The sequence below is a fragment of the Apodemus sylvaticus genome, chromosome 2 (genome assembly GCF_947179515.1).
Source record: "Apodemus sylvaticus chromosome 2, mApoSyl1.1, whole genome shotgun sequence".
NCBI lineage: Eukaryota > Metazoa > Chordata > Mammalia > Rodentia > Muridae > Apodemus > Apodemus sylvaticus.
The window spans coordinates 172,400,413-172,543,577 of NC_067473.1; the positions used below are offsets into that span (position 1 = coordinate 172,400,413).

General features: G+C 45.3%; 4 protein-coding genes and 1 pseudogene across 28 annotated transcripts in view; 4 read left to right on the forward strand and 1 right to left on the reverse strand.

Moving 5' to 3' along the window:
* Positions 1–14,622: 14,622 nt before the first annotated feature.
* Positions 14,623–42,027, forward strand: Crebl2 (cAMP responsive element binding protein like 2). Of its 4 annotated transcripts, XM_052175111.1 has the most exons (7): positions 14,623–14,908; positions 18,303–18,480; positions 27,308–27,379; positions 31,974–32,171; positions 34,092–34,264; positions 35,290–35,326; positions 39,094–42,027. In XM_052175111.1, exons 3-7 carry the CDS (start codon positions 27,332–27,334, stop codon positions 39,121–39,123), a joined length of 486 nt encoding a protein of 161 aa, XP_052031071.1. In that variant the 5' UTR covers positions 14,623–14,908; positions 18,303–18,480; positions 27,308–27,331; the 3' UTR covers positions 39,124–42,027. The 4 variants fall into 4 exon arrangements, with proteins under 4 accessions (XP_052031071.1, XP_052031070.1, XP_052031073.1 ...); XM_052175110.1 differs by lacking the exon at positions 18,303–18,480; XM_052175113.1 differs by lacking the exon at positions 18,303–18,480 and having other exon boundaries at positions 34,092–34,236.
* Positions 42,028–52,021: 9,994 nt separating this feature from the next.
* Gpr19 (G protein-coupled receptor 19) lies at positions 52,022–80,318 on the reverse strand. 9 transcript variants are annotated; one of them, XM_052175115.1, is made up of 6 exons: positions 79,552–80,318; positions 78,954–79,006; positions 78,650–78,701; positions 70,229–70,363; positions 68,855–69,013; positions 52,022–53,356 (listed from the first exon to the last, which is right to left on the reverse strand). In XM_052175115.1, exon 6 carries the CDS (start codon positions 53,332–53,334, stop codon positions 52,087–52,089), a length of 1,248 nt encoding a protein of 415 aa, XP_052031075.1. In that variant the 5' UTR covers positions 53,335–53,356; positions 68,855–69,013; positions 70,229–70,363; positions 78,650–78,701; positions 78,954–79,006; positions 79,552–80,318; the 3' UTR covers positions 52,022–52,086. The 9 variants fall into 9 exon arrangements, with proteins under 9 accessions (XP_052031075.1, XP_052031082.1, XP_052031074.1 ...); XM_052175122.1 differs by having other exon boundaries at positions 52,022–53,317; positions 79,406–80,318; XM_052175114.1 differs by having other exon boundaries at positions 79,406–80,318.
* Positions 80,319–101,544: 21,226 nt separating this feature from the next.
* Cdkn1b (cyclin dependent kinase inhibitor 1B) lies at positions 101,545–106,677 on the forward strand. 2 transcript variants are annotated; one of them, XM_052175125.1, is made up of 4 exons: positions 101,545–101,707; positions 102,044–102,557; positions 103,102–103,229; positions 105,381–106,677. In XM_052175125.1, exons 2-3 carry the CDS (start codon positions 102,083–102,085, stop codon positions 103,218–103,220), a joined length of 594 nt encoding a protein of 197 aa, XP_052031085.1. In that variant the 5' UTR covers positions 101,545–101,707; positions 102,044–102,082; the 3' UTR covers positions 103,221–103,229; positions 105,381–106,677. The 2 variants fall into 2 exon arrangements, with proteins under 2 accessions (XP_052031085.1, XP_052031084.1); XM_052175124.1 differs by having other exon boundaries at positions 101,546–102,557.
* Positions 106,678–110,189: 3,512 nt separating this feature from the next.
* Positions 110,190–143,165, forward strand: part of Apold1 (apolipoprotein L domain containing 1) — a 53,020-nt gene continuing 20,044 nt past the window's right edge. Inside the window, exons 1-4 of one of the 13 annotated variants that reach the window (XR_007976740.1) lie at positions 110,242–110,475; positions 117,305–117,359; positions 136,085–136,242; positions 142,975–143,165. The exon at positions 142,975–143,165 is cut by the window's right edge and continues 44 nt beyond it. The gene's annotated coding sequence lies outside the window, so the exon portion shown is untranslated. Of the gene's footprint in view, positions 110,476–117,304; positions 117,360–123,344; positions 123,450–132,027; positions 132,298–136,084; positions 136,243–142,974 lie in introns of those variants that run through there. The other 12 variants (XR_007976738.1, XR_007976737.1, XR_007976741.1 and 9 more) reach the window with 12 other exon arrangements.
* LOC127679336 (proteasome maturation protein-like) lies at positions 129,631–131,324 on the forward strand (annotated as a pseudogene).

Here is a 143,165-nt window from a genome sequence, read left to right on the forward strand (position 1 = left end):
AAACAAGCTTGGATGACAACTTGTTTTCTTTGGCAAAATGATTAATGGGGGAAATTACTCATATGCCTGGTTACAATGACATTTCTAATAACAGTGTCTTTTGTTTATGGAGTCCTGGGTAAAAATACCCAGGAATTTACTACCAGTGGAAGGACCACCTGTCTGCTAGAGGCACTGAAAAGGAGAAGCTGGGGAGGGGGGAGGGCGGGCAACTCCCTGGAAGGGTAGCCAAGAGGGTCTAAGTCTGTTACCAGCCTCCCCCAACTCCCCACAAATGACCCCTGAGCTTAGCAATAGCACCTGTGGAAACAAAGACAACTGCCTAGGGCTGGCTGGGGACCCGGATGCCCTGCAGGCAGCTAGTGAAACTTCCAAAAGCTTGTCTCGTACCTGGGCGTGGCAGAGCAGAGGAGTTGGGCAATGAGAGAGCCAAACTGCCAAACTGAGGAGTAGAAACAAGGGAAGATGGTGGAGCAGAAACACACGCTATGAGTGGAAAAGCCAAGCAAGGGTAGCCAGCCCACACTCCCACTGTGCTTAGGACCCTACAGTGTGGGGTGGGCACGGGCAGGAGGGATGAGTACTGATGAAGAGGAGGTGCCATCCGTCCTCTGGAAGCCATATCCGGGCAGGCAGGGAAGAAGCAGGTATCTGGTCTTCATCTGCGCGAGCGAGAGCAAAGGTCAGCAATCCCATGCTGGGTGAGAAGGGTGCCAATCAAGGAGGCGTGCCCGTGCCTGGAGCTCAAATCAATGCTGAGCAAGATAGGGACAGCCCTTAAGGATTATGGGAAGAATCATCCCGCACAACCTAGTCCCTTAAAAATCAGTAAGGAGCTGCGCATGTCCTGCATGCCTCTACTCCCAGAACTCAGGGGGCAGAGAAGTCTGAGTTCAAGGGCCTCCCGGTCTTTACAAAGTGAGTTCCCGGCCGACCAGGGCCACACAGAGAAACCCTGTCTAGAAAAAACAAACAGCAACAACAACAGAGACTAAGCAAGCACAGTACCAGGGCTATCACGCCTGCCGCGGTAGAGTGTCAGGTAGACACACAGGCCTGGGCTCCTTCCCAGCTCCCAGACAGAGTCTGTAAAGGAGCTGGGCGGCTGGGGGATGGGAAAGTTCTTAAGCATATTTACGTTTTCTTCAGCTTGACACAGCTTGACAGCTAGGGTCATCCCAGAGCTCCTAGAGGGAGCAGGGAAGAAGCAACAGCGGGGGTCCTGGTAAGCCTGTGGGGCAGCTGGCCAGCATCCAAAACAGCAAACAGGAGGCCCTGGCTCAAGCCAGCTGAAATCAAGCACTTACACCAGAGGGTGTCCTCTGAAGTCCACATAAATGCCCTGACATATGAGTGCACATGTGTGTACACACACACACACACACACACACACACATACACACAAACTTTAAAATTCCTGTTAAGATAGGTGCTGTGTCAGCATACTTGTAATCCTGGGATTTAGGAGGCAGACACAAAATAACCAGGAGCCCAACATCATCCTCAGATACACAGCAGGTTCAAGGTCAGCCAGGACTACATGAAATCCTCTTATAAATAAATAAATAAATAAATAAATAAATAAATAGATAGATAGATAAAACCCCATGCTGCATTAGTTCTGATCATACTCTCTTATTAGGGAAACATGGTGAGTATTTGAACAACTAAAGAACAAAAAGAAACAAGGCTTACTGGCTATAGAAAGAATGTGCTTTGATGCACACCTGTAATCCCAGCACTTGGGAGGCAGAGGCAGGCAGGTCTCTGTGAGATCAAAGCCAGCCTGGCACATAAAGTGAGTTCCACAACAGCCAGGGCTATTACAAAGAGAAGCCCTGTCTCAAAAACCAAAACTAGAAAAGAAGGAAGGGAAGGAGGGAGGGAGGGAGGCAGGGAAGGAGGAAGGAAGGACGGACAGACGGACGAACTTGACTGCAAAGCCCCTGAAGAGCTCTATATTCGCTTGTCCAAAAAGTTCTAGCAGAAAACTCTAGAAAAATACCAGATTGGGCCCAGAAAGGTGGCTCAGACAGCAAAGCACTTGTCATGGAAGCCGTACAGCCTGGGTGGGACTCTCAAACCCACAGAAAGGTAGAGAGACTCAGCTTCACAAAGTTGTCCTCTGAGCACCATATACACACTGTGGTGGCTTGGTTGCACACACACGCAGGTACACACACACACACACACACCCCAAAACGATGATGATGATGATGTCAGGTCAAACCAAGTCTGGAAACAGGTATAAAAAGAGACTATTTGCCTGGCAGTGGTGGAGCATACCTTTAATCCTAGGATCTCTGTGAGTTCAAGGCTACTGGTCTACAGAATGAGAGAGCAAAAGAGAGAAAGCCAGAGACACAGAGAGAGAGAGAGAGACAGAGAGACAGAGACAGAGAGACAGAGAGACAGAGAGAGACAGAGAACAAGAAAGAGCAAAAGAGCAAGATTATTCATTCTACTTAGATTCAGAACAAACAAAAAGGCTGAGGATGCCACTCAGTTGGAACAGCTTGCCTAGCGTACACAAAGCTCTTGTTCAACCGTCAGCACTATAAAAACAAACAGGACGGCCAGCAAAGCCGGGACTCATCATCACATGAAGAGGAGGAGCGGTTCAGGTGCTCACCTTGGGAAGAACAGTGAGGAAAACTCCGCTGTGTGGCAGGACCTGGTGATTTCACTACAGTGGTCTAAGACAGGGTCTCATGTGGTCAAGGCTGCTCTTGAACTTTCTGTCTCCACCTTCTGAACTCTGAGATCACAGGCTTTATATCATTATATTGCACTAAGACCTTTTTCCCTATTGTGTGCATTTGTTGTGAATGTGTGTGTGTGTTAAGTATGTTTTGAATGTTTTAAATTTATTCTTTGACAAGATGACAATTTCAAACATGTATACAATGTATCTTGATCATATCCAACAGAAACCCCCCTGGCTACTCACCTGGGTTTCCCTAACATTTTCTCTTCCTACCTTCCTGTCGTTTCTTTTTAGAGCCCATTGAATCTGGTTGGCACTGCCTGCATGCACATGATTGTGGAGCCATCCACTGGAGCCTGGGTAACGTAACAACAGACACGCTCCTAAAGAAAAATGACTCTCCCTCTCATCAACTGCACTGGATTGCCAACAGTTCCCCAGCTATGGGAAAGCCTGGTGAACTCCTCTCCCCTCCGCCTGGAATGTTGACTGACTCGCTCTCCTGCAAGTCCTGTGCTGGTAAGCACAGCTGTTGTGAGCTCCTGAGTGCTACATCCATGCCACGCCCACAAAGTCATTTCATAACACTCCTGCCCGGCCTTTGACTCTGCCCCATCTTCTCTGATGGTCCTTGAGTTGTCGGGGGAGGGGTGGTAGGATTGATACAAATGTCCCATTTAGGGGAGTGAGCACTCAACGGTCCCTTATCCTCAGCGCTCTGACCCAGGTTGAGAGCAGCACTAATGTATGGTGATAAGTGTAGATATTTTAGAAGGCAGTTTGATAGCATGTCTGTTTATCCAACAGTAAAGGTTCCTCTACATCCATGTGCTTTAGACCATACTCCGAGGCATGGATTCGCTCCTGTAGAGAGGATTCCCTCTGCAAATCCAAGCAGGAAACAGTTGGTTATCCCCGTGATTGCTGTGCCACTATTGCACAGGCAGGCACTCCTTGCCTGGCAGGTTGGCATTGTAATATGCAGGGTCCGCTGCTGGGTAAACCCACTGATGACTTTTCTTCGGTAGTGGGGCTGCATTGATTTCTTCACGTCCGGCCACCCGAGTGTGTTCTATCTTCAGCAATAAGGTTTAGTCATTAGAAAGACCTTCGCAGGGGCTGGAAAGATGGCTCAGTGATTAAGAACACTGACTGCTTCCAGAGGTCCCGAGTTCAATTCTTAGCAACCACAGAAAGACCTTGGCAAAGCAGTGCCATTAACCTTGGACAGGTGTGACTGCATATAAAAACCATCCACAATGAAGAAAGAGTTACTATGGATTGGATTACAGAATAAGCAGGAACAGGGACCACGTGAAGCCTGTGGGAAATAATCTTGGAATGCAAACTTTCCAAGGTGATTTCACCTAGCAAGAAAATGCAATCTTTAGTGATCTGGATGACTTTTTTTTTTTCCAGAGCTGAGGTCCAAACCCAGGGCCTTGCCTTACTAGGCAAGAATTCTACCACTGAACTAAATCCCAAGTTCTTGGATGACTTTCTTAGTGACAGAAGCGAACCTGGCAGCTGAACAGACTTACACTGTCGTTTAGTGATGGTGTTAGCTAAACGGCTATGCCCTTTAACAAACAGCCGCTCATGGTGACAGGAATTACGTTAGGCGTGAGGTGATAGCTCACACTTGTCATCCTCCCGTCAGATGGCTGAGACAGAAGTGTTGTGAGTTTAAGGTCAGTCTAGACTACACAGTGAGGACTTGCTCAAACAAACAAATACAGGTCATACCTTAGGGGAGGCACCAGGTAGCAATACCTCCATTCTAAGCAGACAGTTCTAACACAAGGATTTTAGAAAACACTTGGGTTCTATACTCTTTGGGTATCACTGAATTAAAGCAGAGAAGACAGAAAGTAAATACCTTCAAATTTACAAAGATATTTTGGGAATAATTCTACGAATCAGTAGAATTTTATATATATATAAAATAGAATTATATATATAAAATAGAATTATATATATGAATATTTGAAGATATATACCAGAGCAGAAATATTTTAATAGGGTCTCATGAAGTCCAGGCTGGACTATAATGTTATGTAGCCCAGGCTGGCCTTAAACTCGACCTTCTGCTTTTTCCTCCCACTAATGTGTTAATGTGCCTGGCGTTCTGTGTTGTTACTATAGCTCTGGCTGCTCTTGACAAGGTAGCAGTCTTCTTTCTTGGGCTCCTGAGTGCTAGGCTTACAGGCCTGTGGCACCGTACCCAGGCCTAGCACGGAAATCTTATATAAACCAGAGAAGCCTTTTCAAGTTGAAGAAACTAAAAATATGCTTAAAAAAAAACTTGTGGCTGCAAAGACACACCAGCAGCAAACCACATGCTTGACAAGTCTAATCCCACAAGAGGAAACAAAACATCGAGGCACAGGTATGTGATTAACGTGTCACCTCAAACAGAAAAACCTAAATATTTGAAATGCTATAAAATAATGTTAGAACCAGAGTCTGGATATATTGCTGAAACTCAAATTCTTCTAAACACCACTCGTGGTTCTGTTAATGTGTATTAATGGTCATAACTGTAGCTATAGGATCCCAGAGGTAAAGTTTTAAAGATTTTTTTTTTTTTTTTTTTACTTTAAGTTCAGGTGTGTGTTTTTAGGAATGTGTGCCATGTATGTAAGTGCCTTCAGAGACCAGCAGAGGGCGTCAGGTTCCCCCGGATGGAGCGCAGCAGTTCTCAACCTGTGGGCTGAAAACACTTTTGGGGGGGGGGGGGTCACATGTCAAATATCCTGCATATCAGATGTTTTTATTACAATTCATAGCTGTAGAAAATTACAGTGGTGAAGTAGCAACGAAATGATTTCATGGTTGTGGGTCACCACAACATGAAGATCTGTATTAAAGGGTCTCAGCATCAGGAAGGTTGAAAACCACTGAACTAGAGTCACAGGTGACTGTGAACCCCTTGATCTGGGTGTCGGGATCTGACCTCCAGTCATCTGGAATAGTAGGAAGTGTTCTTAATCACAGCTCTCCCTCCAGCCATAAACATTTATTTGCTTTTGTTTATTGGTTCTGTTTATGAAGCAGTCACCCTGTTAATCTCCAGCCTCACTGTGACCTCTGGCTAGCCTTACAATGCACTATTTGACCCAAGCTGGGCTTGAACACACAGAGATCTGACTCCCCGTCTCTCCAGTGTTAGGATTAAGGGTGTGTCACACTACACCCAGCTTCTATTGTTTTGGTTGGTCTGTTTTTGAGACAGCATCTCATACCATAGTACCAACTGACTTCAAACTCTTGGTGAAGATCACGCCTCAGACTCCCAAGTGCAGGGGTGCAGGTGTGAGCTACCACACCTGACTCCCACAGTAACTTTAGGCTGAGCAGGGGTGCATTCCGCTTGGTAGAGTGCTTGCTTAGCACTCATGAAGGTCCGGTTAGATTCCACAGTACAACACCTACCAGGCATGATGGCATGCACCTGCTATCACATCACACAGGATGCAGAGGCAGGAGGAGCTGGGCTGCAGGTTCATCCTCAGCTACAGAGTGAATCCAGGATAGCCTGTGGCAATGTGAAACCCTGTCTCAGAAAGGAGAGAGAGAGAGAGAGAGAGAGAGAGAGAGAGAGAGAGAGAAAGGAGGGAGAGAGGAGAGGCGGGAGGGAGAGAGGAAGGGAGGGGGAGGGGAGAGGGAAGGAAAGAAGGAAGGAAGAGAAAGGAAGGAAGGAAGAGAGAGAAAGAGAAAGAGAGAAAAGAAAGGGAAGACTAAAGTTTGAAGAGTTGAGGCTACTTTTTTTTTTTTACATCCCAAATGCTGCCCCGCCCCCTCCCGGAACCCCCACGGCTACCTACCTATCCTCTCCTTCTCCCTCCAGCTCCCTTCCTCTCCACCGCCCACACTTCTGCTTCCTACCACACACATCTGTTGCCCTCTCATTCCCCCTCCCTAAAGATCTCTTCCTCACCGTTCATGACCATCTTTCTAGTTTTGTCTTAATAAATCTTTTTAAATATTTTATTTTTGATTATCATGTGTATGGGTGTTTGCCTGCAATTATGTCTGTCCACCACATCTGCACAGTGCCTGCAGAAGCAAGAAGAAGGTGTAGGATCTCCTGGGACTGGAGTTCTCCTGAGCAGTGGATTGGACAGATGGAAGCCACATCCTAAAACAGAGCTGTGAACTCAGGCTGCACTAACTTTAGACAGTTTCAGGTCTGAGTCAACGAAACAGAACATGCACCTACCCCACCCCACCCCCACACGCTGTCAGAGAAGGCTGTTTGCACCAGCTTCTATTACAGAGTAATACAGTTCTGAGCAGTTGCTTATTACCTAAATGAGTGTCCTACTTTCTCTTCAAATAAGGGCCACCTGTATCTTTTTCAATTGCTCTCTACCTTATTTCTAATACAGGGTCTCTCACTGGACCAGGAATATGCCAATTTGCTTAGGTTAGTGGCCCCGTGAGCCTCCGGGTTCTGCCATTGCCTGCCTGCACAGCTATATTGGCTAGTTTTATGTCAGCTTGACACAAGCTAGGGTCAGCAAAGAGGAGGGAGTTTCAATTGAGAAAAATGCCTCTGTAAGATCTAACTAATGCATTTTCTTAATTAGTGATCAATGGGTGGGGCCATCCCTGTGCTGGTGCTCCTGGGCTCTGTAAGAAAGCAGGCTGAGCAAGCCATGGAGGGCAAGCCAGGAAGCAGCCCATGGCTTCCGCCTCACCTCCTCCTCCAGGTTCCTGCCCTGCCTGAGTGTCTGCCCTCACTGGTTTTGAAGATGAACTCTTACATGGAACTGTGAGCACAAGAAGCCCTTCCCTCCCTGAGTAGCTTTGGTCATGGTGTTTCATCACAGCAATGGAGATCCTAAGACACCAGCACTGGGGTTGCAGACCCACCCGTCTGTAGCCGGCTTTATAAAGGTGCTGGGATCCGAGCTCAGGTCCTCATCTTGTTCAGTGAGCTACTTATTCACTGGGCTGGCTCTCCAGTTCCTATTTGGTGTTTTGTTTTTTGTTTTGTTTTTTGAGTGGGTCCCTTGATTATAGCCTTGGCTAGCTTGGAACTAGCTATCTAGAAATACTAGCCTGATCCTTGTGGCAATCCTCCTGCCTCCCAAGTACACACTACTATACCCAGCTTTTGACACAGGATTTTGGTCTTATTAAATCTTGAATGGGCCTTAAATTCACTATGTACCCCAGGCTGATCTCAAATCTGTGGCAAGCCTTCTACCTTGGCCTCCTGAGTGTCGGGATTACTGCATGGGGGGGAGGGGGATACCATTCCAGGTTTATACCAGGATACCATACCATACCAGGCAGGTGTCAGCCTGCCTCCCTTGCTCCCTCCCTCCTTCCCTTCCTCCCCTCCTTTCTTTCTTCTGTCTTTCCTCTTTCTTTTGCTCCTTCTGAAAACTAGAGGCTGCATTAGTTGCTCACTCTGAGCATAGCCCTTCAGACTCTTGTCTCAGACCTTCTGACTAATGCAGGGCTTCGTTGCCTCTTGCTATGGACGCACAGGCATATTTTCTTGAGTAGGCCCAACGGGGGAGAGGCATGCTGCCAAACGCCGTTACAACGCCAGCGGGGCTTTTGAGATGGAATATTTTAAAGCATCGTTGGGGGGAAAAAAAGCTAAACATTTAGGAAATAACAAGTGAGAGGCATATTTCTCAGTCAAATAACTTGGGGGGAGGGGAACCACACACAAAACATGACTAATACTTGAGCAGTGAGTTCACCTCAAGCATTTCACGAATGTCACACGACCCGCCCACTTTTCCTCCCGCACCTCTAAAGATCAGCGCCTGAGAGGCAATAGTGCCCTGTTGTTCCTGTGCCAGATTTGTATCTCAGTAGGCACGGCATTCCTGAAAGCAGAGTACCCACTGTTCCCCAGCGCGGGGCCTCTCAGATAAGGTTAACTTTCGTTCGGCCTCCTCTCCTAATCTCATTCCACCCACTTCCTCTCTTCAATCAGTAATTTTTTTAATTGTTTAATAGTGTTGTTTCCCCTTCCTTTCTCCTCTTGGTCATGGTTTGAACAATGTACAAATTCACTGTGTAAACCATGCTACATTTTAACATCTTAACACTCAGAAACACTATCCAGTCTCTAAATATTCAGTAACACTGTTCAGAATGTAGAACAGTGAAGCGCTCCCTGTAGAGCACTTGTCTTGCTCCCTAGGCTGTGGGTTGGATGACCAGCAATACAAAACAAAACACAAGAAAAACCACACTGTAGAACCAGGTATGGTGGCGTATGCCTGGAATACCACCGCTCAGGAGACTGAAGAAACAAATTCAGCTCTAGCTTGGGCTATGTAGTGAGGCATCCTGTCTCAATAAACAAATAGAAACAAATAGAAACGATGAGTTTCGTGGCCCGCTTTCTCCCTTTTGTTTGTTTGTTTGTTTGTTTGTTTGTTTGTTTTCTTTGAGACAGGGTTTGTGTGGCCCTTAATAGCCACAGGATGGCCTCAGATTCAATAGGTAGCTAAAGCTGGCTTGAATTCTTGACCTGCTGTGTCTGCCTCCTGAATACTGGGATTACAGGCCTACCCTACTACAGTTCCTGCAGTGCTGGAGCTGTGAGGACTGAACTCAAGGTTTTACATACATAAAGCAAACACCATCAACACACACACACACACACACACACACACACACACACCTCTTTGGTAGGCCTTTAAAAAAGATTTTTTTTCTAGATTATATTGTTTCACACCAAATTTGCATTAAAAATTCACCTTTAATGGGAGTTTAGGAAAAGGCAGATCAATTTTTCCATCATTTTCCATCACATACTTAATGGGAGCGCTCTTCTGAGTGTTATCATCGCAGCCCTATGGTTTAGACACCTATGTTCTTTCAGCCCAGCTGTACCATGAAAGGCAAGAGATGAGCAGAAGGAAAGGGAGAGATAGGGCGTGGACCTCGGGCAGACTGGAGAGGGGTGAGCACCCTCCGTGCATGCGCATGCGTGGCCTCACCACTAGAGGCTCTGGAACTGCGCCCAGCCCTAAGCACCGCACGCCAACACTCTCTCGGAGAGAGAGTACCCAGGAGTAGATGAGGTGAATTTGTGTGCAAGAAAAGGAGCGAAGGAAGGAAGGAGACACTACAGAAACAGATTAACCTGGAGGTGTCAGTGTTTGCTTGTAATCCCAGAGTCGGGGAACTGAAAACAGGAGGACCTGGTGCGAGCAATTGCTCAGCCGAGGTTCCCCCACTTGATGCAAACTGCCCTTCACACGATTTAATTTCAGAATGCTTCTTCCTAAGACTTCCTTCCTTTTGCTCTTGTTTCTCTCTCCGGCGCTGCTGAAGGTAGCAGGCCTCCCACATGCTGAACAGGCCTCCTGCCACTGAGCTACATGCACAACCCCAGATTTATTTTATACATTTAATTTTTTTATATGCTTAAGTATTTTCACACTATTTTTTCCTTTTGATGCTGAGGATTGAACCCAGGACATGCTCAGACTAAGCACAGAGCTCTGTCTCCAGCTCTACACCTTTAAAAAGTGAGCATGTTTGGACTGAGGCAAGATTATTGCCACAAGCTTCAGGCCAGCCGAAACTACACAGTACCAACCCTGTCTAAACAAGAGAAGAGTTTAAGAGTTTACAGTTTCAAAAAGAAATATTGCCTTTAATTCTAGTGCTCGGGAAGCAGAGGAGGTGGATCTCTGTGAGTTCAAGGCCAGCCTGGCGTGTGTGTGTGTGTGTGTGTGTGTGTGTGTGTGTGTGTGTGTGTGTGTGTATGTATGTATGTACATATATATATACACACGAGACAGACAGGCAGACAGACAGAGGGGGGGGTGTTCCAGGATAGCCAAGCTATGTAGAGAGAGACCCTGTCTCAAAACAAAATGAATATGAAATTCCTACTCTGTACAAAATTTCAAATATGAATACATCATGTACTTCATACCTACCAGATTTAGAGCATTTTGCTTTATTCCTTTAAAATATACATAATCTCAGCACTCGGCAGAAGGTCCCAGGGTTCTCAGCCAGCTTAGGTGATAAAATAGTGTGACCGAGTCTAAAAGTGGTGGGAGTGGGGGAATAAAGGAAGAAATACGAATGGAAAAGAGCTAGAAATGTGGCTTAGTATGCTTTCCTGGAACACAGACCCTGGCTTTGATCCCCAGCACTACGTAAGCTAGGCCTGTAATCCCAGCAAACAGAGATAGGAGGATCAGAAATTCAAGTGATCCTCAACTACAAAGTGAAATCAAGGAGAGACAGGCTACATGAGACCATCTCAGAAGAAAGAACTAGGGAGAGAAGAGGAGAGGGAGAGGAAAAGGAAGAGGAGGGGGAGGAGAGAGAAATATATAGCTAACTATAGAAGGCCTTTTGCATCCTGTTTATATCCCTGCATTCCCAGAGACTACCACTCTCCTAAGCTGGGGTACACAGGTCCTTGTATGTTTTGAGAATCCATCTTGTGGTTCAAAGGGGTGCATTGGCCTGAGTACCAGTCACGCACAGCCACGCTTGGCCAGCCCTGTGTCATTTGAAGGTAGGGCGGGATGGATAAGGGATGGGAACAGAGGACTCAGAAAGTCCCACTCTGAAAAAGAGGGTTCAGCAGTGAAAAGGGTGTAGCTGAGAATTGGGGATCAAAGCCCTACTGGACCTGTCAGAGCAACCAGAGTTTGCATAGGCCCTGGCAGCCCCCACTGGCTAGGCTCAGAGGCTCGGTGGCCATTCTACAAGCCAATTAAAGAGATTGGTATTGGTGAAAAGCTGAGGGGATTTTTATCAATGTACATTGTGGCATGATGAACAGATAAAAGGATCCAGTGACCCCAAGTTCACTGTACTGCTAAGCCATCCTGGCAGCTAATGTAATGGTCTTAGTTCTGGTTCTTTAAGCTGCACTAAGAAGTCTAGATTGCTTGATAGAGCACACAGGTTCCCATAAGATGATTACCCCTCCTTTAGGGCACAGCCATAATAGCCTGCAATTAGGTTTATTGTCCTTCAAGGCTTTGCTGTTCCTGTAATCTAAAATGACTGCAAGTTAAGGAGAAGTGAAGGTGCCTTTTGGGGTCTGCAGCAGCCATTACAAAGGCTAAGTTAAGGTGCCTCAGTTATTCTTATAAGGTGCCTTCAGCCTTAGAGGGGATAAGCTGGGTCCCTTACCACCAGCTTTAATACAAATGCTCCTTAAGTGATGAACATCTGTACCCACACAGAGGTAAGCAGGTGACCCCAATAAAGGGGGCACACGCACCACAAGAAGGCAGCTACTGGCTCAGGTCATCCTATGTTTATCTTCCTTCTTCCTCTGTGTTGTTGTTGTTCCTCCTTCTCCAGGGTGGCCTCTAACTCAGTGCCACAACACTTGGTTTTTACATGGTCTTGGGCGCAAACTCAGTGCTTCACACGTTAGAAAAGCAGCTCTCTACCAACTGAGCTATACCACAGATGTTGAGCTACTGTGAAAGCCCACACAGAGACTCCGTGTTTTAGTTTTAGTTTTAGTTTTAGTTTGTTTGTTTTTTTTTTTTGCATGGGGGAGGGGTTTCAAAATCAGTTTCTGTAACAGAAGGATATGCTCTGAGATGGAAAGCCACCTTACACAGGGGTGTGTGTGTATGTGTGTGTGTGTGTGAGACAGACAGACAGACAGACAGAGACAAAGACAGGACAGTTTTGCAGAAGTCAGTTCTGTCCTTCCATTTTGCAGGTCCTAGGGATCAAGGTCAGAGCAGCAGATTTGGCAACAAGTGAGTTAACCCAGGGAGCCATTTCTCTGGTCCCTACTCAGGCTTCTGCTTCTATAACCATTAGAAAGGACAACACTAGGTGTCCCTTTCATCACTGGGAATGCCAGCTGGGATGACCCAGCTGGGCCTGACCACAGTAGGACTAGCCTGCCAGACCTGTTTCTAATCTTAGGATCTGAGAATGAGGCACCATGGGGGAAAGTTCTAGTTCTCCTACATCTTCAGACAGTGCCAACACAGACCATTCAATCTTTCTGTTTTAACCTTAGAGTTGCCAGGTGAGAAACTGCCCACTTATCACTGAAAAAACCAAAGAATCTTTACAAAAGTAATAAAAGTACATCTTATGAGGGACTGGAGAGATATCACACTGAAGAGCACTGGCTGCTCTTTCAGAAGATCCTGGGTTCAATTCCTCAGCCCCACATAGTGGATCACAACCATCAATAACTCCTGTTCCAAGAAATCTGGCACCCTCTTCTGACCTTCATGGGAACTGCAGGCACTTGGTGAACAGACAGAAGTGCATACAACACACCCATACATATGACATTTTTAAATCTGAGAGAGAGAGAGAGAGAGAGAGAGAGAGAGAGAGAGAGAGAGAGAGAGAGAGAGAGAGAGAGAATAAGAATGTCTTATTATGCCAGACATGGTGGCATATTACACCAGCATTTGGGAGGCAGAGACAGGGGAATGGCAGACAGGGGAATGGCACAAGCGTGAGGCCAGCCTGGTCTACATATTAATTCTAATCTCAAAAAAGGGAGTGCTGCAGAGATGGCTGCACAAACGTGAGCACCAGCGTTCAGATCCCCAGCATCCGTGGAGACAGCTGTGCCTGCCCTGCCCCATCTGTAATCCTTAGAGCCAAGGAAGTCGCGGGATAGGTGGGTAGCTTCAGCGAGCTCACTTAGCTAGCCCTGTGACCAAGATGGAAAAGGACACACCTACACACGACTAAAATACAAATGTAGCTATAGATTCTGGATATTTACTACTAATTCCTGGAACGCCACCTCAGTTGAACATCGGAAAGGGTCTTTCAATGTGTTTGTAAAGTATACACTCAAGGCTTTTCAGAAGAAACAGATAAAAATCACCATCTTTGGCCAGATTTCATAGCCAAAGAGTGCCTGACAATAGCAGTTAACAAACTGGCTTATTGAATCAAGAGACACCTTAGAGATCTCTTCATAACTTGACCCAAGTGTTCAGTAGTATTTAAGGGATGTTGGTGCAGCCGTCACCAAAATCAACTCAGAACATTTCCATGCAAAAAAAGAAACCAGAATTCCTCTCCTTCCCTGGCATTCCTCAGTCCCAGCATTTGGCAAGAACTAACGGACTGGCCTTTTTAGTTGTGCCAGTTCTGGGCATTTGCTTATAAACTGGATCGTACAACATGTGGCCTTTGGTGTCTGGCGCCTAACATTTTATTCATATGATAGAGTGTACCCGCTTCTCTGTCCTGTGTTGTTTGTTCTGTATAACCACGCTGACTGTCCTGGGATGCGCTCTGTAGACCAGGCTGCCCCTGACTCCTGAGTATTGGGATGAAAAGACGTGTGCCACCGCTGTCTCAGGGTTTGAGCATTGAATCTCGCAGATACGAGATGACATTTGTGTACACGATTTTGGGTGGTTGTGTGACTTCGTTTCTTTTGACTGTATAACTAGAAGTGGTTATATGGTAACTAATTCTTGTGTTTAATGGTCTGAAGAACTGCCCAATTGTTTCCCAAACCGTCTGCCCCACTTTACCGTCGGGGAGCGGGGCGGGGGGGGGGGGAGGGCGGGGAGAAAGCAAAGTATTTGTCCTAGCTTTCCAGAAGAGGGCTTTCCAGTTCTCCACCTCCAGCTCGGCCTCCGCAGAGCCTCGAAAAGTCTCCCTTCTCTGCAAGGTCCCGGCCTTCTGCAACCAAACCGTAATTAAAACTAAATGTTGTAGGAAATAGTTCCGTCTTGATTCAGACCCGCCTCCTGGGCGGGGCTAGGCCACAGGAAAACAGCCCAGGCAGCGGAGGCTACCTGGACGTTGTAGTTCCTTTTCCAGTCGGTCGCGCAGAGACTACGCAAGAGAAAACTACAATTCCCAAAATGCCAATATGCTATGGCGGCCGAGGGGGCCAATCGGCCCGCAGGGCCCCGCCCCCCTCGGGTCGGGCCGCTTGCCAGTGAGTCTGTAAACACGCCCGGAGCCTGTCATGGGGCGGGAGGAGGAGGCGGTGGCCGAGCGGGGAGGTGCCAGGGGCAGCCTCCAGGGTCCGCTCTGCCATTCCTGAACTGGTCCGGGTCCCCGTGACCGGGGCTTCAGGGAAGCGAACTGTTAGGCGAAGGAGGAGGCAGTCAGAGCCATATCCCCTTCTTCCCCGGGGCGGGGGCCGGGCCTGGCCCGCTGAGGAGGGGGAGGGCCGGGAGGGTGTCGGGCCCGGCCGGCCTGTCTGCTGAGATGGATGACAGCAAGGTAAGTCCTGGGCTGGCCACCGCCGCCGCCTGCTTGTCGCCGCACTAGTCTCGCCGCCCAGTCTCAGTTCAGAAGTCCACGCGAGCACTCACGAAACACCTGCCATAGATACCAGTGTGCCTCATGTCCCCTGGCACCCCGCCAGGACATTGGGGAGCATCGGGCTGCAGTTTTCTAGCAAGGGCCCTCACCCATGCAAAATTTTCACACCCGGGTAACCGTGTTTGCTAGGGATTCCAAGGAGTGCAAGCCCTCCTCTCTGACCCGCCGGTCGAAATAAGTGAAGAAACTACAGTGCTTTTTTTTTGCTTTTTTTTGCCCTGCCTTGCCCCCTCCCGGCGTTTTCCATTTAGAAGAGGTTAATTCGTGCGTCCTGAACTAGGCATAATCACCCATGATGGTTTTCCCTCCCTCTTTCCCTCAGCCTTGGTCGCTCAATGCCCCATTCATCTCATAAGGTCACTCCCCCAATCCTGAGCTATTTTCCTGGGGTTGGTTGGAATAGCTCCTGTTGCTATCAGGCCTGAGCCTGTCATCTAGAAAAACAGTTTTCTCCGTTTTTAATCCTACTTAGTGTCCCATATTTAGCCTTTTCCCCACCGCTAGCACACTTACTTTTATGACTATAAAATAGCGCTCCATCTATAAAATAGTGGTTCCATCGTCTCACCTTACTCTTGTTTCACATTTCATGAAGATAGGAGTGGTCAGAGAGTTTATTAATGTCTTTCGATGTCTGGTATTTGGTCCTTTCATGTCAAGGAATCAAACATTTAAATTTGTCTTTATTTGTGGAATCAGGTCTTGTGTAGCCCAGGCTAGTCTCAAACGCACTCAGTAACAGAGGATAATCTTCAACTGTCCTCCTGCCTCTTCCACCTGCCAAGGGCTGGGATGTCCCATGGGAGCCTCATGTTTAGCATACATTTTGCCAATATTTAAATTAAGCCATTCCTTCCCTATGCTTTTCATAGTCTAACATTTCATAATCTGCTATATTCTTTGGAAGAGCTTTTTCCTTGAGGTACCCTCCCCCTTTTTCTCCATCTAACAAAATTTTGTTGCTCTTAATTTTTTTGTTTGTTTGTTTCAATATCCTCAGACAGGTGGGGGGAATCCAGATTATCTTAACTGGTCCTTTTATTCTTTATCAGTGCTTCCCATATATGCAGCAGGCTCTCAGAAGTGATGGAAAGGAGGGCCTAGCCCTGTAATCTGCCTCCTGGACTCACCCAGGAGAACCAACTGCTTATGAAATAGCAAACTCCACCTGACAGGAAGTGGTGTTTTCAAAATAGAAAGGGAGAGTTCTGAAAGTTTTCCAGGAGATATTTTTCCAGTGTTTACTACCTTGCTCTTTCACTGTTGATTCTGAAGTCTGCAAACTGCATCCATTATCTTTGCAGCACCTCAAGGATAATGGAAGAATGTAGCAGTCTTCTTTCTCACCTGGAGACTTTCACATACTTTTTCAGTTGTATAATTTTCAGTTTTATTCTTTTCTAGACCTTTGGTGTATTTAACAGCTTTCTTAAGGTCTCTAGTAGTTCCAAACAAGGATTTTGAAATACTTTACTTAGGAAAAGATCATATACAGCTTTTAGTTTGTTTGCTTTTGAGGGGTGTTTGTTTTCAGAGAGTCTCTTGTAGCTTAGGTAGGCTTCCCAATTTTCAGAGAGGCTAAGAATGACCTTGAATTTCTGACCCTCCTCCCTCCGCTTCTCCAGGGCTAGAATTGCAGGCTTGCGGTACAATACTTGGCTATATGTAGGCATTGGGATTAAACCTAGCTAGGGCTTTGTGCGTGCCAGACAAACACTCTACCAACTAGTAATATCTCCAACTCCATAGAAGTTATTTCTGAAACTAGCAGGTGATAGTGGGGTTAGGGGCAATATGCAATTGTATTTAGTAGTTGTCTTAGTTAAGGTTTTACTGCTGTGAACAGACACCATGACCAAGGCAAGTCTTATAAAGGACAATATTTAATTGGGGCTGGCTTACAGGTTCAGAGGTTCAGTTCAGTATCATCAAGGCAGGAACATGGCAGTGTCCAGGCAGGCATGGTGCAGAAGGAACTGAGAGTTCTACATCATCTGAAGGCTGCTAGCAGAATACTAGCTCCTAGGCAGCTAGGACTAGGCCCCTTATCCACAAAGCCACACCTACTCCAACAAGGCCACACCTCCCAACAGTGCCACTGGGCCAAGCATATACAAACTATCACAGTAGTGTACCTTAAAATGCTAGGTAATAGTGATTGTTTGAAACAATGACATTGAGATTGCCGAGAGGTAGCCAGGCTTTGTTAGTATGTTCCAGGTGTGCTCACCAGCCAGTCCAGACATGCTATTCCAGCTGGGGAAAGATAGAACATACGATAGAACTTGGGTGCCAGATTGAACACCTAGGAAAGAGGGCTTAGGAAGTGCCTAAGCAGCAAGACCTCCTAGGTTTTCCCTAGATCTTGATTACATTAGTAAAGAAGGAAAACCTCCCAAGTCGCTGGAGCTCTCTGAACTTGTACCTAGTCTTTTAAATAAGGTCAGGCCCTTCCCTGAAGGCTTGCTCAAGCAGATTTTGAGATGATCCACCCAAGAGCGTCTAGTACTGAGTCTCACACACAGTCAGTACCCAGCAAGCACGACCTACCGAGCAAAGATGTCTGTGGGTTCTGATATCCTTGTTTTAGTCATTGCTAAGTGATATTTGTAGCCATGGTTACACTTACACTAGATAGTGCACCAACTGTAGCCCAGATGGAACAAGAGGGGCATAATTGGATATAAAATGAACTTCTGCTTTGTCCTTACCTGTTGCATTAACAAAGGCCACTTTCCAAGGCTGCCTTCGAATCTTCCATTAGGAAGAAGTATGGTTTGAAAGCTTGTTTTTCTTTCTTTCTTTCTTTCTTTCTTTCTTTCTTTCTTTCTTTCTTTCTTTCTTTCTTTCTTTCACTTACAGCCTTGAAATAGAGAGATATTATTTTCAATCACAAAAGGCTTTTTGACTTTTGTTTTTATTTTTGACTTTTATGTTTGTTGAGTGAATAAATTGAAATGTTCTAATCAGATGAGTTCTTGCCAGTCTGAAAGCTGGTTAAAGACCTCTACAGAGTATCGCCCAGCCTGTCAGCATAGGAAACTTTCGTTGAAGGAGTTGGTCAGCTATTGACCACAATGCTAATATGGGTCTGTTTCATTCTTTCTGACCATTCTGTGGTATACACTGTCATGTAGACATGAGGTTTCTCACTCTTGGCTCACTTCTTTTGTACCCATCAAGGCTCTCTATCCTTATAGTAGTTCAAACAGGTTCTGATAAAGAGATTTAACTTCAAAACAAAACCCTGACATTCAGACCCTGACAATGAATCCTCTCCATTGCCTCTTAGCCATCCTCTGCCACCTTGGAGCCACCCTCCTAGGAGTCTCAATAAGCCAGTAATCTGCTCCTGTTCCTAGCCGCCGCTCCTCCACCACGTTCCACAACACCAAGATGGAAGAGCCAGCACACCTTGACAAGTGTCTGACAGTAGATGTTAATGTGCCTGCTTTCCTGTCCACAAACTGGTACAGGAAATGTGTCCATGAACTTGGGTACTCCCCAGTTGATTTGGAAACCAGAGACAGGCATGGTAGCACATGCCTGAAACCCCAGCACTTGAGGTATAGGCAAGCATATCAGGAGATCAGGGCCATCCTCAGCTATACCTGAAGTCAAGGCTAGCCACATAAGGTCCCGATTCACTCTTCCTCTCCCCTCCCCTGCCCCACAAAAGAAACCTAGGTGAAATCTTATTTAAGATGTTTTGCTTTTTAAGGGTTTCGGAAACATTTCCTTGTTTGTTCATTAATTTATCAAGTGTGTGTTACGTAGTGTGTGCCTGTGGTAATCGGTAGAGATGGAAATGAGTAAGAACCTGTAGCTATTTTAAAGGAACTTTGATTGCTGTGGGTGAGGCACACAACAAGAAAAGTACCTAGAACTGAGATGAGAAATAGGGTGATGGTCAGGCGAGATGACGCACACCTGTGATCTCACGGCCCAGGAAGTCCATGCATGGTGGCACCAGCCTTCAGTCTCAGGCAGAGGCAGGTGGATCTAGGTAGCAAGCTCCAGGCCAGTCATGGCTATGTACTGAGACCCTCTGTCAAATAAAATAAAGAAGTTCAAGGTTATTGTCTTTTTGAGGCTAGTCTGGGAACACATGAAACCTTCCTCAAATAGAAAAAACAAAACAAAAAAGACTAAAACCCACACCCAGGCCTACCAGGAGCAGTTTCAGAAGAGTGATAGGGAAGAAGCCAAACTATGTCCAACTGTGGAAGAAATAGATGGCAGAGAAGCTCACGTAGTGTGTATAGACCATGGAACGAGTCAGGCATTGCTAAGGTCCACACAGTGCTCTCTGTACAGGACTACTTAGCTCCAGGGTCAACAGAACGACTGCGTGTGGCCCCAGGGTAGACCTCGGTGGAGGGGAATGTGGGCATCATCCCTGGGTTTTAGAGACGCCTGCCTGCGTTTTCTTCTTTATCCTGACGGGACAGACTCACAGAAAGGTTAGCAGCAGGAAGACTTGGTTACACTCTCTTGCTTTCTGAAACTCGGGTTACAAAAAAAAAAAAAAAGTCCTGAGCCACACAATAGGGAAGTCCCTCAGAGCCCCAGAGAGACACTCTGCTGCCATTTCTTTTCTTTAAGGCAGGGAAGGGCAGTGGCTGGGACACACTGTGCTTTAACCAGGAGGCAGCGTGCCACTTTGTTTCTTGCTTGGCTTGGCTTTGTGACACCACTTCATAAAAGTGGTATGTAACAACTGGTTCTTTAAGGAGTTGTCTTTAAACAGAGCATTATAAGCCAGAGATCTAACTCTAGCATTTGAGAAGCTGGGGCACAGGAACATTGTGAGTTCAAGGCCATTCTAGGCTACACAGTGAATTTAGGTCAGCTTGGGCAATCTCAAACAAAACCCAAGACTCCCAGATCATTTAAATGTAAATAAATGTATAAAAGATGCCAAAATAGTGTTTTAAAATATTTGGTCAAAGTAAATATTGAGTATAGCAATGTATTTCTGCCTCTTCCTGCATGCTGCCTGAGTGACCTGTGAAAATGGTTCACTGTTCTCTTGACCCAGAAACCTTACAAAATCATGGAAACCAAGAGGCTCAAATCTAGGTGCTGGAGAGATGGCTCAACTTGTTAAGAGCACCTGAGTTCAATTTCCAACACCTACAGGGTGACTTATAACCATCTGTAACTCTAGTTCCAGGGAATTCAATGCCTCTCTGGTTTCCAAAGATATCATCCACTTGTGTGGTACACAGACTTAGATGCAGGCAAAACAGCTATAAGAATAAAAAAGTAAAGAAAACAATTTTTTTAAATTGAGGAGCATTTTAATTTTTTTTAAAGTTTTAAGTCTTCATGTTCACTTCAAGATCACCCAGGCCATCAGAGATTTGCATATCTGAAAAGCTACCAAGTATCTGAAAGATAGCACTTTAAAGAAACAGTGTGTACCATTTTTGTGTATAATAGTACAGCTAGTAGTTGTGCCCAGGCCAAACACAGGACTGGACACAGGGTCAGTGGCCCAAGAAGAGTGCTGATTTCTTACTGCACATGGTTGAAAGTGCAGAGAGCAGTGCTGAACCTGAGGGCTTAGGCGTAGATCCTCACATCACTGAACACTTGCAACTGAACGCAGAAAGCATCTGGGGTGCATCTTTAAACCCGTCCTGCCACACGGAGATGACCCTCACTGAAAAGGAACAAGTTGTTCCAAAGCCAGAAGGAGGTTAAGCAGAAGAAAAGATACTCCAGAAGCAACCAAAGCAACAAAAACATCCAGCATGGAAACATATCCAACTAAAAGTATGGAAATACAAGTTGTTTTTGTTTTTTAAGGAATGGATTTTCCTCTTACTTGAAAAAGATGAGGTGTCCATGAGAAGGAATGTGGCGTCATGAGACAGCACAGAGGGCTCCTCACTCAAGGCTCAGTTTACAAACAGTGTTTTCTCCTATACATCCCGCTTTAACCAAGAAAAAAAAGTTTATTCTCTTTCCCAAAAGACTGAAGATAAATACTCTAAGTCTTTGGAAGAGGATAGGGGTCTCTGATTTTGAGAAAGCTAAAGAACACACAGCTACAGTCATGTGGGTACTTGCTGCAGAAGTTACAGCTGTTCGCTGACGCCTGAGCTATCTAAGCTATCATCATCATCATCAGGTCTTGAAGCCTGCTTTCTTTCTGTCTTTCTTGGATGAATCTTAATTCTGGGCTTTTTAACTCTACTAGTTAACACTTGGATTCTCCTGGCCATAACACTCTCTGTGTTTCTGTCTCTGTGGCACATCCTGTATTAGGGATGAGGGCTTTGTGCCTGCCAACCAGTGCTCTGCTGAGTGGTGTCCTCAGCCTGAGTTTTTCTCCCTGCTGTAGAGCTAAGGATGACCTTGAACTCCTGAGACCTGTATACCACATCAGCTTCCATGTGCCATATTGATTCTTCCCTTTCTACCGTTCCTCTTACTTTCAAAAGGCATTACATTTGTGTAGAAGGGGGTGCACACATGCCACTTCACACTTGTAGAGAAAAGGCCAAACGGCATATTGTGGGAAGTTCTCTCCTCCTTTTATATGGGTTCCAAGGGTTGAACTCAGGCCCTCTGATTTGCTTTTTAATTTGTTCATAGGGTTATGTGACAATCACCACTAATTTCATTTATTTCTGTCTTATGAGCAAGCTAAAGCATACATACAATGCAGTGTTATATAGTATAAAGAAAAGCATGGGGCCTTTTTTATTTAAAGTGATTAAACTTTTTTTATTCGATATATTTTTATTTACATTTCAAATGATTTCCCCTTTTCTGGCTCCCCACTCCCCGAAAGTCCCATAAGCCCCCTTCCCTTAGTCCCATAAGCCCCCTTCCCTTCCCCTGTTCTCCCACCCACCCCTTCCCACTTCCCTGTTCTGGTTTTGCCCTATACTGCTACACTGAGTCTTTCCAGAACCAGGGGTCACTCCTCCGTTCTTCTTGTACCTCATTTGATGTGTGGATTATGTTTTGGGTATTCCAGTTTTCTAGGTTACTATCCACTTATTAGTGAATGCGTACCATGATTGATCTTTTAAGACTGGGTTACCTCATTAGTATGTTCTCCAGCTCCAGGCATGGAGCCTTAAATGTGAATTGCTGAGCAAAAGAAGTCAGTTTGAAAAGGATGCATATATATATACTACTAACTATATGACAATCTGGAAAAAAGAAAAAGTTGGAAACAGAGAAGCCGTCAGTAGTACCAGGACTTCAGAGGAGAAGAGAGTAAGTGGAGCACAGAGGATCTTGAGGGAGGAAGCTGCTCTGTGTGACACTGCATTACCAGGCAGTGGTGGTGTGCTTTTGTCTAAATAGACGTGGACACTAGTGTGAACTCCGTTCAGCATTAGCTCACCAGTGTTAACCAGAGCCCCATCCCATTGCATGATGCTGTGAATGCCTTTGCCACTCATGTGATTGGGTTGTCTTTTCATTATTGACTTTGGAGAGTTCTTCAGTGTACTGGGTACAAGTCCTTTACCTTAAATGTGACTTGAACATTTTCAACTCTAATGTGCATTGTTTTCTTACCTTGATGTCTTTAAAGCACATAGTTCAGTGAGTAATCTTTTGGGGTGCTTGTGAGACCAGAAAAGGATATTGGATTCCCTGGAATTAGAGTAACTCATCTGTTCTGAGCCACCATGTGGCTTATAGGAATCAAACCTGGGTCCTCTGGAAGAGCCACAGTGCTCACAGCCACTGTGCTTGCTCTATTTTCAATGCTAGAATTGCTTTCTTGTTTTCATTTCTGATTTTCCTCGATAGTGAACAGAATAGAAACACAGTGGCTCTTTGTATATAGATCTTGTGTTCTACAACCTTGCTGTACTTACTCATTTGCTCCAATAGTTTTTGTGTGGATTGTTTTGGATTTTCAGCATACAAGATCATATTATCTACAAACAGACAATTCAGCGTTTTCATTCTCTATCTGAACTGTCTTCGGTTTCTTTTCCTTCCTGTTGACTAAGAATGGTAAGAGAAGACACAATCCTTGTCTTGCTTCTAATCTTTGGCAGAAAGCATTCAGTCTTTCTTCACCAACTATGATGTTAGTTGTGGGTGTTTCATAGATGAGCTTTATCAGATTGAGAAAGTTCCCCCTGTAGTTTTTGCTGTATAGTTTTATCATGTAAAGGCCTTAGAATTAAAAAAAAAAAAAAAAGAGTTGTGCACCTGCATCTAAGAGGAGCACGAGGAGGTGGCGGCTGCGGGATGATGCTTCTCTGGCCTAATTGTAATCGATTGGGGATCTCTTCTGAAACTTGAGTTAGAAGTAGTTCAGATAGGTGAGGCCACCATGGCTGCGCTGAACACTGTAGGAGAGAATGAATTTATCAAGATAAAAAAATAAGAGCTTTTGAGGAGTCAAAGGAAATGAAAGACCCAGCACTAGGGCTCCTACCAAACACAAGAACTGCTCCAGTGATGGTGCTAAAGCTGGAGGGACGTCAGTCATAAAGCAAATAGGACTGGCAGGGATAAGATTAAAGACGCAGTGCTTCAGGTACAAGCAGGTATCCATCCAGTTCAGCATCAGCTGCAACTCAGGCCTGAGTTTGGGCTCAGGAAGCTCCAGTATGACCCACAGCTACTCTGGCTCCTGAGACCTCTTTAGTGCCTGCACATGCCAGGCACTCCTGCTCTGAATCCAAGCCACCCGAAAGAGGACAAGCCTAAACCCACAAAATGCACACTGAGAGACTCAACATGAATGTGACCAAGGCTCACACCAAGGAGAGAGATTTCGCCTCTGGGAAAATCAAATGATTGGCATGCCTATAGAAAGAATGCATCCCCATCTTTCCAAAGGCTACACATGTAGAATTTGAGGATCCAGGTGAAGCTGAGAAGATGCTGAAACACAGATGGAGGCCAGACTGACAGCCAGGGGATCACTGCTACTGCTCTTTGTCCCCTTGGTCTTGACCACTCCCTTGGCAATTCAGCCCTAGAGAAGGCTACCACTGCCTCCCATGTAGTACAGATCACCCCCATGGATGAAGAGGCACAGATGCCCTGTGTTCTTGGCACCAGCATAACAGGAGCCCTGCCTCCCATCTGTCCATCAGTGATTAGGTTCTGCTCAGCTTCGTTCCAACCTCTCTAACCACACTCTTGGTCGGGAAGGGTCCCTCCTCTGAGCAGGCTTCTAAGGCAGCAGTTGAGACATCTCTCTGCAGAGATACTGTATGTGCTTTTATTGTATAGTCTATACCATACAAAAAATTATAACTTTTCAGCATTTTGGATAAGGCTGTCTTTGAAACTTATGTAAAGGAAGTAGATAAGCCTATAATTAAAATGAAAGCTGAATCGTGAAAAATCTTTTGAGTATATGGATGTAGGATTGGGGTGGAGGAACTGTTTATTTGACATTGTATCTCATGTAGCCCAGGATATCCCTGAACACTTCTGTATCTCTCTCTCCCCTGCTCTCTCTCCCTCTCTCCCTCTCACCCCTGTTGATATGATGTTTTATAAAAGATCTCTAGATATTAAAGTGGTCTTTATTTCAAGGATAAATCCCTGTTGGTCATGAGGGTAGAGTCTTTTTTTTTTTTTTTTTTTTTTTTTTTTTTTTTTTTTTTGAGACAGGGTTTCTCTGTATAGCCCTGGCTGTCCTGGAACTCACTCTGTAGACCAGGCTAGCCTCGAACTCAGAAATCCGCCTGCCTCTGCCTCCCAGAGTGCTGGGATCACAGGCGTGCACCACCACCACTCAGCCGTAGACTCCTTTTTATATGTTCCTGACTCCGTCTTATGGATTTTATCCATTCATTTTTGTGTTGTTACTGTTTGTTTGGGGGACTTGTATCCTGTGTACATGTACGCATGTGCAGCTGCACATGTGACCATCGTCTTCTGTCACTCTCCATCTAGTTCTCTGAGGCAGGTTCACGCTCTGATTTAGCAGATTTCTCTCCAACCTGGAGCTTGGGTTTTCTCAGACAAAAAAGCTGACCTCATACTCAACATGTAGAGAGCGATGACTTTGAACTTCTAAGTCAACGAACTTCCTTCTCCCTATACTTCCCGAATGTTGGGATTGCGGACGTGTGCCAGCATGGCCAGTTCACGTTACGCTGGGAGTTGAACCTGGGCTTCAGCGAAGTAAGCATTCTACCAGCCGAGATACATTCTCAACCCATTTTTCTTTTTTTTGAGACGGAGACTATGAAACCCAGCCTGGCCTTGAACATGTGATCCTCCTGCTTCTGCTTCCTGTATTCTAGAATTACATCCCTGGCTCCTTTAATGTTGGCCTCATTGGAGTTGTTCTCATCCTCATTGTTCTTTCTTCTTAGGTTTCTTGAGAGAGTTTGGTAGTGTTAATTATTTCATTTTAGTGTTTGAGGCAGGGTCTCATGTAACCTGAACTGGCCTTAACTCTGACCTTGAATGATACCTCCTAAGTGCTTGGGTTATACACATGGGCCACTATGCTCTGCCTAAATGTTGATTCTTTAAATGTTGGTGTGATTTACTGGTGGAGTTGCCTGAAGCTGTGTGTGTGTGTGTGTGTGTGTGTGTGTGTGTATAAAACTAATTTAGACTACGTGTTACAGGTCTATGAGATACATTCTGTTCTTGAGCCTGCTTTGCTAAGAGCCCCTGCTCATGTTCACTGCAGCCTCATTTTTTGCTTTGGCTCCTCTTGTCTGCTCTTTTTCTAGCTTCTGAAGATGAAAAGTTAGGTTACTGAATTTTTTTTTTTTTTTTTTTTTGGTTTTTGGTTTTTTTGGTTTTTTGGATTTGGTTTTTTCAAGACAGGGTTTCTCTGTGTAGCCCTGGCTGTCCTGGAACTCACTCTGTAGACCAGGCTGGTCTTGAACTCAGAAATCCACCTGCCTCTGCCCCCCAGAGTGCTGGGATTACAGGTGTACAGGCGTAGGTTACTGATTTTAAAGCCTGGCTTTAGGTTACTGATTTTAAAGCTTTCTTTTTAATGTTTATGTGTGGAAAGTCCTCTGAACAGCAGTCAATTATATAAGATTTGGTATTCTGTTTTTTTATTTTTATTCATCTTAAAGATTTTTCTTTTAATTTTTATAATCACAATATAATCTGTTTCTCAGAAAAGTTTTCTAATTTCCTAGTCTTCTCTGGTTATTAAGAAATATTTTGCCAGGTTATGGTGACACAATCCTTTAATCCCAGCACTTGGGAGGTAGAACCAGGTGAATTTCTATGAGTTAAAGGTCAGCCTGCTCTATAGAGCAGGTTTCCAGACAGGATTATACAGAGAAACCCTCTCTCAAAAACAAAAACAAAAACAAAAAACAAACAAAAAAACCAAAAATGTTTTTCTTTTAAATCAAGCTAAAATTAACTTTCATGATGTTTAGAAAGTAAGTAACCTGGGACAATATCATAATTCTGAGTATACAGTAATAAATATTTAGCACTATTGGGAGGGTTGGTTTTTTGAGACAGGGTTTCTCTGTGTAGTCCTGTCTTGGAACTTACTCCATAGACCAGATTGGCCTTGAACTCAGAGATCCACCTGCCTCTGCCTCCCTGGTGCTGGGGTTAAAGACATATGCCACCACCACCCAGCTAAAGGAAAAGATGATATAACCATAGTTAACAGACATGAGTCTGTAAATTCCAGCAGGACGGTCACTTCAAATTTGGGTCTGATCTATATAGATGTCCTGACTAGCCAGAAATCAAAAGAAACTTAGTCATAATACTTGTTTTTAAAGATTATTTTTAAAATTATGTGTGGGGGGGCGGGGCACATATGTGGGGGTTATACATGTTGGAGGGTGGACTGGGGGGTGTGCACGTGTGTGTGGGGGAATACACATGTGTGCACGTTTCCACAGAAGCAGTAACTCCCTAGATCTGGGGTTACTAGTGCTTGTGAGCTGCCTGAAGTGGGTGCTATAAACCAAACTCAGGTCCTGTGGAAGACCAATACATGTTTTTAACATCTCTCCTGCTCCTGCCCAAATATATGAATGGTTAATGAAATGCATAGAGTTCAGGTGTTAAAGCAACTGATATACTAACCTATATTTGTGTAATACTTTGGTTTTGTAAACTGCTATAATGTATTATAAAGCTTGAGGTCATGTACAATAATCCTCTGATACTAACAACTCCCTAGAACACTGATGTTACTTAGTTACATGCCTGTGCCTGTGTCTGCTTTGGCCCATTGCAGAAGTGGTTAAACTGGAGCAGTAGTGGCCATATATGGCATTAACCTGATTGTATTGATAACAAAGTGCAGAACCTCCTGATTAATTTACTATGTCTTTCAACTTTAAGAACGGAATCCCTGGAGTTGGAAAGATGACTCAGCAGTTAAGACCACTGGCTGCTCTCCCAGAGGACTCTCAGGTTTGATTCTCAGCACTCACAACTGCCTTTGACTTCAGTTCCAAAGGGAACCCACACCCTTTTCTAGTCTTCACAAGCATTGGGCACACAAATGCTGTGCAGACATACATGCAAGCAAAATAAATGAAATCCAATAATTCCACATTTTGCTATGGAAGCTAAAGAGATAGAGACTTGTGATTTTTGTTTGATTTTTGTAGTGGTTGTGCTGGATTTAACTCAGAATTTAAAGAAGACTGCTGTATACTCTGTTGTCTTGCTGGCTTCTCAAAGGCCATAGCCATCCCTGAATGAAGTAGAGCATCCGCATGTAAGGCAGTAGATATAGCACTGTGTGATCACTGACTCCCTGCCCTGTCACATGGATTGGTATTGTGGTGTGTGTGAGAAGAGAGAGATGAAGAGAGCGCACTGTGACAGGACCTGCACACGCAGGTCAGAATCAGCTTTTGAGGAGTTGATTTTCTCCTTCCAGCCCACCATACAATCCAGGAATTGAATTCAGGTCATCAAGTTAATGCAACAAGCACCTTTACTCTGTATCATCTCACCAGGCTTGCTCAGTCCTTCCTTCCTCCTTCCTTCCTTCTTTCCTTCCTTCCTTCCTTCCTTCCTTCCTCCCTTCCTCCTTCCTTCGACCTTCCTTTATAGATCAGGTCTCCATATGAAAAAAGCCCAGTCTGCCTTCAGACTCCAGAGCTTGCTTAGTTACCTGAGTGCTGAGATTACAGACACATGTCGTATACCTCTTTCCTCTCTTCCCTCTTTTCCCTCCCTCCCCATTCTCCCTGTGTCTCTCCGTGTGTGTGTGTGGGGGGGGGGTTCTTTTGAGACGGGGTCACATTTTGTGTAGCTGCAGTTGATCTTGAACTCAAAGCAGTCCTCTTGCCTCAGCCTCCTGAATCGACTACAGCATGTTCCACCATTCCGGGCAGTATATACTGCATGTGCATGTCAGGCAAGTGCTCTCCCTCTGTGCTTTGTCCCTGGCCCTGTATATTGATTGCTTCTAAAGACTGTAGCAATCAAAAACTTAATGCAGGATGGTTTCATACTATTGTTTTAAACTTGGGTAGTTTATTAAGCATCATCTAAAATTTCATAATGCTGAGGTCACCGAGGCCATTCTGCAATGTCTAACACATATTTGGCCCTGGAAAGCTTTCTGAGGAATGTGTAGTTATACTGGAATATAAACATGGTGGTACAGACCTAAAAGTTTTCACAGACCAGTTTTTCAAAAGTTGAAACTTACCAGGGAAAGTATTAAAATTAATGGCTTGTTAAATATTCATGTTTTATATACATGTATGTGCATCAAGTGCATGCAGTGCCTACAAGTGCAACCAGAAGAGGGCACTGGATTACAAGGGACTAGAGTTACAGATGGTTATAAGCCACCATGGATATGCTGGGAATCAAACTCTATCCTTTAGAGGAATAGCCAGTGCTCTTAACCACTGAGTCGCCATGCCAGTCCACAGCTAGCCCCTAAAATGGTGGAAATGGTACTGTTTTCCCCACAGCTATGAAGTAATCTGTCTCCTTTCTAAACTATCCTGTAAGATGCTAGAGTCATCTTGATAGAAGTGGAATTTGATACGGGTATAAAGTGGCCTAATTGTTTTTTAAAGTTTGGAGGGTGTTATGTTTTTGTTTGTGGTTTTGTTTTTTGTTTGTTTCTTTCTTAGGACTGAGGCACTGGATTGGAACTCCAGAACCAATAAGTAAATGATTGAATAGGGATTTCATTTGTTTGTTTTATTTTGTTGTCTGTTTGGTTTAGGTTTATTTTGAGTCAAGGTCTCACTCTGTAACCCTAGCTGGCCCAGAATTCACAGAGGTCCACCTACCTCTTCCTAGAGTATAATGGGATTAAAGACATGTACCACAACACTGTCCTTAGTTTTTAAAAAAAAAATCTAACCATTATACTTAGTAGTCTAATTTTTATAGTATAATTGTCATTGTTTATATGTGATACCAATAATGGTTATAGATAAACAAATGAGTATTGTCTTTTAGCTTTATTGCCTTGCAGGTTTACATTTATTGCAGTGACTGACTGCTGGTGTCTTATTTTACACTTTTTTTTTAGAATCACCTGAAAAGCATTCAGTACATTGAGGGTATAAATAAGCATTCTTGAGAGTGATTGTATGAGTGGAAATGAGCTTGAACTGGGGACTTCATATAAGGCAGGGCTCCACCACTGAGCCCCTATTCTGTCACTGAGCTACAGATACAGCCTTGCTCGGAGGGTGGCTTTCAGAAAAAATGGGCCATCATTCAGTTTTGATAAATAAAGAGATGGAGAGTCTAATTGTGGAAACATTTAAAGAGCTCTGAAGTAGTAAAGCAATCATAGGGTTTGTAAAAACTGGATCCAACAGGCCTTCCCCAAGAATGGTGTGAAGGCATTGCTGGAGTAAGTGTGCCCTCTAAGGCAACTTGGTTTCAGAACTAGCCCGTGAGGAAGCTCACATTTCTTTACCAGCCTCCTAATAAGTGTGCGTAAGCAGGAAGCGAATAGCAGATCTGGAGAGCCTGTCTGACACCAGTGGAAGCAGGTAGAGACCTGAGCTAGGCTGGGGCAGTAATTTCCTGCTTCTAGAGGCTGGACAGAATGACTGAACTTCAGGGACATCCTCTGTCTTCCTATGGGCTCAGTACATTTGTACAGAGACTAAGCAACTTAGAGCCAACTTGCTTAGAGACATAATAATATATCTACGTATGATTTAATGTAGGCATTATATATTTTGTCTAATTGTAAATTTTAAAATCTTGAAAATAAAAGGGGAGTAAGCGTGCGTGCACGAGGAGTAGCTTATCCCTGTAAGTGGGCTCCACAGCCTAGGGCCCCAGGACTTGTCACCCATGACCTTGTGCCTAGACCAACGAGGAAGGGCACTGCTCACTGTCAACAGCACAGCAGCCATCCCTTCCAGCAGCTGCTTCCTAGAACCCATGACCAGTACCTGCCTCCTGGGCTCCTCAATCAGCTACAACTCCTGGGGAAGTACCCAGGGAAAACCATGCCCTTGCACTGGGGTCTCCCTAAGGCTGACCCTGGCCACTAGTATGACAGCTTCTTTTTCAGGAAGTCCATCCTTTCATCCATGGCCACAGTGCTGGAGTTTCCTGAGTACTCAGCAGAATCCTCCTAGGCCTCCAGAGCCTGATCACTCATGGCCTTGCTCCTGACACTGTGAAGCAGCAGCCAGGCCTCCATTCTGGCCAGGCCAACACCAGGATGCCATCTTGAACTGGCAGCACCACCAGCTTGCGCTAGGCTTCAGTGATGCTAGGCTAGAGCTCCACCCACCCACCCCCCAGTAAACTAGGCAAGCTGCTGCAGCACTAGACACCAGCAGGAGCTGGGGAGAGCCCCCACTTCTCTCATACCACTGACCTTCCTGACCCCTTGCACCTGCCTTGCACCAAGCAATGAATAAACTACCAGTAGCCATCCTTAAAAAACAAAACAAAACAAAACAAAAAAACCTTAAAATATATATGAGATTAAACCTGTTCGTTGAAATTAAACAAGGAAGTCCTCATTTGTTAACTTCCTTACGTTGAAATCATGATGAAGTAGGACTGGAGAGACAGCTCAGTGGTTAGGAGTACTTGTTCTTAGAGATGACCCAGGTTTGATCCTAGTGCCCACGTGACAGCTCACAACCATCTGTAACTCCAGCCCAAGGGATCCAACACTCTCTTCTGATCTCAGCAGATAACACACACACACACACACACACACACACGTCCTACAAACTGTGTGGGCAAAATACCCATACACAGAAAATAAATTTTTTTTAAATCATGGTAAACTTTACATTTTTAATTAAATGTTTTGTTTTGTTATTTTCTGTGTGTAAGTGCATGTATGTATATGCACCGCATGCACACTCAGTGATGGACGAGGCCAGTGGAGGGCATCAGTCCCCTGGGATTGTCCTTACAGATATTTGTAAGCATCCACCTGGATACTGAGGGTCAAACCCAGATCCCCACAGGAGCAACACATGCCCTTAACCTCTGAACCGGCTCTCCAGCCAAGGATTTGGAATGATTTTACTTAATTTTAATATAGTTTTCTCAAGGTAATAAACATTATTTATAGGGGCTACCAAGATGGCTCGCTCAGTGGTTAAGAGCAGTTACCACACTTGTACAGGAAATGAGTTCAGATCCCTCAGGTCCCAGCATTTGCTTCAGAAAGTCCCCAGCAGCACATGACTCACTCTGTAGGGGACCCAGTGCCCTCCTCTGGTCTCCATCACACACACACAATTTAAAACATAATTTTAAAAAATATACATATGGGTTGTAGAATTTTCTGTTAAACTATTTAAATGTTATTATTATTGAAGAATTAATAAAAGCCTGTCTACCTAATCTCACATTCGTGATATTAAAATTATGAAAAACTGAGGACTCAGAAGGATGAGGAGACAGGGTTATGCTTCCTTGGCTGGGTAGACTTTGCTTCCTTGTTTATAAACATTCTCTTTGCCAATAGGCAACCATAGTTGCTTTTTCATAAAGAAAACTAAAAGAAAAACGTTGTCTCCTTTTCTTGCCAAAGGTGATTGGAGGCAAAGTGAAGAGGCCTGGTAAGCGAGGGCGGAAGCCAGCCAAAATTGACTTGAAAGCAAAACTTGAGCGAAGCCGGCAGAGCGCCAGAGAATGCCGTGCCAGGAAAAAGCTGCGGTACCAGTACTTGGAGGAGTTGGTATCCAGTCGGGAAAGAGCCATATGTGCACTCCGAGAGGAACTGGAAATGGTAAAGTCTTTGACCAACAGGAAAAGCATCCGTCCTGACTTAGCAGATGGTGAAGGGTCCAGCAAAACAGGGGCTATGCCAGTCCTTAGCCATCAGCCTGCTCACAGTGGAAAAGATGTGAATCTTTTTAACCACATTGTAGGCTTTTTGTTTGTTTTTGTTTTTTGAGTCAGGGCTTCTCTGTGTAGGCCTGGCTATCCTAGAATTCACTCTGTAGACCAGGTTGGCCTTGAACTCACAGAGGCCCTCCTGCCTATGCCTAGGATTAAAGGCATGCACCACCACCACCAGATGGGCCCAGATACACATTTTAATACAGCGCTGGTGGCAACATTACAGAATTTTTATGATAGAAAAAAAATAGTGACTATAGAGATGACTCGGTGATTAAGAGTGCTGGCTGCTCTTCCAGAGATTCTGAATACAATTCCCAGCACCCAGATGTCTCATGACATCTGCGATGGGAGCCCAGGCCTTTTCCTGGTGTACAGGTATACATGCAAACAAAGCACTTGTAAACAAAGCTTAAAAAAGCACTGTAGCTCTCCCCAGATTGAACAAATAAACAAAACAACCGCAAGGTTCCCATTTTTAAAAAGAAAGGAAAAAGAAAGATGTAGAGAGGGCCGACAAGATGACTCAGCAGATCACGGTGCTTGCCAGCAAGGCTGAGGACCTCCTTTCAGTCCCTAAACCCACCCTTGGCTGGGGAGAACCAGTGCCAGCAGGCTTTCCTCTGCCCCCCACATGCATACCCATGACACTGCAGTAAGTGCAATGAGAAGTTACAGAGGACAAGGGGATAGGTCGGTCGGTAGGTCGGTCGGGAGGAGTGCATTTCCACCATGCACGAGGTCCTGAGGTGGTGGCACATCCTGTGTGTGACCAGCACTCAGGAGATAGAGGCAGGAAGAGGAGAAGAAGTTCAGGGTCATTTCAGCTGCACAGTGAGTTGGAGGCCAACCTAGGATATATGAGACCCTGTCTTAACCCATCCCTGCCCCCCAAATAAATGAAAAGGTGCAATAGCAGATTTAGATATAAGTCATGCTATATTCATATATGAGACTATGGGTGACCAGGGTGGGGAATCACAGTGTAGCCGAGTTTGGGGAAGCACTTAGAAGGCTGAGCAAGGGCACTAGTACCTGGGCTACCTAGGGCCTGTCCCCCACCCCCAAATCACAATACACATCCATATTTACTGCTACGTGAGGATGCTCATGATGTATTGCTAAATGGAAAAGCTGCATAAAAGTCACAGTTGTGCATGGGAGGCTGCCTTTTGTGTTTCCATGAGTACTCTGCATGTTTCATTCATAAGGATTTAGAAAATGTGAGAGCAGATAAAACAATTAAACCTTTCACTGTGCACTCAGGGATGAGGTCACGGGGTGGGGGTGGAGGAGGTGGGACACCCGTGACTGCTGCAAGGCTAGCTCTTCAGGAAGCAACAGAGCTGGCCATGGTGGTGCTGGCCTGGAAGCCCTGCACTTGGGGGAGGGAGGGAGGAGGATCAGGAGTTCAAGGCCATCCTCTGGACTCTAAGACTATGTCTAAAAATAAAACAAAACCCTGCAGGGCTGAGGAGATGACTAAGTGAGCAGAGTGCCTTGAGATCAGGCCCCAGGACCCACGCAGCTGGATGTACAGCAGTGCACGTCTGAAATCCCAGTGCTCTTTGGCAAGAGAGAGGGCATAGCAGCAGTCTCCAGAAGCTCATGGCCGGCTAGCCTGGGATATGCAGCATCTAATGCTCATGACCTCCTTTCGATCCCCTAAACCCACCCTTGGCTTGGTTTAAGTGCTATAGCAGTGAGCTTCAGAGAAGCCTGCAGGAGAGCTCTTATGTCTAGGATTTCCACATGTGCTGCCTGAACTCTGACTTAGCATTTTACTTAAGTGTGTTAACTGTTTCAGTACAAGCAATGGTGCATGGCAATGGACCAAGGGAAAATCCCTTCTGAAATAAGGGCCCTACTCACTGGCGAGGAGCAGACCAAGTTTCAGCAGAACTCAAGCAGGCATCCCAAAGCTGGGAAGACAGACGCTAACAGCAGTTCGTGTGAGTACCGTCTACAGCAGCATTCCTGGTGAGCAAGTGTCCCAAGGAGAATGCTTGTTGTCCTCTAAGCAGTGTGGCTTGAAATAAAGTACTAATATCATTTGTAAAATGCTAACCGGCAAATGTTTTGTCAGAGGATCCTAAATCCTGAAATGAAAGCCAGCCGGTGGTGTGCACCTGCTTTGCCATCTCTAGGGAAACGCCAACTTGGAGACCATCCCGGGCTTCATAGAAAGACACTGTGTCAAAAGACAGAATAATCCAGGCAGCTGATGAATGGCATGGTAGTCAGTCCATGATCTGAAGTGTTCCCCGGGTGGTGTTAAAGTTATTCTCATTTATGTGTTTGTACTCATAGTTTACAGGGTAATTTACCATCCACCTTACACAGTTACTCCACTAGCAATGCTAAAGAGCCACATTCTTAGTGGCTGTAGCTTAGCAATAGGTAGGGTGTTAAAGGTTCATATACCTAACAGTGGTTCCCAAACCTTCCAATGCTGGGACCCTATAATACAGTTCCTCATGTCGTGGTGACCACCAGCCATAAAATTATTTTTGTTGCTACTTTATAACTGTAATTTTGCTACTGTTAAGAATCATAAACTGGGTGGTGGTGGCACACACCTTTAATCCCAGCATTTGGGAGGCAGGGGCAGGTGGATCTCTGAGTCTGATACAGGTAGATCTGAGTTCTAGGCCAGCCTGGTCTATGGAATGAGGCCAGGACAGCCAAGGCTACACAGAGAAACCCTATCTCCAAACAAAACAAAACAAAACACAAAAATAGAAAACAAGCCAAAACAAAAGATCAATCATAATGTAAATATTGAGGGCTGTCAAAGGGTTGAGACCCACATGTTGAGAACCACTGCCCTAGGCCTTGCAGTCAATCCCAAGATAAAGACCAAACCAGGAACTGAGAGGGCAGAGAGCACAACACTGCACTGGTGAGTTCCTAGTGCCTCAGAGGACAATTCCAGAGGCTAGGCTCTCAGATCTAGGCATTTACTTCAGCAAGCTGTAACTGAGGATGTCTTTCTTCTTTTGCAGTGGTGGGGAATTGAACCCGTGGCTTCAGATACAATGCGTAAGTTCTCTATACCCCAAGTCCAGGGTGGTTTTTATTTCTTTTCTTCTTTCTTTCTTTCTTTCTTTCTTTCTTTCTTTCTTTCTTTCTTTCTTTCTTTCTTTCTTTCTTTCTTTCTTTTTGAGGTAAAACTCATGTACCATGAAATGAAAAACTTCAAAAAAAATCAACCATTTTAAAATGATAATGCAGAGCCATTTTGTATATTGACAGTGTTACACAACTAGCATCTCTGACTGCAAATGTGTGATTGCCCTTGGAGACCCCTGGGCTATTACACATTCAGTCCTTGACCCTCCCCACCAACCCTTTGCAGCCACTGACCTGAGATCCCAATGGACTGATCCACTGTAGATACTTTGTAAAAATGGAATCATTTATTACCTTCTGCATCTGACTTCTTCAACCTAGCCTAACCTTTTCATATTCTTTTTTATAAAAGAATAATTTATTTAATTAATTTTATGAGTACACTGTAGCTATCTTCAGACACACCAGAAGAAAGCATCAGATCCCATTACAGATGGTTGTGAACCACCATGTGGTTGCTGGGAATTGAACTCAGGACTTCTGGAAGAGCAGTCAGTACCTTAACCTCTGAGCCATCTCTCCAGCCCAACTTTTCATATTCTACGTGTATCACAATGTCATTCCTTCTTGTGGTCCATTATTTTATAGATGCACATACCACAGTTGTTTATCTGCCCATCCATTGAGAGCCATCTGTTTCCACCTATTGGCATTTGGGCTATTGTCAACATTGTTACTGTGAAAATGTGCATAGGAGTGTTTGTGTGTGGGCTTGACATTTTGGGGGTCGGGTGTGTTTGAGTTCACTATGTAGCTGATGATAACCTGAATCCAGATCTTCCTGCCTCGGCTCCCAAGTGCTAGGACTACAGCTACAGGTGTGTGTCAGCACAGCTTGCCCTGATCTTTTAAGAATGTACCTGGGGACAAACTGTTGGCCATGTGGAATTCTGTTTAACATTTAAAGAACTGTTAACCGGTTTCTATGGTGGTCAAACTGTGTTACATTTTCACTAACAGTGGATTTATTTACAACTCATCAATACTCATTATTTTCTATTTTTTATTTTACTTCATGAGAGATGAGGTCTCACTCTGTTGCCTGGGACTGACTGACTTCCAGGGCTCAAGTGATACTCTGCCTAAGTCTCTGGTAGCAAGGGGTACAGGTGTACATCACTGTGGCAACCCTATTTTGGGTTTTGTTTTATTTTTTAAATTTTACTTATTTATTTGTTTTTGAAACAGGGTCCCTCTCTGTCGTCTTGGAACTTGCTCAGTAGACCAGGCTGGCCTTTAACGCGAATCCTCTTACCTCTGCTTCCCGAGTGCTGGAATTACTTTATTGTTTGTTTGTTTTAAAGACAAGAGTCTTGCTGTATGGCCCCATGGTCTAGAATTTAGGTTTCCCATGCTGACCTTGAACTTTCTGCAGTCCTTCTGCCTCTGCCTCCCCTCCCAAGTAACAAAGTTATAGATCTGTGCCACCATGCCCAGTATCCAGGCTGGTTTTTGAAAAACTATAGCCCTCCTAGTGAACATGAAGTAGTATTTCGTCCTGCTTTTATTGTTACTGTGTGTGTGTGTGTGTGTGTGACAGAGTGTGCATGTGCACAGACCATGTGTGGGGGTCAGAGGGCAACTCTGTGGAGTCTGTCCTCTCCTACGGTTGTGTACGTTCTGGGGGTGACCCTCTGGCCACCAGGACTGTATGGAAAGCACGTTAACCACTAAGCCATCTCACTCTCCGCATTGTGCATTTCCTTAATGACCATTGGTTCTGAATGGTGTTCCTCGTGCAGATTGGCCATTTGTATATATATTGTTTGAGACCTGTTTGAGTTTGCCAGTGTTTCTATTAGGGTTTTGTTCTGTTGCTGAGGCTCCTTTGTAATATCTTTTTTGCGTTTTGCGGCAGGGTCTTACTATCTAGCCCACGCTGGCTGGAACTCAGCCGTCTGCCCTCTCAGCTTCCTAGGAGCTAGCATATCTCTGTGTCCACACGCCCCCTTGCTCTGGCAGTGGGTGTTCTGGGCTCTGCTGCGCAGGCGTCTCTCCTTCTCTGTCAGGAATCTTCCAGCTTTGTTGATAGTATCCTTGGAGACACAAAGATTGAACTGTTTTTGAAATCTAGTTAGCTGCTTTTATCTTCTGTTGTTCATCTTTTGGCATCATATTAAAAGATGACGTCCTCCGCTCTAGGCTTGGGAAGGTTTACCCATTTCACTGACGAATTTCACTGACGAATACTATGGTGCCTTTGCTGGGGTGGCCAGAGTGAGCTCAGTTTCCTCTATGATACGATCCGGAAACTAATGCACATATTAGCCAATTGAAAATACTGAAGACTTTAGAGTCAGTTCAGGTGTGTAACTGTCACCCAGGAGGTTGGGGATGAAGTGTCAGAACTTTGTTCTTTGTTCTTCTCTCTGGAAAGGCTGGACATAGTTATAAGTAATGTGGCCACACTGGGTGCACACTGAGGTGGAGGCCAAAGGTTAGAAGTTCATGATCATACTTTACTAATTACTGAGTTTGAGGCCAGCCTGGGCTACATGAGACCCTTTCTCCAAAAAAGTTGTGAAATTAAGGGAACTGGGTTTTTCATAACTTTTAGTAGATAACATTGGACCTTAATCTTAGTTAAACTGGTGAAAATAACCAAATTAACTAATTTTTCTACATATTTATAGCTTTTAAAAGTCTCACTAGCTGAAAATGGTGACTCACACCTGCCATCTGAGTACTCAGGAGGCTGAAAAGTTTGCCAAGATTTCGAGGTCAGCCCGGGCTACCATATTAGTTTCTTTTCCTGTTGCTGTGATAAAATACCCGCTTGCAGTCTGAAGAACTCATGATGAGAAAGTCACAGGGTCAGGAGCCCGAGGCATCTGATCTCATCACATCCCCAGGAAGAGCAAGAGTAAGGGCTGGACGCAGTCGCTGCTCAGTTCCCTTTGTTCAGTCCCTTGCCTCAGAAATGGTGCCGCCCAGAGTGGGCCTCCACACTCAGTTAGTGGAGCAAAGTGTCCCCACAAGCCCCCCGCCCAGGTGCTTTTCAATTCTGTCAATAGAACCATTGCAGCTCCACAGCTCCAGGCCATCCTGTGATGGAGTAAGATCTTGGGTCATAACAAATCAAACAATCACAACACAAAGCCTTTCTGTGTATATAAATCTGAAGAAAAAATCATGAATTTTAGCTAGGTATGATGGTGCACACCTGTAATTACAGTACCTGACAAAAGTGGTTCAAGGAGTGTTTGATAAACACTACATCAACCCTGTCTCAAAAACTAGCAGCCATTTATGATGGGCTGATGAGATAGTTCTGTGACTGAGATGCTTTCTACAAAAGCACGAGGACCAGAATTATAAAGCCAGGCACAAGAGTGTGTTCTGTGATCCCAGCACATCTCTAGCCAGGTGGGAAGTGGAGACAGGAGACTCTCTGTAAGCTCATAGGTTGGTAGTTGTGGTGTACACAGTCGGAAATCAACACATGAGCCCTTATCTCAAACATGGTAGGAGGTAAAGACTGGATTTGGGTTGTCTTCTGACCTCCACATGTGTGCCATGACACACAAATGCCTGCACACATATGCACACACACATACACACACACACAGTAGATATGAATGAACAAACAAATACATAAATTCATGAATTTTAGAGTTGATTAAGCAAACTTCAATGACCGGAACCATTCTTAAGTTATTGATTTGCTCTCTGTCCAGGGTGAAGATCATATAAAATGCAGTCAGTGATCAAAGCCAATGGTCTAATGTCTGTGGAGGACGAATGGGCAGGACTTTGCTTCTTGGCTCCAGTTTCCGCTTACTGCTCCGTAAGCAGCTCTGTAAACCCAACGTTTCTACCAAAATGTGTGATGATCTGTCACGAAGGTCCCTGCACAGCACTTAAGATTTGACGACCTCGGACTCAGACCTGCTTGGGGTTGCTTGCCACGTCAGTTAACAAGTCGTGATGCCCGAGTCCGTGGGAGTGGAGGAGTGGATGGAAATGCACATTTGCACCTTAGCCCTGTGGCTTTCGTGGTTAATTTCTATTTGTCCTATGTAATTGATGGATTTGTGTGTATGTGTGTTTAGTTGTCACTTCTTTTCATGTTTTTAATCACCTTACAAAAAGACACCAAATAGGCTGTTTGTCTCCTGTGGTTCTCAGCCTTTATGGACCCAATATTACTCCTTTATATTTACTTGAGTAATGTTTGATTGTCGGTGAGCCATTCCAGCACAAGCTGTGAGTATGTATTAACAGATATGTGCACTTCTATTTTTATAGCCCATAGTGATATGCCTGTGTCAAAGAATGTACAAAACGAGACCCAACACAAAGCCCCGACAGCCTCTGTGTGCTGTTTCTTCTCACTGTATTTATGAAAGCTGGCTAGGGCCAAATCCATGCGTGGAGAATAATTAGCCACCGTTTATTTTTAAGTGAAAAGTAACCTTTAGGTAGCATCCATTACCTTAACTGCAGTATGTGTGTGAGGCGCCTCTGCTGCAGTCTCATGTGCACACACTGGCCTGTGCACTCAGCTGAGGTGTGGAGTTTTCTGAAGAGTACAGAATGAACGTAGCTGCTGGGACTGAGTATCTGCCTTCCTGTGTGGAGCACAGGCCACCCTGCTGGGGACCCAGTGGCTGTTGTTGTTGGCAGAATACTCAGTTCTCCCCTGACATGAGTGTCCTTATGAATGTGTTCTGAGCCAGAGAGAAGCCCCACTGTGTGCTTGTACCTGCGTTAGCCTGTGCCCCACTGTTTGGGGAGGGGGGCATCCTGAGCAGCGTCCTGCACTGCAGCCTGGGGCCTGGCGGGTATGTGGAATGGCCTGTGGCTCTGTGTGGCTCCCACCATAGCTGCATTTGCATGACATGGGTGTAGCTGAGGGGCAGAGCTCACTGTAGGAGAGGTTCAGAGATGAGAATTTCTACTTCACTCCTTCTCTCACTAGTTCAGTCAGATGAATTCTCTGTTGCTGCTAATTACAATTGTTCCTCCCTCTGATGAAGCAGGAATTTGACTTCCAGAAAAAGAAGTATTTGCTACAGACTGCAGTTGAGAAGGAGGTATCATAGTCGTCAGGCATGTCCAACCTTTTGATGTTGTGACTTGAAGCCTGAGAACTGAATGTTTTAAGTGAGTTTACAGTTTTGTGCTGGGCCACATTCCTAGCTATTCTGAGGCATGTGCAGCCAGCAGGCTGTGGTTCATACATGCCTGGAAGGTTGTCTGTGAGATAGAACATGAACACAGAACATGAGATGTACTGTGTAGCTTGTGATTTCTAGACAGGCATTTGAACAGATGCCTCCCATTAGCTGAAGATCCCTTGAGCGCAGGCTTCGAACCCAGGTCTCTGTGCTAGGTGTGTGTGGCAGCCAACAGAGCACTTGCCCCGCTTGCTGTGGTTCTCTGGGTTTTAGAAAAATGGGCATTAAGGGTGTTTAGTGTCTTCTTAGGACCATAAGTGGAGACAAGGGATTGTGACATTCAGGCCCTTCTGAATGTAAGTGTTTTAAATGTAGTGCCCTGACTGTAATAGTGTGTTTCTGCCCACTGGCCGGTCTGCTCAACCATAGACTTTGACTTAGCTGAACAGCCCATGGCTTTATGTTGCTTTGCTTGTTATCTTTTGAATTCTCCAAAAAAGAAAACTTGTTTTCAAAGCAAACATTCCAGGATGGCCGTGGCTGCCAGTGGAGTGGCTGCCGTGCTCCAGGGTCTACAGGTCTGCTTGTGCTGCAGGGCCAGTCCCACATAGAAGGGACGGACGCTGGCCTGATGCTGACTCTCAGCCTGATCTCTTTAGGGCTTTGGAGGTATCAAACCAAGATGATGGCCCTCGCACTGGAAGGGGTCATGCTGATTGCTCCGGGTCCTGTGCTGGCCCTGCTCCCCAATCTGTGATCTCATCCCTGTCCTCACTCCAACAGCTGCAGTGTCTCCTCTCCCATTCCATCCAGTGAGGCACTGCAGGTTACTACACTTCCTTCCCAGAGGAGGGCAAGCCGAGGGGACAGAGCCCATGGCCGTCATCTGGGGCAGAAGAAGCCCAGGGCCTCCGTCAACAGAACCAGGCTCCTTTTCTTTGTATTTCAGAGATTAAGGAGAAAGTATATTTGCACATTCACACCAGTCCAGCTCTGCGACTTTAGCATCCACGTCCCACGTAGCAGAGCAGCCGGGGCTGTGGTGTGGACCTGATCTGCTCAGGTACGCTTTTAGGCTAGGGGAGTTCTTAATTTGTTTTCTGTCCTTATCAGACAGTCCCGTGGTGCCCACCTCAGAGCTTTAGTGCCACCGTCCCTGCCTCTGCTGCCTGTGGTCAGCACTGAGCACCATCCTCTGTAGTTTGATCACCTTTGACCTGCAGTGGGTCTGCTTTGGCTGGTGATAGAAAACAAATTTAAGCTGGGCTTCACTTTCAGTTAAAGACAAGTAAAATCAGCAAAAATAAATACTATATTTCACAGAAATCAGCTGCATGTTGTTACAAATATTAAAATACATATTTTGTTTTTTAAAAGATGAGAGATGATTAAACCACATGGTATTTGGGGGCAAATGAAGGATTTTTTTTCCTCAGAAGAGCATTGTATGATTATATTTTTATGAAAAATAAAGTATCTTCACCAAAATCATGTCAAATTGCCTGTTTCACAATACTGAAATAACTCTGTCTACACTTATAGCCACTAATGCTAGACAGCCTGAGTCCAGTCCCTACACGGTACTAATGCTAGACAGCCTGAGTCCAGTCCCTACACGGTACTAATGCTAGACAGCCTGAATCCAGTCCCTGCATGGTAGAGGAGGAGAACTGGCTTTGGTGGGCTAGCCTCTGCCTCCACGTTCAAGGGTGCTAAAGACCGCTTACTGCTCTTGTAGAAGATCCAGCACCCAAGTAACTACAGCTCCAGGAGATCCCAGGAGCTCCTGCACATAGTGGTGCACAGGCATACGCATAATTCTTACTAGCATGTATGGGGCAGGTCCTTAGTCCACTTCTGAGTCACGGGGTATGAAAACCTGCTTGCTAACTAGCACCGGATTGGCCTGGCACGATGGCTCACAGGTCAAGGTGCTTGCCACCACTCTTGACAACCTGAGTTGATCCCCAGAACCCACACATACAGTGAAGGGAAAGCCCCTCCCCCAAGCTGTCATTTGACTACATGCCCATAGACAAATAAATCTGAAAATAAAAATAAAATATATTCACAGTATGTAATGATTTAAGTTATCAAAACCAGAAGTGTTTAATGAGCTCATATCAAAATGCAGTGTTAGGCTATTCCCAGGTCATTTTCTATATATTGCTATACTTACCCTTTGAATTGGTATCATTGGAGGCTCTTTGTGGCAATAATAACCTTCAATTAATTAGGTTCATTTTAAGAACCACTTATTTACCATCTATTTTACTTTATTACAAGTGGTCATTAATCTGTGTCTGGACTGTCATGTAAAGTTATGCTGATTGTGCATTGCACAAAGACACACAGTTAAAGTGAGTAGCTAATGGGTTGATCTCCACATCGTATTTCCTGGTAATAAGCCCTTATGGAAGAAAACCACCTGTCATCTGCTCTTTGAGAGTGTCCTTGAACTTCTGATCCTTTGGTTTCCACCTTGAAAGTGCTTGGATTAACGGTATGTACCACTATGCCACTATTCATCTGCTCTTTGAAACAGACCTGTTGCCTAGGTCTGCCTAGAATTTACTCAGTCTGAACACCTTTTTAAATTCCTCAACTCACTAGGGGTGCCCTTTTGAAAAGTATGCAAAATAATGGCATTTTGCAGCTGGCTTTAACTCAAGTGTGTCTCTTCTCCCTGTTCAGTGACATCGGTTTGGTGGTTATTCAGTGATGCTATAGGTGTGTGTACTCTGTGGATATCAGTGAATGCTACAGACCACGGACAGTCAGGCTCCACTGAAAATGGCCAAAATGGGGGTCGGCACAGCTCAGAACAGTATATCTGAGGCACAGAGGATATAGGGCAAAGAACTGCCTGGAGGAACTCAGAGACTGTAGACAGCATGGAGCTGCCCCGAAAGTCAGACTGTGTCAGGAGACAGACTGTAGCTCTGAGTCAGAGTCTGTTGCAGCCCCACCCCATTCTAGGAGCCGTGAGGCAGAAGATCAGCTGTGTTCCTTTGTCTTTTCTATCTTTGTTTAAACAGGGTCTCACTATGCAGCCCTGGCTGACCTGGAACTCGATATGTAAACCAGGCTGTCCTTGAATTTACTGAGTGTGTGTGTGTGTGGGGGGGGGGGGATTAAAGGATTATGCTACTACACCCAGCCTTCAATTGAATTCTTATCCTGGGGTCACCACAAACTCAACTAATCCACTCTGCTTGTTCCAGGGTCCCAAACACTGCAGGGCCAGGCTGGGGTGGGCGGGAGTTATGCAGTGAGCTGTGCCTGACAGACCATTCTGTTGGATAAAGATCTGAACAGGAAAAGCCTAGTCCAGTCTGGTGTCCCCCAGCAACCCCTTCCTGGCAAGAACTTTCAAGACCCTGGGACTGATGACTCTGAACTGAGTCTGAAGGGCAGGAGAGCTCAGAGTCAAAAAGAGCACTGACCACCCAAGTCCACACCCAGAGCAACCCTGCTGGCACTACACACGAGAATACAAGGTCTACAGCAACAAACCGGAAATGGTCCTCGTTAAACTTCTCTGCCCCCTTTTAGCTGAAGGTAGAAGGTTCATTCTCAGCATCAAACGTCACAATTTTGGGGCCAACAAGGCCTATATAAGATGCCAATTCAAAAAACAAAAATGATAAATACATAATGAGTTTGGGGGCAGACACGACTATAGAGAGAGAGACCGTGTCTTAAAATAACAAAACGAAACAAAAATACTGACGGAGAAGTGTTGCTCAACCTGGAGCAGCCAAACCCAACAGCCGCAGGAAGAGAAAAGACCATCAGGGAGACACACCAAGCACCCCTCACTCCTCCACGGGAAGGCAGGGCTCTTCTGTGAGGCCTGAGAGGAGACACAAGTTACGAATGCCTCAGACATGGTTAGAGTCACCTTCATTGTTTACTAGTCCAGGTCAAAGAGGAAAGAACATGTGCTTTTTCAGCCAGAGAGACCAGGAACTCTGTCTTGCTTGGGGAAAAAAAAAGTCTTTGAAAACTCTGAAGCCTCCTCCTGGAATCTCCTCCTGGATCCAGGATCAGGAAGGCAAGCGTCTTGAGAACGAATGGGAAACAGGCCAGGCATCGAACTCAAGGGTAGAGTGCTTGACTGGCAGCCACCAGCTCAAACATCCCCAACACCACCCCAACACCTGAAATCCCAGCACTCAGGAGGTGTGAGGGAGAGAGGGCGAACCCAACAGATGAGTCCTTAAACAGGAACTCGTTGAACAGTGACTTGGTAGCCAGGCGGACTTGAAGCATGGAGTAGGGACGGTTGTCATCAGGTCCTTGTCAATCCTCTGCACCTTCTTTTCTCAGTGAACCTGGAAATCCCTGGTTTCCGTCCATCAGGTTCCAGGGATCCTCCTGTGGCCACCTCCCAGAGCTGGGTTCAGAGATGGAAGCCATAGCCAGGTTGCCATGACTTCATCAAAGAACAATATCCACCTCACTGCAATGTCGCTGAAACTTTCCCCTACGGGAGCATTAGTCTTCTACATCTAAGCTTTGGTGCATAACAGCTGGAAGGCCCTGGTGACTGTCGCATGCTCCAAACCAGATGATGTCCTCAGAGCTCCAGACCTGCCTCCTCAGCCTGACACAAGACACGCATTTGGTCACCCTGCAGAACTAAAATCCCACATCCTTCAAGTCCGAAGTCAATCCAAACTCTGTCAATTCTGCTGTATAACTCAGAGCTGATGGAGAGTCTCGAATGCAATACCTTTGTTTTGAATTGGTTTGGTTTGTTTTTCATTTTCCCACACACATTCCTGTGCCCAATCCTGGCCTTGAATTCCTAACTCTCTTGCCTCTTCCTCCCCCGGGCTGGGGTTATGGGCATGGGACACAATGATGGTTGGCGTGGTCAATTTAACAGACTCTAAGATTGCCTGGGAGAGGGAACTCCAAGTGGATCCGTGTATGGGATTATCATTGATCTGGATTGCTTTAAAGTGGGAAAACATGGTGGGGCAATTCCTCCTATAGAGGATCCCGATGGATAAAAGGACAAAGTGATCTAAGCGAGGCTGTCCCTCCCTCTCTCCCTCTCTCCCTCCTCCTCACACTGGTTCTCTGCTGCCGAAATGATGTGACCAACAATTTCAAGTTCCTGCTGCCTTAAGTTAGCTTCCATGAAACGGGATCTTTCTCAAGCAGCCCTTGAACTCCAGACCCTCTTCCTCAGCCTCTCAAGAGCAGGAGTTATAAGTGTAGAGTATCCCTGCTTAAAGCAGTGTTTTATTTTCTGGTATTTATTTGGAGGTGTGTGTGTGTGTGTGTGTGTGTCCGGTCCCAGGCTTGGTGTCAAGCACCCTTAAACACTGAATCATCTCACTGGACTCCAAAACCCTTTTATTTTTTTTTAAGATGTATTTATTTATTATATCTAAGTACATTGTAGCTGTCTTCAGACACTCCAGAAGAGGGTATCATATCTCATTACCGGTGGTTGTGAGCCACCATGTGGTTGCTGGGATTTGAACTCAGGATCTTCTCCAGCCCCCAAAATCCCTTTTAAAAGAGGCTTCTGAGGAAGAATAGATAGGACTTCTTGATATGTCCACATTTGGAAAAATCCAGAACTGCCCAGATTGTAGCAGCTCGAAACAAGAGGGTCTGAGATGCCGGGGGTCAGTGAGACGGGCCTGAAGTGAATTCAGTCCACGCCAAGGTTAACTTTTTAGCCCTGCACATGTGCACCCACTCTGGGGACACTAGAGTGTATTGTCATGGAGACATCTGCACATTCTCTGAACCAAATTATGAAGACAGCAGAGTAGCAGGATGGAGCTCAGTCTGTATAGAGCTTACCGAGCATGCACAATGTCCTGGGTCTGCTGCCAGTAATGAAAAAGTCAGGTGTGGTGACGCGTGCCTGTAATCCCAGGCCTGGGGACATAGAGGCAGGAGGATCAGGGAGTTCAAAGCCAGCCCGGGATACATGAGACGCTGACTTAAAAAGGAAAAAAAAAAAGGAACAGAAACCAAACGGAGTGGCCATAGTAAATGCTGTGGGTTTGGTGGTCTGCTGGGGCTTTTGGGGCGTGATCACATTTGTAAAATAGTTTAAAACAATATTTTGAGTAGCGATTTGGCGCCTGTAACGGGTATTATTCGCTGGGGAATTTCCTCTGATGTTTAGAAGCTTTGCGTTTGAGCACTCTGATTGATTAAGTCACAGCTGAGTCTGGGTGCTCTGCAAACCTGGCCATGTGGGTTGCTAAGAGACCAAGATTTCTCTGAATTCGGATGAGCAGCTTGTTGAAGAGAGGGCGCTGTCCGCTGGCCACAGCGCCGCCAAGCGGCGTCCCGCAGAACTACGTCTGGGTTCTTCAGCCTTCCCTCCCTGATGAATTTGAATAAAGGTGGGCTGTGCATCCTTTCAAGGCCTGAGCACAGCAAGGACTTTTTTTTTCTCCAACACATGAATTGTGTCGCAGTAAGCAGGAGTGACACAGAACTGGTTACCAAATTAAAAATAAATATTAAACAAAATTTATTGGGGGTGGGGGTGGTACCATATAGCAGAAGAACTATATAGCAGGTGTATAGTAAGGACAACTTTTGGGAGCTGGCTGGCTCTTTCCGTTCAGGGACAGAACTCAGTCAAATTGGTGGCAAGCACCTTTACCTGATGAGTCATCCCACCCACCCAGTTAGCCAGGAATGGTAGATCACCCCTAACTTTACTTATTGGCTTGATTTCAGTCTTCTAAAAGATAAGAGGTTTCCTTCTGCTCTGGAAAAAAAAATGATGTAATTTAAATTAATATTTTTAAATGTTATTTTTATGTACATTGGTCTTCTGCCCATATGTATGTCTGTGTGAGGGTGTCAGATCCCCTGGAACTGGAATTAGGCAGTTGTGAGCTGCCACGTGGGTCCTGGGGATTGAACCCGGGTCTTTTGGAAGAACAGCCGGTGTTCTTAACCTCTAAATTAATATTTTATGTATTTAGTTTTTATGAGACATAGTCTCACTTTATAACCTAGGCTGGCCTGGAACTCAACTATTATAGTCCAGGCCAACCGCAAAATTAGGACAGTCTTCAACCTCCTAAGATCTAAACCATGGACCACCAAACCTGCCTAAATCTTTCTGATTTTTAAATCTTTGTGTGTGTGGCAGGGGGAATGATGTTGGTAGCTAACCCTAATCCTTACATGTTAGACCATCATTTTGCCATTGGGGTATAACTTTCCTCCTCCTCTTCCTCCTCCTCTTCTTCTTTTTAATTTTAAGATGCATGTTAGCATATGACTTTAGTCCCAGCACTCTGGAGGCAGAGGCAGGCAGATCTGTACGAGTCTAAGTCTTGCCTGGTCTACATAGTGATACATAACACCTCAAAAAAGATTAAAATTTTAAAAACATAAAATAAAACAAAGGTGGGTGTGGTGCTGCAAACTGGTGTAACCCCAGTATTTGGAAGGTACTGGTATTGGAGGGTATTGGAAGGTATAACCTTGTCGTGATATAAAGTTCTAAACCAGCCTTAGGCTACTTGAGACTGTGTCAAAAACAAAAATTCATAAACAAATAAATCCAGGCAACTGTGTTGGTTATTCTTGTACTTGACAAGAATACTGGGGTATTCTGGACTGGAAAGAGAAACCTGAATTGAGAATGTCTCCACCACACTGGCCTGAAATCAAGTCTGTTGGAGTATTTTCTTGACAGGGATTGGTATGGGAAAGCCTAGCCCAGCGGGCTGGCGGTCCTGGCTGTATAAACAAGCAGATTGAGCAAGCCGTGGGAGCAAGGCAGGACGCAGCATTATTCCCTGGTCTCTGCTTCAGTTTCTGACTCCAGGCTCCTGCCTCAACTTCCCCCTTGTGATAGACTATGATAGGGATGTGTAAGGCAAAATAAACCCTTGGTCATGGTGTCTATGACAAGAACAGAAGCAAGCTAAGATATCCACTGTGCTTGCTGAGTGAGCTTGGCATGAGTATGTGCACACACACATGCACACCACACACACACACACACACACACACACTAAACAGGCTGGTCTCCCAGAAGACCCAGGTTCAATTCCCAGCACCCACCTAGCTGCTCACAAGTAGCTGCAACTCCAGCTCCAGAAGATCCGATATCCTCTTCTGGCCTCCACAGGCAACTATACACATATACAATACACACACACACACACACACACACACACACAAAATAAACACACAAACCTTTAAAATATACAAACAAATAAACCTTTAAAATAAAGAAGTGCCTGGCAGTGGGCAGAGGCGGGAGTTTGAGGCCAGCCTAGTCCTGGAGGACAGCCAGGACTACAGAGAAACCTTGTCTTGAAAAGCAGAACAAAAACAAAACAAATCAAATCAATCACTCACTCAAAACGAGAAGGGTCTTTTCTACTTTAAAGTCTGAGCCATCAAATGGAAGGGCCAAGGCAGACAAGTATCTGACTCACTTCATTTGAGAAGCATTTGCCCAGCATGCAAACAGAAAGAAAAAGGGGAGACGGGAAAACATTAGTTTTTGTTTTCTTAGCCTCTTGTATTGGTCCTTTGAAGGAAGCATCTCAACCAAAGAGCATATCTGAAGGCATATTTTGTTATCCTCTGTGGTTGACTATGGTCTCACTATGCAACCCTGCTGGCCTGGAGTTTACTGGGTAGACCAGGCTAACCTTGAGATTCCAGATCCTCCTGCCTCTGCCTCTGATAATAAGGGTGTGCCAGCATATCAGCTTCTGTAGATGTTTGTAGATCAAAATCTTAATTGTTTTGTTTGGGGTTTTCCTTGGCCTTCAAGATCGGCTCTAACTAAGTAGCCTTGGTTGGCCTGAAACTTGCTATGTAGACCAGAATGGCTTAGACACAGGTCTGCCTGTCTCTGCCTCCTGAGTGCTGGGATTTGAAGTGTGTGCTCCCACACCTGGCCTGCACTGATATTCTTTGTCACCAATTTTGTATTATTTGCTGATGTTTGTGAGACAGGAGGGACAGACTACCTTCTGGATCTCAAACCATTCGGTACCAGAGGGCGCGAGGAGCCAATCTATGGCCAAGAGAAAGGTGTGAGCCGGCTCCTTAAACTCATCGAAACAGCAGATCAGGCCTATAGTCTGGGTGGGGCCGCCCATGCTCTCTAAGGAGACAGCTGAAATGGTGAGGAACAAGCCACGAGGTTGTAGGAGGGCCTGAGTCAGAATACCAGCTGTCACGCTGCAACCTGACAAGCAGCCTCGTGGGGGAAGTTCCAATCTCATCATCTGGTAAATAGAGATGATGATAAACGCATTGCAGGTGAAGCATGATCACCTTGAGTGTGGAGCCAGCCTGGGCTATAAACCCAATCCAAAACAGAAAAACAAAACCCATAACGACATCATGGGATTGTGGAGAGGACAAGCTAGCACAGGCAACTGCTGAACAGTGAGTTATTATATGCGGCTCATGTTAACTAGCCCATGAAGATGCAAACCAGGCTTACTCCATTAAAATAAATTCCTTTGTCTTGTGCTGGTTTGCTTTTGAAACAAAGTCTCAGCCCAAGCTGGTCTCCAACTTGTTGGGAATCCAACAATGACCTTAAACTCCTGATTCTTCTGCCTCCATCTCCAGAGGGCTGGGATTGGGCGTGTGTGTTACCATAGCCAGTAATGAAAGACATTCTCTAAATGTACTGGTTCATTTCTAAACTTACGAAAACACTTGGGAACCAACTCCTGAGTCACACAGACACTGGAGAGTTTGAGTTTGGAAGGCAAACTATACTTCAGTCTAGAGAGAGAAGGGATTGTCAGACAGAGATGAACTTCACGGGGCAGAAAGTACGGCTCACCAGTTGGGAACACATACAGCGATTACAGAGACCCACATTTGTTTCCCAGGACCTGTGTCCAGGAGCTCACAATAGCCTTATTCCAACCTCAGGATCCAATGCCCCTTTCTGGCCTCTGTGGACACATTCACATAAGTAAGGGAAAAATGCAATTACAATAAAAGGCCTCATGTCTGAATGGATAGAAAATGTAATCAAATCCTGCCCTTGGTGTCCTGGTGGGTGACAGTAGGGCCACAGTTGAAGGTCTCTGTGATCGCAGAGTCCAGGAAAATGCCATTCCTCTCTTTGGCACGCCCACTTGCTCCCTTGCCTGAATATAACACAGAGAGCATGAGGAACAGTATGGATGCGTCACAGGTATGAGGGAAATAGCTGAGTGCTTTCATAGCTCAGTGGGAGAAGGTGCCTGTAGTCAAGTCTAAAGACCTAAGTTCAAGCCCGGAACCTACCATGGTGGAAGGTGAGAACTGATGCCTGCCAAGTTATCCTCTGATCTCCACAGGGCACCCTACCACCACCACCACCTCAAAAGAACTTAAATGAAAGAATGTTTAAGGCTCCCCCCCCCCCTGCTTGCATTAGAATGAAAACAAGAAAAGACAAAGAATGTAGATGTCTGAGCACTCTCTCCTAAAGAATGATTAAACTTGTCCCAGCCATGTAAGGTCTAGCCAGTGCTATCCTCCACCCCTTTCCAGAAGGTAATAGCAAATGCATACTGTGTTGCTGGGTTAGAAAAAGTAAGGTCTTGAAATGAAATGATTATGGGATTTCAGTGGATTAGTAGGCCACAGAAAGCTTCAGTGGGCTGCCAGACAGTGGTGGCATACACCTTTAATCTTGGCGCTTGGGAGGCAGAGGCAAGCAGATTTCTGTGAGTTTGAGGCCAGTCCAATCTACCGAGTGAGTTCCAGGACAGCCTGGGCTACACAGAGAAAGCCTGTCTCAAAAACCCAGAAAAAAAAAAAAATTAAAAAAAAAAAAGAAAGGAAAAAGGAAAAAGCAGTAGGGAAAAGAAAATCAAAACAAAATACAGCAAGACAGAACCAAAAATAGAAGACTGTGTGTACTGACCCAGTGATAGGACAAGAACAGCAAAGTGTTCTCAATTTTTCTTTTACATTTAGTGTGAGCGTGTGAATGTGTATGTATGTGTGTGTGTACACTCATGTGCACGGATGCTACAACACTTGTGTGGAGATCAGAGACAACTTGCGAGAGGTGCTTCTCTCTTCCCACCGTGTGGATCACGGGGACTGAACTCAAGTTCTTAGGCCAATTTACCTGATCAGAAGAAAAACCTTGAAACAAGCAAAAAAAAAATGTCAATTCTTTAAAAATTGCATGTATATGACTGTTTCGTTTGTATGAATGTCTGTGCACCACAAGTGTGTAGTGTTCCAAGACAAGAAGAGGTCCCTGGATCCCCTAAAACTGGAAATGCAGATGGCTGTGAGCTGCCCTGCCGCTGCTGGGGTCCTGGGAAGACCAAGCGGTGCTCTTAACCAATGAGCCATCTCTCCGGCCTAGGAAAGAATTTTTATAGGATCTAATGGTGGGAGCACTACTGACAGCAAAAAGCAACCAACAAAATCCACAGGAGCATAATCAATAGTATGTTTTACAAAACAGAAGTTTAGTGAAAACTAAGTAAATCAATTCTCTCTTTGTAGTTAAAGCTTTTTAATCTCTGGCACATAACAGTGAAAGACTTTTAGAAATCAGACAAAAGTGTTTGGTGGGTTTGAGTTGATGGGCCAGGCCAGCTTCTTCTCCCTGGCCTCACGGTCAAACGAGTCATAGATGGAGTCTTTGGTTATCGTCCTGCTCACGGGAGGGATTTCCGAAATGCCCACATAGTTTCTTTTGGCCATCCTTGAACTGGTGGTGATGGTGTAGGCATTGCTGCGGTAGCATTTCATCGAGGACATGCAGAAGGTCTCTTTCATCCCCCTCCGAAAATTGGCATTATAAATAGAGTACAGAGTGGGTTTGGAGGCTGAAGAGCTGAAAGACACCCACGTGACTGCCGTGAAGACCAGCGAGCTCTTCCTGTAGTCCTGCTCGTGGGGATGCCAGAGCTGAACCACGTGGAAAGGCAGCCAGGAGAGCAGGAACACCAGGTTCAGCAGGAGAAACATCTTAACCGTTTTCACCTTTGTCCTGGGGACAATGTTCATCGTCCTCCTCAGGGTCCGCCCGTCGGTGCCTATTCTCCAGATATACTTTACTACCCTCTGGTAAAATAGGATTATGAGGATGGAGGGAATCACGAAGCCCACCAAGAAGTGGATAACAGTATAGGCAGTCCCCTCCCAGGTCGAAGGGAGGAAGTAGTTACAGTGGCTATCCCAGCTGGAGCCATAGAAAAAGAAGACAGGCGTCACAAAGGCGGCATCCAAGACCCAGGAGGCTGCGATCATTTTCTTGGCCTTTTCCCTGGACACCTTGAAGCTCAGCGGGTAGACGATGGTGTAGAAGCGGTCTATGCAGATGGAGAGGAGCACGTAGATCTGCACGCCTGGCGTGAGATACTGGAAATAGCGGACCACCTTGCACATGGCGCTCCCGAGGGTCCACCTGCCGGTGGTGAACTGCAGCAGGACAAACGGCGTGCTGGCCACACTGATGAGGAGGTCAGCACACGCCATGGAGACCACAAAGTAGTTGGTGGTGGACTGAGTCCTCCGGCTCCGGTGGATGACTAGACACACCAGGGAATTGCCAAAGATAGAAAACAACCACAGAGCACCAAAGAAAATGCTGGCTGTGGCCACCTCGCCCGGGTGCAGCTCGAACTGAAGGTCTGTCCTGTTGCTCATCCAGCTGTGATCCTCGTGCAGGTCCGTCAGGCCATGGGGCAGCAGGGCCTCAGCTGCTTCCTCGCAGCTGTGGTTCTGAAGGGGCGCCAGCGGGGTAGCAGTCACCACAGGTGGCTGGTCGGGATCCATTCTGTGAGCAGAAACCATAGTCACTCTTTTCCTCTTAGTTCTAGGTAAGACAAGAAGAACGAGGCCTGCGGTTAAGGTAGTGTCACCAAGCTGCTTCCTAACAGGGCGATCCTCATTAGAGTTCACTCTGGCACTGAGCGAACACACGCACTGTGTGCAGGGCTGGTTTCCCGGAGTCACGCTCATTCCCGAGTCATGTACTTCACCACACTCACCCCACCCCCACCCGAGCATCCCCCTCTCTCCTCTCCTCTTTTTCTCCCAGAAAATCTTGCTTCTCTTTCATGTGTCTCTCACACCTACACACATGTATACAGACCTATACACATACACATATATCAATAATTTGATGTAGCTATTAAAAATCTAGGATCCAGAAAGGAGAGAAAGCAAGTGATGATCGCCTGCCTGAGTTGTTTTGTAACTACGATCTCCGCGTCCATCCGCTTTCTTCTAAGTGGGACCATTTCATTGTCTATGGCTATGGGAGACTCTACAGTGCGTGCGCCACATTGTCCTTATTCATCTGCTGACAGACATCCAGGCTGACTTCCTATCTTGGCTGTGGTAAGCTGTACTGCAGTGACTGTGAGTGTGCAGGCATCTCTGTGGCAGACTTAGGGTCCTTGGGCGTATCACCTGCAGTGGTACAAACGTCACCCATCCTACCTGACCCCAAGTTCAGCGGCCCTTGTCGATGTTGGGACTTGTGCACTGGTAAGAAAACATAACTTTTTTGACTATGTCACCCTGGCTGGCCTGGGACTTGCAAGTTCTCCACGTGGCTCAGCAGTTACGCTCTCTTGCCATTCCCACATTTATTTAAAAAGCAAAACAGAGGAGGATGAGTGAGGAAGACAGCTCTGAGGGCCACACGGACACTGCATATCATACACACAGGCACACACAGACTACTTTAGGAGGTATGATTTGAAGGCAGCTATATAAGCTGCACTATCTTTTATATGTATACACACACACACACACACACACACATACATATACATATATTCTATGTGCGTGACTATTTTCCCTACCATGATGTGGGTGCTAGGAGACAAAGCTGGGGCATCTTCATAAGCAACAAATGCTTCTAACCACTGAGCCACCTCTTCAGCCCTTCCACTGTATTTTTGACACAGGGTCTCAGACTGGCTAGCTAGCATCTCCTAAGGGCCCTCCTGTCTCTGCTCTGCACCATGGAGATAACTGGACCATTCAGCAGTCAGCCTTTTAAATGGGCTCTAGGAGACCAAGTTAGGTTCTCATGCATGGTTAGTACTTTACCGACTGAGCCATCTCTCCAGTTCCTAAAGTGTATGTTTTCTAAGTGCTCTGCAGTCAAACTAACCTAAGGCTTCCCCATACTTATGATAAGAGGTCATATTTGCTGCATTCGTGGGCTGAAATGTGATTGGATAGTGCCTTAGCCTTTTCCAGGATGGCTGTGGTGCCCTGTTGATTCAGCACGTAATCCTTCTGTAAGTTTTCCAAGTTTGTTTTGCCCTAGTTTAGCAATACACTAGGATTACCCAGAGACCTCTAAATGTACAGATGCCTGGGTCCCATCCCCCAGCCCTAGGATTCTAATTTAATGAGTCTGGAACACAGAGGGCATCGGGTGTTTCAAGAGTTCCCCAGGCGACCCTAATATTCAGCTGTGATTAAGAAACAGAACTTCAGATGGCTTTCCATGTTTCTGTCTTCCCCACTAAATTATGGGGTCTGGAGGAGGTGCTAGTCTTTTCTCCGTGCCCCATGGAGTCTAACTGTAGTACTCTGCATTAATAATTGCTTATTAAATATTAACTAAACTGAACCATAAAGACAGAGAACCTAAACTCCTCCACCTGTGGCCCTGCTAGACTTCAGTGGGGTGGGTAGAAGATCATCACATGTCCTCAGGGGACTGGGGCACTGGAGACATGGAAAAAACAAATGCTGAGAAGAGCGGGCAGGTGACACTGACGTCACTCAGTTCTACTGCTGCACTAAGGCAGAGGAAAGGAACCTTAAGAGATCGCAGAAAGATCTACCCCGAGCCAGGGGAAGCCTGTTACTTTTTAATCTGGAGTCCCAGAGTAAAAGTTCTCAATAGCTTCCGTTAGCCTGGAAATAAATGTCTTTCAGAGAGCACTTCTGAAATAAAAATGGCTGTTTAATTAATAACTATAATTAATAATTATCTGTCACTTCTAAAATTACTGTGTATAGGTGATTATTTAATTAATAATTTATAATAATTTAATTAATTAATAATCACCTATACACAGTAATTTTAGAAGTGACAGATGCAAAAAGGCACAATATATCTTTGTTGTTCTGCTAGGACATTCCCCGCTCCCATGCTAGGACTGGACCCAGGCGCTGGTGTATGCTGGGCAAACAAATGTCCTACACCGAGCTACCTACACTGGGACATCCTTAAACAGGCCTGCCAACAGATAACGTCTCTGGAAAACAAAACAAACCCATGCTTATTTTGCTGTTTACCATTTGAGTTGTGTCGGACTACTCAATACAACACTGTGAAGTTAAATAACTTGAATATTCCTGTCTAGCTTAACAAATAATCCCAAAGGTTAGGTAGGCACTTGCTGCCTTGTAGGAAATTAACCAGTTCTGTGTTTAACAGAACTGCTAAGACAGTGTTGACAGTTTTTAAATGCTAACTTTTTTAAAGATTGATTTATTTATTATGTATACAGCATTCTGCCTGCATGTATGCCTGCAGGCCAGAAGAGGGCACCAGATCTCATTATAGATGGTTGTGAGCCACCATATGGAATTGCTAGGAATTGAACTCAGGACCTCTGGAAGTTCAGCCAGTTCTCTTAATCTCTGAACCATTTCTCCAGCCCCCTATTTCTAAATCTGTGTTCCTTCAAATTTTCTTGGAAGCACCGTTATCCTGATGTCTCCTTCAATAGTAAAGGAATAAATCTTTCTCTCATGTTCATCGTGTCTGTGCAAATTACACATTTAACTTTTTGAAACTCATCTGTGGAGAGAAAAAACTGGAAGCTAATGAGATGAAGAAAAGGACCACAAAGAACAGAGGGGTTTTTGGACATGATAGTACGTGTCCTTAACCTCAGCACTAGGGAGGCAGAGGAAGTGGATGTCTGTGAGATCAAGGCTAGCCAGAGCTGCAGAGTTAGACCTCATCAAAAGAAACACAAAGCACTAGAGGGGCACACTTGACAAACTCTGTGTCCTATGGAGGGATGCTGCTAGCTAAGCTCACCAAGGGTTAGTTAGTTTCTATATGCATGCAACGTCACACCTAGAGGTTTTAAATCTCTAGTAGGCGGCTGTAGAGAAATGCTCAGTGGATAAAGTGCTAGCCCCATGAGTATCACACAGGAGTTGTGGGTCTCCAGAACCCACATACATAAAACAACTCCCAATCAACTTTTTTCATCCTGAAATAGCCACAAATTTTATTACAAATATACATAAACATTCTCACTTCATAGGATACCCATTCTTATATCTGAGATTTATTTAAAAATTTAATCTAGAAGTGGTAGTGCATGCCTGTAGCCCAACATTTGGGAGGCTGAAGCAGGAAGATCATTTTTACACCAACCCGGATGACACAGTGAGATTCTGTCTCCAAAACTTTTTAAATTTCTTTTAAAAAGAAAATCCAATTTTAGCTTAGAGTGTTCAAAATGCTAGTTTTTATGTACTTTGGTTTAAAATGTTTTCTGTAGAATAGTAACACAGACTACGACACCTACAGTTATTTGAGAAAACAGCAGTAACTTAATTACAGTGGGACTGTGACAGCAGCTATCACGTACTGTTAATGTGTCGTGTAATCAAGGATGGCCTATGTGGAGTCCTCCCGGCCAGATGGTGTCACTAGCCTGTCTCACAAGTGAGAAACGCCTGGAGTTTTACCCTAGGCCATACAGTGGAAATGGTGATTACTTCAGAGTTTCACTCCAAACTAGGTAAGCTTCGTGCCCAGGGAGACCACCAGGGATCCGATCTGAATCCAGAGGGCCGTATGGGCTGTACTTGGGGGTCTTTCTGGACTCCTCATCCAAAAATAGGAATATAAAGTTATTCCCATAGCCTCTCGTCTATCCTCAGAGGCATATGTTTAATTGAACTTTGTGACATATCCATCCCTAGCCGAGGAGCTACGGCAGCTGATGGTGGACAAGGGAGGCGGTCAGTTTCCTTAGGGTATGACCCTGGAAGGATGACCAGGCATAGGGCAACACACATTGGACTCTGTGGGTTATCTAATTAAAAAAAAAAAAAGGTAGTGCCCAATACCCTTTGCAAAAGGCATTTATCCTTAACAAGTCCAAACTATAGACTAATGTTAATGTGGTCACTGTAGTATATGATACGGTTTTACAAACTTATGGACAATATTTGTGTTTTTAATCACTTGTGATAATCAAAACTAACCATCATGTATACTCTAAAATATCAGACAAGGTGGTATCACGTGTTTAACGTGATTTTAGGGGCAGGAAAGCGTAATCCATCCCTTCAGGCTCTCTCACAACTACAACATCACTCCTTTACAGTCAAGGCCCCCATAGGTGCGGCAGCGGCGACACAAGTGTAATCCCAGCACTTGGCCTCCACTGTGAGACATAAATAGCTTGTTATACTTTATTCTGTTGTCTGTTTGTTTAGCTTTTTTTGAGACAGGGTTTCCCTGTGTAGCTCTGGCTATCTTGGAACTCGAGCTGTAGATCAGGCTGGCCTTGCACTTAGATATCCATCTACCTCTGTCTCCCCAGTGCTGGAATTAAAGGCGTGAACCACTGCCACCACCACCTGGATAAACCGAACTCCTTTGTAAAGAGCACTTTTTTTTTTTAACAGTCCTGATCTCTAGGGCCTATTCAAGCAGTAAAGTCCGTGGTTTTAGTGAAAATGAGTGCGGGCGTACACTGTGCTGCACTGGTCTTGGCAGGCTGGGCAGTGCTGTGGCGTTAGTGACTACAGGAGCCTGAGGGTAGCACTTTGACAGTGACTGTGCCCAGAGCTCAGTCAGACTCCACAGTTGGACCACAGGCCAGGGACCGAGGGTGAGGTGTGGAGACACCCTCAGCCCCAAGCACTGAGGGAAGGACCATCTTTTTTTAGGTGTCTCATGATGAGCAATACACCAACTGTGCATTTCAGGCAGATCTGGCCTTGGATCGCCCTCTAGTGTTCAAACCATGGCAAGGTACAAGACCACGGACTCGAGTAAACCCAGACTCAGGCCACCATCTAGTGCTGAAGCGGCAGCATCCACAGGCCCACGGGCCTGTCTGAACTATAACGACAACGTAAGCCATGCCAGAGCGGGAAGACAAGGACAGGTAGCTGGCCTGTCGGTGTGCAGCCCACCCACATGACAAGCAGTGAGAACCTTGGGGCACTGGGGGCAGGGGGACTCAGCAGGTTAAGTGCTTCCTGGAAAGCCTGGATACTGGAGCTCCATTGCCAGAGCAGAAGTCACGGGGAAAGGAGAGAACTTACTCCAAGAAGCCCTCTGGCCTGCACGCGTGGGCCATGGCACATGAACACCACCTCTTCCAAAACAACAAGAAATAAAAGTGCTTCAGCACAACTTCTAGAAACAACAACAACAACAAAGAACTTGGCTGATGATACAGCAGCTATGCAGGGTTTTCTTAGCACACTCAGAGTCCAGGGGAGGGGAGAAAATACTCAGGGAATCGTGATTCACCCAAAGTCAGAAGAGGGACCCAGAAACTAACCTTAGAGTACTTTCTGAGCATTCTCAGATGGAGAGTTAATTCACCAATTTTCTTTTGTCGAACTAGGGATTCAACCTAAGGTCTTACACAATCTTTTTTCCAATTTAACATATAAAATGGGCATGGTGTTACATGCCTTCAATCCCAACACTTGGGCGTCAGAAGCAGATGGAGCTCTGTAAATTAGAGGTCAGTCAAGTTTACACAGCGAGTTCTAGACCAGGCCAGGCAGGGCTGCATAGAGAGAAGAGAGAGCAAAGAAAGAAGAGAGAGAGAGAGAGACAGAGACAGAGACAGAGAGAGAGAGAGAGAGAGAGAGAGAGAGACTCTCCAAGACAGACATGCAATAAGCCACAAAACAGTCTCAACAACTGACAAACAAACCTGAATCATATTTAGTATATTTTAAAAATTTACTGTAATAAAACCAGAAATCAATAACAAAAAACTTTGTAAATGATATAAATATATAGATATTAACTTATTCTTGAGCTACTAATGGATCAAGGAAGAATTGTTTAAATTTTTCTTTTTCTGTTACTTTGTTTGTCTTAGGCAGTGTACTGGCTGGTTTTGTGTGTCAACTTGACACAGGCTGGAGTTATCACAGAGAAAGGAGCTTCAGTTGGGGAAGTACCTCCATGAGATCCAACTGTGGGGCATTTTCTCAATTAGTGATCAAGTGGGGAGGGCCCCTTGTGGGTGGTGCCATCCCTGGGCTGGTGGTCTTGGGTTCTATAAGAGAGCAGGCTGAGCAAGCCAGGGGAAGCAAGCCAGTAAGTAACATCCCTCCATGGCCTCTGCATTAGCTCCTGCTTCCTCACCAGCTTGAGTTCCAGTCCTGACTTCCTTTGGTGATGAACAGCAGTGTGAAAATGTAAGTTCAATAAACCCTTTCCTCCCCAACTTGCTTCTTGGTCATGATGTTTGTGCAGGAATGCAAACCCCGACTAAGACAGGCAGTATCTCACATATTCCTGAGCTTCTAATCCTCCTGTCTCCACCTCCCAAGTGCTAGGACGTTAGGTGTTGCCTCTTAGTACTGGGGGAAAAAATGAGTTAGGAGGACAGTAGATCTGAGATCAACAACAGTTATATAGTGAGTTACAGGCCAGTCCAGACAACACAGTGAGTTACAGGCTAGCCTAAGCAACATTGTGAGTTACACGCTAACCTGAGCTACACTGTGAGTTGTGAGTAACATAGTGAGTTATAAGCCAGCCTAGACTACATAGTGAGTTACAGGCCAGTTTGAACTACATTGTGAGTTGCAGGTCAGCCTAGGCTACATAGTGAGTTATAGGATAGCCTAGGCTACAGTGTAAGAAGACACTAAATAAAATAAACAGGATATATATAAAGACTATAGTAAGAATAATTGAATAATTGACTATAGTAACAAAGTTGAATCTTGCTTCATTACTTAAAAACGCTCAACAAATTAACTGAAAAAAACACATCACAACACAAAGCCAAGCACAATGAGCCAACAGTAACCACGGAAGTGTTTCAGAAAGGCAGAACCCCCTTCTCTAAGATCTACAACAGGTAAGGGTGGCTGTTTCCATCCCTTTTATTTAGTGAAATACTGAAAGTCCCAAGCAGAGGAAAGGAAGGAGGACAAACCGGGGCAGCAAAGAGCAAGTCAAGCTGCCATTTGCTGATAATTCACTCTGATGTCCGCCAATTCAGCCAAGTCAACAAAGCTACAGGGTTCAAACTCAACACAGAGAAGCCCAATCACGTCATATACACCATTAGCAAGTCACCTAAACTACAATTCAAGAAAGCAAACTCAGTTATAAGGACTGCAAAACAAATAGCTAAGAATAAACGTAACCAAAGAAGTGAAAGATTGCTACACTGAAAACTGTGAAGTACTGGTCAAAGAAATAGAAAGAGATGGGCTGGAGAGATGGCTCAGCGGTTAAGAGCACTGACTGCTCTTCCAGAGGTTGTGAGTTCAAATCCCAGCAACCACATGGTAGCTCACAACCATCTGTAATAGGATCTGATGTGTCAGAATCACATCTGGTGGGTCTGAAGACAGCTACAGTGCACTTATATATAATAAAGAAATCTCTAAAGAAATAGAAACAATTACACACAGATGGGAGTGGTGAGGGCAGAAGGGCCTCGCCAGATGTTTCCAAATGTCATTTGCTGCCACACCTGATAACCGGAGCTCCATCCCAGGAACCCACAGAGTAGGAGAGAACTGACAGAGTCCTTCCACATCCCTGCCACGGCAGCGCAGCAACACCCCAAATCTAAGTGAAGCATTAAGCACACATACGCCCACAAGTAAACTCTACAACTACACTCAACTGACTTTCTACAAAGGTGCTCAGGACACACATCAGGGAAGGGACTGTCTTTTCAATAAGTGGTACTGGAAAAACAGAATTATCTGCAAGGAAACGGGATGAAAGTAAGTTCCCATTTCTTGCCAGGTATACAAAGCAACTCAAAATGGATGGACATTTGAATGCTGGAGCTGAAACTTCTCGAAAGACCCAGGGGAAGCCTGAGGATGCTGGGACTGGTGAGAACTTCTGGATGGCAGCCTGGTTAACTCTGGAAAGTTGACACAACCTCAGAAGGGGTTTCAATTGAGGAGAATGCCCAGATGAGATTGGCCTGTGGGCGACTGTGAGTCTGTGTTGGTTATTACCTGAGGTGGGGGCCCAGCCCACCGCAGGAGGAGCCATTCCTTGGTCAGGCCTTCCGGACCGTATGGGAAGCTGGTAATGAGCACAGTCTGGAAGCCTGCCTCTCTCAGTCTTGCTTCAGCTGCTGCGCTGACCTCCCTCTGTGACGGACTCTAACCTGTAAGGTGAGCTATAAGCCCTTTCCCCCCTAAACTACTTTTGATCAGAAGGTTTTATCACAACAACAAAAAGTCAACCAGGAAAGATGGGATGCTGACAATACGGAAAAAGGCAAAATTAGACACACGGATGGGGGCTGGAGAAATGAACGGCTCCGCTGTTAAAGAGCGCTTGCTACACTTCTGCTGTTCTTGCAGGCCAGAGTTCTGTCCTCAGTATCCACGTCTGGCTGTTCATAATTACCTGTAACTCTAGCTACAGGCAATCAGACGCCCTCTTCTGGCCACCTGTTTGCACAAACACATACACCGTACACATATAGACAGAAATAAAAATAAAATAATCTTTAAAAAAAGAAAAGAAAAAAATGAGAGCCCTTCAAATTCCAAGGCTCTGCTAGGCTTGCAGGGGAGGTAGAGGACTAGAGGCTTCACTGTGGTGTGTGCAGAAGTCAGGATAAGAACTGACGGCAAAGGATAAGCATGGGAGTTCACCAGGCTGTGAGGGACAGCAGAACAGTCTGGAGAGTAAGAGAAACTCAGCAAAAGAACCTGAGGACCAGCCGGGCGGTGGTGGCGCACGCCTGTAATCCCAGCACTTGGTACGCAGAGGCAGGCAGATTTCTGATTTCAAGGCTAGCCTGGTCTTCAGAGTGAGTTCCAGGATAGCCAGGGCTACACAGAAAAACCCTGTCTCGAAAAACCAAAAAAAAAAAAAAAAAAAAAAAACCAACAACAACAACAACAACAAAAGAACCTCAGGATTGAGAGGCACGGTAGAAAGCGCTAATCAAGCTGCCGCTTCCCCAGACAGGAGACATCGGAGGGATGCCAATGTGGAGAACAGGGCAGCTGGGCACACAAGGCTGTGCTTGGACAGTGGGCCCCCCAAGGAAAGGTGGCTCCCCTGAGTGCTGGGTGCTGACCTCCTCAGTGGAGAATCGGTTTGTAGTTGGAAGGACCTGGGCCCAGCTCAGTGTGGGGGTCAGTTTATGCACTATCTTCCATGAGGATCCCTGCTCTAGAGTCTGGGAACCCTGATATAATTCCTGCAGCTCTGGAATTATCATGTGCACAGCTATCCCCTACAGGAGGGTGATGAAGGTTTGCTGTCTTTGGAGTGTGACATCTGCCTGTACAGCTCTCAGGGCTGTGGCTGCCTCCCCCACACTTGCCAGCCAGAGCGAGAGCCACCACAGGAGACTTGAGAGTGAGAACACTTGCCCATAGCATGGCAGCAAAGGTCCCTGGGATGCACCAAAGGAAAGGGCTAAAGTGGAGATAGCTCCGGAGGACTTCTGACCCTTGTCCAGCACAGGTAACACTAGCGCACTTCACCTGCCCCTGCTGCCCTGGCTTCATCCGCAGGACACACCCAGAGAGAAGGGGCTCCAAACCACCTTTCCCCTCCTATTTCCTGTTTTCTTTTTTTGGGCTCTGCATACTTTCTTTCTTATGTGGACACATATGTTCACATGTTTGCATGTGTAGATGAGGCAGGACAATCTCTGGTGTCTTTCTCAGGAATGCTGTCTGGCTCCTTTGTGACAGTGTCTGTCACTGACCCAAAGCTCATTACTGAAGCTAAAACATCTGGCCAGCCAGCCCCTCGTGTCTCTACCGAGTGACAACACCAGCACTCCTCCCACGATAGCCAGTGTTCTCACCATGGCCAGCATTACACAAGGCCTAGGGAGTAACCCGGACAGGCCTGATTGCAAAGCAAGTGCTTTATTTGACTGAGACCTCCAAGCCCCTCTCTTTCATTAAGTTTTTGCATCTTGTTTATTGAGACAAGGCTTCATACTCATAGCCCATGTTGGCCTCAGATTTGAAAAGTAGCCATGGATGGCCCTAATCCTTCTGTCTCTACCTCCCAAATGCTGAGATCACAAGTGTGCACCCAAGCACTCTTTTACAAGAGTCTGTTTTTTCCTTCCACTGTGAGGGCCCAGCGAGCCCACCTCTCGAGCACACTATGTGCATCTTAGATATGAAGAGGTTATAGGGGCCAGGGATTGAGTGCTGCGGCTCAAGAACAGTGGTTCTCAGGTGGAAACTTTACCTCCCAGGAGACATATGGCAGTGTCTACAGACACTGGGTTCAAATGTTACTGGTATCTGGAAAGCAGAATCCAGGGATGTTGCTAAGCATTCTACAATGAGCATCAAAGAACTGTCTGCCCCAAATGCTAACTGTGGTGAGAAACTGCTGCAGAGATAGCCTGTCTGGGCTCCAACTCCCAATCCGTGTGGTTTCCGGCATGTTAATTATCTTTGTGCTTATTGTTCTCATCATTAAAATGACAGGAACTACCTGATGTGGTGTCAGAATGAAGTATATGAGAAAAGGCTAAGCCAGGTGAGGGCTGCATACCCATAATTCCAGCACTTGGAGGTAGAGAAAGGAGGATGCAGAGTCCATCTCTAGCTCCAGGTTATCTAACACCCTCTTCTGGCTTCCAATGGCAAGTGTGCACACACATGCACAAACACACAGACACACACACATACATGCATGCATAGGCACAGACACACACACTATTTAAAAAATAGCAAGAAAGAAAGACAAAAAATGATATCTAGAACAGAGCAAGATCTCAACAAATATCTGCTTTTAGTGATACACATTGAAAAAGAGCAAGAAACACAGCAGGATTTTAACTGATGCTCTTGCTTAGTACTGTACTTTTTCCCAATTTACTTTTAAAAAATTATGGAATTTTGCCAGCATGTATGCCTGTGCATTACTTTTGTGCCTAGTTACTCTCAGAATCCAGAAAAGGGCATCATATATCATGAAACTGGAGTTACAGATGGTTGTGAGGCACCATAAGAATGCTGGGAATTGAATCTGGGTCCTGAGGAAGAGCAGTTGGTGCTCTCAACCACCAAGCCATCTCTCCAGCCCCTAGTTTTCCAATTTTTGAGAACTATATTTTTATCAGCCTAGTATGTAAATACATCCTTTTTAAAGCACATTACAGGCAATATACTAGGATCCCAGGGAACTAGTTTGATGCTGGCTACTAGTTGTGATTTTTAGACAGATTAGTTAGTGTCTCTGAGCTGTAGTTTCCTCATTGGAAAACAGGGCTGATAATGTGTATCACAGAGTTGTTATGACAGCTGCCAGGTGACTGGGGGAGAGTCTTTTGCACGAAGGCTCAAGGAGATGCCTCTTCAAAGTTTCTGTCAAGGGAAAGTGACTACAAACAGAAAATAAAACCATGATAGTAACTCTCCTTTTGCTCTTAACCTGTCCCCTTAGAGAACACACCTCCATTTCTTCCCACCTTTTGCTATAGCTCATAGAGGATACACCACCTGCACTTTGGATACACTCTCTTCCCTGCATTTTTGATATAAACACCCTAGGGAGAGATGCTATCTATCTAGATGAGACCTAGCTATCCCTTTCTCAGATCCTGTGCTGCCCTGTGCATGTGCAGTGTGTAAGTTGCACAGCTGCCCTGCCAACAGCCTGCTGTTTCTGCCGTGTGCCCAACCTAGCAGGTGACACTGGAGGGAAGGAGGCTCTTTGGACACTTCACTCTTAAGCTTTGTCTTTCTGTCTTTAATGATTTAATTAGGTAGAAAATAATAAAGGCTGTATTATGTATCTGATCATAGGGATGACTAGTTCAATCACAGTTAGCTTGCAAACTTGAATTCAAATACTAAGCAAGCTTTCAAAAGTGTCCTGGCAGGGCTGGGAGTGCAGCTTTCTAGCACACCTGAGGCCCTGGGGTGGACCACAATGTTGCAAAGGGGAATGCCTTGAGACAGTTTTTCATTTGGGTCCTAACTGCCACATTTTGGGCTCAAGCTTGAGTTGACACTTGGGATCTCAAGGGTCCCTAGGCAAAGGTCTATTCAGTTCTGGGATTCTCTGGACAGTGCTCTGGGAAGTAGGTGCCAGCCTAGGTGAAGGACTGCATGGAGCAGAGCACGGAGAGGCTCAGCCTCAAGCTGTGAGCTGTTCCACGGCAGGGAGTGTTAGACAAACTTCTGAGGAAAGGCAAAGACTGCTGGGGTTGTCCCAATCTACCTCTCCACAAAATACCACGAGGACTTCATCTCAGCTACAAATGAAACTACGAGGAGGAGGAGCAGGAGCAGTGAGGCCCAGGGAAGAACTGATGGGTCCCAGTGAGCCCTGGTTCACCATGGGCCTAGCAGGTACACATAAACTCCAAGCACAGCTTTGATGACTGCGTATTTGCTGCTTCACTAAAACATATGTAAATAAAATAGACTCAGAGCTGGGCATGCTGGTAGACGCCTGTAGTCCCAGGATTGGAAGGGGAGACAAGGAGGATCAGCTCAATGCCTGTGCCAACCGCGTGGCAATTTTCAAGTCAACCTAGGCTACATGAAACCCTGGCTCAGAAACAAACTTAACTGGGTAAACAAATAAAACATAGGCCCCAAAACTGGCTCCAGTAGAATTCTGCTAAGAGTCTTGAGTCTTCCCATGGGGCACTCCCATGTGTCCTGAGAACTTCCCACATCTCAGGTTAGCTGTCCCAGAGAAATGTGTATATCACTGAGGACTCAACCACTGTTCAAAGTGCTCTGTGGTGAACCCTAACCCTAACCCCTAACAGGAAACGGAATGTCTCGGAAGAAAAAGTTTGCAAATCTTTCCACTTTATATTTTAGACCTAGCACCTCTTTCAATTCTTCACAGCCTGTAGGGGTGAAATCGGGCATTTTCTACCAGGCTACCCTTGAACTCTTGGTGGTCCTCTTACTTCAACTACTCAGTCCTCATCTGGGATTGCAGGCACTCTTCTACCACTGATGGTAAGGAAATCGTCCTCTCTGAGACTCCTGTCTGTGCGGGTGTGTGGATGTGCGTTCATGCCTGTGCAGGCCGGAGGGAAAGCCTGACACAAGCCCAAGAGACCCCCCCCTTCCCAGGGCTGAGATTACGGGTACACATAGTCACACTCAATTTTTTAAAATTTCAGTGCTGAATATCCAAACTCAAATCCTCACACTTGCCAAACACTTTGTACACTGAGCCATCTCCCAAGCCCCAGAAATCCCTAACTTTATTTAAAAGTATTAGTTTTTAACCCTTAAAAACCTAAAATAAGGCCTGTCGGTGGTGACACACACCTTTAATCCCAGCACTCAGGAGATAAAGGCAGGTGGATCTCTGAATTCAAGGCCAGCCGGGTTTACAGAGTGAGTTCCAGAACAGTTAGGGCTACACAGAGAAACTCTGTCCAAAACAAACAAACAATCAAACAAACAAACCACAAAAAACAACACACAAAAAAACAAAATGCAAAAAAAATCCTAAAATAATTTGCAAAGAGATCGTTATTTTAAAAGCATATTATTTAAACAACAAACTCAAGTCATCATAGTTAATATGCATATATTCCCCCCACCCCCCAACCCCCCCCACACACAGTGTTTCTCTGTATAGTCCTGGCTGTCCTAGAATTCACTCTGTAGACCAGGCTGGCTTTGAACTCAGAAATCCGCCTGCCTCTGCCTCCTGCCACCAAGTGCTGGGATTAAAGGCGTGCGCCACCACGCCCGGCTATATATGCATAATTTTTAAGTCTCTTTTTGAGACTGACTCTGCAGCCCAGGCAAGCTTCAAATATGTGGCCCTCTTCTTACCCAAAAGCTAGGATTACAGGCACGAGCCATCATACTTGTCTAGATATATTAATTTCTTTTGAGAATCAGATGCCTAAGGTGGGCTTGTAATATTAAGTTCCTAGAATGGGAGAATATTTCTAGGTTTGATTATAAAAGTTCACCATAACATAATTCCAGATTTATCTTTTTCCTTTAGACATCAGTGATCACCATAGTAACACCGTGTTTTACTGCTGGATATCTATGTAGCACAAGAGGGAAAGAACAGGCAATTACTTACTGGGTTATTTGGGGTACAGAACATGACTATTGGGATAATTCAAAATTAAATATAGATTTCACTTGGGATCTGTTTTAGCCAGGCAAGCCGACTCAATCTTCTAGTAGTGTCAGCTGAACACAATTTGTAGCCCAACAGACTACTGACATCATTTGAGATACCACGAGCAGGCAAGTGATACAGCTCAGTGACTAAGAACAAGGACTCTAAGATCCGGAGTCTTGGGAGTCAATTCTTGTTCTATCAGGTGTTACCTAAGTTATCCTAGAACCGCTGCTGACCTCCACTATGCATGAGTTTATCTCTAAATCACAATCTGTATGATTACTTACAAGCTTAGAATCATTGCTTGCACATACCAAGAACTTTTTCAAATACCTATTAAATGAAATTAAATGTGAATCTGCTAGCTTTTCTCCCTGACATGAGTAGAAATACTCAAAGAAACCAAGATGAGTGCATGGCAAACCGCAGCCTTTTAAATTTGGCAGCTTCCTGTGAGAGCTCCCCGCCCCCCATCCCAGTGTGGAATTCTGTGGCAGTCTAGTGTCCTAAAGCAGGGCTCGGGAACAATCGTGGGTGCTCTTCTTGGTCTTGGGGACCTCAAAAGAGGGGTGAGCTAACAGCACAAAGGAATGACAGGACTGCCCACTCAGGCTCCTAAGCTACAGTCAGTAACCTCCGGGAGCACGGGCACAGAAGCACAGCTCCAAGGGATGAGACAGGATTTTCTTATAGTGACAATGAAATCTAGCTCTTCTGAGTAAGAAGCCCCCTCTTCCAGGATTAAACTAATGAGTTTATGGTTTTAGTACCAATTACTATACAAGATTTTCAACCAATTTTGTTTTCCTCAATAGGATCTTACTCCAGAGAAGTATTTATTTTACAGAACTATCTAGACATCTTTTCTGAACCTGTAACAAATTTAACACCCCTAACAAGCATCTAAGCCAGGACAAAAATCTCCAAATTTCCTGGAAAAGAAGAAAAAAGAAAGAGACGGTATTGTCCCTGTGAGCCACATTTCAGCCGTCACGGAGGAGATGGAGCACATACCTTCATCGGGACTTGATTTCAGAGACAGGCGCCGTGGGTCTTCTTGGTCAGGAACAGCTCGCAGGCAGGACTTTGGCGGATGCCCGGAGCCACCAGGAAGCCTTCGGAACACATTCATCTCTCCCCTCTGCTCCCTTCCCTCAGCCCTCAGCCCGCTTCCTGGAGGAGAGAAGATGACGCGGTGAAGGTTCACGGCTAAACCGTCTGCCCACCCCAGCCCTGCTCTCTTGCCCCTCCCTTCTCTTTTCCAAGGCTCTGGAATGTGTCACATGGGAAAAAGATCATGTGGCTTGAGGGGGAAATGTGGCCATCTTCTCTCTCTCTCCCTTCCCCCACACCTCTTTTCAGGAGCAAAGCAGCAGAAATCTCTGAGCTGATTGGCTCTGATCTGAAAATCTCCATACGAAAAGGGAAAGATCGGCCACACAGACCCCTGGCTTTCCTCACTCTCTCTTTTTAATCTGGTAATTTCATCCTGCACTTTCAGGGTTGCTTCATATGGAATAAAATCATGCCTTCTTTCCAATTCCTCAACCTCTTTCTATTATCAGCATCTGGATGTGCCAGTGTGTTCCTCAATCTGTCTTGGGGGCACGCTTAGAGCGCATCAGGTCGATGGTGCGTTCAGCACCACGGACAGCATTACAGTCCCTAAAGCCATTTGTCTACTTCAGGTAAATAAAAATATTTGTTAAAGCTTTCCCCGGATCCTGTATCTAAATATGAGCCATCCCACGTATCTAGGGCTCTAACTGTCTCTACTGTCACCTTACTTCACTTAGGAGGACAAATCAGTTTTTTAGTCACTAAATCCGTATCTGCTTTCTAGCCCCTATCCTGCAACTGTTACCCCTTAAATACACTTATGTTTTTATTTTTACGGGGTGGGGGCTCAAGGCATAGTTTACTATATGTTCCTACATCTCTGCTTATGGGAAAATCCCCTCAGCACACAGGAACGCTGGGGTGAACAAGCCTAGATGTTTTTAGCCCCACCAGTGGGCCTCAAGCAGAGCTGAGTTGGAAGCAGGGGAGAAGCCTACGTACAGCTGTTTTGTGTGGGTCTATCCTGCTTTGCTGACGTCCTGGTTGCCATGGTGCTAGGTAACTGCTGAAGGGGACTATTGCTTTCAAAACAGGTCACCATGGGACCCTGCTGACTACAGATAAGGGAAAAGGACTCAATTGTTGCAGAGGCTTTCAGTTAGCGTTTGCAGGACCAGACCCACCTTGCAGACTTGTCCTGACTGGACTGCGGTGGCCCTACACACTGCCAGGATTCTAGGAATCCATATTTATACTAAGACAGGAAGTCCTCCCATCCCCCCCCCTGCTTCTTTCCTTAAAAATCTATTTGGACTGAATTGAAGATACCAGCTCTGTAGAGCATGTGCAGACTGCGTCCACAGGGTAGTGGGAAGAACACAGAAAAGGCATTTCTCATTGAGACCAGGTATCTGCCTTCTGGAAGCCAGTCATTCAACTCCTAATAGCATACTGCAGAGATATCTAAAAAACACAAGTGAATGTTGACCACAAAAACCAGCTTGCAAATGTTTTTGCCATTTTATAGGAAAAATAAAAATACATTTGTATACAGACCACTAAATTCATTTTTTAAACATAAATTTAGATAATGATTGGAGGGCATTTGGATTACCCCAAATCAAGAACTTCAAGTGGTTTAGTTCAGTGTGTAAAGGCCTTTCCTGCCCATTCAAGTTCATTCCCGGATCAACACTCAGGACCAACTCCAGAAAGTTGCCAGAGGCTGATGATACATCCTCTCGGCTACCACTCTCCTTGTTTGCTGAGACGGTCGCTTCCTCACCAAACAGAGAACTCACTGATTTGGCCGGCCAGCCAGTCAGCTCCAGCTTTTGCCTGGAGCGCCAGAGACCCAAACTCATGCACCTGTGCTGACCAAGTCACCTCACTAATCCTGCAGTTCCTACTCTTAGTTTATGAAAGGGGGCAGGTTAATTTCTTTTAATATAAGAGTCAGAATAGTCTTGCTATGTAGTCCAGGCTAGCTTCCAACTAATGATCCTTCTGCCCTTGTCTCCCAGTATTAGATTTACAGGTATATGCCCATACCCAGTTAGAAACTCAGCTTTTAATTTTAACATTTGCCACATTTAGGAAATTACCATAAGCTGAATAAGTATTATCTACTTGTTTAGTTTTGTTTGGGTTATACTGTCTTCAACCTCATCAACATTTTTTTTTTTTTGGTGTTTTAAATTTGTTTTTTTCGAGACAGGGCTTCTCTGTATAGCCCTGGCTGTCCTGGAACTCACTCTGTAGACCAGGCTGGCCTCGAACTCAGAAACCTGCCTGCCTCTGCCTCCCAGAGTGCTGGGATTACAGGTGTGCACCACTACCTCCTGGCTCCTCATCAACATTTATTAACCCATTTTGGGCCAAACAAAAGCAGTGAATGGTTTAAATAAATAACTGGGTAACTAACCCTTTTAGTGACAGGATCAGGATGGCTTGCTTGTAAAGGTGCTTGCCACCAAGCCAGACTGCCTGGGTTTGAGCCCTACAACCCATGTGGTAGGACAGAACTGACTACCCTAAGTCCTCTGCCTCCCCCCCTACACACACACACACACACACACACACCCTGGCATATATGTGTTCTCGAAGATATACATAGACACAATCAACACAATCAATTTTAAAATTAAAAATAAAAAGGATCTTCCCAATTGCTTCAAACATTACCTGAAAGAAAACCACTATCCAAGTGTCCCTAGGAAATTCATTAAAATCCTTTTCTTTCTTTTTTAACTTCTCTGTCTCAAGTCTTCATGCTTTAGGCTTGAAAGGTTTTGTCTTGTCCACCCTAAAACCAGACTAGTCTCTCAAACTGTTGTTTTGGGGGTTGTGTTGTCTTTTCAGATTATCTCCCTGTGGCTGTGTCTCATCCACTCCCCCCCCCACCCCACCCCACCCCCACCCCATCATGGTTAAGTACCAGTTTGACTGAACTAAGGAACCTCTCAGGAACTGGGAGACACCTCCTTGGGTAAAGTGCCAGCCCTACAGTCCTGAGGGCCAGAGTTCAAATCCCCTGCACTCACAGAAAAACTGGGCACAAGCAAGAATCTGTAATCCCAGTGTTGGAAAGGCAGGATCCCAATATGTGCATAGACCACACACACGTGCATGTGTGCATGTGTACACATGTACACACACACACACACACACACACACACACACACACACACACACGCTGAGCACCAACATTCACCTCTCTGCTCCCTGAACACGGGTGAAATGTGATGCCTACCTCAAGCTCACACTCACACCTTTCTCTCCAGGCTAAACTACAGCCCTTCAAACCTGGGCCAGAGTAAACCCTTCCTTCTGCAAAGTACTCCCTGTCAGGCATTTGGTCACAACAGCAGAAAGCCACACAGCACCCCTGCAAATCAAGTCACTAGTGTCTTTCGTCTTTTATCTTTGGTGCTAACCCAGCTGAAGGGCACACTAAGCACTCATTTTTTAAGTTACACCCCCAGCCACACCCTCCTTTTCACAATATACTGCTTTAATTTTCACACATAGTAGTTCTGTTGTATTGCATTTCAGTCTTTTGTCATAGGAGTTGTCGTTGCTATTTTTTGAGACAGTGCCACATATGGCCCAGACTGGCGTAGAGCTTGAGTCACTCCAGGTGTCCTCCTGGTCTGCTTCCCACAAGCTAGAATTAGAGGCATGAGCCACCATGCTTGTCACATATTGCATCTTGTTCAAAGATCTGTAGGGAGGCCAGGCGGTGGTGGCGCACGCCTTTAATCCCAGCACTTGGGAGGCAGAGGCAGGTGGATTTCTGAGTTCGAGGCCAGCCTGGTCTACAGAGTGAGTTCCAGGACAGCCAGGGCTAGACAGAGAAACCCTGTCTTGGGGGATGGGGGAGATCTGTAGGGAGGATCCTCACCCAACCAATCAATATTAAAATTATCCTCACCCAACCAGTCAATATTAAAAAAAATTAATTAAAATCTTCTTAAAATGTATTTTACATGTGTGAGTATTTTGTCTGCATGCATGTCTATACACAATGTGCACACCTAAGAAGGCCAAAAGAGGGTGTGAGAGCCTGTGACCTGGAGTTACAGATGGTTGTGGACCGTGGTGTAGGTGCTGGGGATCTAACTGGGGCCTCCACTGTTCTTAATTGTTGAGTCATCTATCTCTCCAGGCCCCACAAAATTAAAATAAAAAGTTTTTCAAAGCTAATTAGGTGCTCAATAACCTTATGTTCCAGCATATTAAAAGATGTGAAAATTGGGTATTCCCAGGAAGCAAATTATTTTTTTTCATTGTTCCTTTGAAAACATCTTATATATGTTTATTATTTTATCCCTGAATTAAAATGAGTAGTCCCTTATTCTTCCTGGATATTTTTACTTATAATACACAAAGTATTTTGTCTTGGTTTTGATTTGCTTTTGACACAGGATCTCATGTAGCCCAGGCTAGCCTGGAGGGCTCACTATGCAAGCCTGGAATGACATATGCATCAATAATGGGACTGAACCCATGGCGTCAAGCATGCTAGTTACACACTCTACCAGTTGAACCACATCATTCCCCCTCTTAAGGTTTTTGCAACTTTCAACCTGCTTCTTTCCTTACCCTTTCTAGCCGACTCTGCAGTATATGTCCTTCAGGTGCTTCATAATTCTAGTCCCATCTCTGCTGTGGACTCTGCTGCTTATCCCAACTGCACTTAGCCATTTCATCACTGCTCTCGCTTAGCGACCTCCCTCTGAAGACTTTCCCTCTCGTTCTTGGTCTGGAGTGCTGGGAGTTCCTGATGCTACACTTATTAGATTATCACAGACTGATGTTTTCTACTCTCAGCAGGTCAACTGTGGTTAGAGGGAGTCTTTTGTTCATAGGTCATTAGCTGCTGTAGCTTTAGGATGACATTGCATTTGGTATAGGAAGCTGCAACTCCAATGATGGCAGAACCAAAATAACCTCAATCTTTATAACACCAACCCCCAAATGTTTTCTGTGGAAAAAACAGATTACAAAAAAAAAAAGTCCATTGCACCAAGAAAGGTACTCATTACAACTCTATTCCTTTTCTTTCTTCTTTTTTTCAGGGATGGGGGTGGGGGAAGGATTAGACAAGGTTTCTCTGTGTACCCTCAAGTCTCCTGAAACTTGCTCTGCAGATCAGGCTGGCCTCAAACTCATTGAGATCTGTTTGCTTCCGCCTCCCATGAGCTGTGATTAAAGGCCTGCACCACCACTCAGCCCTAGAATCCTATTTCTAACATCCCCCTATAAATGTCTCTTTTATTTCCTCAGATGATGGGATGAGATGAGAGCCGTACACATGCTATACAAATACACAGTTTGGGCTGAGCCCAGAGCGTTTCTTTCTCTGTTCTAACTATCCCTAAGCCTAGGCCTGGGAGCTTCTAGCCTCTTTACAATCTAATCTTCCAAGCTGATTAATCCAGCCTTTCTGGCTTCTGACTGAATTGCTCTGCTCGGCCACATTCTAACTTTGGCGATCTGTTCTAACCTGGCTCATCCTCAAGCTCACCTGTCTTCACCTGTGTCTAGCTTGATCTCTCACAACTTGCCTCTATAAAACTGTCTGGACATAAAACTGCCATCTCCCACCTCTCCTCTCTCTGCTCTCAAGTAGCCTCTCTTTCTTGTATTGTTCTCATCCTATCTCTGACTCATTCTGTCAAATCTTTCTACTAGATGTCACTTTCCAACATGGCTGCTTCCTTCTACAAACTACCCTTTCCTTCACTGTCAGGGATTAAAGGTGTCTACTTAGAACATGTCTACATTCCAGCCGGATCATACTGTAATCCAGGGCATGCCTGCATTCCCGGTGGGTCACATAGACTTAGAAAGTCTTTGCATGTGATCCCTTGCCAAAGCAGCCACATTGCTGGATTAAAATCCAGATAGATGGACTGGGCACCCTTATATGAAGGACCAGAACTTCATATTGGCATAGTATGAAACCTTGAAAAAGATCCAAAAGACATTTTGTTTTTTTTTTTTTACATCTACAAAGAAAACACAAGGGGGCTGGAGAGATGGCTCAGTGGTTAAGAGCACTGACTGCTCTTCTAGAGGTCCTGAGTTCAAATCCCAGCAACTACATGGTGGCTCACAACCATCTGTAATGAGATCTGATGCCCTCTTCCAGTGTGTCTGAAGACAGCTACAGTGTACTTATATATAATAAATAAATCTTTAAAAAAAAAAAAAGAAAAAAAAGAAAACACAAACCTACCAATTTTTGTTAACTGGGAGTGGCAGGTGGTGGAGCTCAGGGCTTTATAGCACTAAGGAGGTGTTTTACCACCAGGCTACAACCAGACCTCCTAACGACATTTCCCCCTCTTCCTTGTTCTGCCCTACTCGACAGCACCGGTGGTCTCCAGCAGACGAAAAGCCAGTCATGAACCTCAAGCATTATCTGTCTTTGGCTCATTCCAGCTCACAAGTCATCTGTGAAGGGTGGTGAGTGGGCTGCCTGAGGAGAGCGCTTACCCCACAAGCCCGACAACCTGAGGTGGGTCTCTGGAACCCTCACAAGGGAAGGAGAAAAGTGAGCCCAGAGAGTGGTCCTCTGACCTCCCCACACCCATGCTTTGGCACGTACACGAGCACACACAGTTGGATCTCTGGAACCTACACAAAGGGAAGGAGAAAAGTGAGTCCAGAGAGTGGTCCTCTGACCTCCCCACACCCATGCTTTGGCATGTACACACACACACACACACACACACACACACACACACACACACACAGATACATTAATAATAATTCAAGTTTAAAGAAAGAATGACCTAAGACAGAGACCAATCTCTCATGCATTCTGACTTGTCCCACATGCACTAACTTTCACATATATGCTTGATTCCCTAAAAAGTGGGCCCCACTCAAAGATAGTGTCTAGGGCTGCAGAGATGACTCGGGTTAAGGTCACTTGCTGCTCTTCCAGAGGAACAGAGATTAGTTCTTAACACCCAAATCAGGCAGCTCACGAATGCCTGTAATTCCAAACCCAGGGGGAATCCAACACCTGTGATCTTTGAAGGCACCTGCACTCACATGCACATAGACATATACAGACGCACACACACAAACACATAATTAATTTTTTTTAAAAAATGCCTCCCATGTGGCAAGATATTCTTAGCCATAATGACTACATTTTGCATACGGCCCAACAATGGTGTTTTCAACTGTGACTACATGTCAGAGTTCTGGTACTAGCAAACAGTTTGTCTAAGAAGGTAAAGTTCCTGGGGCTGGGGCATATAGCTGGATTTGACCAGTCTCTGCCTATCTGCCTAGCACGTATGTACAAAACCCTAGGTTTGATCTCCAGAACTTCACAAAATATGTGTGACAGCACATATCTATAATTCCAGCACTTGGGACGTGAAGACAGGTGAGATAGCTGCTCTGAGGCTAGCCTGGGATACATGGGATCTTGTGTCCAAAATCACACAAGAGGGGAAGAAAAAAAAAAAGGAGAAATTTCTCTCCCAGACATTCCCCACCCCCAAAGTGATTTTATTTTCCACTGAAAGGCTATGAAGATAGGCTTAAATATTATTTTTCCCATCTGTCAGTAACAACAAAACCATTGGTGTGGTCAGATCAATCTCATACCTTTGATAGGCTTCGGGAAGCCTTCATAATAAATGCCTGCTTTTAAAAAAAAAAAAGGCATTCCCACCTGCCCTCCCAGGAGAGACCACCCATGCGCCAACACTTCAATAAACTGTGCCTTCCCCAATGAATGGAGCGGAACAGCTCCAGGTGGCAAAAAACCAAGACATCTTTTTGTTACCTGAGCTAGATCAAAGGGCCAGTTGGGGAGGCTCAAAGTCTTCCATGCGGCCAATTCAACATGTGCCTGGCATCCACAGTAAATGACAATACTAACTGCTCCCAAGTTAGTGTGTTTATTTCAGTGCCTCCCCTCCAGAATATATGCCACGGTGCCCGGCTCTCGCCTTTATTCCTCCAGAGTCCCTTCAGATATGTAAGTGTGCAGATCAGGGGGCTGAAGCGTTAGGACTAGTTTCTTCTCACTGTCACCAAAAATTCTTTAAGCAGCAGTTCTCAACCTTAGCAATAGTAATAATAATAATAATACCTTAAGAATACTCATGGAGGGTGGCCACGGTAGTGCACACCTTTAATTTCAGCAGACACATCAATAATTATTAAAGTTTAAAGAAGAACCACCTAAGCCAGAGAGCGATCTCTCCCGCATTCCTACTTGTACCGCAAGAGCTATCTTTTGCATGCATGCTTGATTCCCTACGAGATGGGACCCTCTGAAAGGTAAGTGTCCAGGGCTGCAGACATGACAGATACAGTTCTGTGTGCTGACAAGAAAGTCTCTGTGACTCTGTGAGTTCTTGGCCAGCCTAGTCTACTTAGAGAGACCCTGTCTCAAAAAACAAGCAAGCAAGCAAGCAAGCAAACATAAAAACCCGATGGGTAAAGACGCTCTCTGCTCCAGTAGGCACGCCTAAGAGGCTGAATTCCATCCTAGCACACACATGGAGGCCACCACCATCTGTAACTCAGGAGATCCCGTCTTCCTCTGGCCTCTCAGAGCACCAGGGACACAAGTGGTGCACAAACATATAATGCAGGCAAAACACCACGAAGGGAAAATAAAATATTTTTTAAAAAAGATACCCTCATCCTTATTCTCCTTTTACTGTAATCCTTACTTTATAAATGAGGAAATGAGGATCTGAGATGACATATGGTACGACCAGCGGGTCCAAAGGTCAAGCCTCAGGGTTCTGGTCCCCAATTCTAAACAGTACCTGTGACATTACACTTAGATGGCGGATGATCCCGATCCCCAAAATCAAATATTTAGACGTCAACCCAGAAGTCTGATTCTATCATACCCATAAGTTTCCCCCTGCATTTTCCTGTGAATTCAGCACAAACAGCCCACACAACAGAATACAATCTGCCAAATACAGTGCTTTAGAGAGAACTTTCTCCTGAAAGGGTCTGCCATGGCTGGCTCTGTCTTCCCCCGTTCCTTCCTCTCTCTCCATCCCCTCCCCAGGCGATGCCCAGCTAGGTTCGAGCAGTCCTCCTGCCTCATCCCTGGGTAGCTAGGACAATAGGTGTATGACTCTACTCCTGGTTTCCAAGGACTTTCCTCTAAATGTTAGCAATAGGTCCTTCTCCATCATTGCCAGCTTTAATCCTAAAATGTTCAATTCTTTGTTTTCTTACAAAGGAAGCTATATTGCTTACCTATCAGCTTGCTACTCTGTTGTTAGGACTAGTCAAATTATATATCCCATCAATCCTCCTATATTTTCTTTATAGAGCACACAAAGGATCAAAATATATTCTGAACTGTACCCAACACACATTTGGGAGTGTCAGCTATTCAGGAAGTTGAGGTAGGAGGGCTGTCTTGAGTCTAGATTTTTTTAGTCCATTTAGGCCAGTCTGATCAATACAGTGAGGTAACTCTTTCACTCAGACAGGGAGAGATAAATAAGTCACCCCCCACCCCATCCATGGGTTTCACATCCTCAGATTCAGCCAAAAGCAGATATAAAAATTGAGAAGAAAAATTTGCATCTGTGCTGAATGGTTTTCTTGACATTACTCCCTATACAATATAGCACAGGGCCTATTTACATATTATTTACATCAATTTACATATCACAAATAATCTAGAAATTGCTTAAACTTTACAGAAAGATGTACAAGGGTCATATGCAAATAGTATACCTTATCATGCAGGGGACTTGAGCATCACACGTTTCGGTACTTGTTCGAGGTCCTGGAAACAATTGTGGGGGATAGTAAAAATGGTAATACTGACTGTACTATATAGTACTGCTCCCAACATTCAAGTGGATTCTAAGATCTACACAACTGGAAGACTATAGATTGGGAGTACATAATCCTGTAATGAGCTGGTGACACATCTGAGTGACTTGTTAGCCCAATTTCATTCTGGCTGAAACATGAGGTTGGTGAGAAATGCCAGGCATTGTATCGGAAAGAGAATACTTCAGGCGCTGGATGATACCTGTGAGACGTTACAGGGCAAAAAATCCAGTTTGTGCAGGTGTTCCACGTCCCCTGAGAGAGAAAAGAGGCCAAATCAGTCAGACATGCCCACACTTAGAACATTCTAGACTCCAGATTATTTATCTGTTTTACCCAGTCCCAACCTCAACTCTTGCTCATGACAACTTTTAAAAATGTCTCTGTTGCACTCAAAGACATTCCCATTTTACTTCGCTATCATAGACTAAACATGCGGCACTGCTTATAAATATGCGTAAATATTTTAAGCTAAGCTTCCTCTACTATAGTGCCTTCTAGCCTCATCGCTCAAGCATGTGCTACTGCCTTCATTGACTTCATCCATTTTAAAAATTTCTCATCTTCATCCCACTGTGTTAACCCGCTCCACATCCACAGCTTCCCACATCCCCCCCCCCAAAAAAAAAGAATCCGTTCGTCCCACAGATTCACCCGCTTATGCCGCTCGCAGAGTTAGCGTTCCACAGAGCTAAAACTCAACATTTTTTTAAAAAACCGTGATGGGCTCTCTCCCACTCTGATTCTTTGATGAAACCTCATGACCCACATACGAAGAGGAAAAAGGGGGGACAAGTTACATTCAAGTGGAATTTCGACCGAAAAATCCCTAAGGACGTGATGCTGTGGGCGTCAGTCCCCGGTTCCAACCCGACAGACATCCCTGGGAGGGAGGGGGGCGAGCAGGAAGTTTTGAAAGGTTTGCGCGCCAAAAAGCCCGACGCATGCGCACACAGCCACGGGCGGGGCGGGGGTGGAGTCACGTCCTGGCACTGGATCTCGCGTTGTCTGGGGAAAGACCAGCGCTGAGGTTTTTAGGTGGCGTCGTGGGGACCGTGCCCCCCACCTCTCCTTTAAGTCTTTTTTTCTTTTTTTCTCTTCTTTTTTTGTCTTTTCCTCTCAGCCTCAGTGTAGACAGTAAGCGAAAGAGCTCAAGGCCGACAGTTCTGTGGAGGAGTTGTGGCTGCCGTGGTCGCGCAGCTGGTGCCTCAGAAACAGAGTGAGAGTAGCAGAAGCCAGATAATCGATCGTCCTAAGACTCTAGGTTTGCTTCGGCGTTCGCCCTTTTTTACTATACAAAACAAAAGAACAAAACAAAAACCTTGGCCCACGGCGCCTGCGCAGTGCTTGTTTACCGCGGGCCGAGCGCAAACCCCTTCCCTCCGCCCAGAGTCTGCGCCTGCGCGGGTGACGTGGATTTCTCCGAGAAAACCGCGCCTACTTGTCCCGGGACTAGAGAGCGAGCAGCAGGGTGTGCAGTGGAAATCTCGGAGAACTGCAATGAAAACAACAACGCCCAGAAGTCGGTGTCGCGTCAGAATTATGAGCACAGGCGACCCAGGTGCTGTGCACCCCACCATCGCAGCAAAGTGAGCAGCGGAGCATGAGAGCGAAGGCCGGCGTCGCCGACGCCTAATTAAAGGATGGACTTTGTATATATAGCAAAGATGCAAATCGGCCTGACCCGAAGGCCGCCGAGTTCGAGCAATTCCTCCATGGGCCAAGACGGCTTTCTTGAAGCAAACTCAGAAAGGCGGCCATGCAAATTTTGAAACTAGAAAGAGCTGACACTAGAAGCAATAGCCCTTTAAAGCCAGTTTTTAAGAGTTTGAATGTTCCTTCAAAGTTCCCTTCAAATAGACTCAGACAGTGCTCATAAAATACTGTCTGATAAGCACAGATTATTTTAGATATGATTATCCATTTGCAAGTAGAGGCAAACTGATTTGTTTTGTGGAGAAATTTCTATTAATACATTCCAGTATGCTTAAAAAACTGGTAACTCAGCTAAGCCTGGACATTTTTCTAGTCTTAAAAACAATGGATTTTTTTTTTTTTTGGCAATTTTTTGATGAGTTTTGAGTGAGTTTGAAGTCTTTAAATTTGTAACATTTTTCTACCAGAAAAGTGAGATTTTAAGTAAGAAGAGAGAAATGTGTGTGAACAGAAGAGGCCAGATTTTGATGGCTTTTCATGCTTCCAAAAGTCTCAAGAGACACTGTCATCTCACCTCTGATATTTTTTTATGTTCAGTATGATAGCGAAGTTTAGCATATTTTGAACAATTTTTCTGTACAATCTGGGAATGGTGGTACATTGAAGAAAGAAAGGTGCTGGGGTTTGTAGCTCTGTTAGTAGGCTCCTTGCCTAAAAGCCATGGATTTATCCAGAACTGAATAAAATGGGACTTGGTGGCACATTCCTGTGTATTCATTCCTCATGTAGAAGCAGAATCAGAAGTTTAAGGTCATCCCCACGTACATACTTAGTCACAGACCAGCCTGGGCTACCTGAAACCCTGTCTTAAATAAAGAAACAGGTTCTCCAGTCTAGAAAAGAACAATAGCTTACTTGAGGTAAGATGATAACCAGTTTTGTGCACCTAAATGGTACTGACATTTCCTTCATAAGAGAAAAAATACAGAAAGGGTGAATGAATTTCTTGTTCATATTTATGACTAGACTAACTCAAAAAGAGGGCTTCCTTTGTTAAGACTGACAGCTATCATCAAAGAACAGATTGTAGTGGTCAGTTGGTTGTTTTCTGTGAGAGTCTTGCTATGTCATAGAGGATGGTTTCAAATTTGGAATCCTCCAGTCTCATTCTCCAAGTGCTGGGACTACAAAGGTGCACCACCATAGCCACCCTAAAGGATTGTGTTGGGACATTGTAATATGGCTCTCGTGGAAAATCTGTGTGGGAGTTAGATGAAGAGCTCACCAGGGCTGGAGAGATGGCTCAGGAATGGAAAGCAGTTGCTGCTCTTGAAGACAACTGGGGTCCAGTTCCTGCTGACCACGTGGCAGATGGTAAACTCTTAGAACTCCAGCTCCAGGGGATCCCACACCCTTGTCTGGCCCGTGTGGGAACTGCCTGTGAGGCATGTAATGCATGCAGGAAACAATTTTTTTTGTCTTTTTTTTTTTTCAAGAGATAAAGTCTGACCTGGTGATGCATCTTCAATGCTAGTTCCTGGGAGACTGAGACAGGAGTTTCAGGTGTTCAAAGCCAGTTTCTAACTCGCCTACATGTGATAAATAATTAGTGTAGGACTGGTAAGTGATCAAACAGAATTCTTCATTGAAAAGGAATCCTTTGGTGAACAAAAAGAATCTAACCAGAGTAATGGTCACCTACTTAGACTCCTGTGTAACTCAGAAAATACAACTAACAAAGTTTTTACAGTTAGTAACTGAAAAAATTGACAGTATCATTTCTGTAGCCATCTTTTTGGGCATGTTTGCCTGTAATCGCCATGATCTCGTAAAGTACTAAAAACTCAGCTGTCATTTGCAGCTACCTATGGACAGGATACATACATGTTTTTGGTATTTCTGGTACTGCCACTTTGAGCCCTACACACTTTAGGAAGGAATGACGCACACCTTTGATCTCAGCACTCCAGAGGCAGAGCTCAGTGAGTGTTAAACCAACCTGGTCTACACATGCACAGCTAGGACGACATAGACTCTTGTCTCAAAAAAATAAATATAAAAAGAAGAAGTATTGATGGAGGAAAGAGCCTTCAGCAAGAGAAGCGGCAGGAAGAAGGGTAGGTCCGGGTTGTTACTATTTAAACAAAGCCAGCCCGAGGACCTTGCTGCCCGCTTGTGATAGGGAACTCTGTCCTCGCCTCCCTGTGCCCTTTGTTTGCATGGTTGGCCTCATAAATTTACACCTCTGATAAGAAAAGAACCCTTCTATTATCTTTACTGTGTTAAAGAATCTTTTGTCGTTATCCCAAGGCAGTTGCCACACCCCTGAACGAGTTCGCAATCCGAAATGTTCCAAACAGAAGGAAAGAGGCATCTGGGCATGGTGACATATGCCTATAATCCTAGCATTCATGAGGCTGAGGAAGGAGCCCGCCTGTGCTACTTAATCTTTAACATCCATAAGGGGAAGGAGTGTGAGTGGGTAGCTTACAGCATTCCTCTTGAAGTCACTCTCATAAGGACAGTTTCTTCCCCTCATGACTTAATTGCCCAGAATGCCATCATATATTGAACTCATATATTGAGCTACAAATAGGTACATAGAAAATAGCGTTCTGTAAAGTCACGTTGTAAGCTGATCATAGTGGCGCACACCTGTTGTCCCAGCAGTTCGGAGGCAGAGGCAGGAGGATCAGTTCAAGACCAGGTTGAATTATGTGAGACCTCATCACAAATAAGTGCCTCTCTAAATAACAAGTTGGGAGTTAGGAGTAGGCCATTTGAACTTGACCTAGGAACCTTAAAAATAGTGTGCCGGTGAGAAGTGCACCGTGAAATCTCAGGTGGCTTGGGACTGACTGTCAGAGCCTTGTAAGGCTACTTGCCCACCTGTTCTTGTTGACGCTGGCTAGGGAGCAGTGACCTGTGCTGATCCCAATTAAAATGGGCTCTAAACAGAGAATATACTAGATTTCAAGAAATCAGAATGAAAAGGGAAATCTAAAAGTCTTGAAGCTGGGTGTGGCGAGTCATCTGTAATCCTGGGACCTAGGAGGCAGAAAGGAGGAGGTTTGTAAATTCGAGGCCAGACAGGTCTGTGTGGCTAGTTCCAGGCCAGACAGGGTTACATACTGAGCTTGTCTCAGCAACAGCAACAAATAATAAATTTTATATTCATTGCATGCTACAATGACATCCATTTCATGTGTTTCTTTTTTACTTTTACTTTGTAAAAAAAAAAATGTGGCTATTAAGAAACAAAACACTTTTTTTTTTTTTTTTTGCTTGTGTGTCCTATTTCTGTTAGACATTGCCACCTCAGAGCCTTGGTGGCACTGGCTCTTTGGTGCCACTTTAATCCTAGGGTGATTAAAGTGGCACTGCTTCTTTGAACGCACAAATCCTTAAGGGCATTTGTTGCAATGGACAGCAGTTTTAGGCCAAGAACAGTCTCACAGGCTGTCAGACCCAAATGGGTAAGAGCATGAGACAGGAGGATGGCAGTTCCAAGCCTTCCTGGGCTGCAAAAGAAGTTCAAGACCAACCTGGGGAACTTTGTGAAACACTGAGTCAATAGAAACCAGGACTGGGAAAATGGCCCTGAGGTAGAGTGCCCAGACTGCACACGGCCCTCAGCCCTCGGCGCGGGCTCTAGGGCTGACGAAGCCACGGAAGCGAACAAAGGCAGTTTCTGCAAAGTTTGAGCCTGATCCAAAAGTTTGCTTTAAAAAATTGAGAGGGAGGGATGGAGGGAGGGGGCAGGGCAGTGTGTGTGTGTGTGTGTGTGTGTGTGTGTGTGTGTGTGTGTGTGAGTGTGTCTGTGTGTGTGTGTGTGTGTGTGTGTGTGTGTGCCTTGCATATGCGATTCACATACACAAGTACTTCCCTGTCCTTATTTTGTCTTAAGACAATCTTACTATACAGTCCAGGCTAGACTTAAACTCACTATGTAGCCCAGGCTGGTCTCATACTTTCAATCCTCCTGCTTCAGCTTTCCTAACAATAGGATTCCATATGTAAACATCAGGCCCATGTTTTATCTGTCCTGTTGTTCTTCTCTCCTCCTCCTCCTCCTCCTCCTCCTCCTCCTCCTCCTCCTCCTCCTCCTCCTCCTCCTTCTCCTCTTCCTCCTCCTCCTCATCTTGAGACAGGGTCTCTCTGTCCTGCAACTCTCCTTGTATTCTAGGCTGTCCTCAGACTCAGAGATCGGCCTGCCTCTGTGTCCCAAGGGCTGGCACTAAAGGCCTGCATCACTGCTGCCCAGCTGGTCTGTTAGGCTTTCTTCCCCCCCCCCCCACACACACACCCCACCGAGACACGGTTTCTCTGTGTAGCCCTGGCTGTCCTGGAACTCACTCTGTAGACCAGGCTGGCATTGAACTCAGAAATCCACCTGCCTCTGCCTCCCAGAGTGCTAGGATTACAGGCATGTAACACCACCGCCGGGGGGGGGGGGGGTGTTAGACTTTCTTAAGCTAAGCTCTCCCAAGGTTAGCCAGGCCTGCCTTGAACGCGCAGTCCTTCCTCAGCATGAATAGTAGCTGGGGGCACGTGGGTGTGCACAGCGTCTGGCTAGATAGTGCTTTCTTGATCAGTCTACACCCCGATGTACACAGGAGAAAGTGGTTTCACACCTTCGTTTACACCTTGCAGGCTTACCACATAACTCAGTGTTGTGAAATGAATAAAGGTTTTTATTGTTTTGGTGCTGGGGAATCCAATGCTGTCTTGGTCTCTTTTTGTCTCTCCCCCCCCCCCCCGCCCATCCCCCCATCGTGGAATTGCACTCTGTACCCCAGGCTGTCCTGGAACACACTGTACAACCTGATCAGCCTAGAACTTGTGGTGATCCTCCTGCCCCAGCTTCTCCAGTCCTGGGATTACTGGGCCAGCTAAACCAAGGACTCTGTACATGTGCCATTTGTTAAGACATACTCCCATCCCGAGAGCTGGTGGCATTTGACTCTCCACGGCCTATCAGAGAGTCCAACCGAGCTCTCAGAGTGGGTAGTGTTAAAAAATCAGACTGAATGTTAGAGGAGGCACGTGAGAGTTTTCAGAATTTATTTTAAGTAGTTACAACTACATCCGTGGTAAATAAGGACCTATGATAAATCTGGGGCCCAACAGTGATGAGGCATGCATATTTTTACAGGCTTATTCATTTTTATTTTATGTGCATGGGGTTTTGTGCACATGTACCGTGTGTATGTTTGTGCATGCCTGCATGTGTACCTGGTGCCCTTGGAGATTCCCCCAGAACTGAAGCTATAGACAGTTGTCAGCTACCATGTGGGTGCTAGAAAATGAACCCAGGTCCCGTACAAGAGCAGCAAGTGCTCTTAAGCACTGAGCCGTCCGTCCCATCAGCCCCATGATGACTCATATTTTGAGAGTTGTTTTCTTTACCTCCCTTTCTCTCTACTCAGTGCCTCCTCCCCCCTTCCTCTATTTTAAACATGTTTTTTTAAACATTTTTTCATGTGTCTACCTCTGTCCGTTGCTAATCGCTTAAGACACACCTGCAAACCCAGCATTTGGAAACTAAAACAGGAGGATCACAAGTTTGAGGCTAACTTTGGATACTTATAGAGATTTTTCAGGTCAACCTGTGTTATATATTAAGACACTGTCTCAAAAGAAAACAGAAAGAAAATAAATAAAAGTCATAAGGGATATATAACAAGTCCAAAACATTAAAATCCTGTCACGTATGCATTCAAACAATAATTACATTAAACTTGGCTTTTATGAATCCTGGCTATCTTGTTAGGCCGTTCCACATACCAGTGATCAAGGCGCTATGATTTAATTCTGCCCTTGCGTTTTTGCTTGCTTAAATAATATCAAACCTCATCATAAACTATGTATGTGGGTAGAAAAGTTCTGTCAGAGAGTTTGAATGCCAAAGAGAATCTGGCACTTAGGCCATGAGAACTGTGTTTATTGGAGACTCTAAATTTTCTGTAACTTGTTTGTCTTTTTTTTCCCAACAATTAATTTTTTTGTTATTCACTTTACACCCGGATCACAGCCCCCCTCCCTCCTCTCCTCCCAGTTCCACACTTACAAATCCCTTCCCCCACTGCACCTCACAAGGCCAGCCCCCATTAGGTACCACCCCATCCTGGGACATCTAGTCCTCAGCATGTCCTCTCCCACTGAGGCCCAGCCAGGCAGTGGAGGTATGGGGAAAGAGACCCAATGGCAGGGAACAGAGATGGGAACAGCCCTCTACCCAACTCCACTTGTTAGGGGACCCCATGAAGGCCAAGCTGCACATTTGCTCCAAATGTGTAGGGCATCTAGGTACACACACACACACACACACACACACACATACACGCATGTGAGCCTCATGGTCCTGGAGTAGTTGACGCTGTAGGCCCTGTTGTCCTTGAGCCCTTCTTGGGCTTGTTCACCTCTATCCCCTGCTGGATGAAACCTCTAAGGAGACAGTAATGCTAGCTTCCTGTCTGCAAGCATAGCAGAGGATCATTAACAGTGTCAGGGTTGGCTCTCTCACATGGGATGGGTCTCAAGTTGAGGTAGTCATTGGTTGGCTGTTCCCTCAGTCCCTGCTCCATCTTTATCCCTCCACATCTAGATGGTTGTGAGTCGCCATGTGGTTGCTGGGATTTGAACTCAGGACCTCTGGAAGAGCAGTCAGTGCTCTTAATCGCTGAGTCATCTCTACAGCCCCTCCCACTTCTTCTTCTAAAGTTATGCTTGGTCAAACTACTGTACCTACAAGAAGTCAGAGGACAACTTTCAGCAGTTGGTTCTCTTCTACCATGTGGGTCTCAGGGACTGAACTCAGGTCATCAAGCCTGATAGGAAGAGCCTTCCCAGCTGAGCCATCTCACTGGCCCCATGGTTTAGGGTTTCATACTGTGCATCTGGGCTGTCTGTGTGGTCCTTACTCGTGTCTATGATCGCAACACCCAACATAAGGCCTGACATGTTGTAGGTAATCCACAGACACATAAGAGAGGGCAAGTATGCCATTGATCAGCTGTTGTTGTTTTACATCAGCTCGGTGGGGTTAATTGCATGCTAGTCTCCAAGATGGGGAGTTAACTATTAAATCTGACCTGCCTCTGACTGTGAGGATGGAAAGTGCCTGTAACATAATTTGGATCTGCCTCTGACTAGGTCTATGAGAATTAGGTCTTTTGCATGAAAGGAACTCTCTCACTTATCACCACAGATAATGTGTGCAATGCACAGCATGTTCACGTGCGCCACAAGAAAGTTAGCCACACTGCCTAGTTCTGAGAACGTGACAAGCTGTTCTATGGGACGTTACGAGGGTCACAAGTTTTGGTTTTTTGTTTTGTTTTGTTGTTGTTGTTGTTGTTTAAACTTGGGGTTGTTTTGTTTTGTTCTGGCTTTCAAGGACGGGGCTTTTCTGTGTAGCCCTGGCTGTCCTAAAACTCACAATGTAGATCAACTGGTCTCGTACTCAGAAATCTGTGCACCCCTGCTTCCCAAGGGCTGGAATCAAAGGCATGTGCCGCAACCACCTAGTTATAAGGATCATACATAGATAGGAATAGTAAATTGGAAATTTGGGGACTCAATCACCTTTGTCATAGAAATCCATGATTGACATTCTATCACACAGATAGATACTGTGGTCTCTAGACATCTTTGCTCTGCTTGGCCTTTCACCTCTATTATCTCAGATTCTACAGAAGAACCTCCCAGTTCTAGTTATTTTGTGTATACTTATTTTTTCATTATTTCTTTGTGTGTGAGTGTTTTGCCTGCATATATATCTCTGTACCATGTTTGTGTCAGGTGCCCAGGGAGACCAGAAGAGGACATCAGATCCCCTGGACAGGAGTTACTGATGGTAGTAAGCTGCCATGCAGTTGCTGGGCATCGAGCCCAAGTCCTCGGCAAGAATTAGTGCTGGTAACTTAGGAGTGCAGTCTCCGTCTCCCTCAGTTCTAGTTCTTGAGAGCGGAAGGTTGGCTTATATAGTAGCCTTTTTTTTTTTTTTTTTTTTTTGGATTTGGTTTTTCCGAGACAGGGTTTCTCTATATAGCCCTGGCTGTCCTGGAACTCACTCTGTAGACCAGGCTGTCCTCGAATTCAGAAATCCACCTGCCTCTGCCTCCCAGAGCGCTGGAATTACAGGCGTGCGCCACCACCGCCTGGCCCCCATTTTACCTTTTGAGAGCAAAGTGTACTAATGTCATTGTAGGAGGCTGGAGAGATGGCAGCTCATACTGATCATAACTCCAGTTCTAGAGGGTCTGAAGCCTGGACATACCTGCTGGCAAACCACTCATACACATATCATGATAAACAAACAAATCCGGCTTAGTGTGTGTGTGTGTGTGTGTGTGTGTGTGTGGTGCATGCATATTTATATATAGGTGTGAGCACAAATATGTGAGAGGAACACCCAACTGAGAAGTTACCCTTTAACTTCAGTGTTTCTTTTTTGGTATATATCCCAGACCTGGAACTTGATGTGTAGCTGAGGCTGACCTTGAATATTTACTCTCCTGGCTCTGCCTCCTAAGTACTGAGGTGACAGTCATGTCCCTCGACGCCCATGTCCTCTCCTTCTTAAGGGTTATGTTGACTACATAGACCATTACCAAACACTCTATTATAAATTAAATGTTAAGTTCATATCATCATGTTGTTACTGTTTAAAAAAGTTTAGCAGGTATGTTGGCAGGTTTGGAGTTCAATTAAATTCCTTTTCTTTTTTTTAAGATTAATTTTATATATGTGAGTACACTACTGCTATCTTCAGACACACCAGAAGAAGGCATCAGATCCCATTACAGATGGTTGTGTGCCACCATGTGGTTGCTGGGAATTGAACTCAGGCCCTCTGGAAGAGCAGTCAGTGCTCTTAACTGCTGAGCCATCTCTCCAGCCCCTCAATTGAATTTCTAAGAATTAAGCTGGGCCTGGTGGTGCAGCCCTTTAAACCAACATTCAGGAAACAGAGGCAGGAGGATCTCTGAGTTTGAGCCCAGCTTGGTCTACAAAGGGAGTTCCAGGACAGCTGGGGCTACACAAAGAAACCCTCTCTCCAAAGCAAAAACAAAACAACAATATCTAGGGACTAAAACTTTATTTTAAAATGTTTAGATTTATTTCTTTTATGTCTATGAGTGTTTTGCTCACATTTATGTCTGTGCATCACTAATGCCTGCTCAGGCTGGGGCAGGAATCCCTTGAAACTGGAGTTATGGATGGTTGAAAGTTACTATGTGGGTGCTGGGAATTGAACCCATGTCCTCTGCAAGAACAGGTAGTACTCTGAACAACTGTGCCATCTCTCTAGGCCCTAAGATTAAAATGCTTGTCGGTATGTTTAGAAGAGTATATTCCAAGTACAGCTGTACTTTGGAATATTTGCAGATTAGAGCTGATGGTTCTGGCTTTGTGGTGTTCTCCATGCTCTTAAACAGAGCCACGCTGAATCCATCATATTCCTGCTCCCTGGGTATTCTGCTCAGGATACTGTGAGGAATTCTATCTTATTACTAACCCTCTTCTGTCCTCCTGTGGCCACAGAGGGCCTGACTATTTTGGATATTTCTGCCTCTTCAATAAAGCCAATGACAGTTATTCTGAAGTAACTAAGTTACATTCTGGGTCAGAAAAAAAAAAAAAAAAAAACCAAAACCAAAACTAATTCTGAGTTAAGGGGAAGGCAGAAAGTTACACATTGGAGACACCCAGCCCACTAAAACATTAAGCTCCAAAACAGACCCCAGAGAACTGTGAGTGGGACGTGAGTAAAGGCTTTCTGTGAAGGGCAAGCACAGCCAGTCATGGTGATACTCAGGAGGACCTCCGAGTGTTTCAGACCAACTTATGCTACATTGTAAGATCCTGGCCATCTGTGGCTACAAAGTGAGACACTGTCTCAAAATAAGGACCAAAACTAAACCAAAAACACCCATCTTACTGCCCTTTTAATATAATAATTTGTAATAATGCATTGTATTGTTTGTTGTTTGTGGATTCAGAGGAAGATAGTATTAAGCTGTGATCGGCTAAGAAACTGGGCGTTGAAGCCTTCTTTTTTTTTCGTTTTTTCTTTCAAAACTTACAATGTTTATTCTATGTCTTCTAATGAAACCTTCTTTACATACCTTTAATCCCAGCATTTGGGAGGAAGAAGTAGGAGGATCAGGGTTACATGAGACCTTGTCTCAAAAATAAATTTGTTTTCCATTCTTTGTTTGTTATGTTTTATTTTGGGTTTGGGGATTTGTTTGTTTGCTTTGAGACAGAGTTCCTCGGTGAATCCTTGGCTGCCCTGGCACTCACTCTGTAGACCAGGCTGGCTTTGAAGTCAGAGATCTGACTGCCTCTGCCTCTCCAGTGCTGGGGTTAAAGTCGTGAGCCATCCCTGCCTGGCTTCAATTTTTTCTTTTCTTTTTTCTTTTCTTTTTTCTTTTCTTTTTTCTTTTCTTTTCTTTTCTTTTTTTTCTTCTCTTCTCCTCTTCTCTCTGTTTTTTTTTTTGTTTGTTTTTTGTTTTTTGTTTTTTTTGTTTGATTTTTGTTTTGTTTTGTTTTTTTGTTTTTTCCCCGAGACAGGGTTTCTTTGTGTAGCCCTGGCTGTCCTGGAATTCACTCTGTAGACCAGGCTGGCCTTGAATTTAGAAATCCACCTGCCTCTGCCCCCACAGGTGCTGGGATTAAAGGCATGTGCCACCACTGCCCGGCTTTTTTTTTTTCTTTTCTTTTCTTTTCTTTTCTTTTCTTTTTCAAACAGGGCCTTTGTAACCTAAGAAGTCTTGGAACTCATGACATAGCCCAGACTAATCCCTAACTCAGGGCAATCTCCTTGCCTTAGCCCACTACATATTATTGGTGTTAATCACCACACTCGGCTTTCTAAAAAGGTTAAGGCTATTTGTTGGCACAACAATATGTTATAAAATTTAAGAAATTAAGCCAGTTGTGGTGCTACACACTTTTTATCTCAATCCTTGGAAGTAGAGGCAGGAGAATTAGGAATTGAGGACCGTTCTCAACTATATATCAAGTATGAAGCCAACCTGGGCTATACAAAGTACTTTTTAAAAGTAAATTTAAGAAAAGAAATTGAAGGTAGCTATGTAAAACCAGTCAATGAAACAGAAGGGAAGGCAGGCAATATGGGAGATACCTCACCTTTGGTTTTCAAGACTGGGGACAAAACCCAGAGCCTTGTGCACACTAACTTCCCTGGAGCTACACTTTACTCCTATGAGAAAAGTTTTTAATATGTGTGTGTGTGTTTGTGTGTGTGTGTATGTGTGTGTGTTTGTGTGTGCATGTGTGTGTGTTTGTATGTGTGTGTGTTTGTGTGTGCATGTGTGTGTGTTTGTATGTGTGTGTGTTTGTGTGTGTGTATGTGTGTGTGTTTGTGTGTGTGTATGTGTGTGTGTTTGTGTGTGTGTGTGTTTGTGTGTTTGTGTGTGTGTGTGTTTTCATATGCACTTATCTATAACTCTTCTCAGTCTGCCTCAATGAACTTCCGCATCTTCCAGTCTTCCAACATGATTATTTTGTTTGTTTGTTTTGAGGCAGGATTTCTCTAAGTAGCTCTGTCTGTCTGTCTTGTTATGTAGACCAGACTAGCCTAGAACTCACAGAGATCCTCCTGCTTCTGGGTGTGCCGGGACTAAAGCTGTGTATTGACCACTATACCCTGCTCCAGTAGTCTTATCAAGATCAACGAAACGCTTTTGGAGTTCCCAGCCTTATCTTTACTTGACTTAACAGCTGCTTTTGATGACAAGCTCTCTCCTCTGCCTAGAAACACTTTTACACAGTCTCTGAGCCACTTCTAAACATTTAAGTGCCCTAATGCTTCCTGCTTGGGTTTTTAACCCCGCGAACTCTATCCTGTAGCTTCTTTAAAAAAACAAACAAACAAACAAACATGGTATCACTTGCCTAGCGTAGCCTTGAACTTGCTATGCAACTGAAGATGGATGGGAATGATCTTGAACTACTGATCCTCTTGCCTTCACCTCCCAAATGCTGGGATTACAGGCATGGGCCACTCTGTGAAGCCAGTCCTATGGTGTTAACGTCACCTATGTGCTTCAATTCATACTTCCAACATAGATCTCTTTCCCTGGGATTCTACCAAGTGCCTATTTAAACTTCCACCTGGATGTCCACAGACATCTCAAATTTAACATCTTTGTGAGTGTGTGTGTGTGTGTGTGTGTGTGTGTGTGTGTGTGTGTGTGGTTTTTTGGTATTTTTCAAGACAGGGTTTCTCTGTGTAGCCCTGGCTGTCCTGGAACTCACTCTGTAGACCAGGCTGGCCTCAAACTCAGAAATCCGCCTGCCTCTGCCTCCCAGAGTGCTGGGATTACAGGCGTGTGCCACCACTGCCCAGCTTTAACATCTAAAAATGTTTTATATTGACACAATCCTCCTATGTCTGTCTCCCCAATACTAGCACTTCAAGTGTATGCTGCTGTGTTTGGCTCAAACCAAATAGGCTTAAAGCAAAATTTGTTCCTTCTTCGGTAACCCCCATGCCAGCAAATGGTTTCTTTTGTGATTTAAACCAAACCCTCCATCCTTATGCTCTCCTCTCTCTCAGACATAGATATTTAAGAACTCCAGCAACTTCCCCCGTCTCTTCACATACACTAGTTCCACCCTGATCTGAGACTTCATACCTAGAGTATACGGTCGGCCAACTGGTCTCCCTGCTTCTCTCTTGTCTCTTTTAAGTGCTTCTCACTGAACAGTCAAAGGCATTCAAGTTGGAAATTGAAATTCAAAGTCGGATCAAAACTCTGCTCAAAGACAACCTACTTCAACTGGAATGAGTCCGAGTCTCTATCATGGTTTATAAATTGTTCGTCATCCGCGCCCCGACTTTCCTCTCTGATCCATCTACCACCCATCCCCCCTCGCTGTGGGATCCCTACTGGGTAACTGGCTCACATGTTGTCCTTCAGCCATCTCAAGGACATTCTGAACCTCTGAGACTTGAGATTTGCTGTTTCTTCTGCCTGGAACATAGGAACCTCCGTGGTCTATGGCCTTTCCCTTCAGGTCTACATTCGCATGCCACTTTATTGAAGAATTCTTTCCTGCAGATGCAGCAGGGGCCTTGGAGCAGGGGCCTTCGTTCCTCTCTCTCTCTCTCAACCCCACTCCCTCTACTTGTCTTTTTTTTTTTTTTTTTTTTTTGGCACTCCCAGCAACATGACGTATTACACTTATTTATTTATGTAATGTGTGCCTTCTACACATGAGTGTCAGCGCCGTTCCACGACAGCAGGGACTTTGATTACTTTTGTTCTCCGCTGTGTCCCCAGAGAGTCTGGCATCTGCTAAGCGCTCATTAAAAATTTAACGAATAAAGAAATGAACAAAATAATCATGCGAATGATTATTCAGAGAGACTGATCAGGAACAGAAAGTGGGGAGTCCCCAGGCCTTCGTGGCTGTTGTTTTTAATCTGGGCGTACCTTTGAATAAACTGAAGATGGGGGTTCGAGTCATGGGATATTCTCTCCAGGTTTTTCCCAGCTCCAGAACCTTCTAGTTAGTTCTCTGTTAATTAAGCCTGGCGGCCTTGTGGGAATACAATGTGCAAAGCCACCAACTCATTACACCCCCTGAAATAAACTCTTCAGTCACCTCCAGAAGAGGGGTGCCCTAGTCTGAGACCTTTTGGAACACTCAGTCCTCTCAGAGTTTTATCTGCATAAGATAGCCACAGTGTCTGCCTCAAGACCGTGGCCTCAGCTCAGTTAGGTGCAACATGCCTATAATCCCTTTGGGAGGAAGAGGCAGGAAGATCAAGAGTTCAAGGCCAGGGGCTGGAGAGATGGCTCAATGATTAAGAGCACTGGCTGCTCTTCCAGAGGTCCTGAGTTCAGCTCCAGAAACCACATGGCGGCTCACAACCATCTGTGATGGGATCTGATGCCCTCTTCTGGTGTGTCTGAAGCTGCCGCAGATAAGGAAAGTGCTATGTTAATCATGGACGGCCTGTTCCACAAACAGAAACCGCTACCCCAGTAACTTGGAACACAAGAGAAGTAACTGTTCTATTAACTGTGTCTCTGAAACCAGCTGCAGGGAGTTGGATGCCCATAAGCTGCAGAAGTCAGGTCCGCAATGGCACGCTCTCTCCTCTGTGGCCATGTTCACATGTTCTTTCTCTTCTGACATTCTGAAGACAGACTCGACCCGCATCTCCATCACACACTGGCTGAAGATGGTGTTCTTAAAAGGGCACTTCTCGTCCCAAGTCCACCTTTCCTTATTAGTCTTCAACTCACCGTGATCTGTTGCCCGAGTATGCAGTGGCCTCCCAAATTACCTCCCCACAAAGCCTCTCCAGGCTCCCCACACCCAACCTTTACTTTCCTGTCAGACTCCCTAAGACAAAGATCCCCATTGTCCAAGACAGTTTGGGCCCCTTAACAGTTACTTCCCTGTGCGCAGCCAAGGCCGGAGGAGGCATCAGTGAGCAAGTGCAACCACGCCTTTGAGGTTCAGGGGATCGCGCCAGGCTGCTTCCAACTCTACTCCAAATCCTCCTCCTTGATCTTAGGGCCTTGCTGCCTCCTACCCAGCACTGCCTCCCAGTTCCCTTGGGATTGACAGGACAGCAGGATGTCTGCCCAGCACTTCAATGAGCTCCATTCGCAGACAGTTTCTTAGATAGCCCTCGGTTTCAGCCTCTGGACTTCACTCTGTCTGACCAGGTCCAGGCCCAGGCTTGCTTGCATTCTGGACACAAGCAGTCTTGTCACTCACTCTCTTCACAAGTTCCCCTGGTACCCACCACTGAAGTGGAAGACGGAGGTTGTTTCTGCCTGCCTTTTCTAGCTGGTGGCCGTCTGACCTCATTTGATACCACCTTCCCTCCTGATACATGCTCATAATTTTATCAGCATTTTCTTTTATTCTTGAGTTTAAAAAAAAGGTTTATTATGTATATAGTATTCTGCCTGCACGTATGCCTGCAGGCCAGAAGAGCATACCAGGTCTCCTTATAGATGGTTGTGAGCCACCAAGTGGTTGCTGGGAATTGAACTCAGGACCTCTAGAAGAGCAGTCAGTGCTCTTAACCTCTGAGCTGTCTCTCCAGCCCTTTCTTGATTTTTTTTTTTTTTGAGGTGGGCTCTGATATAACCTGGACTGGCCTCCAGCTCTCTCTGTATAAATCAAGGCCACTCTCAGGTGGATCCTCCTGCCTCTCTTCTACCTCCACTGTGCAATACTGTGATTGCATATGTACACCACTACATCCACCTACTTCTCTCCGAGGCAGAATTCTGTGATTGCATATGTACACCACTATATCCACCTGCCTCTCTGAGGCAGAATTTCACATATCCCAGGCTACCCTGGCCTTAGACACTTTAGGTAGTTAAGGCTGGCCTTGAACGCTTTTAAAAAAAAAACATTTTTTATTTTATGTATACAACTGTACTATAGCTGTCTTCAGACACACCACCAGAAGGCATCAGATTCCATTTCAGATGGGTGTGAGCCACCATGTGGTTGCTACGAACTGAACTCAGGACCTCTGGAAGAGCAGCTAGTGCTCTTAACCACTGTGCCATCTCTCCAGCCCTTGGCCTTGAACTCTTGATCTTCCTGCCTCTTCTTCCAAAAGGGGTTGGAAGCATGTTGCACCCAACTGCATTTTTAAATAAAATTGTAATGACACTAATATTTATTTATTTGTGTACATGTATATATGATGTTTATTACATATACCATAGATGTCAGAGAAGAAGTTGTAGGAACCGGTTCTCACCTTCTATCAGGTGAGTTTCAGAGATTGGAAGCAAACACTCTCAACCAGTTGAGCCATCTCAATGGCCCAAATTTTTCTCATCCTCCAAGACCCTAACGCACGTGTCAGCTCTTCTTGCATTCTGTTTGCCTGTGTTTTGCTTCCCAACTCTCATTCGTGTGTGTCGCCATCTGCCAGTTTAGAGTACATGTTCCCCACAGGCTAGAACTGATTTATTCATCTCTCAATCCCCATACTGCTGAAACAAATGCCCTGGGAATTTCCGCACACAGTAAGGTCATATCATTCCTCCACTTTACCCTCCTGGTGTCCTGGTGTCTTCCCTTGTCACTTGTTGTGAACAGCCACATTCTGAGGCCAATGCTCCTGTTGACACTTACCCACCCCTTCCTTTGCCCTGTCCACAGCAGACGTGTCTGTGACTGCATCCCGCAAGCTCCCACCCAGAGTTTCCACACTCCTTGTAGTTACTGGGCCACACACACTCGCTTCTCATAGACTTGGCTCGCCTGTTTTCTCAAGTCCTCAGGCCTCCGTGGAAAGCCACTTTCCCTGGCCACAGTGTAACACTTTCATCGCTTTCCAGTTCTCCACTGTTGCTTTTCCACAGTGTCTCGCCTTCATGTTATTCTACTTGTGTTACTCAGTGTTTATCTTCTGTCCCTTCCCCTTGTCCTACTACAATGTAAGCTGCAACTTAATTTCCAACTGAGTTTTACTTCACAAGTACTTAGGATAATGCCTTCTTTATTCAAAGTGCCAATACATGTGCAAAAAAGGCAAGCAAACAATCTATGCGGTCAGATAAACCTGTAACCCAGAGGCTGAGGCAGGAGGATTGCAGCACATTCAAGACCACCTTGTGAGCCGGGCGGTGGTGGCGCACGCCTGTAATCCCAGCACTCTGGGAGGCAGAGGCAGGCGGATTTCTGAGTTCGAGGCCAGCCTGGTCTACAGAGTGAGTTCCAGGACAGCCAGGGCTACACAGAGAAACCCTGTCTCAAAAAAAAAAAAAAAACAACCCCCCCCCCAAAAAAAACAAAGACCACCTTGTATTACACATGAAACGCTTAAAAACAACAACAACAACAACAAAACCCAGCCAAAGAAAACACAACTCCCCACACAAAGAAACAAGTAAGCAGGATGAGAGTCACCTCAGTTGGTAGGGAGCTTCACCTCCCATAATCCTAGCACTCAAAGGGGAGGAGAGGCAGGCACAGAGGCTGAGGCAGGAAGGAGGCCTGCTGGGGCAGCCGAAGCTGCAGGCTGAGTTTCAGGAACTGAGCGGGAGTGAGGTGGGGGTAAGGGTGGGCGGACGGGACACTAGGAAAGCAATCGAGCAAGAAAAAACAAAAACAAAAGACCCCCTGCACGTTAAGCGAAGGAGCACAGTAAATATTTGTTAAGTTGAATTAAAAGCGTCATAAACAGGGCACACGGTTCCCAGCTCTAAGAATAAGGCAGTTGAAGGGACTGGGGGATGTGGAGTGAAAGCTGTCTTGGGTGGGTTTGCCGTGCGAGGGCAGAGAGACTGCTCTTCAGACACAGTCGGGGCTCATAATTGCCCTGGGAGAGATCGGACCAGGGAGCCGGGCTGCTGGGAGCCACTTGCCAGCCACCCCACTGGGACACTCATCTTGCACTCAGGTGTTCTAAATTGTTTTGGTCTTCGCCTCTTTGGCTAAACTCCTCAAAGACTCTGCACCCGGGGAAAGGGGCGTGAGGGGGGAGGGGGAGAAGGTGGGGGGTGGGAGGTAGTGGAGGGTGGCGTTGCCTGAGTGACATTTCTCAGCGCTATGTTAAGAAAGCACCTGGAGTGGAAAAGATGACCAAACTTTACAAAGGACTAGAGGGTCTCGGAAAAGCAAACTCTGATGAAGGGCAGTGTGTTGTGGGACTTTATTTTCCCCGTGAGAAATTTTCTCTCTGGTTTACTTTTCCGCAGGTCCTTAACTTTCTACGAGGGATTGCGCTCTGCTCTCTACCTCTTCCTTGACGACTTCATAGCATTTTTTTTCTTTTTCTTTTTTCTTTTTTCTTTTTTCTTTTTTCTTTTTTCTTTTTTCTTTTTTCTTTTTTCTTTTTTCTTTTTTCTTTTTTCTTCTTTCTTTCTTTCTTTCTTTCTTTCTTTCTTTCTTTCTTTCTTTCTTTTCTTTCTTTCTTTTTTTTTTTTTTACTTTTACGCTTCGCTGCTACTACAGTAGGCGCCAGCCTTCTCAGTATTTGCCTTCCGATCTTGGGTGCCTTGATTGTAAACAAAACACTTTAGAACCGTAGTGAGGTCGGCTAAGCTCTGCCTTTCTGCTGGCAGCCAGACTTCTTAAGGTGGAGTGGCCAGGACTGACTGCCTTACGTGTGAGGTTAACAGATCAACAAAATGGTGCTCCCACAGAATGCAGAGAGATTCTGCCTGTGCAGGGAACAGAAGTGTTAAGTTTCTGCTTTCATACAGATATTATTGTGATGAATAAAAAAACCTTCTGAAGTGGATTGTAATTTCTCCATTTTTACCTAAGAGCCATAGTAAACACACAAAGAGACAAAGAGGAGCGCCTTGCTGCTTAGCAATTATGTTAGTTTAGTTTAATTTTTGAGACACGGTCTTACATAGCTCAGGATGGCTGTGAACTCTCTGTGTAGTTGAGGATGACTTTGAATTCCTTTACCTCTACAGTGCTGAAATCTCTAGCAATTTAAAATGTCTATGGTGTCGGTGTCAGGGATGGACATAAATGGTGGACATCAGGCTCACGCCAATTTTACTGTGTTTTCTTCCCAAGTTCAGCAAATTAAGTAGGAATGTTAATGTGGGGGAGGGGGAATCGCTGGGAGGCAGGAGACTGGTGAGATAGCTCAGTGGGTAAAACACCTGCCCTAAAAGCCCAACAACCTGAGTTTAGTCTGCAGAATCCATGTAAAGGTGAGGTGGGAAACTGACTCAACAAAATAGTCTTCTGACCTGCATACTCATGTATGCCATGTCGAATCTGTCCACATATGTCCAAACATTGCAATAATATTTTTTTTCAATTATAGTGTGTGTGTGTGGGGGGGTCAGAGGTCATAGTACACCTTGCAGGAGGATCCCACACTGACCTCAGCTTATCAGGCATTTTGGCACGTGCCTTTACCTGCTGAGCCATCTCTTAGCCCAAATCTAAAAAACCAAAACGACCTGAATACGGGAGAGGGGAGGGGCAGACCCATAGTCCCAGTGTTTTGTTTTCAGAGACAGCGTCTCACATGACAGAATCTGACCACCAGCTCAGCTGTGCAGTCAAGAATGACCTTAAATTCCTGATCCTCTTGATTGGCTGGGGCAGGATGGTACCAAGCCCAGCACCCTTAGGAAGCTGAGGCAGAGCCTCCGAGGAGTTCAAGGCCAGCTTGACCAACACAGTGCAAAACCCCCTCAAACAAACCATCACAGAAGAGGCAACTTTGCACCTTGGTCCCAACTGAACAATGCAGAAGGCCTGGCTTTGAAGTCCACACCTGGATGCTGCCTTCTTCGCTGCTCTCTGGGCGTCACCCATCTTTTTGGAATCTGTATTTCAGCTGAACTCATAGATAGTGATACCAAAGACCCATGACAGTTGCACTAAGTGATCAAGGAAACATCTGTGGGCCACCAAGGCCTGGAAAGAGCCATTCTGGATCCTTGTAAGAGAGGAGGGCCTGCAGATTGCAATCCATGCAAATCCACACAAAACCTGGAACAGAGACCACCAGGAAGGAAAGGGGCAGAAAATGAACTAGCCTGAGAAGGAGGAGACTTGTGCATCTAGTCCTGACTCTGCCGCCAACTGAATGGAAGTCCCCAGACAGAAGACCTGAGTATCAATTTCCTCATTGGTAAAAAGAGGCTAAACCCATCTAAGGGCTTTCTGGACTGTTACATTTTGAATGTAGGAGGCACACACACACACACACACACACAGACTGGCAGACAAGATATGGCTAAGAAAACAAATCAATATTCAGTCTCACCTACACTAGAGCAGCCTAAGAAAACAATGCTTCTATGGGACACTAAAACAGAAATTTAATTTCCTGTAAAATGTTCCGTGTTTAGCACAAACCAAGACTGTTTGGGAATACTAGTGGGTAAAGAAAGCTCTTAAAATCTCACTGAACTCTGAGGTACTACAGGCCTGGCTGTTCTGTCTTAACTTTCTAACACTGTGCTCAGCAGTGATAGAGAAATGTAAAGTTGCTTAAGGAACTAAAACAAAACAAAACAAAGCACCCAAACAATATTACTAGATATTGGTAATACCATGGTGGTGGTTTTATAAATCACTTGCAAATCTTGAATCCTTAGAAAAGTGTTTTTGTCCTTTAGCAGCCTGCAGCCCTCCAAGTATTTGCTTGTATTTGAATATTGTTGTGAGTAGGTTGGAAGCAATAGGCTGGTGGGAGAGAAAAGAAAGGGGAGGAAGGAAGGAGCTGTTGTGGCGTAAGGACTCAGGTGGAGGGACCAACTTCGGCTCTGGGAGAACTGAAGAGTATAGAGGCGAGTTCCCACACGCAGCCAATAGCAATGGTTCTCACTGTGCTTGGGAACCAAGAAAATCAGAGCTGGCTTTTTCAAAATGTAGTGTCTGAGATGGCTCTAAAGAGAGGCTTGAGAGAGCACTGGGGGTTTTCAGTCCTTACGATGGGAGTGCTTGGATTCAGAAACATCCTGATAAGAGCCGCCAGTCCTGGCTCCCTTTTGAAGCCGCCTCCCGGCTTGTCCCACATAGCAGAGAGTTCTGGGGTCAGGCTAAGCAGCACCCCAGCTAAGGCACCCTTGGGGTGGGGGTAGGGTGGGGGCGGGGTGGGGGCTGTCCCAGGCCCTGAGCCAAGGTTTCCTGGAACTCCTTCATACCCTCCTTTATTCCCACCTCGGCGAAGGCAGGTGGGCTGAATTAGGCACCGAGACTCCTAATAAGCCGCCAACGACCTCGGAGCCCACTGGCCCAGGCCCTGGGTTTCGCGGGCAAAGACCTGGAGGTCGCAGGCGGGAGCGGTGGCGCGCCTGCCAGTGCAGCTCTGCAGCGCCCGGACCTAGATTCCCGGGTCCCCGCCTGGCCGCCGCGCTGGCCCCTCCCCAGCTCTCCGGCCGTTTGGCTAGTTTGTTTGTCTTATTTTTAATTTCTCCGGGGCCAGCCAGAGCAGGTTTGTTGGCAGTGGTACACCTCCGAGTAGTCACGCGACCAGCCAATGTCCTGGCGGCGCTACGGGGAGGCGGCGCGCTCGGGAGCGCGGAGAGGCGGCGGCGCCGCGCCCGGGGCCACCTTAAGAGCGCGCTCGCCAGCCTGGGCGGAGCGGCTCCCGGCGTCGAGACCAATGGAGCTCCTCCTCTGTTTAAATAGACTTGCAGTGTCAATCATCTTCTTCTTCGTCAGCCTCCCTTCCACCGCCATATTGGGCAACTAAAAAAGGAGGGGGGCTCGTGCTTTCGGGGTGTTTTTCCCCCCTCATCCCTTGTCCCGACTCACTCGCGACTCCGAGACTCGCGCGGCGGCAAGGTTTGGAGAGGGGCTGCGTTCGCGGGACCCACGGGCTCGCCCCAGCCTACGCTCCGACTGTTTGCCACCTCCTCCTGCCTCCTCCCCTCCCTTCCCCGCCCTCCAGTACACTTGATCACTGAAGCCTCGAGCTGCGCGGCCGGGGCGTCCCTGCGCCTCTCTTCCCCCAGACCTGCGCGCTACTGCGGCTCGGGCGGACGCTCGCCTGGCTCTGCTCCACTTGACTGTCTGTGTGCAGTCGCAGAACTTCGAAGAGGGTTTTGCGCTGCGGCCGGGGCGTTTCGCTTTTGTTTGGTTTTATTGTTTATTTCATTTCATTTTTTTTTTTTTCCGGAGAGAGGTGAGGCGGTGGTCCGCACCCGCCCGGGGAGGAAGATGTCAAACGTAAGAGTGTCTAACGGGAGCCCGAGCCTGGAGCGGATGGACGCCAGACAAGCGGAGCACCCCAAGCCTTCCGCCTGCAGAAACCTCTTCGGCCCGGTCAATCATGAAGAACTAACCCGGGACTTGGAGAAGCACTGCCGAGATATGGAAGAGGCGAGTCAGCGCAAGTGGAATTTCGACTTTCAGAATCATAAGCCCCTGGAGGGCAGATACGAGTGGCAGGAGGTGGAGAGGGGCAGCTTGCCCGAGTTCTACTACAGACCCCCGCGCCCCCCCAAGAGCGCCTGCAAGGTGCTGGCGCAGGAGAGCCAGGCTGTCAGCGGGAGCCGCCAGGCGCTGCCTTTAATTGGGTCTCAGGCAAACTCTGAGGACCGGCATTTGGTGGACCAAATGCCTGACTCGTCAGACAGTCCGGCGGGGCTAGCGGAGCAGTGTCCAGGGATGAGGAAGCGACCTTCTGCAGACGGTAACTCTTTGGAAAACTTAAAATGTCTGTCTGTCTGTCTGTGTCTCCTTCTCCGTAGCGCCTCTTTGCTAGATCCTATTTACTTGCTTTTTCCAGCGTGTTCTGCGTTAGTTCTGGGAGATAGAGCTTGTTTGAAGCTTTGGTTTGAAATATCCCCTAGCAGACTGCTTGGCCTGTTTATGATTTTGAAGTCAGAAGCCGGAGATAGTAAGATGTGATAACTTCCCCAGCCTAACGCATCACAGTTCCTCCCCTCTAGCCAGCTGTAGATATGTGACAAAAGTTAGGATGTTTACCAACTGCCTCCTCCTTGGCTACGGGGAGAAAAGGAGACGCGGGGTGTAGAATACTCCTTGTGTTAGTGGGAACAACTTCATTTTGTGTCCTTAGAGACTACTGGGGATGACGGGTCCTGGGGTCGTGGGTGGAGGTAGTGGGTTGTTCATCCCTTGACTCTTGGGCCAACTTCTGTCAGCCATTGTTCTCGACAATAAAGATGGTTTGTGTGTGTTCTTTTAAAAATTTCCCCTTGCCCCCCTCTTAGATTCTTCTTCGCAAAACAAAAGGGCCAACAGAACAGAAGAAAATGTTTCAGACGGTTCCCCGAACGCTGGCTCTGTGGAGCAGACGCCCAGGAAGCCCGGCCTTCGACGCCAGACGTAAACAGCTTCGGTGGGTTAATGAGGAAGAACACAAAACTGACACCCTAAGTGGGCTGCGCTCCCCGGGGTGGGGCTGGGGGCCGCAGACCCCTGGACTGCTGGCAGATTAGTTGCCTGCCAGGAGGAAGTACTTTCCTAGATCAAAAAATTAACGCTGGGGAAGGCTGGAGTCACTTGAGGGAAAGGTAATGCAGTATTTGTATTCCAAGATATTTACCTTAAAATGGAACCAGAATGAGTGTCCCAAGCAAGTACTTGCCACCAAGGCCCGAAAGGATAGGGAAAGTCATATCCCACTAAAACTTAGGCTGGGGACGACAATTTTCCTTTCCAGTCTCACTTCATGAGACCCATTTCCCAGAGGTTCGTTTCGAGACAATAACCTATTTTGAACCATAGAAAAATGGCAAACCTTAAAAGAGAAAAACTAGATACCCATAGTGCACATTTGGTTAGGCGTGTGAATAGGGCCACCGTGTGTCTTTGGTTCTTTTTATCTTTTGCTTTTGTTTTGGTTTTGGGGTTGGTTTCCCTCCACCCCCTCCCAGATAGGATTTCTCTGTGTAACAAACAGCCCTGGCTGCTCTGGAGATTGCTCTGTAGACCAGGCTGGCTTCAAACTCACAGATATCTGTCTGTCTCTGCCTCCAGAGTGCTGGGATTAGAAGGCGTGTGCCACCACCTCCGGGTACTTTTTTTTTTTTTTAATTAATTTGTGCCTTTTCCTTGTATGCTGGTAAATTTTGGAGAGTGAGAAAAGAACTTCATACTAAAAAGAAAAAAAATTAGAAAGTTCAGAAGTATTATCGCTCCCACAGAATTGATTTTAACCCTGAGGTTACAAAGCAGAAGTTAAATGAACAACTCCAGGAAGCAGTCCTCCAATGTCAGCACCGTATGCTAATTGCGATGGAGCTGGGGTTTGGATGTTTACAGGGGAAATGGATAGTAGATTTTAGGACCAACTGAGAAGGTCCAGCACAAGTGTGAATTTTTCCATGTGTCAGAAATCTCATCGGCCCACTTGCCTAATTAGAGTAACCCAGCCCCTAAATTTACATAGATTGACTATTCATATGATCTGACTGCATATAACTCCTTATGAACAAAATCAGCAGTCTCTATTTCTAAAGCCCATTTATAACCTAGCACATAAATCGGATCTTAACAGTTTATTATGAACTTTCCGGATCCTCATTTATTGAAACTTAAAAAATAAACGAAAGAATATAGAGATTTCATAGGGTTCCAGTTTGTTGTGTTTATAAGTCATAACGTCATGATATACCTTCTACAGACAGCATTTTTTTTCAGAGCTGATGGGAAATGGCCATTAGAATCACTTTCCATTATATAGCCTCTATAAAGTGGGCAAATTGAATGGAAGTTCTTTCTACATAGCCATCACACCTGTAGCTTTAGTTGGTCTGTGTGGCCTATGGCCTAGCTTTTCAGATGAGCCCCCTAGACTTTTACCTGGCCTGTTATAATAGAGAGGCATTTATTAGCAAGCAGCCATAAGGCTCTAGTTAAAAGCACTCGTGCAAATATGCTGCATATGAGTTAAGAAATCACAATTTTTTTAAGCATTCATAGACTTGGGCGGGGGTGGGGGGCTTTTATAATTGCATTTCCAGGTATTTTTCAAGATTAGGAAAATATGCTACTCTGAAGTATTATGGTTCCTGAATTTCTTTTCTTTCTCACCCTCTTTGACCCAGATTTTATAGAGCGGGTTTCTCAACCTCTGCACTGTTGACATTTTGAGCCAAATTATTCTTTGTTGTGGTAGGCAGTCCTGTACATTTTAGAATGTTTGGCATTATCTCTGGCCTCTCCCACAAGATGCCAGTAGCAATCTTCTTCCCGAAGCTGTGACAATCAGAAATGTCTCTTAGACATTTCCAAATGTCCCCTGGGACATGGGAGGGCTGCACAGAGTTGCCAATGTGTTAAGGACCATGACTCTAATACCACACAAAGCAGAGCAGAAATCCAGTGAAGATAGTATCTAAGATAACGATAGTCTCCAGACCTTTAGTGCCTATATTTATCCACCATCACTGAAGTGTTTGTTAACTAAGATAGTAACAAAATAATTTCTGTACTTTAGCAATGTTACTCTAGCATCTTCTCCCTAATTCTTTTGTTTCTTTTGCAGAATTAAGAATATTTCCTTGTTTATTAGATACATCACTGCTTTATGAAGCAAGGAAGATATACATGAAAAAATTTAAAATACATATCGCTGACTCCATTGAATGGACACCCTGTATAAGCACTGAGAAAGCAAAAACAATAACACTAAAAATTTTAGGCACTCATAAACCATCTGCCTCTAAAAGCATTGGATGTAGCATTGCGCAATTAGGTTTTTCCTTATTTGCTTCATTGTACTACCTGTGTATATAGTTTTTATCTTTTACTATGTAGCACATAAACATTAGGGATGGGAGGGCGGGTGGGGCTGAGGAATCAGCATGGGGGGGGGGTGAAGAACTTGCTTCAATTTGTAGCAAGGAGAAAAATATTTGACTTGCATAAAGAGAAGCAACTTGGGTGGGGGGAAGGGTTTGAATTCCTTTCTTTAAAGATGTAGTGTCCCTTTCTGTAAGAACGGATCCTTTATTTTTAAAATAATCAAAATTTGAATAATCGCTACAGATAGTCGCTATTTATTTTTATTTGAAGCTTATTCTCATTTGGGAGTTCTGAAGAGTCTGTTATATAGCAAGAAATGGCTTAGTTTTTTTGTTTGTTTGTTTTTTGTTTTGGGGGGGTTTTTTTGTTTGTTTTTTTTCTAAATTGGAATTTACCAGTTAATTGTTTAGCAGTAATCATCCCAGGTAACACTGGGCGAAAATCTTGGATGTGATAGGGAAATCTGAATTCTTAGCATTGACTATCTCAGATCATATTTGCTGAGAAAATTTCCTAGTTTTTTTTTCCACAGTGAATATAATCCTAAATCCTTGGATATTTTTAGAAGTCTGTAACTTTACATAAATAATGAAATAATTTTTAATTCAAAGTTTCTCACCCTACTTGTTAATTTGCCCCCATGGAAAATTGTTTTTAAAAGAAAAAAGGATACTTATAGAGTAAGTGAAATGGATGCTACATCTTTAAACAGTGTTTCTTCATTGCCTGTGTATGAGAAAAACTTTGAAGTGTGCCTGTGTATATAACTCTGTAAAGACACTGAAAATTATACTAACTTATTTATGTTAAAAAAGAGATTTTTTTTTAATCTAGACAATATACAAGCCAAAGTGGCATGTTTTGTGCATTTGTAAATGCTGTATTGGGTAGACTAGCTCCCCCCAACCCCTTTGTTAAATAATACGGCTATGCTTAAAAGGTTGCATACTGAGCCAAGTATAATTTTTGTAATGTGTGAAAAAGATGCCAATTATTGTTACACATCAAGCAATCAATAAAGAAAACTTCCATAGTTATTTATTGAGTGCAACTGTCATGTGCTTTACTGAGCTTGGGGTGCTCAGCCTGGCGTGCTCCAGATACAACGGGAAGGGAAAAACATCTACAAAGTGTAGGCCTGCATTTCAGCCAGATTATTCGGGGAGGGGGTGGTAGGGAGGTGGGAGTCTGAATAGACTTAGTGGTCATTTTTGTCTTAGTCCTGTACATGTAGACAAAACTTAACTGGGAAGAGGAAAAGCCACATTTTCATGTAAGACTGTCAGCAGTCCCCATTTAGTTAAAATATTTATGTTTTCTAGGATATGAGTGTGTGAGAACCAAAGGGGGGGGGGACACCCTTACATAAGTGTAGTCTAATCACACATCTGCAGTACTGAAAATGAAAGTGATGGAACGACTTCTCTAGATTCTCTATTTACACTTTTGAAGTGGCGTGAGGGATGAAAATGTCCTGACTCCCACCGGACCAGCCTTGTCCACAATAGCCCAACACACAAGTCCTTAAGAACCAAGGTTCTCCACACTTGTTGTTAAATGAAATTGGTCATACACAAATTCGTCAAGCTTTGAATATTTATATTATAGTTAAATTCACCCGAAAAATAGTTAAAACTCTAAAACAATCTGGTGTCTTCATATCTCTGCCCAGCAGAGATGCATATTTTTTTTACTTAAATACAGAAACAGGGCATTTTTAAAGTCAGGTTTATAAAATATAATTCTCTAAATAATACCCTTATTTTAAAAATGTGGTTAAGGTGTAAAGTTAATTATAAGAAAATTTATGGGTAAATTGTGAAAAATCCAAATTTGGGTTTAAATTATTCATTGAAATACTACCATTTATATCACCATACCCAAAAGGGATTATAAACAAGGTAGTTCTAGTATTTTTTCTTTTACTTGTTTTTTGTTTTTCTTTCTTTTTTTTAATAAAGCAAGAGTTGGTTTTTCTTCTTGTGCGGGGATGGGAAAATAGATCTTTTGGTCGCTGGGCCAAGTCCTTCAAGTAGGTATTTTAATTAAAGACTAAAGGTGTTTTTGTGGTTCTTTTTAAAACATACTATGAAGGGTGGCTTGCAAGAGAATCAAGAGTCAGAAAGTCAATCCAAATTGGGGGTACACCTCTGTTGCTGCACGGACCTCATTTTCCTTTCATGGGTTTTTTTTTTTTTATTTTTTATGTGAATTTCGGGAGATTGCATTTTAGGAATGGGACTGGGAAGAGGTGGATGCTCTCTGCGCACCCAGGCACGTCCACAGGAACGCACCCCCCCGCCCAAGTCACTGTGCCCTCCATCCTCCGAAGGTCTGTGTCAAGCCTCCACATACAGTCTGGTGGTTCAAATGGCCCTTTTCCCGGGACTTGGACTCCTGCGCCAGCCCCGAACGTCCCTTTGCGAGTTTGCGGCCGCCGGCGTCAGCTACCGGCTACCCCACTACCCTGGTCACGGGCCGGTAGTCTCCCCAACTGTCCCGCAGCCCCGATCCCGCCTGCTCGCTGTGGCAGCTGCTGGTGGGGTTGGCTGGCGTCTCGGGACCAAAAGTCTCTAATGTCGCCGGCTACTTGCAAGTCCCGCACTGCCAGGGTGGCTGCGCGCAGTTCCCGCGCCCCGGGCGCCCGCAGGCCGCAGAAAGCGGCCGCGCCTCTGTCCGCGCAGCCGGGCTGGGTTACTTCTGAGAAACCTTCCTTCCTCACCATCGATCGTCCAGACGAAGAAAATCACTATGGAAGGCCCACGACCCTCCCTAGAGGTCACCCCGCTGCCCACTGAATTCTGGGGACTTGTCCGAAGGGACCAATTTCCCGGTGTTCGTGGACCCTCCAGGGCAGTAGCCCGCTCCCACCCCTACCGCAGGGCTCCAATGATCCGCAGCCCCGCGGATTTCGAAAGCCTTCCCGGCTCTCTGGCGGCTAAGGGCGCGCGGAACTGTGAAGAACCACTGCCGCTTTCGGGGATCGCCCCTGCCTTCACCCTGCTTGCAAAGTGCCCCCCACCATTGCATCCTTAGCTGTCCAGAACCGTAGACCCCGGCAAGGAAGAACTGCGGGAAATATGGATTTGGGGAGGGGGCGTGATGGGTTAGACTGGGGGGGACCATGGTCATTCACTAGTGGGAGGGAGCAGGCAGTCGGCCTTTCAGGCCACTGTGTGCCCACTGCCCTGGCCGCACCGAGCGACCTTTCCTAAGAGTCAGGGAACTCTGCCTTCGTTCGCCATTACACCATCATCACCAGAAAACACGACTGCTCTTCTAGCACTTTGGACTAAAAGGTGTTTTGTTTAGAAGTCCACTTAGGATCCCTGATCTGTTTTTCAGAGTATGGATTCTTTTTCATTTGCCATCTTTCACCTGAGCCACACCCTACTCCTGCCACCCACCCTTCTTGGCTAAAAAAATAATAATAATAAAGCAAAAAAAAAAAAAACTTGCAAACGACGCTGAGGGGTAAAAGGGCCCTTGAGCCTGCTTAGAAACCTTTGGGGTAGTCTCTCTGATTTCCCTCGCGTGGGGTTCTAACAGGGTGGGGTCAGCCACAGGCGGATCCCGGAGAACCGAAAGTGCACTTATTTCCACGTAAACTCAAGTCTCAAGTCCCTCGGGCCTCCATCCAAGTCCCAAACTTGTCATGCATAAGGACTCAGCAGAGTCAGGAACCAGAAAATAGAAAACCTTAAAAAACAAAACAAAACAAAACAAAAACTCTCATCCATGCTTTGGGCGCGAAACGTCGACGCGCCTCTAAAAGGAACGTTAATAAAAAGGCCGGGAGAAGGGCGCGCGGTTCGGGCGCCGGCTGGGGGATTGCATCATTTGCGGCTCCCCCTCCAGAACCCGGGCTGAGAACCGCAGCCACCATCATGGCGCTCGGGTCGGGACGCGGGAAGCGCGTCCAGGCCGCGGCCAGTGAGCTTAGATAGAAGCGTTTGCAAACAGTTCCTTGGCCGCGGAGCGCCGGTTTCTCGCCACCTCCTTCCCTTTGTGTGCGTGTGCGTGTGCATGTGCGTGCGTACGTGTGTTTGCGTGTGCGCGTGTGTGATGTGTGCATATGAAGCGAGAAGTTGAAGTCTCTCTCTCTCTCTCTCTCTCTCTCTCTCTCTCTCTCTCTCTCTCTCTCTCTCTCTCTCTCTCTCTCTCTCTCTCCCCCCCCCCAACTGCCCCCCCCCCTCGTCCCGAGCTGGTGGTTGTAAACTTGATTGGCATTGGCTGCGCCCACTGACCCCTGCACCGAGTCCACTGAAGATTTAAGGTGGATCTGAGAGGCTGCAGCTGCAGGCGGAGCCTCACTCTTAACTTAGTTTTGGAAGAAAAAAAAAAAAAACCTAAACCGTGCGCCTGCTGCGTTTTACGAATCCTCCGGTCCACAGGTCCGCGGGTCCCCGCCCAGCCCGCCGCGCTTCCCCCGCCCACCTTCCCCTGCTTCCCCATTGGCTCGCGCCTGCAGTTTGAATTTTTTTTTTTTTTTTTTTGGATGCTTGTTTTCTCGTTAAAAAATTTTTTTACAGTACGGTAGATCATGTGATGAGACTTAGTTGGGGGAGTCTGAGGTGGGGTGTTTTAGCTGGTTTGGTTGCAGGCAGTAGGGAGAAGGATGGGTGGAGCTTTCTGTTCCAAATTTGCCCCCCCCAACCCCCGCCCGCAAGTGCCGTTGACAGAGTGCAGGCGGGAAGCTTCGGCTTGGGTAGAGATGTAGCACCAAACATTCACGGATGTCCAGGGAACACGGGCACACAGGCTGCTGGCCAGAGGTACTAGGAAGGTACAGGCGGGAACCCGACGAGGACGCACCTTCCTCTTGTCTTGGAAAGGTAGATTTGGAGAGGGCGGGAGCAGTTCGATATCCTAGAAAAGAGTATTTACCCATCATAGAAATAAACCAACCAAATACAAGGTGGGGTTATAGACTCTATATAGAGCAAAAGAGGGGTTATTTTAGGGGTTAGAATGTCAAAATCCCTCAGGACAAAGGCAGTTGGTGTCATTTGCTCCCTTTTTTTTAAGCTGAAAGGCAAAAAAAACCAACCGTCTCTCTCTCAGGTTTTTTGATTTTGGGTTTGTTTTTTTTGGGGGGGGGCTTGAGGATGAGGAGTGGACATAAAGTTCTTTTGATTTCTGGGTCAGGAAACTCATTGGAAAGAGTAATTAATATTTAGGAGGATTCAATTAGTAGAACAGGTCTAATACAAGTGATGACTTTATTAATTAGGATCCAACTATGCTTTTCTTTGCTGCAAAGCTTTTAAAATGTTATACTAATTAAATAGTAGTCCTAAATCAGCCTCTCTTTTTATCAGGGAAGTCTCATCTGCATACCTTTTTCCCACCCTTTTGCTTTTTTTTCTTCCCTTAAAAAAATTCTCCTGCTGTCTCCTTCAGTCTGTTTTAGCTAGATGCCTAACCTTGGCCTCCAACAGTTCCTAAACCAGTATAGCATGGTCTTAGTTTTTAGCCATCCCGTTCTGGACCTTACCTCTCCCAGCCCAGTAGGCTCTGTGACCCCATGATAAACCAACATGTCTCAGCTGTTCTCTAGGCTCAGCCCTGCTTTTCCAAGGGCACGCCTGATCAGAGTGGGCAGTTCATAAGGAAAAACAGGTTTCTATAAGGAGGAAGCTAGTCTCGGAAATAGGTCTTCATCTTGAGTGTGAATCAAGCAGGGATTTGGATGGTCCCCAGACAGGGGTATTATAGATAAGATTCAGTTGGCACACGACTATGCAAATGTGTTTTGAAACTTGGGCTTGGCATGGTGGAGCACACCTGTAATCTGAACATTTGGTAGATGGGGGCGGGAGGATCAGGAGTTCAAGGCCGGCTTTGGATACTTAGAAACTTTGCAGTCAGCCTGGGCCGCACATAACCCTCCCTACCTAGAATATACCAACAACTGTGCAAACAGAAGTGGACATGGTGGTGTACAACTTTAATCGCAGCACTCACGAGGCAGTGGCAGATGGATCTCTATGAGTTCCAGGTCAAAAATAAATGCATTGCTACTAATAATGGCTCTCCCTCCCTCGCCCACCCTCCAGTTCAAGCTGGTTTTGAACTTGATGGGTCTGTGGCTTAATCTCCTAACTAGATGGGACTATTAATTTGGAATCCCAGAATTTAGATAAAACGCCAGCACTAGCAGTGCACATTTTTAATCCCAGAGCTGGTGAGTGGACAGAGAGAAGTAGATTCCTGGCTTCTGAGTGACCAGCCATTCTAGCTAAAAGACGGAGGGCTGTAAGAGACGCCAGTGATGGCCTCTGCCTCCAAGTGGGCATGCGTGGGCACTAGGTTGGAGCCAAGTAATCGGGGTATGCGTTGCTGACAGTGGTCCAAGACACAAGAACGGAGCAGAAAAAGCACTGCGTCTTCAAATATCATAGCACTGTGCACTATTCACACGTTTGTGGTGTTACTGGCACAGACTAGTTGAGTGTGCTGCCGACTGTGTAAGAGCACAGCTGTCTAATTATGTACAATACGTGATAATAATAAATTACCTGTAAAAGAGTTCTTTTTTTTGGTCTCTGATCCTTCAGAGTCATCAAAGGAGACAGCAATTCTAAGCATGTCACCACCCCTAACTTTTACCTTCCAGGAAGACAGGATAAAAGGTAGATGTTGTACGATTACCTCTCTCACTGCCTGGATAGCAGCCAGAACCTTGTGCATGGTAGGCGAGCATACTAAAATGGAGTGGGTCTTAGGCTGGCCTTGAACATAAGGTGTAGCTACACCTGCAACTTCAAGTAGTCTTCCTTCTTCTGCCTCCCATGAGCTTGAATGACAGTTGTACACCACCACACATGGCTCGGGTAATGATAAGCTAGACCGTACTGGGCTAACATATGTGTTTGGAACTTTGTTTTGAACAGTGACAAAAAAAAACATTTTTTAAGTAAATAAAATAGAAGGAATGGGAATATAGCCCAGTTGGTAGAGTGCCTGGCTAGCACGAGCACACCCCAGCTGTGATCCCCAGCTCACATAAACCTGGTGCATGCCTATAATCCCAGTGCTCAGAAGGCAGAGGCAGAGGCAGAGGCAGAGGCAGGAGGATCAGAAATTCGTGAGCAGGCCCCAGTTGTGATCACCAGCTCTACATAAACCTGGTGCATGCCTATAATCTCAGAAGGCAGAGGCAGAGAGGCAGGATCAGAAATTCAAGGTCATCTTCAGCTACACAGCAAATTAAGAGGCCAGACAGACTGTCCTATATGAGACTATCCCAAAACGAAACAAAACAGCAACCAAACAACAAACGAAAATGATCTCACGGATTCTAAGGAAAATAATTTTAAAATATTTGTACAATGTGTTTTAAGGTAGTTGTTATTACAAGTGGGTTTTTGTTGTTGTTGTTTTGTTTTAAAGGCAAGCATAATTTGCAGGCCGGTTATCCTAGCCCTAGAAGTACTAGGTGAAACTCAATGTCTTCTTGGCTACACAGTGAGTCTGAGGGCAGCCTGGATTACATAGCAAAAATAAAAAAGTAAAAAAGTTAATGTTATAAAAAAAAACACCTCAGTATATTGTAGAAGTTAATTTATTATCTAAGAAAAAAATTGTTTAAAATAGATGATGTTTAGTCCAGTTGTCCACTGTAGAAAGCCCACGGTGATCGTGTAGCAGTGGTCTCCACATCTTCCTTTCTGTTACTCATTCATTTCCCCAGGGCAATTCTCAAACATGCACGTACTAGTCTGGGGACAAGTCCTATGCAGTTACAGCATTTTATATCTGTGTTTGTTTGTTTTGAGACAGCCGAGTGACCCTCAAACTCACTATGTAGTTGAGAGGCCTTAAACTTGGTCTTCCTGTCTGCCTCTCTAGTCCTGGCATTACAGGCAGACACTGCCACACCAGCTTCCGTTTTGTATCTTTTCTGCTATGTTTTTACTGTATTTTATACACTGGATAAGCTATTTTATACAATATTTTTTACTTTTTCTGGGCTTAGATGTTTGGATACACAAATATTATTGTTACACTCACTTAAAGTATCCAATCTAGAACAAGCTGTTCAGAGTGCAGTCTAGGAGCTGCAGCCTACCCTATCCTGAAGTCTAGCTGTGCAGTGGGGCTCCTGGAGTCAGCTTCTCCGGGGTCACACACAACAGTAACAACACATTGGTCAGAAGATGTCCCTGTGATCAGCAACACATGACTGGCAGACTGATGAAATCAGACTTGACCCCCATAGCTCTCCTGTTCTGTGAGGAGAGACAGGGAAGTCTGGTGTGTTAGGAATAATTAAAGAAACAAACACTGAAGTTCGAACAGGTCATGTTTACTGATGCTAATTTAAGGGATGAGAGGGTGGTGGGAAGAAGTGAAATCCTCAGTCTAGGGTAGGGTCTCCAATAGGTGACCTGGACCCATGAGAAAGGGAACTGTTTCTAGGACAGGAACATTCACCATGAAAAAGATGATAACTCTCATTAATTCCTTTACAATTTCCTCCTTATAAACTTTGATTACCTTGTATCCTCCCCCACAACCCCCAGGAGCTAGAGAGCCAACCCAAAGTCTTGTGCATGCTAGGCAAATGCTCTGTCACGGAGCTATGTCCTCTACCTCCTCTTTCAATGTTCGTCCCTCCTATCCTCTCCCAACTCCCACAGTCCTTCAGTCTCTGATGTACCCAGGGCCATATTATTTTTAAGAATGCAGATTATGGTTTCATTTCTGGTGAGACTAATCCTCCGATGACTTCTTTTGCTCTGTTTCTCTCCCCTTTCCAGAATTTTCCCAGCTTCTTTTCTCTGGTATGAATTTAAAATTTCTGATTTTTAATTGTTGTTGGCTTTAAAGAAATGACAGGAGCAGGCAGAGGTGAGCCACACACCTGTGGTTCTAGCACCGTGGAGGCAGAGCCAGGAGGATAAGGAAGGAGTTCGAGGCCAGCCTCAGCTTTGCAGTGAGGTAGAGGCCAGCCCAGGCTGCATGATAGCTACATGCGTTTTGAAAAAGAGAGAGAGACAGAGAAAGACAGAGAGAGGGAAAGTGGGAGAGAGGAGGGAAAGAGGGGAAAGAGAGAGACACACACAGAGAGACAGAGAGAGAGAGAGAGAGAGAGAGAGCCCGGCAGTAATGGCAGAATGATTGTCAGTATTTGTCAGCATGCTCAGGGCTCTGGGTTTGATGCCCCAGCACCAAATAACAGCAATAATAGAATGGAATCCTTCTCTAATGTTTTTCACTAGGAAAATTCTTGAAGAATTAGAAAGGCTGTAGTAGAGGGCTGGGTAGAGTTGCAGGGCTGGGTAGAGTAGCAGGGCTGGGTAGAGTAGCAGGGCTGGGTAGAGTAGCCGAGCTGGTAAAGACGCTTGCTCAGCAGAAACTCCGTGTCCAGGTAGGAGGAGAGAACCAACCCCAACCTCACAGAGTTAATTTCTGTCTTCTACTTGTATCATCTCTCTCTCTCTCTCTCTCTCTCTCTCACTCACACACACACACACACACACACACACAGAGAGAGAGAGAGAGAGAGAGAGAGAATAAATTATTTAAAAATTAAAAGAAAATAAATTAGAAAAATATAAAATCATAAATATATACAAAGAAGCCTGGAAGAGTTTTTTAAGAAATTGTGTGTCCTGTCATGTGGTATATGTACTTGTTAGTGTGTGTGTGTGTGTGTGTGTGTGTGTATCCAGAGACTGAGGTCAGGTGACTGCCATCCAAACTTTCCACTTGTGTTTCTTTGACAGGGGCTCATACTGAATCTGAGTGTCAGCAATTCAGTTAGCCTGGCTGGTCACTGCCTAACTTTACCCAGAGCACCCGTGTTGACAGTGCTTTTGCAGGGATTCTGGGGACCGAACTCAGATCCTCTTGCCTGTTTTCTCAGGGATTTTACTCACTGAGCCATCTGCCAAGCCCCCTGAAAATTTTTAAAATTTAAATCTCAGAGTGGAGAAGGTATTTCTAAGTGTGATTTAAAGAAAAAAAAACCCCATGAAATTCATAAAATGAAATATCAATAAATTTGATGACATAAAATTAATTTAATTTTTTCAGTGTATAATGTATCGTAAGCAAAGTAACAAAAAAAGAAAGAAAGAAAGAAAGAAAGGAAGGAAGAAAGAAAGAAAGAAAGAAAAGAAAAGAAAGAAGAAAAGAAGAAAGAGACACAGTGGTCATGCTTTCACAGTAGTGTGAATGAGGCTGGGCAGTGGTGGCGCACGCCTGTAATCCCAGCACTCTGGGAGGCAGAGGCAGGTGGATTTCTGAGTTCGAGGCCAGCCTGGTCTATAGAGTGAGTTCCAGGACAGCCAGGATTATACAGAGAAACCCTGTCTCGAAAAAACCAAACCAAACAAAACAAAAACCAGTAGTGTGAATGAAAAAAATATTTTTCTAAAGATTTTTAAGTGGCTGAGTGGTTTGCATGCATGAGGAGAGATCATTAGATCTCCTAGAATTGAACTTACTGAAGTTTGTAAGCCACCATGTGGTGCTGGGAACCAGACTTGGGTCCTCTGTAAGAGCAACAAATGCTCTTAACTACTGAGACGTCTCTCAGTTCCAGCAATGTGAATATATTAAATGCCACTCAACTGTATGCTCAAACACTTTTAAATGATAAAATTCACGTTATGTATTTTTAATCAAACACTCAAAAAAAAAGAAAGGAAGGAAGGAAGAAAGAGAAAGAAAGAAAGAAAGAAAGAAAGAAAGAAAGAAAGAAAGAAAGAAAGAAAGAAAGTGCCCAGAGGCTACAGGGATGACTCAATGGTTAAGAATACTTACTGCTGCTACATAGGACCAGAATTGAGTTCCCAGTACTCAACACAGGACGTTCACAGCCTCCTGTAAACCCAGTACCAGGCCCTCTCCTGGCCTCTTCAGAAACCTCTGTTCACACTCGCGCATATCCTCACATAGATTCAGGAATGTATACATACTTAAAAAATACATATTAAAAAAGAAACTAAGTATTTAAAACTAAATAAAAAATATGAACTATTAGAAAATTCGTTTGCTCGTGTTCTATCTAAAAGAATTTCACACGTTCATGGCATTCCGACACAAGTGGTAAAGTGGCTTGGTTTCAAGCTCTGAGGTCAGACTGGGTTTGAGTTTCATTTACTCTTTTTGAGATTGGGTCTTACGTAGCTGAGGAATGCCTCAAACTACTAATCTCTGCCTCAGCCATCTAACTTCAAGCAACCATTTTGTCTTTTAAAGTTTCTTTCTTTGTTTATACAGTAAAGATATTGTTTTCATAAAGGTATTACAAATATCTAGTGGCTGCTGAGTGTGGTCGCACTGGCATCTGTTACCCTGGCTCCGGGGAGGCGGAGACGGTAGGGTCAGGAGACTGAGGTCATCCTTGTCTATATATTCAGTTTAGAGCCAGCTTGGGCTATGTGAGCCCTTGTCTCACTGCCTCCACCCAGCTGACTACTTAATATATGAGCAGTACTTAGCACAATAGCTGGTTTATAATAAATATCAGCAATTACATATTTATAAATAATATAAACAGTATAGCTCTCCAAATGATCTTTTTTTCCCAACCAACACTATGCTGACATTGTAAATTAATTTTTTTTTTTGAGATGGGTCTTGCTATGTAACCTTGGCTAGCCTACCATTCACTCTACTGACTTTGAACTTGTGACCCTCTTGTCTCAGCCTCCAGAGTGCTTGGACCACGGGTGTAGGCTGCCACATCTGGCTTCTCAACTAGGTGAGTTTTGTTTCTGCTATTTGTTTCTGAAGTCCACTCTGAATTCAAGGTGATTTTCTTGCCTTAGCCTTCCAAGTGCTAGAATTATAGGCATGCACCATCATGCTTGGCTGGAAAACAAATGTTTAAAATTGACACTTAGTAAACAGAATTAAATTACCACAAAATGGCTGAAGTGGTAATTTTATGTTTGCTTTTTTTAAAGTAAGATTAAAGCAGTTTTGTTGTTGTTGTTTTGTTTTTAAATGGCATTTGTTGGATTTAATCCCATCTCTAATGATTTCTGGAATGGCCTTTATTTTAGGTTTATTTGTAGTAATGAGTAACTCACCCACATACAAAGACAATATTGAAGTAGAAAAGTAAGGTTATGACCCTTGTATCAAAGTAGTAATTTATTAGCTGATAGTAGGTGTACCTGCTTGTAATCTCAACACTTGGGAGACTGAGGCAGAAGAATGATGAATTTGAGACAGCCTTGGCTCCACAGTGAGATCCTGGCTCAAACAAGAATAGGAAAATCACTGATATCTGTGACTGTGCTTGCTAGCAATCCTGGAACTCCAGAGACAGAGGCAGGAGGATTATGTACAGGCCAGCTTCTGCAACATCAAGTTAGAGGCCAGTATCCATAAGGCCCTGTCTGGCTTCACAGCCATCAAAATGAAATAAAAACCAGCCCCCAAACCAAAACAACAAAAACCAAACAAATTCAAAACAAAACAAAGCAAAACAAAAAACCCACAACTAACAAGAAATACACACGCACGCACACACATGCACACACACACACACACACACATCCATAAAGTTTAGGTAAACTGAGTCAGAAATAGCATCACCCGGAAACAAACATGGCGGTTCTTGAATTTCACTGTTACTACCCTCCAAGGCTGACTGACTTTCTTCACTGGTAACCAAGGAAGCAAGGAAACTGTGCTGTGAATATCTGAGTCAGTTTATGATCTCTGTCCTCAAAATATCTAAGCCTTAGCTTAGTGGCATCACCTGCTTTACTCTAGAAACCCACAGATGGCCTTGTGCGCAGGGCAGCTGCCTCACATACACCTGCTTTTGATTCTGTATGATGCCAGCATCTGGGTCTCCCAACTCATCAGCCTAGTCTCGATTTTCCTTCAAACTGTATTCCCTTAAAAGTTTCAAGGAGCTTTAAAAAAACAAAACAAAACAATAACACACACAAAAAAATGGTGTCCCAGGAGTGAAATCCAGGTGTGGACCACTGCATGAAATTTAAATGTCACAGAAAGAGACTGTTATGCAGTTGTTGGTGGTAGGTGATATAACACTTGGGAAAAATATTCAATACTTTCTACCAACACACATATATACACACCACATACATACATACATATATATATATATATATATATATATATATATATATACACCACACAGATAGTTATATATATACCCTCACACATATACACAATACATATATACCACATACATAAGCACCACACAACATAAACACTACATATGTAAACATATGTACATATGTATACATATATACTACACACACATATATAAACATACATATACATGCCACATACATATATATACATACACACAAATATACATACATATATACTCATACACACATATACATTCTTATATAATGTTGGTTTAAAATGTATATTCTTTATTTTGTTATTCCTTTTTACAAATTTACTTTTGGGGAATCATCAGTTATGTGTATTTTCTAGAATGGTCTTAAATTGTTTTAAGTTTTTACTTTGAAACAAAAAAGTAGCTGAAGAAAACATTTGATCCTGGGTACCGTGCTTCAAGCTTGCAGTCCTTCTGCTTAGGAGGCTGAGACAGGGGATGGCCAAGTCTTTGAGGCCAGTCCCAGCTTCCTCACAAGACCTGGCAGATCTCTGGGAGCTGGGGTTTGCAGTGGTCGGGAGCCACTTGACATGAATGTGCTAGAACAAAACTCTGGATCCTCCATAAGATCAGGACGCGCTCAACCACTGAGCCATTTTCTAGCCAGAGAGGGTTGGGGCAAAGCTTCACTCAGGGAGTGCTTGCCTGTAGATTCAGTCTCCAGCAATGGGGAAAACCAAGGCCACGAAGCTCACCTTGAGTAGTTCGGATTTGTTAGTAGGAGAACTTGGCCCTCTTATATGAAGGCAAAAAGCAAGAGTAATATTTATAGAATGAAACATTCTTGTGAAAAAATGAGGGCTCATAAATATGCTCAAAATTGTCTAGAAGAGTGGTTCTCAATCTGTGGTTCACAGCCCCTTTGGCAAACTTCTATCTCCAAAAAATATTTACATTACAATTCATAACAGTAACAAAATTACACTTATAAAGTAGCAACAAAAATAATTTTATTGTTGGGATCAGCACAACAAGAGGAACTGTATTAAATGGTTGCAACATTAGGAATGTTGAGAACCACTGGCCTACAAGGGTACCTAAGAAGTTAATTAATCTCTCTCTCTCTCTCGCTCTCTCTCTCTGAGACTTTTGAAGTAGTAGCAATTCTCCTGCCTCAGCCTCAAGTGCTTGGATTATAGTTATAGGCCACTATTATCTGCTCCCAGAACCTTTCCTGCCTTGAAACTGACCTGGCTCTGCCCAGATCCTTTCTGTTCTTTCTGCTGCACAGCTCCTAGCTCTCACCACGCTTCAGGGTGAGAGGCTGAGGGCCTTCTTTCTCCCTCTTCAAAGGCTGAATCATTTTAAAAAACAAAACAAACAAACAAACCAAAACAAAACAAAAAAACACTCAGAGCTTTATTGTGCTGGACAGACAGCATGACTTCTGCCTGTCCACTGCAAAACATTTAAATTGCTCTGAGATCCCTAATGAGGAGCCCTGTCTTGATCTCCATCGGAGTTTGAAGAGAGCACAGCCAGGAAAGCTAGAAGCTTCCTTCCTTCCTTCCTTAGATATGGGCAGCATTATTTACAGTTCCCCTTTACACTGGAGGTGAAGATCACACTGGAATTTATCACTAAGCCAAATTGTCCTTTTTCAATGTCTTTACTACATGTTTTCCTCTCCTGTTGGCTTCTTGTTCTTAATTTCTTGGTCTATACAGTGTTTTCATCCTTTGAATTTTTTTGTACCTTGAGGTATTCTTGGCTGAGGTTCATCATCAAGGTGGCTCCAATTTCTCTTCATCGCAAACACCCAACATCCGAGTCTCTGGATACTCCTTCCTTTCAGCACTTTATTTTCTTGTTTTCCTCTCTGCTGCAGGAGGCTGGGGAATCTCATTCCATCCTCTATGCCTCAAGCACATTCTTTTCACGCCACTTTGCCCCTAGACAGACTTCTTGGCTCCATCACCTGGGTTCTGCAGCTCTGTCTTCTTTTCTTTTCTCTTTATCCCAAGCTTCTCTGCTGATGCGCCAACCTCAGGTCTTGCCTGTTCTTCATTGAGTTTCTCTTAGTATCTGGAGCTGGGGCATTCTCTGATCTGGAGTGACTGAGTCAACTTTGATGCTGCTAATATACTCTTCCTGGGGAGTGATTCTGTCTGACACATTCCCAGGTGTTTCCCTTTACACGGGCTCAGGTGACATGCATGTGTCTTTTGCTGGGAGCAGCCCTCTGACTCTTTTAAGTGCAAGCTTTCACCTGTTGCTTCCTGCTTTGGTGTCACAGCTCAGAGCCCTGGTTGTCCAGACATTGACATCTCTTGCAGACTTCCTTTTGAGGGGCAGGGAAGCACTGCTCCGAGTCATAGATCTTACAGGGCAGTCACTGAAAATAGGGGATGCTACCCCACTTGGATGAGTATAGTAGGTGGCAGCAGGGACAGGAGGCAGCAGGTAGAAGCCATGCTTCTGTAGTCAGGAAACACAGAGAGGGAGATGAATAATGGTCTTCAAATTACTTTTTCCTTTTTTGCTTAATCTGGGACTCAGGTCCTCCATGAGACCAGTGCCACTCATATTTAAGATTGTGTTGTATGACCAAACTTTTTCAGGAGAAATGCAACACACACATTACTCACCCCGGATAGGAAACCTATGACAGACCAAAATACACATACCGCCAAAGTCCAACTTGCTTAGTTTTACTGGGATCACCTACAGGAATGAGGGTGAGGAGTTACTTACAGGAGGAGAAATGACTAAAAGACAGCTGCATCACCACTACAGGTGACAGCTCGCAGAGCTGGGAACCTGAAGCTCACTGTGGAGCCTGCAAGCAGCTCAATTGCCTCCTTGGTCTAAACCTCTCCCAGCTCAGTTTCTGCTTCTTCTAAGTAGCTGGTCTGGTCTCAGAGTCTTTCTTGCCGGCTTTGCTTGCCTGAGAGTCCTTGCAGTTCAGCTGAGCTTTTCTGAGAGGGAATCTCAGCTTTTATTGCTTATTCTGGCAGGGAGGGGCACACAGTGAATTTTGTCAGCTTCAGGGACTTCCTGGAGCCTTCTTGAGTTGTTTATTTCCCTGCTTAAAGAGCTTCCCTGCAAGATGGAATGTTTCAATCTTGGTGGAAATTGTTACATAACAGGTGGCTCTTCTCATGCCAATGAGCTCAGTCTTGAAACTCTATCACAGCTGTGCCCAGAAACAAAGTATCTCTAAGGTGTTCAATTGTTCCTCTTAATAGTCAACAGTGGCAGACTCTAGAACCTCCTGGGAGCTGGGCCACTGGGCATGCCTCTGGGTAATTATTTTATATGTTAATTGGTTTGGGAAAACAAGGCACAATTCTCTAGGCAGAAGAAGATCTTGGGCCTTGTAAGACTAAAGACACTGAGCTGTGCACTAGTGTGCAAGCCTTCATCGTTGTCTGTTTCTGACTAGATGAAATGTGGCCAGCAGACTCAGCCTCTTGCCTTTGTGACTTCTCTTTTATGAATGTTTATAGCTTGGAACTGTGAGCTAAAAATAAACCCATTTCTCCTCCCAGTTGCTTTAGTCAGGGTATTTTATCACAGCAACAGGAAATAAACCATGACAAAGTAATTCTAGATCTTGTCTAATTGGCAGTGCATATATGTGTGCATGTATATACAAATGCTATCTGTCTGTCTGTCTGTCTGTCTGGACAAAATCTCTACTTGTCTCTGGCTGTCCAGAAACTCTCTATGTAAACTAAGATAGCCTTGAACTCACAGAGATCCATTTACCTCTGCCTCCTGAGTACTGCGAGTAAAGGCACGTATGATTACTCCCAGTTTTGTGTATACTTTTTAAGCATTCATTTGTGTATCTGTGTGTGTGCACAGAGAGGTCAGAGGCCAACTTTCAGGAGTCAATTCTCTCCTTCAGAGTGTGTGTGTGAGGGGCAGGGATCAAACTCAGGAGGCCAGGCTTGGTAGCTAGTATATTATCTCTCCGAGCTATCAATGGCTCTCAAATTGACAGCATTAACTATTAAAATCTTGCCAAGCTGGGCGGTGGTGGCACACGCCTGTAATCCCAGTGCTCTGGGAGGCAGAGGCAGGTGAGTTTCTGAGTTCGAGGCCAGCCTGGTCTACAGAGTGAGTTCCAGGACATCCAGGGCTATACAGAGAAACCCTGTCTTAGAAAACAAACAAACAAACAAAATAAATCCAAAGTCTTGCCATAGTACAGACTAGCTTCAAACTGGCCACAGAGTCACAGATGACCTTGAATTCCTGATCCCTCCTCCCCCTCCCCCCCCACCATGTTCCTCTACCTTTCCTGTGCTGGGATTAAAGGAGTGCGTCATCATACCTGGATCTTGGGGATGGAATTTTTTTAAAGTCTCTGGTGTGTTTTTTGTTTTCATTTTTGTTTTGTTTTTGTGGGTTTCTTTTGGTAGTATTTTATTTATTGCTGACACAGTTTGCCCTGGAGGAGGATTTTAGATTTTATTTCCTACTTCTTTGCTCAGCTAAACACCATTGTTCAAGACCTCAAACCGTCAGAGCATAAAACTGAAGCTCTGAGGCCCCTTCCTACTGTTTACCCTTCAGAACGCTTGCCTAATTCTCTGTAGTAATTACTTTCCTGTCCACCTCCCCCAGCAGACTGGAGCCTATGAGCACAATGCACTAGTCATGTTGGAGATTACAGCCTGACTCGAGTATGGCTGCAAAATAGAGCCACGTTTGGCTCTTCTAAGCCATCAGGTAATACTGTCACATGATCTACCTTTTCTAATATGCTCCTAAAGATTCACTGCTCATCCTGCACGAAGGTACTATTGTTTTTCCTCTGACTCCTGTGAATATGTAGTTTGTGGCCACGGATTAGGAATTTAGCTTTCATGGAAAATAACCTGAGCTGTGTCGGTGGAAATAGGAATCCCGGGACCGTGGCCAGAAGGAACCTATAAGTCATCTTGTCTAATATCCCTGCAGGAAATTACAAATTAGAATTCTCTCATCTGTAAATGGAAAGATTGGGTGGGTGACCTCGTGTACCCAGAATTCTGTGATCTAGCTCAGGTCAGCCAAGTGCAGGGTGGTAGCTAAACACTGGCCGGGCAGTGGAAATGTAAAACGATTTTCCCCGCTGCCGCGCAGTGCTCTTGAGTAAGCCGAGGAAGCAGGAGCTAGTCTCACAGGCCGCATCTCCCGGTGTGCCAGCTGCCAAAGATCAAGGAATACGAGTTTGGGGATAATGTTACCAGTAAGATCTCCTGTGGTAAAAAGATGGAAGAGGTTCAGTTTTCTGTGGTTTGTTAAGGCATCCTCGAGTTAATGGGGATGATATTTATACCTCCCTTATGTGCCTAGGAAACCAAACACAGGACACACAGCTCTTAACTCCTCTGTGGATGTAATGCTATCGTTGTTAGATAGAAAAATGGAGAAAAATAAATAAATTCTAGAAATGACCTGAGCATGCTGGAAGTGGGGCAGGAGGATCAGAAGTTCAAGGCCAGCCTGAGCTAAACAAGGACTTTGAAACCAGCCTAGGCTACATGAGACCTTGTCTCAAAAAACTAAAAAGTGGTCATAGAGATTGCTCTGTGGGTAAAGCAGCTGCCACAAAGCCTGACAACTAGAGTTTTAATCCTTGGACCCCACATGGTGGAAGCCCTGACTGCTTCAAACTGCCCTCTGACATCCACACGCTCGGCTGTGGCATGCGTGTGCACTTACATGTGCCCACACCCAATAAAGAAATAAATAAATAATGGAAATTGTGATATTAATTGCTATGTACATATGTTTGTATGAATGTGTGTGCATATGTATCATTTGTGTATGTGTTTGTGTGTGTGCATGCATGTGTATTATATACATAAGTGTTTTATGTATGTGTGTATTTGCATATGTAATAGGCACATGTATGTTTTTATGTATATATGCACATGCATTATGTGCGTGTGTCTATATGCATGTGTGCATATTATTATATGTGTGCATGCATCTTATGTACATTGTGATTGTATGCATGTGTGTACATGCATATATAAATAAATATATATATATATATATATATATATATATATATATATATATATATATAGTGTGTATGTGTGCGTGTGTGTTTGTAAGAGGCTGAACCTGGCTGTCTTCCTCATTCTCTCCCACATTTTTTGAGAGAGTCTTCTACTGAAGCTGTAGGAGCTCCTTAGTGCAGGAGCAATTTAAAATTTTTCCCAAAACATTTATTTATATTTTTATGTGGGTGAGTGTTTGGACCACATGATTGTAGGTGCATCATATGTGGGGGGGGGGGGGCGTGGGGACCAGAAAAGGACATCAGATCCCTTTGGAGTTGGAGTTACCCAGGGTTATTAGTTGCCATGTGGGTGCTGGGACCTGGGTCCTACGCTCCCTCTCACAGCTCCAGCCCCTCCCACAACAGGGTTTCTCTGCACAGCCTTGGCTGTCCTAGAACTTGCTTTGTAGACCAGGCTGATCTCTAACTCAGGGGATCTACCTGCCTCTGCCTTCTAAGTGCTTGGATCAAAGGTGTGCACCACCAACCATCCAGCTCAAAGCCTCTTTTTAAAAAAAAAGATTTATTGGGGCTGGAGAGATGGCTCAGTGGTTAAGAGCTCTTCCAAAGAGTGGTTAAGACTGCTCTTCCGAAGGTCCTGAGTTCAATTCCCAGCAACCACATGGTGGCTCACAACCATCCATAATGAGATTGGATGCCCTTTTCTGGAGTGTCTGAAGACAGCTACAGTGTGCTTACATATAATAAATAAATAAATCTTTAAAAAAAAAAGATTTATTTCTATTTTTAAAATTACCTGTGTATATGTTTGCTCATGTGCAAGCTGTTCCCTCAGGGGCCAGAAGAGTCTGTCAGACCCCCTGGAGACAGAGTTATAGGTGGTAAGAACTGCCTGATGTGGGTGCTGGGTTCTTTGCAAGAGCAGTATGTTTTCTTAATTACTGAGCCATCTTTCCAGGTCCCAAAGCTAATCCTTCTGCCTCCGTCTCCCAAGCACTGAGATATGGGCTTTTGCCCCCACACATAAGTTCAGCCTTTCTGGGATAGATATGCTGCTTAGCACACAGAAAACAAGATTATTAAAGGAAAAACTTCATTAAGTGAAAGAGATATAGGATGGTACACTTGAGCCGTCAGACTGCACAGTGGTCGTAGTAACAGGATTTAAGTATTTGAAGGGTGATATCCCGGCAAGACCCAGGCATATGAGGCCAGAGGCTGGGAATACAGCCCAGTGGTGGGGACTTGCTTAGCATAGAGCCTGGGTTCTATGCCCTGCACTGAAGGGAGCGAGGGCTGAAGGCCAGTTTGGATTGCAGAGACTCTGTCTAGAGTCAGCCTGCTGAATCAGAGGCCTCAGGAGGTCAACCTCTTCAGGGCTCCTTCTCCACGCAGTTCCTGGTTTTAGCAGGAGTTCCCTTATTGTCATAATGAGTAGCTCTGGTGCTATTTTTGGGCTAGTTGGTGTTTTGCTCTTTGGCTGTGTAAGCAAAGAGCTCACGGACGAAAAAGACTCATTTTCTTTAAAAGAACTCAGCTTTAAAAAAACAAAAACTTCATTAATGTGTGCATGCACAGACACTTGAACCTGTGTCACAACAAATATGTGATGGTCAGAAAATAACTTTGAGTGTCAGTTCTCACCCAATGTATGAGTTCTAGGGCTTGAACCCAGGTCGTCGGGCTAGGCAGCAAGCGCCTTTACCTACCGAGGGTCCTATAGACAGATGCTCAGCCGTTTGTTTGTTTTTTTTATTTCTGTGTTTTAAAAAATATTTTATGTGTTTGAGTATATGCCTACATGTATGTTCTGTGCCCCACATGCATGTGGAGATAAGAAGAGGATGTGGGACACCCTGGAAATGGAGTTGTGCATGGTTGTGAGCTACCTCATGAGTGGAAATCAAACCCAGGTCCTCTGCAAGAGCAACAAGGGTTCCTAACCTGTTTAGCTTTTATTTTTCTGGTTTTTTTTTTTTTTTTTTTTTTTTTTTTGAGATAAGGTCTAATGTAGCTCCGGTTAACTTTATTATTATTGTTGTTGTTGTTCAAGACAGTGTTTCTCTGTGTAGCGCTGGCTATCCTGGAACTCACTCTGTAGACCAGGCTGGTCTCGAACTCAGAAATCTGCCGGTCTCTGCCTCCCAAGTCCCATGTGCTACCACTGCCCGGCTCCTTTTTTTTTCTTGTTGTAAATTTATTAACCGTTATTAATTTTAGGGCAGCGGGGGTGGTGGCGGCGCACACCTGTAATCCCAGCACTCTGGGAGGCAGAGGCAGGGGGATTTCTGAGTTCGAGGCCAGCCTGGTCTACAGAGTGAGTTCCAGAACAGCCAGGGCTACACAGAGAAACCCTGTCTCAAAAAAAAAAAAACAAAAAAAAACCAAATCCAAAAAAAAAAATTGTCGGGGCAAGGTCTCACTAGTCACCGAGGCTAGTGTTCAGCTGTGATCATCTGGTTTCGGCTTTCTCCCCAGTGCTGTGATAGAAGAGTTTGCTACCACCTCCTGCTACTTATTTATTACTTTAGCTTTGGAAGAAGCTTCGGGTGTGTGTGTGTGGGATACTAAAAATGAGCAACCCAGAGATTTTGTTGTTTGTTGGCTTGTTATTTTGGAACTTGAAGATTAGCAAAGAGAGCCCTCTGCTGGCCAAAGTGGCACGGTGACTAGAGCTGATCCGAGGCTAGGCCAAAAGCTGCCACAGGCCTAGCACCTGTCTTTGGGTTTTTCAATTAACAAATGAATATTGTTCTGTTCATTTCTTTAGCTGTCAACCCAGGTTTGTTGGTAGTTCGTGAATGTGAGCTCTAATCCCAAACCCAGTTTCCGTCCCCCCACCCCCCATTCACGTGTAGTTGGAGATGACCCTGTACTTACAGTCTTTCTGCCTCCACCTCCAAGTGTTAGGGATCCAGATGAGCACCCCATGCGCCGGCTTTATGTAGTGCGGGGGTGGGGGTGGGGGTGGGGGGAGGCAGAGCTTTGTGCGTGCTAGGCGAGACTCTGCTAACGGGCTACACCCTAGCCTTCCGCTGAGGAAAAGAGGTTCTTGGCTGTAGTAGCTCACGCCTGTAATTCCAGGCACTTGGAAGACTGATGTGGAAGATTGCTATGGATTTCAGGCTGGGCTACGTAGTTAGTTACGAGCCAGCTTGGGCTACAGAGCAAGACACGCCACCCCCACCCCCCCCCATGTCAGAAAACAAAAAAAGCTGGCCATGGCTGTGCACATACTTAATCCTAGCCGTTAGGAGGTGAAACTGGAGTTTATCCTCACTACCTGGTGAACTTAAGATCTCTCTCAAAAAGGAAAAAGAGGAGAGGGAGACAGAGAGAGAGAGAGAAAAGTTAAGTCTTATCTTTCATAGTTCTTGAAAATAATAACTGGGCCCAGCCTTGAAATAACTCCTGCATCTTATCACCTGTTACCATTTTCTGCTGCCCCTACCCCCACCGCACTGCTTCCGTCCCCCACCGCCCTGCCTCCCCCTCATTGCCTTCCCCCTCCACTGCCCTGCCACCCCCCCCCCCATCGCTCCCCCTCCGCACCCCCCCCCCCCCCACCGCCTTGCCTCCGCTTTCCAAGCCAAGACAAAATAAAACCGATCTTCACTCAAAAGAGTGGTGCTGATGGAAAGTGAGCCGGAGGAAGTGGCGGCTTATCTCCTGCCGATCCCTAGCTGGATGCCAGGGCTGGGGCCCAGTCTGCCTCCACACACCTGAGAAACGCTGAGCTTTCTCCTGATGTCCCTGCCTGTGTCGTCGTGGGCCGTGGGAAAGAGGGTGCACAAAGGCGGAGTGCTGGTTGGTTATCTAGAGGAGAATGGGGCTGTCCCCTGGGGGCCTTCCATGGAGTCTTGACAACAATGCACTTCTCTTCTGTGCCCACAGTGACAAAGTCACCTGCCTTTTTTGCCTTTTTTTTTTTTTACTTCCTGAAACAAAAATTGTATGTAGATCAGGCTGGCCAAAACCTCTTGACCCTTCTGCTACTAAAGACTATGGGCATGTGCTACCCCGCACTCCCAGCTGGGTCTTGGCATAATCATAATAATAATTATTATTAATTTTGAGACGGGCCTCACTATGTAGCCCTGACTGTCTGGAAACTTGCTGGGGCCCGAGCTGTCTGTGAACTCACAGAGATCCACTTGTCTCTGTAACCCTAGTGTTGGGAATAAAGGCATGCACCGCCATGCCTGGTGCTCCTTAGATCTTAGCTAAGTAAAAGACCTGCATAAAATAACAGGTTTGTATTCAGTATTTTGTTATATTGTTACTGTAGGATACGATACACTTTCTAACCATGAGAAGGAAGTTTCTCTTTCTCTCTCTCTCTCTCTCTCTGTGTGTGTGTATGTGTGTGTGTGCCTTGTTAGATATCAATCTCTTTATTGTTCACACGTGTATTTTTAAACCATGGCCTCCCACTCTGGAGGACCCTAACTGGAATGGTTGGCTAGAGAGCCCTTGGGATCCCCCTGCTTCTGCCTCTTAGCACTGGGACGGAAGGCAGCTGTGCTCCACCATACACCTTTATGAGGCACAGGGCAGCAAGCCAGGGCCTTGTGTACACCCCGCGTGCACTCTGCCAGCTAAGCTGTAGCCCCTGCCCTGCAGCGGCATTGTCTGAGATACCTGCGCCATAACTCTGTCTGTAGAGATGGCCTACGCCTGTACTTCTTCCTCCCCTTCAAAGACTGCACAGCATCCCTCTAGGAGCCTACTTGCCAGCCACACATTAGCACCCGGATCCGATAGCCAGCCACCTGGCAGCTTCTGCACCAACCTCCGTCCTCTAAATTGTCTTTGAAGCCATAGCTTATACAGCCACGATCTTGATACTTGGGAGGTGAAGGCAGGAGGATCAAAAGTTCAAGGTCAGTGGGGCCCACTTGAGATCCTGTTTCAAAAATAAGAGTGCAGAAAATGACTCAGTGGGTAAGATGCTTGTCCACTAAGTGTGAACCCTTGAGTTTGGATTCTCAGGACTCAAGCGAAAAGCTGGGCTCCCACGGCAGGTGCCTGCGGTTCCCACGCAGAAGCAAGGGGATCTCTAGAGTTTTCCGGCCCACCAGCCTAGCAGAGTTCACAGAGATGGAGGGCTGGCCAGATGGCTCAGTAGGTAAAGATGCTTGCTGAGTAAGCTTGAGTTCAGTCCTGGGAACCCACGGGAAGGTAGAAGGAGAGGACACACTCTACAGAGTTCCCTTTGACCTCTACGGGAGTGCTGGGGGCACCTTCACACATGGGGGTACATGCACACAAAGTAGTAATAAATACAACTTAAAAATATAAAAATATATACTAAAAAAAAGGTGGAGATTGAGGAAGAAGCCTGGTGTGCGCGCACACACACACACACACATGGCAAAGTAAAGTTTTGTGGGTTTACCTCAAGTTTGAACATATCAAAAGTCACTTCGGTTTCCAAGATGAATGCCAGAGGCCTTGGGTCGGGCTGAAGGATAGTATTCCAGTTAGAGGGCTCTCAGTGAGTATGCCTTTTCAGAGTCATGATCTTCTCCAAAAAAGGAATTTCTTGTATGAAAAATGAACTTTTGCCCAGTCACCCTTTTGAATTATCAGAAAAAAATTTTTTTCAGTTCAACCAGAAGAGCATGGGCTTCCCCGCACTGAGGAACCTCCAGGGTCTGTTTGCTCCCTCAAAGTTACAGATAAGAGTTCAGGGCAGTGTGGCAGGTTCTGTGTCTTTCTTTTCTTTTCTTTCTTTTTTTTTTTTTTTTGGATTTGGTTTTTTTTGAGACAGGGTTTCTCTGCATAGCTCTGGCTGTCCTGGAACTCACTCTGTAGACCAGGCTGGCCTTGAACTCAGAAATCCACCTGCCTCTGCCTCTCAGAGTGCTGGGATTACAGGCATGTGCCACCACTGCCTGGCGGTTCTGTCTCTTTCATTTCTTCTGAGCTGAAACCTCTCACTGGATATTTTGAGGGAGAATGATGAGACCATTGGATTTGAGGATATTCTTAATGATCCACCACAAAGCAACTGATGGGCAAGCCACACTTTTGACGGCAGAATCTAAGCCGGGCCTGCTGTAACAACCAGCGTTGGGCAGGAAGGATACAAGTACCTTTTGTAGTTGATGTGCACAGCCTGAAAGTACTGAGAAGGAAAATAAAGTTGCTTCTTACTGTACTCCTCCCTGCTTCTTGGTGTAATATGGTACATTTTACTGGAACTGTAATCTCTTAATCCAATGGGTGAAATATTTAATTCCAGGAATTTCATATGCTATAGTGAGCCAACTATGTAGATATTTTTCTTCATTCTTATTACTCCCCCAAGCTCCCTTCCCCCACACTTGCTGGAGGCCAGACTCTGCGACTTGCACACACTAAAGAAGCACTCAGTACCAGTCACCTTACACCCAGCCCCTAGCTATACCATTGTAAAAAACAAAGTGCCCTTGTAAGAGTTTCAAACTACACTCTATAGTTTCCAGTATCGGTATCGGTATACTGTGTTTGCTTATCTATCTATCTATCTATCTATCTATCTATTTATCTATCATCTATCACCTATTTTATTTATTTATGAGCAGGGTCTTATACTGTTGGCTTTCTTTCCCTCCTCCCTCCCTCCCTCCCTCCCTCCCTCCCTCCCTCCCTCCCTCCCTCCCTCCCTCCCTCCCTCCCTCCCTCCTTTCTTTCTTTCTTTCTTTCTTTCTTTCTTTCTTTTCTTTCTTTCTTTCTTTCTTTCTTTCTTTCTTTCTTTCTTTCTTTCTTTCTTTCTTTCTTTCTTTGGTTCTCATTCAGACCAGGCTGTCCTTAAACTCACAATGTAGCCAAGGATGACCATGAACTCCTGATCCTCCTGCTCCCCCCCACCCGAAAGTGTCAGGGTAACAGGTATGTGCAACACTCCCAGTTTTGTAGTTTGTTGTTCTGGGACAGGGTGGCCAGCTTAGGGTGGCCTGGGACTCTGGATGTAGACAGGCAGCTTGAAAGCGTACTCTTTTCTATATCTACTTGAGAATTCTGAAATTATAAGCTGGGTTACACTGTTGATGTTTAGTGAAGTTTTGTGCATAGTAAATTGTCTTCCTCTGTGGCTGCCACAAAATTATGTTTTGGGACAGGTGAGATGGCTCAGTAAGTAGAGGATGGCCTGGATTCAATTCTCAGGGTCTACAAGGTAAAAGGGAGTACTGAGTCCTGCAGGTTTTCCTCTGATCTACACACACACACACACACCATGCACCCAAACACATATCCAAATAATTAGATGAAGTGAAAACATTTTTGTTTGTATTTATGCTTTCTTAGGGGCTGCTCTCGGGGCTGCTGGACTGGTTAAGCCCTGAGGTCATGTGAAAAGTTTGCCTTTGGCCCATCTGTCTCCTGTTGGCTGTCCACAAGATGGAGAAGGCGGAAGCAACCTGAGGAGTCCTCTTTGTCTGTAAGGATAGAGGGTCCATTGTGGAATGGGAGAGATACAGGAACTATATAGGCGAGGCCCGACTGGCCCCGCATCTCTTATCTCCAGAATTCTTTTACACAAAAGAAAAAAAATAAACTTTTATCTGGCTTAAGCAACTACTGTTTCTGGGCTCTGTTACTGGCGGCCAAATGCAAACCTTAACTGATAGAAAAGTCCTTGACGGAGTTGGAGCTGGTGGACAGATGCCGCCTCTCTGGTGGTTCCGCAGAGGTGGATCTGTGGGAGTGGAGCACCCTGGAGATAAAGGTGGCAGATGAGGGGCAGACCGTGAGAATACACCTCACAAGGTGTCACGGATTTTCTTTTCCCTGAGGACACCTCTGCTGAAGTACTGTTATACAGTGGCTATTTAAAGATCTCTTGATGGGGTAATTTGAAGTCTGCTGCTGTCTGTTGACCTCAGAGCTGGGCCATTGAGAAGATGGTACTCTTTGCACTTCAAAAAAGCAGCAGGTGAAGAATGGAGCGGGAAAGGAGGATCAGCATTACAGGACTGTCAGGCGAACTCCCTGCAGGCATCTCCTAGGAAAGGACTTTTTGTTACATGTGCTTGTCTAATGAAAATACATTGAAGTCTAATGAAGATATCCTTTACTGTAAATAACACCGCAAACATACATCCTTCTATAACTTATAGCATGAATTCATATATGACATATTTCTAATTTATTATTTTCATAATAAATTCATCATTGAAGGTTAGGCAAGACTTTCACATTTTACATTAGGAGTCATTCACTGTTTACATGGATTATAGAAATACCACCAGGCTCGGGTTCTGGATTATTCTGTGATCTTGGTTCTAGGGAGGCTGAGGCAGAAAGACGGTTGGGAATTTAAGGTCAGGTGACTGTGGGTGACATAGTGAGTCCCAGGGACCCTGGGGCTACAGTGTTAGGCCCTCCTCTCCAAAAATATAAAACAGTTCAGTTCCACAGCACACCTCCTAAAACGACACAGAGAGTACGTTGGCCCTGAATAAGGGAGGATTTTGCTCTACTGTAGCCTAACCTGTAAGAAACTGTAAGTTCAGGGTCAGGGAAATGGCTCATCAGGCGAAACTGCTTGTCACAAGCCTGACAGCCTGGACTTGATCCCTGGGCTGGCTCTGCCTTCCTTACTTGTACCCTGGCACCCACATGTCTGGACTTATTCACACATCACATATCACACACACACACACACACACACACACACACAGATAATACATTCAATTTAATTTTAAAATAAATCTTAATTCCAGAGCATAGATCTCTTGTGAACTAAATGTGCTAATGAACTAAATGTCCATTTTTTTTTCTTTTTTTTCTTCCTTAAAACTTACTTGGGGGCTGGAGAGATAGCTCAGCAGTTAGAGCATTGGCTGCTCTTCCAGAAGACCCAGGTTCCATTCCCAGCACCCACACAGCAGATCACAGCTATCTATAACTCCAGTTCCAATTCTGGCCTCCCTGGCCCAAGACACAAGCATGGTACACAGATATGCATGCAGGAAAAAATACCCATATGTGTAAAATAAATAAATGAGTCTTTTAAAAATATAAGTTGGGACTCTAAAGTTCCTTTCAAACATGGCATGGATAAGTAATCAGAAGCCTCTCAGTACATCTACAAATTTCAAGTCCATTAAAGCCGTGACCTTTAGCCTTTCTCTCCACATAGGAGAGGACAGATGTTACCTGAAATATCTTTTTAATTAATTATGTCCCCTCATTCTTTGCCTTGATTTTATCAAAATGACATGCAAGAATTCAAACACTACTGACTGTTCAGTTGTGGACTTCTACACTTCTGCCAAAGGATTTTTTTTCCGGAGGGGTAATTTTAATTCTTTCTGTCTTCTTGTGTGTGTGTGTGTGTGTGTGTGTGTGTGTGCTGCCTTTCTTTCTTTCTTTCTCTTCTCTTTCTCTCTCTCTTCCTTTCTTCCTTTTCTTTCTTTTTAAAATGCAGTCTTGCTGTGTAGTACCAGTCAGCCTGCTACTTACTATGCAGCCCATAACTCTTGGCGATCCTCCTGCATCAGCAAGTTTCACAGGCTTGTGTCACCATGCCCAGCTTCAGCTATTAGGGTTTGACTGGTCCTTTCCTGGAGTTCCTGGGCTGCCTTTCTTTCATATGATCTGCACAGAGGGGAAAGTAGCTGAAGCCTCCAATCTGCTGCACAGAGATCTGTTTTCTCCAGCTAAACGGTAACAACGCTGCTATCTGTGGGGCGCCGTGTGCGGGCAGCTAAGTGGCTGATTCACATTCTAACCCTGATGAAGGCTCTGGAAAGCAGTCATATTGGTGAGGAAATGGTTTCCGAGCTGTGGCTCAAGGCCACCAAGAGCTGCTAAGCAAGGGCAACTTCAGGTCTCGCTGACTCCTGTGTGGCGCAGAGGGTGACCTGTCACTCTTATAAGTAATCTGGGGGAGAACAAGGCCAACTGTCTCCATGTGACACTTGATCCCACATTTATCCTTTCACGCTGCCAAACTGAAAGACCTTATGGTGATTAAATATTTCTGGCCAGCAATGCCCTGCCATTTTATTGAAAGATGATACCCTGATATCTTCTATAATTTCTTTTTGCTGTTGAGACAAGGTCTCCTGCAGTCCAGGCCAGCCTTGAAGTCACTGTGTAGCCAAGGACGACCTTTAGTTTTGGATGCCCCTGCCTCCACCTTCTAAGTACCAAAACTAAAGGTGTGCCCAGATTACCATGCCATGGCTTCATGCATGCTAGGTGAGCATTAGCTATGATGGGCAGGCTGCCCAAGTCACCATAGTTCACTGAGAATGCATTGCAGAGGGTCCACCCTTTACACTGGATAGACAAGACTCTGCCTCATGGTGTGGGGGAGGGGAGCTGTCTGAATGCCAAACGGTAATAAATTAAACAAATGACAAACCACACACACAAAATACCCCAACAAAGAAAACCAAAATTAAATGAAATAAAAAACAGGACAGGTGAGATAGGCCAGTTGTTAAAAGTGCTTGCTGCTAAAGCCAACAACCTGAGGTCAATCCCTGGAACCCTCATCGGGGAGGGAGAGAACTCTTAAAGGTTGTCCTCTGAATTCTGTGTGCCTTGCTAGGTTCACATGACTACAGAACACACCTCTGTCTGTGCCTCAGTTTCTTCTGAAGCAGATTGAGTAATATCCCTTCACAAGGTTGCTGTAAGAGGGAGGAAACGGTTGGCGGGGGTGGGGGTGGGGGTGGGGGATGGGGGGTGGGGAGTAGGGGGGTGGGGGTGGGGTAGGAAGCAAAGCTACTGTAACCGGGGGGCTTAGGAAATCCCTTCTCAAAGGATGAAGGAGAAGTATGTTAGCTCACGGAAGTTTGGATGTGGAAGTTCTTTGTATCTTCTAAGGTTTGTAGAGCAGAGGTGGAGATTGTTGTGAGAGTTTAATGTGGAATTGAAGCCCTAGGTTGAGTGCAAAGAGACTGCGCAGGTAGAAAGGAAAATGCCACCAAGAACCCAGGTGTGGGTTTCTCAAGGAAGACTCACTCGCCCCTTTTGAGTTTTAAGTCCACATCGCTGTTGGTGTTTCTCAAACATTGCCTTCGTCCAAGGCAGAGCGGGCCCAGATCAAGGCCACGTAGCTGCTAAGGCCCGCAGGCAAGCCTGTGGTGTATTTTCTTGATTGATGTGGAAGGACCCAGCACATGGTGGTGGGAATGTGAGTTATATGAGAAAGCTGGTGGTCCTGAGTTATATTAGAAAGCAGGTTTCAAAACAAGAAAAAATGCACACAGGTAAACATTCCCTGTCTAGGGAACTAATAGAGAACTTTGTGAGTTATTTGTGTGTATTTTTTGGATGAAATTTTATTGTATTATTTATGTGGATATCTCTCTGTGTGTCTGCCACCTGTATCTGGATGTTCACGTAGGTCAGAGAAGGCGTCAGAGCCCCTGAAGCTGGACTTACAAGCAATTCTGACCAGCCCAGTATCATTACTGAAAACTGAACTCGGGACCTCTGGAAGACACACACGTGCTCCTAACTGCTGAGCTATCTCTCCAGCCCCTGCTGGTTTATGTTTTGATAGTACGTATTTATTCATTTATTTTTTTGTTTTTGTTTTTCAAGACAGGGTTTCCTCTGTGTAGCCCTGGCTATGCTGGAACTCGCTCAGTAAACCAGGCTAGCCTCTAACTCAGAGATCTACCTGCCTCTGCTTCCCAAGTGCTGGGAATAAAGGTGTGCACCACCACCACCCGGCTGATTTATTTTATTTATTTATTTAGTAAGTTTCTATTGTTTTTGTTATTTTATGTGAATGGGCGTTTTGCCTGCTTATGTCTACTCACTACTTGCATGAAGCGCGTGAGGAAGCCACAAGAGGGCATCAAATCCCCTGGAACTGGAGTTAGAGGTGGCAGGAAGCTGCCCTATGGATGCTGGGTACTGAATCTGGGTCCTCTGGAAGAACAGCAGATGCTCTTAACTGATGAATTATCCCTCCGGCCCTTGTTTTGATTTAAAAAAAAAAAAGCGCGCGCGCAGCGCGCATGCGCGCGCGCGTGTGTGTGTGTGTGTGTGTGTGTGTGTGTGTGTGTGTGTGTGAGAGAGAGAGAGAGAGAGAGAGAGAGAGAGAGAGAGAGGAAACCAGTATGGAGGTCTGAGGACCGTGTATGGGAGCTGGTTTTTTTATTTCCACCATATGGAAGGAATTCAGGTCACCAGGCTTGGTGGCAAGCTGCCCAGACACATCTCCAGCCCATTCTAAGATTTTTTTTTTTAAGGTAAAGTCTTAGAGTCTTGCTAGGTAGCTCAAGTTTGGTCTGTCTTACAGTGAATTTTTTTTTAATATTATTTATTTTATGTATATGAGTACACTGTAGCTGTCTTCAGACACACCAGAAGAGGGCATCAGATCCCACCACAGATAGTTGTGAGCCACAACATGGTTGCTCACAATTGGACTCAGGAACTCTGGAAGAGCATTCAGTGCTCTTAACCGCTGAGCCCTCTCTCCAGCCCTCACAGTGATTCCTAATTTCTGCTTTCTGACTGAATTATAACAATCATACCCATCAATAAAGTCTTGATAATGATTAGTAATGGGCAGTGGTGATGTATGCCTTTAATCCCAGCACTTGGGAGGCTGAGGCAGGTGGATTTCTGAGTTCGAGGCCAGCCTGGTCTCCGGAGTAAGTTCTAGGACAGCCAGGGCTACACAGAGAAACCCTGTCTCAAACCCCCCCCCCCCAAAAAAAAAATGACATGCAGACAGGTTGATGGCTACCAGAGATACCAGAGAATCCACAGAGATAGTCTGTGAACAGGTTACATTAAGTAGTAAAAGGGTCTTTGTAGATGAGATTGATGTTGGGCTCTAGAAGGGGAGGATGCTAAGGATTATCCCATGGCCTTTAATCAAATGAATCCTCAAAATCCAAGAGCAGCCAAATATGTTAGCACGGAGTCAAGGAAGTTGAGTCTGAAGGATCAAGAGTTCAAGAGCAGCCTGGACCCGGTCACACCACACAACAACACAACACATCATAACAGAAAACCACAAAACCCAACTCAGGGCAACTTTCTATTTTTCAGAGGAAGCCATGACTGAGGGAGAACAGCCCATTCCTCTCTCTGTTCCTCGGTCTCCATAGCATTTATGGCTAAACGGTAGGAAGAAAAAAATCCCTCTCTGAAGGGAGAGGCAGCATCTGTTGTGGTGTGGGTTTGGAATGCCCCTCTGTAGGCTCACGTGTTGAGCGAGTTTGAATATTTGATCCCTAATGTGACAAGGTTGCAGATCTTTTGGGACACTAGGCCTCTCTGTCCCAAACAGGGCTTTGGGGGTGAGCCTTGAAGGTTATAGGCTAGCCCTTGCCCCACTTTGCAGGCTATTCCTGATTCCCAGGTGCTGCCTTGATGGATCAGTCTGTTCCAGTTGCCTTAACTCATCCGCTGAACAGAATAAACCCCTCCTACGTAAAACAGCTCCTGCTAGGTATTTTAGTCAACCTGACAAGAAAAATAACAAACAGACACATCTTAAAACCTGGAATTCACAAGTATGTTGTGTCCTGTGACAAAGGAGAATTAAGGCTGCAGAGAATTAAATTTGTTAATTTGCTGACCTTATAGTAAGGAGTCGGCTTCAGATGGTTCTACTGAAATTACATCATCCTGAAATGTGGACCAAACAGGACAGTAGTGGCACGGGGACTGACCCTTCCTTGCAAGTTCTGGAGAAGTAAAGAGGTTATAAGGCCATAGAAGCAGGAATTCGGGGAAGTAGATTATCCCCCATAACATCTAGGTAGATTTCCCCCCCACAACATCTACAAAGGAACTCCATCTCGATGAAACCCGTGTATTTATGTATGCATGCATGTATATATGCAAGCTCACATACCATAGCTCCTGTGTGGAGGTCAGAGGACAGCCTGCAGGAGCTGGTTCTCTACTTCTGCCACATGGGTGCTAGAGGTCAAACTTGAGCAGGCATATTAGCATGCTGAGCCACCTCATCAGTCAGTCCCACGTGGGATGTGCATCACCAGAATTGTGAGATACTGGGCTGGAGAGATGGCTCAGCAGTTAAGAGCACTGACTGTTCTTCCGAAGGTCCTGAGTTCAGATCCCAGCATCCACATGGTGGCTCACAACCATCTGTAACGGGATCTGATGCCCTCGTCTGGTGTCTGAAGACAGCTATAGTATACTCACATATAATAAATACATAAATCTTTTTAAAAAATTCTAAAAAAATTGTGAGATACTGACTGTATGCAAGGCTGTTGGTGGTAATGTGTCAGTCACCCCGGCAGAGACTAATGTGTAAGAATGCTTACACGTACAGTCCTTGGTATTCCAGTGGATTCTTTCCAGGATCTCCTTTGGAATCAAATCCCTAGATGTTCACAGCTCTCCTGTAAATTGGTACAGCATTTGTCTTGAACTTACGCATGCCCTTCTCTAGGCTTTATGTGAACCTAATGGGCTGGAGAGGTGGTTCAGTGGTTAAACGCGCATGCTACTCTAGAGGATAGGGTTCAGCTCTCAGCACAAACTTCAAGCATCTCACAACTGTCTACAAGTCCAGCTCCACAGAATCTGATACCCCCCCCTCTTCTGGACCATGTAGTATCTGCATGTACACACACACACACTCCACCCACACACATACACATATCACTGAAAGCACGATAAATCTATAGGATGCTTACAATACCCACCCTGATATAAATGATATGCAAACAATTATCCTATACTGATTGGGAGATAACAAGAATAAAAATCCATATTGTTCAGATGCAAATATTTCTCAAATGTTTCCCCAGCATTGACTGAACCCACACATGGGGTTTACAGATGAGGAGGGCTGGTGATACTCTTAAATGTGAATGGAAAGTGTCAAGAGCCAGGAGCTGTTCATACAACTGACTCCTCTGCTCTGTATTGGGAGGTTGATTGGGTGACTCTGGTCCTGTCTCTCATTGTCCCTCTCAGACCCTGTCGCTGTCAGTGGGTTCATGCTTGCTGTGAATCCGTGCTTCGTTTTTACACACTCTTCATCCTGTCCCATACACAGCATCTCTGGAGAGCCCTTCCCAGCTCCTGACCTGCAGATGGGACCTGGCCTCCATTAGGAATCTCGGTTCAAGATTCACGGTTCTAATTTCTCTCCACCAACGTCACAACAAATTTGAGTCTACCTAGATCCCATTCCTAAGTGACCCTTGACGTTGCCTTTTCTTTCCCGCTGAGTTCTGGCCTACTTGGAATTTTATTTTATGCCTGCGGGGCAGAGGATACACGCATTTAAACGATGCACTGCCAACACCTCTCTTCTTGTCTACAAGGAAGAATGCGAGCTTTGTACCGCGTGTTCACTAGAGCGCCTTTGTTGAATCAAGCCGGGGCTCTGGCAGAGAGGAGAGGGAGAGGAGGCCAAAAGGCTCTTCCCAACACACAGAGGGGACGATGGTTAAAAGGGAACGGGAACGTACAGGAAGCTTGAGAAGGGAAGAAACGGTGGGCAACGGGAGCAGGGGGGTGGGGAGTGGGGAGCCGGGAGAGGGATGGATTTGCTACACAGTTTTTGAAGACAAGCAAGGAAATGCAAATAATAGTATAATGGAAGTTGTCTTCTTTTTCATATTCTCTTTCCTTCTTTAAATGTTCAAGTTGGGTAGGGTAGCACACACCTATAACCTCAGAACTCAGGAGGCTGGGGCAAGAGGATTACTATAAGTTCACTGACTACCTAGTAACAGCCAGGCTTCCAGCAGCACATCTGATGATGCCTCCAAGTGGTATGTCAGCTGGCCACTCCATAATCACTCGGGAAGTTCTCTTTTAATTAATTGATGAGTTAAGGGATCATTGATGATAAATGATTGAGAGAATCTCACTGTGGCATCCTCAAGCCAACTTCTCTTTTCTCTGTTTTCCTTCTCCTGTCTGGTTTCCTCTTTCCTGGGATTACATGTCTGTGCAGCCTTGCCTGGCTAGTTAAGAGATTTTACTACCAGAACAATACAAACGTATCTAAGTAAAACGCTTTGTGTGTGTGTGTGTGGGGGGGGGGGCAGGGTATACCTCAGTGGTAGAGTGCTTATTTAGAAAGCACCAGGCCCTGCATTTGATCTTCTTAGAGGGACTTGGGACATTTTTTAAAAATGAAACAAAACTGTTTTTCATCTACAAATAGAGCAATCAGCCCAGGCTTTATGGAATTCTAGGCGGGGCCCCAGGAACGGAGCAGGGTGCAGTTCTTCCAAACAACAACCCAAGGCCAAGTGAATGGCTCAGTGGGTAGAGCGCTTACAACCTGAGCTCTGTCCCCAGAGGCCAGGAAGAGGTTGAAGGAATGCTCCCACTGCACAAAGCTGTCCTCTGATCCACACCTCTCCCCTCCCCCTCCCCACCCCCAGGCTGTGGCACACTGGTTCCTATGCATACACATCCACACAGCCAACCTAACAATAAAAAAGGGAAAACGAACCAAAAAACTGGGCTGTAGTTCGGTCACTTGAGTACTTGCCCAGCCCTGGGTTTGATTCCCTAGACCCTCAGTGTAGCGGCTGCTCAGAGCTGTGATCTTAGCACTCAGGAGGTGGCGGCAGGAGGATCAGAAGTTGAAGGCCGGCTGTGGGAGAGGAGACCTTGTTTTCTCAAGAACAAAACAAATCAGGACAAACCAAAAGACCATCCTTCTAGGTAGAGAGTTGTGTTGTGTTGTGTTTGTATAAGCCCGGCTTTCCCTGGCCCCCTTTCTGGACTCTGCCCTTGGGCTGAGGCTTAATTGGCAGATTTGGGGCTCTTTCCCAATAAAGCTTCAGACCACTGAGTTGGGAAACCCTTCTGCTTCTCACATTAAACTACACTTAGCAATCAAGCTCTGTCAGGAATAAACAGCGATCTGGCGTCTCCTTCCATTCCTCTGTCTTGTCTGGCTTTGTTTAGAGCTCTGAGGAGGGGTGTAATTAGCTCCCTGGGCACCCTGACAACGGTCCAGCGGTCCAGCATTCGGTGCATTGGTCAGAAAATTGATAAGTAAGAAATAAACACAATTAGGAAGAAGCAAGAGAGTAAACACAGAAAGACCAAGGTTTCTGGAGAGGCCAGATTGGCCTTGGTCCTGGAGCCTTCCCTTTCATGTGCGGGATGTTTATTTCAGAGGGGAGGTTTGTATGGGTTTATCTTGGGCCAGGTAGGTTTTAAAGATGGTGCTGTCAGCTTGCGACAGCTGTGGCCTGGGGAAAGACCTTGGAAAAGCCCCTTGGGAGCTTGGAGGGCCTTGCCAATGTCACTGGGGCTTTGTTAAGGCCTTAGTAGGGGTCAGCAGGCTAAAGAAGCCTTAGGATCAATGAGAACTTAGGCAGGGGCTCAGTTATGAGGGGTGTGTCTTTTTCCTGTGCTGCCTTTTTAGATATTGGGGAGAAGGAAACTTGCTGGGTCTTTGTTGGTTGTTTAACTGTGGGACAGCTGGCTCTCCATGGACCACAGAGCAATCACAAGAGATTCACTTTCAATGAGCTAGCACTAGGTCTAGGTAAGCAAGTGTGCAGCCTTTGTTTTACATTTTATGTTGTCACGAGTTACCCTCAAGGGCAGAGGAGGGAAGGGTAGATGAATTAAGTGTGAATCCACAAGGCTCAAGGGTCACTCTCTGCCTTGGGGGCTGAGAAGATGGTTCGGTGGCTAAGAGCTCTTGTTGTGCAACTGTGAATCTCTACTTAAAAAAGCCAGGTGTGGCAGAGCACACTGGTAACCCCACCATCATGTAGGGCCAAGCCAGGAGGAGAGTTGAGGCTGGCAGGCTGTCTGCTGCAGCAGTGTGGTACAGACACCTAGGATCTCACAGGGACATAAGGGTCCATGGGAAAGAGCGGCTCCTCGGATGAACTGTGCTGATGGGGGAATGCAGTGTTGTGTAAGACTCTGTTGTGCAAGCCTTAGCTTACCGGGACTTCATGGTTGAACAACAGAGTCAGGAATCAATGCAAAAAGCAAGAGGAATTTATTGTTCCAACATGTTGGGGTCTCCCTGCACACGGAGAGAGAGAATGACCACACAAAGCCCGTCCAGAGCAGGGCTTTATTCAGTTCTCAGGGCAGCCCCACCCCCACCGTTAGGCACAATGTGATTGACAGAACAGGGTGACTTTTAAACTGATTGGTCTCTAGGGAATGAGGTAGGTGGCCCATGGTAGGCTCTGGGAAGGGATCCCTCCTCCCTGTGGACTTAGGAATGTAATTTAGCCCCTCCCTTCTGGAGGGGAGGGGTGCCTCTGTTCTTTATGACCCTTTTTCTTCCAGGGGGAGAGGTGGCCCGGTGGAATTTTCTAAGTTCCTGACCTAATAACCTCTTCCGTTGGACATTTCCGAACTTTGGAAGAAGACTGCCTCTCACATACTCTGGTGAATCTTTCCCAACGAAACATGCACAGTGCCGCAACCCTGGAATGAACGTGCGTGTTCCTTAGGCTATCTCCATGGACTGGATTTGC

Coding starts and splice junctions, on each gene's coding strand:
- Cdkn1b (XM_052175125.1), top strand. CDS start 102,083: ATGTCAAACGTAAGAGTGTCTAACGGGAGCCCGAGCCTGGAGCGGATG. Junction 102,558..103,101: donor GAAGCGACCTTCTGCAGACG/GTAACTCTTTGG, acceptor CCCCCCTCTTAG/ATTCTTCTTCGCAAAACAAA.
- Crebl2 (XM_052175110.1), top strand. Junction 32,172..34,091: donor TCCGAGAGGAACTGGAAATG/GTAAAGTCTTTG, acceptor TAACTGTTTCAG/TACAAGCAATGGTGCATGGC. Junction 34,265..35,289: donor CGTCTACAGCAGCATTCCTG/GTGAGCAAGTGT, acceptor CTTCTTTTGCAG/TGGTGGGGAATTGAACCCGT.
- Gpr19 (XM_052175120.1), bottom strand. CDS start 53,334: ATGGTTTCTGCTCACAGAATGGATCCCGACCAGCCACCTGTGGTGACT.